Here is a 144179-nt window from a genome sequence, read left to right on the forward strand (position 1 = left end):
TGAGCACATGCATTTGGAGAAATGGTGATGATAATCTTGTTTGATGCAGGGTTGCCACAGACTTTCATTTTGTAATAAATTCAGTAACCGCAAAGCACAATAAAACAAGGTATGCTTATATTGGGAAGCTCTGTTATTTGGTCCATACACATACATAATTGTTACGTCTTCCTGATAAGTTGATACTTTTATCATTATGAAATATCCCTCCTTATCTCTGGTAATAATTTTAGTTTCAAAGTCAACTTCACCTGATATTATTGCCACCCAGTCTTCTTATGTTTATTGTTTATATGGTATATCTTTATTTTTCTATTCTATTCTTTTATCTTTACTTTCAATCTAATGTTTTTACAGTTACAGTGTAACTCTTACAGGCAGTGTTCATTAAGTCTACCTTTTTACCCATTATGACCATCTCTGCCTTTTAATTGGAATGCGTACTCTATTACTATTTAATATAATAATAATAATTATCATTTTTTTGAGACAGAGTCTCGCTGTGTCACCCAGGCTGGAGTGCAGTGGCGCAATCTTGGCTCACTGCAAGCTCCGCCTCCTGGGTTCACGCTATTGTCCTGCCTCAGCCTCCCGAGTAGATGGGACTACAGGTGGCCGCCACCATGTCCGGCTAATTTTTTGTATTTTTTAGTAGAGACAGGGTTTCACCATGTTAGCCAGGATGGTCTCGATCTCCTGAGCTCATGATCCGCCCATCTTGGCCTCCCAAAGTGCTGGGATTACAGGCGTGAGCCACCGTGCCCAGCCTATAATTATCGTTGTGGTTGGATTTAGGCCTCCTATTTTCTATTTGTTTTCTGTTGGTCCCATCTGTGTTTTGTTCCTCTGTTCCTCCTTTCCTACATTTTTTTGAATTAATTGTACATTTTAGAATTTTATTTTAATGTATCTATTGGCTTCTTATTTATGACTATTTGCATTAGTTTTTAGTGATTATTCTAGGGATTAATATATACACCCTTAATTTTCTTAATTACTTAGGGCCACTTTTGCACCACTTTACATGAAATATACAAATCTTGCACTTGTACAGGTCGTTTTACTCTCCCATTCTTTTTGATATAGTTTTCATGTATCTAGATACATTTTACCAATATCCATATACATCTGTATACATTGTAAACAATGTCTTAATTTTTGCTTTAAATAGTTATATGTATTATAAAGAAATTAAAGGGTAAAAGTCTTTCATGTCCACCCAAATGTTTAACATTCTTAAGCTCTTCATTCCACCTTGAAATTCCGAGTTGCTATGTACTACGGTCTGAATGTTTGTGTCTCCCTAAGATTCATATATTGAAAAAACCCTAAGGTGATGGTATTAAGAAGTGGGACCTTTGTGAGGTGATTAGGCCATGAGGATGGGACTCTCATAAATGGCATTAGTGCCTTTATAAAAGAGCCCAAGGAAGCTCAGTTGCCTCTTTCACCATGTGAGGATATAACAAGAAGACATCATCTGTGAGGCAGAAAGTGGGCCCTCACCAGACACCAAATCTGCTGGCACTTTTAGCTTCCCAGCCCCCAGAATTGTAAGAAATAAATTCTGTTTACAAGCTACCCAGTTTACGATATTTTGCTGTACTAGCCTCAATGGGTTAAGATGTGATAATTTTTCCATTATTCTAAAGAACTTATATTGTAGTAATTCTTAGAGTTCAGATCTGCCAGTAACTAATTATCTTAGATTCCGTGTATCTGAAAAATGTCTTCATTTCGCTTTCATTCTTGAAGAATATTTTTACTGGATATAGATATTCTGGATTGAGAGTATTTTTCTTTTATACTTTAAAGATGTTACTCCACTGTCTTCTGTCTTCCATTGTTTCTGCAGAGAAATCAGTGATAATTGACATTGTTGCTCTCCATTGTAAACTATGTTTTCTTTAGCTACTTTCAAGATTTTCTTTTTACCTTTGGTTATTAGTAATTTGATGGTCACTTAATTGATTCATGTTGTGTATGTTCTGATTGTTCCACTGACCAGCCATCCCCCAATCTCCCTCCCTCTCCTCAGTCCTCCCTATTCCCTGAGACATAACGATATTGAAATTGGGCCAATTAACAAAATTGTTATTGTTAACAATTTCAATAACAATACTGAAATTAGGCCAATTAATAACATTACGATGGTTTCTAAGTGTTCATGTGAAAGGGTCATACATCTCTCACTTTAAATCAAAAGATAGGAACGATTAAGCTTAGTGAGGAAGCCACGTTGAAAGCTGACATAGGCCTAAAGCTAGGCCTCTTGCTCCAGTTAGCCAAGTAGTCAATGTGAAGGCAAAGTTCTGGAAGAAATTAAAAATGCTACTCCAGTGAACACATGAATGATAAGAAAGTGAAAGAGCCTTATTGCTGATATAGAGAAATTTTCAGTGGTCTGGTTAGAAGATGAAACCAACTACAACATTCTCTTAAGCCAAAACCTAACTCACAGCAAGGCCCTAACTCTCCTCAATTCTATGAAGGCTGAGAAAGGTGAGGGAGCTACAGAAGAAAAGTTGGAAGCTACCAGGGGGTAGTTCATGACGTTTAAGAAAATAAGCCATCTCCATTATACAGAAGGGTAAGATGAAGCAGCAAGTATTGATATAGAAGTTACAGAGAGTTATCCAGAAGATCTAGCTAACATAATTGATGAAGGTTGCTATAGTAAACAACAGGTTTTTGATGTAGAAGAAATAGCTTTTCATTGGAAGAAGATGCCATCTAGAACTTCCACAGCTAGAGAAGAGACATCAATGCCTGGCTTCATAGGAGAGGCTGATTCTCTTATTAGGGGGCTAATCCAGCTGGTAAATTTTAGATGAAGCCAATGCTCATTGACGATTCTTAAAATCCTAGGGTCCTTAAGAACTATGCTAAACCTACTCTGCCTGTGCTCTATAAAGAGAACAAAGAAGCGCAGATGATAGCACATCTGTTTACAGCATGGTTTACTGAATATTTCAAGCCCATTATTGAGAACTGTTTCTCTAGAAAAAAAGTTTTCTTTCAAAATCGGACTTCTCATTGACAATGGACCTAGTGACCCAGGAGCAGTGATGGAGATGTACAGGAGATTAATGCCGCTCCATGCCTGCTAACACAGTGTCCACGCTGCAACCCATGAATCAAGGAGTAATTTCAAATTTCAAGCCTTATTTAAGAGATACATTTTGTGAGGCTGTAGCTGCCATACATACTGATTCCTGTGATGGAGCTGGGCTAAGTAAACTAAGAAACTTCTGGAAAAGATTTGCCATTCTAGATTCCATTATGTGGTCTTGCATGTCATGGGAGGAGGTCAAAATATCAACATTTTTTATTTTTTTCTTTTTTATAAATATTTTTGGAGATACGGTATCACTCTGTCACCAGGCTGCCGTGAAGTGGCACAATCATAGCTCGCTGTAGCCTCGAACTCCTGGCCTCAAATAATCCCATCTCAGTTCCCCAAGTAGCTGGGTCTACAGGCATGCATCCAAAATATCCACATTAACGGGGATTTAGAAGAAGTTGATTCCAGCCATCATGGATGACTTCGAGAGGGTCAGGACTTTAATGGAGGAAGTCAATGCAGAGGTGGTGGGAATAGCAAGACAACTCGAATTAGAAGTGGAGCCTGAAGATATGACTGAATTGCCGCAATCTCATGATAAAACTTCAACAAATGAGGAGCTGCTTCTTATGGATGAGCAACGAAAGTGGTTTCTTGAGATGGAATCTACTCCTGTTGAAGATGCTGTGAACATTCTTAGGATTTAGAATATTACCTAAGCCTAGTTGACACAGCAGCAGCAGGATTTGAGACGACTGACTCTAATTTTGAAAGAGGTTCTACCATGGGTAAAATGCTATTAAACAGCATCACAAGCTACAGAGAAATCTTTCGTGAAAGCAAGTGTCAATCAATGCAGCAAATTTCACTGCTGTCTTATTTTCATAAATTGCCACAGCCACCCTAACCTTCAGCAACCAGCATCCTGCTAAGTTAGCAGCCATCAGCATTGAGGCAAGACTCTTCATCAGCAAAAACATTATGACTTGCTAAAGGCTTGGATAATTGTTAGCAATATTTTAGCAATAAAGTATTTTTATTTTTATTTATTTATTTTTTGAGATGGAGTCTCACTCTGTCACCCAGGCTAGAGGGCAGTGGTGTAATCTCAGCTCACTGCAACCTCTGCCTCCCAGGTTCAAGCACTTCTCTCACCTCAGGCTCCTGAGTAGCTGGGATTGCAGGCACCCACCACCACACCCGACTAATTTTTGTATTTTTCGTACAGATGGGGTTTCACCATGTTGGCCAGGCTGGTCTCGAACTCCTGACCTCAAGTGACCCATCCACCTTGGCCTCCCAAAGTTCTCGGAGTACAGACATGAGCCACCGCACCTGGCCTGAAGTATTTTAAATTAAGATGATAGGTACATCTTTTTTTAGACATAGTGCTATTGGACACTTAATAGACTTTAGTATAGCAAAAAGATAACTTTTATGTGCACTGGGAAACCAACATATTCAGGTGATTTGCTTTATTGCAATACTTGCTTTATTTATTTTTATTTTTTATGTTTAGATGGAGTCTCACTCTGTCACTCAGACTGGAGCGCAGTGGTGTCATCTTGGCTCTCTGCAACTTCCACTTCCCAGGTTCAAACGATTCTCCTGCCTTAGCCTCCCAAGTAGCTGGGATTACAGGCGCCCACCACCATGCTTGGCTGATTTTTGTATTTTTAGTAGAGACAGCGTTTCACCATTTTGGCCAGGCTGGTCTCAAACTACTGACCTCAAATGATCTACCCACCTCAGCCTCCCAGAGTGCTGGGATTACAGGTGTGAGCCACCGTGCCCAGCCTATGCTTGCTTTATTGTCGTGGTCTGGAACTGAACCTGTGATATCTCCAAGATAACCTCAGAAAGTTGCATGGGACATTTGATGATTCTACATGGGAGAGAAGGTGATAGGAAGTAAACTGTTGGTGGCAGGAGAATGGAGGTACTGGGTTCAGGTAAGCACTTGTGTGGCATTTCACCTCCCCCAACAGTGGAAAGTCTGGCTTATTCCTCTGACCTTTATGAACAAAACATTCCTATGTCCTTAGACATTCTTTACTATGACTTCTACAACAACCTGGGCATCATACGGAAGGGCTTCGTCAGAGCAGGTGAGTGACCTTATATATGATAACTAACAGTGTTATGAATTTGGCCTCAACAGACTCTCTTGAGATCTTTGAGAACTTGCCCTTGCCTGCATTGTGCCACATGCTATGAATCCTCTGCCTTCAAATAGCTTAAAATATATTTGGGAAGGTAAGTCAGAAAGACATAAAAACAATTCCTAACACTATAAGGCACCACTGAAGTTTCAAATAATCCATTCAGATACAAAGTCACCAGGGAAAGAGAGCATTTAAGGCTGGTAGGATTTAGAAAGGAATGGGGTTTGGGACTCCAGGAGTGGGTGTGCAGTGAGCAAAAGAAGACAATGATGTTGCTGATCTTGGCTTCCCAGGAAACAGAGAGCATGGGACACTGGCTGGAGGGGAGCTTCACGGAATCATCCCGCCCTTCACATGAAAGAAGCAGATGAAGACCTAAGGTTATTGTTGGCTTCCTCTTTTGCCATTCATAAAACAATATACATGTTTGAATAGAAGCTTTGCAAACAATGATCGGGACTGTTGGCCAGATGTACCCTACAGGAGGTGGGAGAAAAGCAGCAATCCGTCCTAGCCCCATGCAGGGAATGTATTATTTTATGCCAAGCAGAGCCCCCAAAATAGTGTAAAAAGCCAAGATCTCCGCTGTTGGTGTCATGAATTTCCCAGGAAGGGGAGAGCAGAGGGGCTCTTTCCTTCTCTCTAAAACAAAGGAGAATGGTTTGGCCCCAAGCAGAAGCAAGCAGGGGATAAATAATTACTGGCGATTAAAGGAAACAAGGGATGATGTTCCTCTGTCCCAGCCAATGGAGTTGCTTCTCTTTCCTTGATGTTCTCTCTGCATTTTGTACACAGTTTCTACGTCCCTATGAGGCACTTGCATCTCTATCGTCTTGGGATTTTTCTTCTCATTCTTTTGGATATGGGTGTCTCACTACCATACGATTGTAAGCACCCCAGAGGCAGGAGCTACTTCCTCTTCCCCTTCAAGTGCCCCCGAGGTTCAGGATACTGCAATGCAATGAACGGGTGTATAGTTAATGCGCCTGTCTAGTTAATCAAATGAATCTGGACAGAGCTGCTTTCTCTGCAGCTTTTACTACCCAGACCCCCACGTGTAGCCTGACTGGGCACAGGCTGAGATAACCAACTGTCCTACAAGAACTCTGGAAGAAGTGGCCACTGATAACCTGGCCCCTTCTGTGTTGTTCAGTGTCTGTGACTCTGAGAGCACAACAGATTTTTCCTATCTCATTAGAGAAATTCCATAGTGCCAGAGAGGAGGCCTTGGCTTGAGCCACAGCCAGCTTTGTAGAAAGTATATAGTGGGACACAGAGGGTATTATGTTAAAAAAAGAGAATACCACAGAAGGGGCAGAACTAAGCAAAAATGATACCATGTCACTATAATGAACATTTTTCTAATCCATCATTTGAATGCAAAAGCTACAAATAGTTTGTTGAGTGTCTATATCTACAAAGCACAAAGGTAGGGGCTGGCATAGAAAACTGCTAAAAGCTTAAAGTTTAACTTTGAAGAATGAGTAGGATTGGATTTCTAGGCCTGGCAATATGGCCAACTAAGAAGTTTTCAACAAAAATGTTTTTAAATGCACAGATGAGCTCTCAAGAAAGAAAATTACATCTCTGTTTCCAAAAATGCAGAGAGAAGTTTAAAACAAAGAGCCCAGAAAAAACATGAGTGACATTATAGCTTCTCTAGGGGAGAAGTTGGAAGAATGAGCATTAAAAAACATGTGACCTGGGGCGGCGCTTCTCAAACCGTAATGTACACAGGAATCATCTGTGAGTCTTGCTAGGATAAAAATTCTGATTCTGCAGTGGGGACTAAGGGTTTATTTCTGACAGCCCACAACATGCTGCTTCTGTCGCTGCTGGTTCAGGGCCCACACTAGGGATCTATGTAGCATTGCGTCTTAAAGCCAACATTGAGGCTATATGTTAACCTCAGCAAGGCTTTGAGCCTGATAAAACCATGGAGCTGGTAACTGAAATTCCTGCATTAAGCTGGAACCCTGCTAGAGCTGCCTCCTTGGTTACAAGATCAACTAGAAAAATCTACCCATCACTACCAAGGTATTACAAGAAACTTTTTTCTGTTTCTGGGTGGAGAAATAAAGTCTCTCTTGAAAAGTTGGAACTCTAAGCCTATACCTTGCATGGAGGAAGGATTCAAATTTATTTATTTGGCCTAGGAACCCATAAGTTCAGGAACAAACATAAGAAAAAAAAAAAAAAAACAGATCTTAGGGCTGGGCGTGGTGGCTCACACCTGTAATCCCAGCACTTTTTGAGAGGCCAGGGTGGGCTGATTCCTTGAGGTCAGGAGTTCGAGACCAGCCTGGCCAACATGGTGAAACCCTGATTCTACTAAAAATATAAAAATTAGCCAGGCCTGGTGGTAGGCTCCTGTAATCCCAGCTACTTGGGAGGGTGAGGCAGGAGAATTGCTTGAACCCGGCAGGCAGAGGTTGCAGTGAGCCAAGATTGCCCACTGCACTCCATTCTGGGTGACAGAGCAAAACCCTGTCTCAAAAAAACAAAAACAAAAAAAAACAACTCTTAGTTAACTGATACCCATAGAGTCCCTGGCAGAAATAGAGATAATAACATTAGAAGGATATTCTCACAACCCATGCCACGAGAAATTTTTACACACACACAATGTGTATTAGAGCACAAATTGAAAATGACAAAATACATAAGGCAACAATTCACCATCCATTCACCAAGAATGAGCAGACAAAATGAACAGGAGAATTAGACTTGATAGAACAGAATGGCAATCAGAAAGAGAATATGAAAGAAAAATGTTTGAAATGATTAAACACGTATCTACAAAAGACAAAACTCCTAGAAGAGAACAAGGCACTATGAAAGTAGAAAAAAAAGATTTAAAAAAAGAATTTTAATGAATAAGTCTCATCATTGAGATTAAAATGCAGGGCACAGCATAACCGCAGATCAGCAAAACTGAGCAGCGAACATGGGAATTGTAAAATAGATCATTGTCATCTGCGATTGTAAAATATATGCACAGATTACCCTCCCCAACCAGAGATAAAGAGATAGAAAATATTACAGCATATTAAGAGAAATGGAAGATGAAGAGTCGACATTTCACTGGGTTTGAGTTTTGAGAGAAGGAATAAGAATTCGTACTTGAAGATGTTAGTCTCAGGCAGGACAGAGGAAACCAAATCTATACCAAGAAGCCTTGTAGTGAAGCTACTGAACACACACACACACACACACACGATTTAGAAAACCTTAAAAATATACAAGGGAAAAGGGAGAGAGAGAGAGAGGAAAAAAAAAAAACGGAAGGGAGGAGAGGAGGAAGCAATGAGAGAAAAAGACAGATTACACAAAGCATAACAATTCGCCGGACAAAAGGCTTCTCAATGACAGCGATGGACACCAGAAGATGGTGGAATAATATTTCCAACAGCTAGTGGAAAGTAATTTTAATCTAGATACTATAGAGGACTAAACTATTAAATAAATGTAGAGATGAAACAAAAATATATTCAGATTAAGGCCGGGTGCGGTGGCTCACACCTGTAATCCCAGCATTTTAGGAGGCAAGGTGGGTGGATCACTTGAGGTCAGGAGTTCGAGACCAGCCTGGCCAAGATGGTGAAACCCCATCTCTACTAAAAATACAAAAATTAGCTGGCCGTGGTGGTGGGCGCCTGTAGTCCCAGCTACTCAGGAGGCTGAGGCATGAGAATCACTTGAACCCAGGAGGTGGAGGTTGCAGTGAGCCGAGATTGTGCCACTGCACTCCAGCCTGGGCAATAGAGCAACACTCCATCTCTCTCTTTATATATATATACAAATTAAGACTAAGATAATATATTATTCACAGGCCCTCAATGAAAAAGAGTATATTTTCTAAAGAAGAAAACTGAACCAAAGTGGAAAGAATAAGATACAAGAAGCATTGGAATCTTAATCAAAAACAACATGACAACAAATGTGCAAAACAAGGGTTGGGGCAGTGGTCTCAGGGATTTGTTTTACTTTTCCAGAGACTTAGGGGCAGGGGATGATTTGGGGATGAAACTGCTCCACCTCAGATCATCAGGCATTAGATTCTCATAAGAAGCGTGTAGCCTAGATCCCTCGCATATGTAAGTTCACAATAAGGCTCAAGCTCCTATGAGAATCGAATGCTGCTGCTGATCTGACAGGAGGCAGAGCTTGGGCAGTAATGCGAGTGATGGGAAGTGGGTGTCAACACAGATGAAGCTTCTGACTGCTGCTCACCTCCTGCCCTGTGGCCCAGTTCCTAATAGGCCATGAACCAGTACCAATCCACGGCCTGCGGCTGCGGGATCCCTGAGTTAGGGGACTTGGAGGGCTTTTATGGAAAGAAATAGTTGAAATGCATACTTTGACCTTCAAGACGGTCTGTACTATGTAAGGCTGGATGTGAGCCTGGATCTAGCAGAGGGCTCCTTTGGTGACTAAATGTGAAATAAAGATGTTAAGGCAGATGCTTAATCCTCCGACCCTGCTGCAATTTTTTCTTAGAACTTCTCATTACCTGGCATGGTACACTGTGTTTTATTTGTTTCTTGACTTTCTCTCCTACTATAATCTAAATTCCATGAGAAGTTTGACATGATGGCAAATCCTGGGCTCAGGATTTGGAGGCTGGAGTAAGCAATGATTGTACCACTGCACTCCAGCCTGGGCAATAGAACAAGACCCTGTCTCTAAGAAATAAATAAATTTTATGAGATCAAGGACTTTGTCTACTGCATTCCCTGGCCTGGCACATAATTAGTGCTTACATATGATTGAACACAAGAAAGGGAAAATATTGTGCAGGGTTTCAAATGTATGGGGTGCAGACTTTCTTCTATGGGGAACGGGTGGGACGAGACTAAGGAAAATAACCAGCATTTCTGAGTGTCCACCAGGTCCTGGGCTATACCCAAAACACATTATCTTATTTTGCATGGATTGTGGAATAGCAAAAAGCATATATTAGTGATCAAAATGAATTGGACTTCCAATTTGATTTAAAACACAAGCCAAGAATATTTTATTAATCTTAACTCATTGTTTTTAGATGTTACTGTGTATTTCCAAGGGAGATGTGAGCTTTGAGCTTATGTCTAATGCAATATCATGTGTCCAACTGAGGCAGCAGAGATAAGATCCTGCTCTGTGTTCCTGCTAAAGCTTTCATACTCTGGCATGGCCACACTCAACACCACTTAATGATCTAGTCATTCCAGTTTTCTAACACCTGCCTGGATAGACCCCAGGCCGCAAAAAACCCTGAAATTCCGGTTCTAACAACAAATCACTGAAAATCAGAAGGCCCCACCTTGAGCTCACAGCCACCTCCACCTCCTTGAAGACGGGGGCCCCTCATGCTCTGTGTTCTTAATGGCACCAGGAAGATCCCCTCCTGGGGCCTCTTGAGGTTAACTGTCTGCAGTAGAGATGTTGAAGCCAGAGAGACTCTCAAATTCTGATGCCTGTACCCCACCCCACCCCACCCCCACCAGCAAACTGCAGCCAGTTTCAGATGTCACCTGACCAGAATAGTTCTTCCCGTGAACGGCGTCGGACACTATGTCCTCATTCAAAGTCCCAGTGGCATGAGGGTGACCCTGTACACACAGGACCCAGGGCAAAGAACAAGAAGTATTCCCAGTCCTCACCTACAGCCAACACGTGACCTAAGCAGACCTTCTGGAGAACAGGCTGAGCAGCTGGGCAGCCATATAGAAAACTGCCAGCTGTGCATCTAGAGGCTGATGGAACAATCATGACCTGTCCTCATGGAGAAGCATCCAAGGCGTGGCCCCATGTCCCTGCCACACCGCATTGTGTCTTTCTCCAATGGAATCTCGGGTACTCTTCCTTTCTGCCTTTTCTGGTATTTGCAATCTCCACCTTCACCACTTGCTTCTTCCCCCGGGGTTGAAACAAGTTCACAAATGAACACATAAATAAACCCTTCCCCTTTCCCCCGTACATCTCCTTACTCTATCATCACCCACTCTCCCTGAATTTGTGCCTGAAACGACCCCTGCTGCTGACAACCCCCAACAGCAGCCCAGTCGACTTATCCAAGGGTCCTTTCTTCTTCCTTTGAACGTAACTTTACATAAGTCTTTTGTCCTAGATAGCACGCTCTAGAAGTACAAGGAGTACATCTTAGACTTCTTGTTAACCCTGGGCTTTGTACACAGCAGGTGCTCACAATTGCTAGAAGGGATGGAGAGAAAAGCGGATTGATTCAGGAAATGATGTCGCTGCATGCAGTATTCTTTCAAAGGAGTGAGTCTCTGACCTTGTAGACGTTGAAGAAATTGTAAAGGATCTGATTTCAGACCCAGCGGAAGCTGCAAGAACAATGTGGTTTCGAGTTCTGCTGTTTCATTATCCCGGGTTGATTCGGCTGGCTGGGCCAGTGCCCTCTTTTCTCTCTAGGAGCTCCAGCTGCCCCTCCAAGCCCCGCTTCTGGCCTGGTATTCCCCAGCCTGCAGTGGAGGTCACAGCAGATCCTATCGTATTCAGAGAAGTATGAAATGCGAGCTTGAATCTTCTTCCGTGTTCTCAAGAGAGTGAGATATTGGCAAGCACCTGTTTTCTCAGCACTGAGAAAAGGGATCAGGGATTGGTGAGTGGAAGACACTAATTCGAGTAATGATGGGCTTTTGACAGGATGAAAACCACACAGTAATTTATGAACCATGCAGGCAACTTTTAATCACCATGATTACTATAGACAGGCAAGGGCATTGTTGATAGGAGTGTGGGTGAGAGCTTCCTGGAGGAGGTGAGGTGGAAGCTTGTCCTGGTGCAATGTGCAGTGTGGAAACAATGTCCAAGAACCATGGTTTGCAGTTCCGTGGCATGACCTAAAGGCTTTGGAAGGCACCGGGGGACAAAAGCACGTGTCAAAGCTGCAGACACTTTGCAGTTCTCTTCAAAGGGCTCACGGGATGGGGATGGAGTCAGTGGGAGGGGCATCTACCATGCTGTGAAACGGAGAAGAGAGGTTTGGAGATTTGGGGACTGGGCTTTTGCACACCAGGGACGAAGCATGAGTGCAGCCTGTGATAGAACTGATTTCTTCCCGGCCCCGGTCACCCCTGCTTTTGGTGATAGTTTCCATTTAAAAGTGAATTCCTATGAAAGGAGTGCTGGGGCCTGCCCCGTGCCTGCGACCTGGGGTGGAGCAGACAAACACTGAAAAAGGGCTGACATGTATGGATGCCTCTGGCGATAGCAGTAGTTATATTTAGTCCCAAGCTCAAGTTAAACAAGGGGCCTCCTGCAATATGTATGAAGAGAGCACCAAGAGCAAACACAAGTGCAGGGCCAGTAAAAATAAAAGAGCAAAGTGCAAGACTCGAAAGAATAAATATGCACAGGCTCTGGCCCCAAGATATGCCAGGTGGGTGGAGCTAGTCACTGTGAACAGGGCCAGGAGAGCCAGTGTCACCGCAGAGGGGCCCCTTCCCATTGTCGGGTGCTCAGAGTGAGTACAATGAATCCTCCAAGGCCTCCTGCCTTTACCATCCACTCTCCTGCTGCATGCTTAAGAAAAGGCTGGGTCCCAGTTTCTTTATCTATAAAATGAGGGGACCGAGCCGCAAAAAAAAACAAATTCCTCTCCTGCATTGGGATTTTTCCAACTCACCTTACTAGCTGTCTGGAAAGGTGTGAGGCTGAATGACACCTCCTTTGTTCCCCAAACACTGTTGACATAGTGACCCAACTGTTAGTTATCTTGATCATGTCCTCTAAGGGATCAATTGAGCAAAGAGCCAAAGAACCCACTTTTTTTTTTTTCTTTTTCAGAACTAGAGTTGATCTACTTTCAAGTTTAACAGCTCAGCTCGTAAAGGAAAATCTGACTCTCTGTGTAGCAGCAGTACACTGGGCTGGCAGCCTCCTATAGTACCTTGGAGCATATTGGAAAAAGTTACTCTCTCCAGATACGTAGAGTCTTGAGGGCCCCCAGCTTGGTGAAGGGAGCTCAAGCTGCATCTCATCACCTCCCCAGCCCAACTCTCTCCACTCACCCCTTGGCCGGCACTTCTGTGGGGCAGAACCTACACAATCCTACACCTTAATACAGCAGCTGGCTGTAAGTCAAAGTCAGGAAGGTTTATTTTCTTGATGCCTGTTCCTGTCCACTCTACTGCCTGGACTCTTCTGCTTTTTATTCCATGTACTCACCTTTTTCTCTCATGTGTCATCTCCATACATATAAGCATGAAGTTGGTGAAAAGTAATTACTTTCAATGGCAAAAGCCTCCATTACTTTTGCACCAACCTAACAATAGCGTGATAACACACAGATTCACAAAACAGGTCATACTTTTATTCACCACTCTAGGCGGTACCTTCCTGAAAATCGGGGACACAGTTTGTCTGAGCAAAACACTTGACCCATAGTGGATATTCAGTAAATACTGTTGAATGAATGAAAAACAATCTCCCAGTGGTTCTAAATTGCCTTTGAATCATGGATTTCTTTGAAATCTGATGAAAGCCAGGGTGATATGATTTGGCTCTGCGTCTCCACCCAAATCTCATCTGGAATTGTAATCCCCATGGGGAGGTGCCTGGTGGGAGGTGATTGGATCATGGGGGTGGTTTCCCCCAGGCTGTTCTCGTGATAGTAAGTGAGTTCTCACGAGATCTGATGGTTTAAAAGTGTGGCACTTCCCCTGCATCTTGCCACGTGCCTCGCTTCCCCTTCTCCTTCTGCCAAAAATGTAAGTTTCCTGAGGCCACCCCAGCCATGCGGAACTGTGAGCCAATTAAACCTCTTTTCTTCATAAACTATCCAGTCTCAGGTAGTTCTTTATAACAGTTTGAAAAGGGACTAATACACAGGGATATTTTCTCACAAAATGAACATGTACAAACATACTAAATTTTGCATATGGTTTGGGAAGGATCACCAACTCCTAGCAGGAAGGGATTTAGATTTTAAGCCAGGTTAAAAAGGTGTGATCCCTTTAAAAAAAAAAAAAAAAGGTTGGGGGGGGGACTAGAAAAATGAACCAGGACCTGACCCTCACCAAGAATCTAATGTGTCAACGGGTAACAAGTCTGTCATCTTCTTTAATCCTTACAACCACCCTTTAAATAGGCATTACTATCTTCATTCTACCAAGGAGAAAATGAGGTTTCAATAGTTTTTCCATTGTGAAACATCAGACCGAATATTCAGTCCAAGTCTCTTTTACCTGCAAACTCATGTTCTCTATGCTATGTCATTCTGCCTCCAAATATTACAAATTCTCAGGATTCTACAGTCAATTTCCATTTATTGTGTTTCGATGGATGAAGCCCTGTAAAAAACTACCATCTAAACCAAGCAAACAAATGCATCTTAAATATAGTCATATATTTTAGATTAGACAACTTTATAAAGGATTCCTACGGAGTTTTAACAAAATCTATAAAATGATTGCCAAATGTATCTTGCACATTATATTTTCCTTAGATTCTTAGACTAACAGTAAAGCAAAATGAAACCAACATCTCAGCTAATCAGAATGCCCCTCAATTGCACCTGTGACTAGATTAATGTGCTTCTGTCCGTGCTGAAAGAAGGCAAAACACAAGATAAGAGTCTTGACTTTAGCATACATTGACTCATTCACTTACACCATGGACAGAAACACAAACTGCAGGGTCAGAAAGACCTAGGTTTGAGTTCTATACTTTTCGCTAGATGTTAAGAAACCTTAGGCAAGTTACTTAACTTTGAAAAGGCTTAGCTTCCTCATTTTAAATGAAGGTATTCACAGTACCTATTTCAGAGGAATTAGTGAAGGGGTTAATGAATAATGCACTTCAACTTCATAGTGCAACGCTTGGCTTGTAGTAAATGTGCAGTAAATGTTAGCTGCAATTTTTCTTCTTTATCATCTTGGTCTTCATTGATGCGGTTCTACAATGAGCTGACATGAACAGAATTATGGCCGTGAGGTTCAACAGAACTAGTAGTTTGCCACATGACTCAGCAATTCCACTCACAGTTGTCTACCCAAAAGAAATGAAAGCATGTGTCCATACCAATACCGTTAGCAAAGACTGCGGCATTATTCATAATAACCAAAAAGTAGAAACAACCCCAAAGGTCCATTGACAGGTAAATGGATAAACTGCTGTATCATACAATGGAATGCTCTTCAGTAGTAAAGAGCATGAAAGCCACATGAAAAAGAGTATATAGTGTACAATTATTTATTTATTTGGTTGGGGTTTTTTTGTTTTTTTTTTTTTTTGAGAGAGTGTCCTGCTCTGTTGCCCTGGCTGGATTGCAATGATACCATCACAGCTCATTGCTGCCTTGACCTCCCAGGCTCAACTGATTCTTCCACCTCAGTCTCCTGAGTAGTTGGGATCACAGGCATGCACCACCACACCTGGCTAATTTTTTATTTTTTTGTAGAGACAAGGTCTCACTATATTGTCCAGGCTGGTCTTGAACTCCTGGGCTCAAGCAAACCTCCTGACTCCCTAAGTGCTGGTATTACAGGCATGAGCCACTGTGCCTGGCCCTGTATGATGATTTCTACAAAATTCTGAAAAAGTTGAACTAATCAGTAGCAATGGAGTTCAATTCTTACTTGGGGAGAAGGAAGAAGGGAGCACAAGAACTCTTTGTTGGTGGATGGATATGCTCAACATATTGTGGTGATGGTTTTATGGGTATATACAGATGTTAAAACTTACCAAATTGTGGCCGAGTGTGGTGGCTCATGCCTCTAATCCCAGCACCGTGCCCGGCCCATTGTTTCATTCTCATGTCTTTGCATCCTCATAGCTTAGCTCCCATTTGGGAGTGAGGACATACAATATTTGCTTTTCCATTCCTGAGTTACTTCACTTAGAATAATGGTCTCCAATTCCACCCAGGTTGCTGCAAATGCCATTATTGCATTTCTTTTTGTGGCTGAGTAGTATTCCATGGTATATATATATACTATAATTTCTTTATCCACTCTTTGATTGATGGGCCTTTGGGTTGTTATGCATTTTTTTAATTAAAATAATTTAAACTTCTGCAATGGCTTTTATTGCTTTCAGAATAGAATCCACATTCTTTATGATGTATATAGTGCTTAGTTATGTCTTTTCTTCTTTCTTCTTTTCTTTCTTTTAAAAAAGTCTCTTAACTGCCTACTAAATGATAAATTACTCTTTTTTTTTTTTTGACAGAGTGTCACTCTGTCACCTAGGCTGAAGTGCAGTGGCACAATCTTGGCTCACTACAACTTCTGCCTCCCTAGTTCAAGTGATTCTCTAGCCTCAGCCTCCTGAGTAGCTGGGACTACAGGCGCACGCCACCGTGTCTGGCTAATTTTTGTATTTTCACTAGAGACCGGTTTTTACCATGTTGGCCAGGCTGGTCTCGAACTCAGCCTGTGATCCTCAGGTGATCCACCTGCCTCAGCCTCCCAAAGTGTTGGGATTACAGGCGTGAGCCACCGCGCCCGGCCCTAAATGATAAATTACTTCTGAAGAGAGGCCCTGTTTGTTTGGTTTACCACTGGGTCCCCAGTACCAAATGCAAACCCTAGCACAAAGACACTCAACTGTTAATGAGTGAATAAGAAACAGAAAATCATGAAGGGCCAAAGAGTAACACAAAAAATATAAAAAATATGTAGCATATGAGAGCGGGGAGAAAGGGCTGGGGACTGAATAGTCACAAAAGGCTTCATGGGGAGGCACACACAAAGGGTCCTAAAGGATGGAGAGGGTGTAAATGGGAAGAGATAAGAAAAGGGGACTTCCAGAGGAAGCAGGAGAGCTAGAAGAGTAAAGGCAGAGAGGGAATGGGTTCGTTTGGGACCTGGGTAGGAAAGGTGGCTTCGTCTAAAGAGTGAAGAGCCCGGACTCCCATCATAAAGGCAATATTTAGGATCTGCGGGATGGGTGCGTGAGACTGAAGAAAAGAAGAATGTCAGGAGAAAGGCAGACAGAAAATGGGAACAGAGGCCGGGCACAGTGACTCATGCCTGTAATCCAGCATTTTGGGAGGCTGAGGTGGGAGGATTGCTTGAGGCCAAAAGTTTGAGGCTGCAGTGAGCCATGATCATGCAATTCCAGGCTGGGTGACAGAAGGAGATCACGTCTCAAAAGAAAAAAAAAAAAGAAGACGGCAATAGAAGTAAAGAGATGGACATTTCACTTCATAGAACGGGACTTTGGATCACTTAGGACTCTTCTCAAAGCATGCCTGAAATGTACAATCAACATCAGGCAGCTGGACCATGCCTCCGAGATCAGCCTCAAGCCACCGCTCCTCCCTCCTGATCATCCTCACAGTGACACCTTCCACGGTCTAGCAGTGACGTTGTCCAAGTTCTTTCATGGTGCCTCTCCTGTGACTATCTCCATGGGAAAGAAAGCATTGCTTCTGGGGTACTTGGCCCTGGTTCAAGGCTTGAGAGAAGGCCAATCCCTTGATGAAAAACCAAGGGTAGGTGTCCTCAGACACCCCTTGTTTTGATGCCATACTCTTCCCCAGCCTCTAAGATCCTCAGAGCCGGGGCTGGATTTGTAATCCGGCACCTCTTTATAAACTCAGCAGGAAACTCTCGTAGAGGACCCGGCTTTGTTTTGAAAGGAGAAGAGAGGAAGCAAAGCAACTGAAAAGGCACTGTTGACTTTTCATTCAATGCTAAAGCCAAATAGAATGTGTTTGCTCTGCACTGAATGCCATGCGATGGAGAGTTTGTACTTGAACCTCATGAATGGCCCAAAGTAAACGTCCTCTCTACCTCAGGCCCTCAGCAATACATTTAGACAGTGGTTCAGGTTTACCAAGGACTTTCTCAGACATTATCTCATTTGATCCTCAAGTCAGCCTATGATGCAAAGGGGATTATTATGATTTCTGTATTCCAGATGACCCAGTGCCCTGCAGCTAGGCGGCGGGGGCTCCTGAAACATTTCTTTAATGAGGCTAGTAAGGCCAAGTGCCTTGCCCCCCCACCCCTATAGATGATCTTTAAACTCAGAGCAAACTTCTATTATATAAATATCTGTCCTGGCAGAGCGCAGTGTAATCCTAACACTTTGGGATTCCGAGGCAGGCAGATGGCTTGAGCCCAGGAGTTCAAGGCCAGCCTGGGCAACATGGTGAAACCTCATTTCTACAAAAAATACAAAAATTAGCTGGGCAAAGTGGCATGTGCCTGTAGTCCCAGCTACTCAGGAGTCTGAGGTGGGAGGATCACCTGAACCCGGGAGGCTTGAGCCCAGGAGGTTGAGGCTGCAGTAAACCATTATCAGGCTACTGCACTCCAGCCTGGGTTTCAGAGTGAGACCCCATCTCAAAAACAAACAACAAACAAACAAACAACAACAACAACAACAAAAGACCTTTCCCATGGATTTGGGCATCCTGTGGCCACAGCCCCTGTATTTGAATTTGCAACGCTGAACTCCTTACCATCACAGAATTAGGTTTTAATAAGATATAGCCCTCTAGGGACTCCAAGTAGGGAGAGGTAGCGGGAAGGGGAAGGATTGAAAAGATATCTACTCGGTCCCATGTTCACTATTTGGGTGATGGGTTTAATAGAAACCCAATCTATTCAATAGAACCCCAGCATCACCCAACACACCCGTGTAACAAACCTGCACATGTACTCCCTGAATCTAAAATTTAAAAGTGTTTTCAAAGAGGTAGCACTCATGAAGCCCTACAGCGTGCCAGATGCTCTCATGCAGCATCTCATTTAGTCTTCACACCAGTCCTAAGAAAGCAGGTTATATAATCCTCATCTTGCAGCTGATGGAAGTAAAGCTCTTGCAACTGCCAGTAGGAAAACCGCAGGATTCACATCCCACCTTCTGGCTCCAAAGCCCATTCTCTTTCCATTGCGCCATGATGGTTTTTAAGCTGAGAATTAATTATCTTTGGATCCTTCCTACCACCCATTTCAGGACTCTCCCAACCCCCATAACACATATACACACTAGCAACATAAAAGGATTATGTTTTTTAAAAAAATAGGAAAAATCTCTCCAATCTTAATATTTGTCTGAGCCTTTAAATTTAGCAAAACACTTCAGGGTTTCCTGTCTTCAGACAGACTGCCATTGTTAAGTGTTAGGGAAAGGCCCGGCCTATAGGAGATGAAATACCTTGTAATCCCCAAAGCAGTGAACTCCAGCTGAAACTCACATTGTAAAACAGACCAAATAATGAGAAACACATTTATGTTCCCCAACCAGCACGAAGAGAAGAGAGAAAAGGAGATGGGGTATTTGTTCTGGGCAGTTGGGTTGCTGGAAACTCATCATCCATCAACACACAGGACGCAGAGAAGGAGAGGGAACAGAGCCAATCTCCCTCCCCTGTGCGCAGAGCAAACAGGTGGGGCAGATGGTGGGGAGGGTTTTTGCCTCATCAAAGAGGTACGTGGATTGAAAAGTTTGACACTCAGCCCTTGCAGCAATTGCAGAGAGAGGGATTGTGAGGCAAATATCAATGCTTAACTCTTGGAGACGCTTCTGGAATGCTGCCCAAGTCTGCAGTGAGAATGAGGGCATGATCCTCTGCCCCTTGAGGAGACTCTGCTGGTTGCTTGGATTTGTCCTGAGAGTCCAAGATGATTCTCATGCTCATATTGTAATTTGCTATTATTTTAAAATTGGAGCTTGTCAAGAAACACCGTAGCTAACGTTTCAATTGTCCTTGATGCCTTGTCTGCTATTTGTATTTGATAATATTCTCCAGCAAAGCTTTTAAATTGCTAATAATCACTACTATCCTTGTTATTATTAAAAAATTAGCTTATAACAATTATTAGTAATTGTTGAAGCTAGCTGATTGGTGTATGGGGTACCACAATAAAAAGATAAAATAAAAAAGAAGTTTCCTTTATTTGCTTTTGAATGATAAATAACACTTTAAACACACAGGCATCTTCCCGTAAAACTCACACCTAGCTCTTCCATTGACAAAATAATTATTTTAAAGTCTTGGCCAGACACAATGGCTCACGCTTGTAATCCCAGCACTTTGGGAGGCTGAGGCGGGTGGATCATCTGAGGTCAGGAGTTCGAGACCAGCCTGGACAACGTGGCGAAACCCTGTCTCTACCAAAAACACTTACAAAAAAAAAAAAATTAGCTGGGCATGGTGGCATGTGCCCGTAATCCCAGCTACTCAGGAGGCTGAGGCAAGAGAATTGCTAGAACCCAGGAGGCAGAGGTTGCAGTGAGCGGAGATTGTGCCACTGCACTCCAGCCTGGGTGACAGAGTAAGACTCCGTCTCAAAAATAAATAAATAAATAAATAGTCTTAAGCTGTTTTACAAACTTTCTTACTTTCTTCTTTCTTTTTTTTTTTTTTTTGGAGACAAGGTCTTCCCTTCCAAAAATATTATCCAGGTGTATGCATATACCTGTGTGTATATTTGTAATGGGTTGAATTGCATGCCCCCAAAATTCACATATTAAAGTTTCAACCCCCAGTACTTCAGAAAGTGACTGTACTTCAAGCTTGTCCAACCCGCGGCCCTTGGGCCACGTGCAGCCCAGGATGGCTTTGAATGTGGCCCAACACAGGTTCATAAACTTTCTTAAAACCTTAAGTTTTTGTTAAGCTAATCAGCTTTCATCAGTGTTCGTGTATTTTATGTGTGGCCCAAGACAATTCTTCTTCTTCCAATGTGGCCCAGGGAAGTCAAAAGATTGGACACCCCTGCTGTATTTGGAGGCCTGGTCTTTAAAAAGGTGACTACGTTAAAATGAGGTAATAGGGTGGGACTTGATCTAATATGACTGATGTCCTTATAAAAAGGGGAAATTTGGAGACAGACACATTCACACGGGGAAAGCAGCATGTGAACATGAAGGCAACCATTAGAGTGATGTGCCCACAAGCCAAGGAATGCCAAAGACTCCTGGCAAACCACCAGAAGCCAAGAGACAGGCCTGAACAGATTCTCCCTCCCAGCCTTCAGAAGGAACCAACCCTACCAAAAGCTTGCTCTCAGACTTCCAGTCTCCAAAACTGTAAGCCAATACAATTCTGGGTCTTACGAAGCCACCCGGTCTGTTACTTTGCTATGGCAGTCCTAGGAAACTAAGACAAAACACATCTCTACAAATATAAATCCCAGGTCTCAAGAACTCGGGGTATGAAGAAGTATGAATCTGAATCTTGTCCAAGTGGCAAACCACTGCTCACAGCCCTGGTTCCGTCCTGCTGTCGGCGCTCTCGGCTCACAGCCGTCATGCATCCTATGAGGTTGATATGTGTGAGACAGACTGAAGGAAAACAATTGCTCATTTGATTCCCCGTAATCTTCAGTGATGTCCCCTATCTGTTTACCCATGACAAGAGCAAATCTTATTTCCTGACATATTCACCTACTTAACCAATGAACCAATTTGTGGCTATAAACAAGATATTTGCTCATTCCAGGCCAGACTCAGAGGTGAGCCTGACCACAGGCCATGTGTGTAGTAGTGTAGATGGGAATACTCTGAACAGAACAAGAAGCCAACATCCCTCCAAAACCTCTCCGAATAAGGGTCTTCACACTGAAGATCCTTCACACTGTGGGGATCCCATCACTGAAACACATACACAGGCGGGGCACAGTGGTTCAGGCCTGTAATCTCAGCACTTTGGGAAGCCAAGCCAGGCAGACTGTTTGAGCCCAGGAGTTTGAGACCAGCCTAGGCAACATGGCAAAACCCTTTCTCTACAAAAACTACAAAAATTAGCCAGGTGTGGTGGCACATGCCTGTAGTCCTAGCTACTTCGGAGGCTGAGGTAGGAGGATCACTTGAGCCCAGGAGGCGAAGGTTGCAGTGAGCCGAGATTGCACCATTGCACTCCAGCCTGGGTGACAGAGTGAGACCCTGTCTCAAAACAACAACAACAAAAACACATGCACACACTTCAGTGTAAGTGCAGAAAGCTCTTTCCAACATCCAAAAATTAACAATTTTGTTACAGCTCTTTTTAGAGGGCATTTAGGAATGTCTGTCTCTTTAAAATATATGGATGGATTCTGAAATACTATTGTAAATCCAGAAACTTGACTTGACTCCCAAATGTACACCTCACATTTTTGGAAACTGGGAATAATTTGTTCTTAAGTGCTGTCACATGCTAACCAGACAGATGCTTTCCCTCAGGATTCTTTTGAAAACTCTCATAACATTAGACCTTGACCTAAGAACCACTGTCAAATTTATCTTCCCTGATGGATTCATTTATAGAAAGGCAAAGTTCAGACTTCTGTGTTTGACATTGAAATGCAAAATAAGCAAAACGTTTTTATTTGAGCACAAGACCACCAAATAATGGCAAGAACTCTTTTTTTTTTTTTTTTTTTTTTTGAGACAGAGTCTCGCTCTGTCGCCCAGACTAGAGTGCTGTGATGCAACCTCCTCTGCCTCCTGGGTTCAACCGATTCTCCTGCCTCAGCCTCCCAAGTAACTGGGAGTACTACAGGTGCATGCACCACACCCAGCTAATTTTTGTATTTTTAGTAGAGACAGGGTTTCACCATGTTGTCCAGGCTGGTCTTGAACTCCTGACCTCAAGCGATCCACCTGCCTCAGCCTCCCAAAGTACTTGGATTACAGGTGTGAGCCACTGCACTCGGCCAAGAATCCTTTCTTGTGGTGTTGTTTTCTAACTTTCTTGGATGTGGTGATTAAGTCAGATGCTGAAGAAGGGCCGACAGGGAGATAAAATGCATTTTCTGGGTGTTCTTGAATAATTAACTTGCAGCATTATTTTAAACTTACACATAAAGAAAATAGGGGAATATATATGTGTAAATATAAAGACTCTTGATTTTTGGAAAAAAATATTTTCAGAAGATCATTGGTATCCCTTGCTGAATTCTGAACTTAAATGCAATTTTCTAGCTCCTTAAATGCTAGGTATTAGAAAGTAATATTACACACTATAAAAAGTTTATAAAATACAGAAAATAAATATTATCCCAAATTTCATCACTCAGAAACAGCTTGGAATATTTCTTCTCTGTCTTACTCTCCTCTCAAGCCTCTCAAATTGCAATTATACTGGGAAGTTCATTGTTTTATTTTGTTGTTGTTGTTTTTGATCTTGCATCTTTCCTCCACATGTCATTACTTTGAAACCATTTTCTTGTTTCACCTATTTCTTTTCTAAAGCACAATCTATAACTGAGGACGTAGTTTTATCTATAGAGGAGGACCCCAGAGAGAGATTCCTTTCTAATTTCTTCTCTTTTGTCCTATTTAAACTTTTAGCCATGTGCATGTGTTACTTTTTCCATTTAAAAATGAATACTCCTAAAACATCATCTTCATAGACTGGGTAATTACATCATATTCTACTTCATTTTCCACCTTTGGTCATGTAGATTTTTTTCCAATATTTTACCATAATCACTAAGCTAGACTAAGTACCCTTAACACAGATCTTCATCTGCATTGCTGATTATTTCCTTTGGCTGGATTCCTAGAACTAGAATGATTGGGTCAACCAGTCAGAACTTTGAAAGACTTTTACATCACTGGACAAACAGAACAGGTTGGCACCAATGTGTCCCCCCACCAGGAAAACACACCTGAGCTCACCACCCACCCCTTCTCTGTCGGCCCCTCTTCCTTTCCTCTCTCATAGCATAGCAGGAGGAGGACGAAGCAGTGGAGTTTTTGCTTAATTGGGTCAAGCAAGTGTCCTGGGTCCTTGGATTAGGTTTGCTTACAAGGAGAAGGTGGGATTTTCTTTACTGGCTCTTGGTGCCTGTCTGTGTCTCCCGGTTGCACATCCGCACATGTGCAGATTGGAAACATGGCACAATGAGACTGATGACAATCCAAAAAAATGCAAATGTGATCTCATCTCAGCTGTCATCCTTGCTTTGCAAGTAGCACACCCTCTTTGCCAGCGGTCGAGCCAGGAGCCGTTCTCTTGGGTAATTTCAGGGAATCTGTCTCACTGTTCACATTCACATCCTCCTCCTCCCAATCTTATTTCCATTCCCACCAGCAAAATGCACCTGAACCCATCTTGCCACACCTTTCATTTCTTCACTGAAAAGCTAAGCAGACTCTCCCACCTAATCCCTCTATTTTTCCTGATGGTGTAAAACAACAAAAACCCAAGGCATCGCTCTGGCTACCCAAATCTCGTCATTTTGTGCAGCTGGTGAAGAACAGGTGGGGAGAACAACAAAGGATTGGAATCTGTGGGCTCCAGGCAGGACTTTGATGGTGACCAGGAGTGGAGTTCTGAAGGTAGAGCCAAGAGTCTCCACTCAGAGCCAGTGGGGCTCCTCTCTGCTTCCTCCTCATAGGGCATTTTCTTCCCTCTGAAGTTTGCATCATCTAGGGGACCACAGTGCACCACCAGTGGTCCATGGAACATACTTTGCAAACCCTTGCGTCCAAGTCATTCTCAGCAAAGGAAGAAGAATCTTAAGTTCCCCAGTGGAAAGAGATCCAGGCTGGATGTGGTAGCTCACACCTATAATTCCAGCACTTTGGGATGCCAAGGCTCCTGCCCACTTGAAGCCAGTAGTTCAACACCAGCCTGGGCAACATAGCAAGACCCCATTTCTATTTATAAATATTTTTAAAATTAAACTAAATTAAAGAAGGCGAGAATGGTCTGGAATATGCCAGAATCAACTTTCCCTTTGGCCTATATGTTTTACAGGCAACAAAGAAGCACAGGTTAGAGAAACTCAGTGAAGAAGGGGAAAGATGAGAGTGAAGCGGGATCCAGGTTATTTCCCTAATCTATTGGAGGAAACTGAGCCTTAGTGATGGCGAATAGCTTGCCAAATATCACCCAGTGAGGAAGTGGTTGAGCTACAGCTCTGCCCTAAGTCTGGCTAACTCTAAAGCCAAGGCCACCACATAAGACTGTACGTGCTAACCCTGCGGCTTAGGAACTAACGTCACGCTGCTCTCCAGGGTAGGAGGAGCACGTAGTGAACCTATTAACTCACCCGCATGACCTGGTCAGGGAATGTGCTTGGCCTGTTCTGCAGAGACACTCACTGTCACCTCCCTGGTTAAACCCTCCAGCATGCTATGATCCAAAGGGAATGACGTGCATGTGAGCAATGAGGTGATTCTCTGCAACTACCCAGGAGAACAGCTCCTGACTCAGCTGGTGAACAGGAGGTGTGCTGCTTTCAAACAAAGGATGACTGACTAGCAGCCAGCTGAGCCCACAACTTGCACTGGTTGAATGGGCATTGTTCCCCCTCTGCGCCATCTCTCCCACCACTTATAAATGGGTGGATGGGCAACACACAGAGGAGATACTCACTGTTAATCTCCCAGCAGTTTACACAAACGTCCGCTTGAATCACATGTCAAATTTCCTTCCCACACAAGCTGTGGTTTGCCGGTCCCCACTCCTGGTCCTTTCCTCTTTCTCTTTAATGATAATAAGAATGTCAAGAGCTTTAGCAGAATGGGCACAACTTGGGCACAGAATGGGCACAACTTCCGCTAATGGAATACAGTAAATACAATTTCAGCGACATTAAATAGTTCAATGTTTAATAGTAAAGAAAGTGGGAAATTGAGTCACTGAATGCCTACTTTGACCTGAATTATTCAGAAAACACTTATTTTTATTTTTATTTTTTTAATTTACAGAGGCTCAGACACAGAACAAATGCATGCACCGGTGTTAAATGCAGAGAAGAGAAGGTGTTATCTCCTGAAATGGGTTCTGCTTTCTTTGGGGTTGGAAGGCCTCCTTTTTGAACTGACCTCAACCCTGCTGATTTTATGTCCTTTCCTGGCCATGAGGATCAGAAATCAGCAATGATTTCATAAGTAACCTCTCATGAAACCACATACCGCAGCGTGAGTCACAAATGTAGCTCTGTGTACCTGTAGGCGCATATACCATTCTTTTTAATCTGCCAGGAATAGGAGGATCAACTGGACCCAATTTGCCTGGGATTTTCCCTATTTGTATTGAAAGTCTTGTATCCTGGGAAATCCCTCAGTTCCAGGCATACTGGGGTGATTGACCATCCCACCCAGGAAATGAGGAAGAAGCAAGGGGTCCTTAATGTGTTGTCCCTACCAGAATGTGCCTCTTTCCCTCTCTGCAAAAGTAGGGAACCTGCAACCCTTGTGGGGCCTAATGCTCCCACCCAGCTGTATGGGGAGTACATTTATGTCAACTTGAGCAGAAGGTAGGGGATCTAAATTTATCTATTTAAATATGTTGTTACATCTCCAAACTAAGATGTCTGTATATGCATGTGCATTAAAATGCATATAATTACACAAGTAATACATGATCACTGGAGAAAAATAAAAAATAAAAATAAAAATAAGGGCAGGGTGCAGTGGCTCAAGCCTGTAATCCCAGCACTTTAGGAGGTTGAGGTGGGCCTAAGGTCAAGAGTTTGAGACCAGCCTGGCCAACATGTTGAAACCCTGTCTCTACTAAAAATACCAAAAAAAAAAAAAAAAAAAAAAATTAGCCAGGTATGGTGGCATGCACCTGTAATCCCCAGTTACTAGGGAGGCTGAGACAGGAAAATGGCTTGAACTCGAGAGGCGGAGATTGCAGTGACCCAAGATTGCTCCGTTGCACTCCAGACTGGGCAACAGGAGCAAAACTCCATCTCAAAAATAAACAAATAATAAATACAATTTAAAAATAAATAAAAATAAGATGAAGGTGGGGGGCAAGGGGAGGGAGAGCATTAGGACAAATACCTAATACATGTGGGGCTTAAAATCAAGATGATGGGTTGGTGGGTGCAGCAAACCACCATGGCACATGTACACCTGTGTAACAAACCTGCACATTCTGCACATGTATCCTGGAACTTAAAGTAAAACTCAAAAAACAAACAAAAAAATAAGATGAGACGGTCAGAAGGAGGTCAAAGTTACTCGTAATCGTACCGCCCAGCACTAACTAGTTTAAAACCAGTTAAAATTTTGAGAATTTTCCTGTGTACACTTAGAGATTATAATGTAGGCATACAAATGGGTAGACATAATAGTAAGTCCATTGCAGGAAAATATACAAAATAATGTTTTGACACTATTGCTCACTCAACAGTATGAGTATTTATCCATGCCAATAGGTATGTTTTTACGACATCATGTTAATGGCCACATAATATTCCATAATACATGTATATCACAGTTAACCACATTGATTACGTAGGACATTTAGGCTGCTTTTCATTTTTTACTGTTATAAACAGTGCTGAAACCAACAGGCTTCTTGCTATATCATCGAACACATCCTTACTTATGTTGTTACAGTGCATTCTTAAGAGTGAAACTGTGGGGCAAACAGAATGAATTGGTTGGTTGGTTGGCTGGTTTTGAGACAGGGTATCAATGTGACCCAGGCTGGAGTGCAGTGGCGTGATCTCAGCTTGCTGCAGCCTCGACCTCCCTGGCTCAAGAGATCCTCCCACCTCAGCCTCCAGAGTAGCTAGGACTACAGGCGACCACCACCACACCCACCTAGTTTTTGTATTTTTTGTAGAGACAAGGTTTTGCCGTATTACCCAGGCTGGTCTCAGACTCCCGGGCTTAAGTTATCTTTCCACCTCAGTCTGCCGAGTAGCTGGGACCACAGGTGCAGGCCACCATGCCAAGCTAATTTTTGGTATTTTTGTAGCATTGGTGATCTCACCATCTTGTCCAGGCTAGTCCTGAACTCCTGGCGTCAAGCAATTTGTCCACCTTGGCTTCCCAAAGTTCTGGGATTACAGGTGTGAGCCACCACACCTGGCCCACTATCCCTATTTTTTAGCATTCATGGTAAATGCCGCAGTCTAGACAAACAAATTAGGACTTGAAAGAGGACGGGAGTTATTTCCTAATGGTAGGATAAAATTCTCTTTTCTGTGATTCCTCCTGGTTGCTCAAGAGATTATCTTCTAGATACACACAAACCAACACATGCATGCTCATGCACACACTTTAAAAAAAGCATCTTGATCAAGTAAGACTTTGTTAAATTTGTCCTCAGCATGAAGACTGCCATTAACAAGTTAGAAAAAACCGGCTGCTCTGTCTCTCACAGACCTCAGCTAAGGAAAGACCACCATTTTATGGACACCAATCCCAACAGCTACACTTTGTTATAAATTAGTGTCACATATTCCTGTTTAATTCTTATTGACTCCTCCTCTAACTTTTACTGTCTCATCATTTAGAGTGAATCTAAAGCAGGGGCCCTGAACTTTCTCTGTCAAGGGCCAGATAGTACATACTGTAAGCTTTGTGGGCCATTATGGTCTCTATCGCAACCATGACACTCTACAAGTTTAGTACACAAGCAGAGAGAGGCAATACATAAATGAATGAGAGTGGCTATGTTCCAATAAAAATTTATTTATTAAAAAAAGTGGTAGGGTCAGGCATGGTGGCTCAGGCCTGTAATCCCAGCCCTTTTGGAGGCTGAGGAGGGTGATCACTTGAGGTCAGGGGTTCAAGACCAGCCTGGCCAACATGGTGAAATCCTGTCTCTATTAAAAATACTAAAATTAGCCAGGCATGGAAGTACAAGCCTATAATCTCATCTCCTCAGGAGGCTGAAGGAGGAGAATCACTTGAACCCAGCAGGCAGAGTTTTCAGTGAGTCAAGATCATGTCATTGCACTCTGGCCTGGGTGACAGAACAAGACTCAGTCTCAAAATAACAACAACAAACAAACAAGCAAACAAACAAACAAAAACAAAAAAAGCGGTAGGCACAGAATGTAGCCCTCAGGCTGGAATTTGCTGATGTAAATCATCTAGGGTTTGTGACAATGCAGATTACTAGGCCCCACTCCCAAGTTTCTGATTCGTGAGGTCTTGGAAATAGGTCCAAGAATCTGAATTTATAGAAGTTTCTAGGTGATGTTGATGCTGTTGGTTGGTGGGCTGGAGGGGGATGCAGGGGGGATTACACTTTGGAAACGACTGCTACAGGGTGGTCCCATAAACCCGTACTTAATAAATTAACATATTCATACAAATCACAACATTTTTCTCCTGAGCGACTGAAGTGCTTGTGTACACCTCTCCTCTTAGGCTTCTTTAGAAGGTTAGAACGATCAGCTTTTGTATCAGTCCAGCTATCTAGTGAAAGTGAGTGGAATCCTTCTAGCTAGTGTGTAAAGGAAGGGCTTTATTAAGGTAGTTAGGGTACTCACAAACTCCTTGGAAAAAGCAGGAGGAATATTTTCCTGGGTCATCTTCCAGGACCAGCCCCCAGAATGCCATCGCAGAGCTGACCTGATGGCATGCACCCAACCCCTCCCGCTTCCTCCAAGCCCAAGTCCTAGTCAAAATCTTGTGCCAAGAGGGTCGGATTTTCAAAACTGAAGTTGAGTGTCTGAGCTGTGGAGTTAAGGGAGGCTGGAAAATGCAAATTTGGGGATTTGATATCGGGAATGCAGGCAACTACACAACGATAAATGTGGGGCAACGCATGTTCAGGTTTGGGGCAGCCACTGTCCATACAATTCCACTACTGGGAAAGAAAAGGTACAGTGAGAAGTAGAAAGTTACAAAGCAATAAAGTCCAGCTCTCTGGAATTTATTTCAAAATAATGTAGTTGGAATGGACAAAAATGTGGTGGAATAGAGGCAGTATTCTTTGAGACAGGGTCTCACTGTTGCCCAGGCTGGAAAGCAGTGATGCCATGAAAGGTCACTGCTGCAACCTCAAACTCCTAGGCTCAAGTGATCCTCCTGCCTCAGCCTCCCAATTAGCTGGGACTACAGGTGCACACCACCACACCAGGCTAAATTAAAAAAAAAAAATTTTAGGCTGGGCACAGTGGCTCACACCTGTACTCCCAGCACTTTGGGAGTCCAAGGCGGGTGGATCACAAGGTCAGGAGATCGAGACCATCCTGGCTAAGATGGTGAAACCCCATCTCTACTAAAAATACAAAAAATTAGCCGGGTGTGGTGGCAGGCACCTGTAGTCCCAGCTACTCAGGAGGCTGAGGCTGGAGAATGGCGTAAACCCAGGAGGCGGAGTTTGCAGTGAGCCGAGATCACACCATGGCACTCCAGCCTGGACTACAGAACGAGACTCCGTCTCAAAAAAAAAGAAAAAAAAATTATAGAGACAGGGTCTTTCTATGTTGTCTTGGCTGGTCTTGAACTCCTGGATTCAAGCGATCCTCGCGCCTCAGCCTCCCAAAGTGCAGGGATTACAGGCATGAACCACTGTGCCAAGCATGAAGCAGTATTCTTTTTCCCCCCTTTTCTTTTTTTTTTTTTTAACATGGGCAATGCAAAACTCTGTATCATTTCAATTTTAGTATATGTGCTGCCAAAGTGAGCATGATAAGGCAGTATTGATTATGAGTTGATGACTGCTGAGGCTGGATACTGAGTACAAGGCGGTTCATTGCACTGTTCTCTCTTCTTTGACATATGTTTAAATTTTTCCTTACTAAAGAAATAAAAATTTATAAGGCATCAAAAGGAGAAAGAAAAAGAATGGAGAAAAACATCGATTTCTGACCCCTAGATGGTATGCTTTCTCTAGGGAGCATATACGATGTAATAAGAGATCTTTTGATGGGAGTTACCGTCAGAGCACAGCCATTGTTATAGCAACATTCCAAAAGGAATAAAAGAAGTAATATTTTTCACTGAAAGTAGGTCAGGATAAGGGATTATTACCACAGTCACTGACTTTGCTTCCCCCTGACAAATGTGCAGTGACCACTTGTTACAGTCAATGGAGCGATACAAGCTCTGATTGGTTGGGCTTTTCTAGGGTTATCGGCAAATAAAAAATGCAGGGCCCCAGTTAAAATTAAATTTCAGATAAACAGCAAATACTTTTTTTAGTATACTTATGTCCCATGCAATATTGAGGAAATGCCTGTGTTAAAAATGTATTTGTTGTTTACCTGAAGTTCACACTAAGGTGGGTATTCATTTGTTGTTTACCTGAAGTTCACACTAACGTGGGTATTCCATATTTTATCTGGTAACCCTACTTTTATGACTTACAAAATTTAGGATATTCCATCCCCCCCACCTTTCTCCGATGCATTCCCTATCTCCGATGCATTCCCTAGTCAGTTCACCCTAAACTGACTAGACTGGACTCTTGTAATTATGGCTCTCCGGGCATCTCATCATTCACTTTCCCTAGGTTTCTAGAAAGACTTTCTCCTAGACCTTAGATAGGTTCAAGGTGGACTTTCTGTCTGACCTTCTGGCCTCTGAGGGGAAATGGGGAAGGAGAGAAGCCATTTGCCTAAGTGTTCCCAAGTGGGTGCCTACTCTCTAAGATGAGGAGCCCAGATGTAGGTACCCATCCATTTCTTTCCATATCCTTTCAACACAGCAGAGATTAAGACCCCTAAGAAGTACAGATCATTCCTGCTGTTGCAGCTTTTACACAGATATGGATTTCAAAGGAAATAAAGGAAGAATGATTTCATGCCAGAAAGCAGGAGATACCTTCTCATCCAGCTTAACTATCATTTTGTCAACGTCATTTTCAGAATATTAACACCAGATGATCAAGTTTCCACGGCAGAGAAGCCCTTCTGTCTTTTCCTGCCTACTGGTGACTCGGCAACTCATTAGCATCTCTACTGGAAGTGAGCCAGAGGAAGGAAGTGATAAAACACCATGAGTCAACATGTTACTTGCCAGAAGTTCTGGTAAAAGGAGTAAGAGGAAGACAAAGAAAACAAGAACCTTAGGACATTGTGGGGGTCTCCATTCTCCTTCCCCTCTAAACCAGGCTCATAGTGGAACTCGCCTGATGGAAGGTTCTAGAGAGAGACTAAATTTCACTTCCTGGAGTCGTAAGAAATATCTACCATTCATGCTTTCCATTCTACTCTGAGGTTAAACAAATATTAGAGTTCTAATGGGGTGGGGAGATACAGTAACTTTAAAAGTTGGCTGCAGGGTCCAGATGGACTAAGATGAAGGCAGAATTCTTCATACAGAGAGAACAACTTTTTTTCAGAAAAACAATATTAATGGGTATATTTGGTCTTCCAGTGCAGCCTAATGAGAAGTCTAGACATAGAATAATTAAATTGCTTGTTTTTCATAAGAAATGGGAGTTGTGGGGGTTCCCTCTCTTGGCTTTGGAGCACCCTCCCTTTGTCTCTGTACAGGGGAGCTTCTTGTTTCTTTCTTCCCCCTTCTTTCTTCCCTATTAAACTCCCTGCTCCTTAAAACAAACCAAAACCAAAAAAAAAAAAAAAAAAAACGAAAAAAAAGAAGAAGAAGAAAGGAAGAAATGGGAGTTGTTTTAAGTGTTCCCTTTAGGTAGGGAAGACAGGAATTCCGAGAGCCATAGAAAGAAAGACAGTGAAGAAATGGGGAGCAGAGGGGAAGAGGGATCCCAGGGAACATATCAGGGGAAGGATGGCCAGAGAGAAAATGGCTGAGCTGGCAACGCCTGAAGGATTCCAGCATCCACTTTAAAAAAAAAAAATTTATTTTGGGAAATTTCAAGTATGTACAAAAGTAACCAGACTAGTATAAAGAACCTCAATGCACCCTTGGCAGCTTCAACAATTATTAACACACAGCCAATCTTGTTTCATCTAAAATGCCCCACTCACTCACCTTTCTCTCATGGATTATCTTGAAAGAAACTCCATTGATATTGTTTGGCTCTGTGTCCCCACCCAAATCTCATCTCAAATTGTAATCCCCATGTGTCAACAGGGGGTCCTGGTGGGAGGTGATTGGATCACAGGGGTGGTTTCCTTCAGGCTGTTCTCATGACAGTGAGTGAGTTCTCACGAGATCTGATGGTCTTTATAAATGACAGTTTCCCATGCTTTCTCTCTCACCTGCTGCCATGTAAGATGTGCCTTGCTTCCCCTTCACCTTCCACCATGATTGTTAGGTTTCCTGAGGCCTTCCCAGCCATGAAGAACTGTGAGTCAATTAAACCTCTTTTGTTTATAAATGACCCAGTCTCAAGTAGTATCTTTAGAGCAGTGTGAGACTGGACTAATAAATCCAGATAGCATATTTTATCAGTGAACATTTCAGTATAGCATTAAATCTTCAGTAGTAGCCAATTCTGGGCTATGCTGTCTGCTCCATTCTTTGCACCACCGCCCCACGCCCCCCATTTAGCTGATATCCGCACTAAATGCTGGTTTCTGCAGGAGCCCAGTGAGTGGTGCCTTGGGGGAGGGGGAAATGAAGAAGTGGCCAATGCCCACACTGGTGATGATTCCACACTCAGAGCTCTGAGCCGCTGGAACCCAAAGACACATCTAGAAAACAAGAGACAATAGGGAAGGAGGCAACAGCAAGGTGGAACAGATGAACGTGAACCTGGTGAAAACCTGCAGGAAGATCAGGGCAGGGGTGCTGCACTTCACAAAGGTGTTCAGTGTGGCCTCGGGAACTGGAGAGGTGTCAGGCCTCTCTGCCTCATCTCCTCTAGGCAGCCTTGCATATGTGCTGTTCATGTCTCTCTCTACTAACTGGTTCTTACTGCCAGGCTGCAAGGAGAAATGTCACTGTCACTCAGAGGGCAGACTCATCACAAGCCATCCTGTCAGGACATCACAGGAACATGGACAACAGAGGCTACTAGACACTCACAGGGCACATCTATTCAGGCTACTTGGGTTATACAGTTGAGAAAGTAAATGGACTTTGATCTGAGGAATGCACGTCCTCTTCAATTATCAGGCCCAGGGAGACATTAAGATGAGATAGCAATCACGTCCCACTCCCCTCTTAAAACTGCTTTCTATTACCACAAGTAGCTGTAAAGTAACCTAATAATGCCACATCGAACACTACAACCACACCCTATAGCCTAACAATGTATAGCCAATCACTAATCAGTGTTATTCCTGTAAGCCAGTTCCTGACAAACAACTTTGTATCAGCCTACTCCCTTTCACCCAAACTTTTTTTTTTTTTTTTTTGTCTTTAAATACCTGCTTGTGGGCCAAGCATAGTGGCTCACACCTGTAATCACAGCACTTTGGGAGGCCAAGGCTGGACGACTGCTGGAGCCCAGGTGTTCAAGACCAGCCTGGACAACATGGCAAAACCTTGTGTCTACAAAAAATACCAAAATTATCCAGGCCTGGTGGTGTGCACCTGTAGTCTTAGCTACTCTGGAGGCTGAGGTGGGAGCATCATCTGAGCCTGGGGAGGTCAAGGCTGCAGTGAGCCATGATCCACTGCACTGCAGCCTGGATGACAGTGAGACACTGTCTCAAGAAACAAACAAACCTCCTCGTAACAAAGATCGAATGGAATTCATATCCAAGGCTACTTGGGGCTGAGTCTTCCAAGCAGCTGTCCTCACTTTGGCTAAACTATTCCAATTATATTTTAGGCCTCAGCTTCTTTCTTTTAGATCGACACAGTCATTTGAACTTTAGCAAGTTCCTCTTTTTTGCTAGCCCATTCTGGACACATTTTAAATGAGAGTCACAACCAACATTTTTGCATTATTCAAAATAGCTTCAAGAAACCAGGAACCCTTCACATGTAATTGTTTTCTTGTTTAGATCAATGCATTTGTTTAGGGAAAATGAAAACCATCTATAGCTGAACTCATGTTAGTGTTTTCCGGAATCAAATGGTCACAGGAACTTAAAGCTCTTCTCCGGAGATCAGGGCTTACTTACCCTTGCCTTCAGTGCTTCATCATCAGCTCTCAAGGTTAGCTACTCCTCCCCATTGTTCCACCCTTTTAGCAAAGGCCTGCTGTCTGTCAGCAATGTTCAGTAAATAGCCTTTTTCACAAAACTGTCATTTCTTTCTCATATTAAAATTCACTAATAAATCTTTTTTCCCCTCCCTGTGAGTTTTTGTGACACCCATAAAGAATTTTCCTTTCAACATCCTGTCTTCTTGCCTTCTCCACTCAAAGCTTCACTTGACACCTGCCTTCCAGGTAAGACAACACCCCTTAGAGCTCATAATCTTGCCAGGTTAGTCTTTAAATTTTTTTATCCTGATAGAATCTTTGCTCACTCAGCACTAGTAGCGATTCTCTCCTCTGAGAATTGAGGTTTGTGTACTTGTTAATGATCCCATAATGCCCCTGTAGTCTCTGTAGGACAAGGGCCCCACAAAAAAAAAAAAAAGAGAAAAAAGATAATCTTCTCTTAGAGTTTTGGTTCTCAGACTTTGAGCATGCAGCAGATACCTGGAAGGCTTTGCTGTAACAAAGTCTGCTGGACCCCGCCCTGGAGTCACTGATTCAGCAGGTCTGGGTGGACCTGAGAATATGCATTTATATGCGCAGATGAAAATGACTTGCTCTCTGGCTTCTACAAGGCTGCAGTCTAATGGATACAACCCTCTTTTGATCTGAGTAGCACTTCAGAATTTGAAAATCTCTGTCATATTGATTAGACTTAAAAAACACCCTCAGAACAGGGTGAGGGGAAGCAGAGTCTGCACTTTGGGTTAAAAAACTTGGAGTTTGAATTCCAACCTTACCAAGTATTAGCTCTATGGTTATGGTTAAGTTGCTTAAACTCTCAAAGCCTGAGTTATCTGTGAAATGGGAATATTACTCATCCAGGTAGGTAATACTTGTGTTTGTAAAAATACTGTATGAGCTAAAAAAAAAAAAAATGCTATACAGATACCTAATTAGAAAAAAGATAGGGAGGTAGGGCAGGTGTGGTGGCTCACACTTGTATTCCCAGCATTTTGCAAGGGCGAAGTTGGTGGATTGCTTGAGGACAGGAGTTCGGGACCAGCCTGACCAACATGGTGAAACCTTGTCTCTACTAAAAATACAAAAATTAGCCAGGTGTGGTCGCACAGGCATGTAGTCCCAGCTACTTGGGAGGCAGAGGCAGGAGAAACACTTGAACCCAGGAGGTGGAGGTTGCAGTGAGCCGAGATCACGCCACTGCATTCCAGCCTGGCTGACAAAGCGAGACTCTGTCTCAAAAGAAAAAGAAAAAAGAAAAAAAAGATAGGCTGGATCAGTGTCAGAAAGACCATGAGAGTATTATGGGAACACAGAAAGAAAGCAGTGTATTCACCTGGCATAAAGAAAGGTTGGATGGGGTCAGTGTTGGGGTTCAGAAAAAAATTCCCCCAAAATGCTGCTTTGGACTTCAGACTGAGAGTACCTGGGAAGTAGAAAATGCAGTGAAGAGCTTTCTCTAGTCCTCTCTAATCTGACTAAGGGAAGTTCCTCCAGAGGAGTGCAATCATCAGCCAGGGAAGCTTAACTCAGGAAAATAGACTAAAGGTCTGACCTCTTGCTCAGAGAGACTTTTACCATAGGCTACCGATATATTCCTCTGAGGGCTGCTGCCTGAGACACTTTGTCTGCATTATAAGCAGATAAAGCAGCCTTTGTTCACAGTGCATTTCTGCCCCTCTCTCTCCCACATCTCATCACCACCACCCTCCAGGAGCCCCCAGCCCCTATTTTTTTCTGTGGGGTATAAAAGCTTCAGTCAGCTGGTCTTCCTCTGAGTCATAGTTTGTGCGGCTCCTGTGCACATGTGCACGTAATAAAATTGTATGCCTTTTCTCCTGTTAATTTATTGTCAGCTTCTTCCAGAGACTCAAATTATTGAACCTTCAGAAGGTAAAAGGAAAGCTCCCTTTGCCTCTACATAGGTTTCATGAAACAGGTGGAATTCTTGTTGGGCCCTAAAGGTATTCAACAGGTAGGGAATTAAGCAGGGAAGGAATGTGGCAGGGAAATGCATGCCACATTTAAGAACTGGAGAACATGAGAAAATTATTAATCTGATGATACGGCTGAAAAAGAAGTGTAAAACCACGGAAAGCATTGAAGACCAGGAAAAGGAGTTTCAGCATACTTTGGTAGGTAATGGGTAGCTAATAAACGTTCTGACCAGCAGATAAGTAACACTGGTATGCGTATGAGGTAGATTGGAAGGGGAAGAGCATGGAGGCAGCGAAAGCTGTGAAGTCCGCATTCTTTAACAGCTATCTCTACCTCACCTTTGGCTTTATTCCCATGTCCCCACCTTCCACTGGTGTGGCCTTATAATAAATCCCTATCTTCTAAATCATCAACTCTGCCCCAGAGAGCTCCTTCAAAGGTAGGGCAGCTCTCCTGTGGTCCTAGCCCTGCCTTCTGCAGCACTACAGAAGAATACACATCCCCACTTCCTCCTAAAGATTCTTGGCAGCCCTCTTGTCCTCATTCAGATTTCTCTTCCTGTTAAATATGCCCGGTTTTTTAGCCATTTCTCACTGAAGTGGCTTTTCCACCATTCTAGTTACCCTTCTCTGGCTATTATGTAGTTTCTCCCACAGAAAGAGAAGCACATTGTATTACCAAAGGCAATGGATAATTTAAACAAATAAACTCTTGATGGGCAAATAAGAATTTAATCCCCCACCCACCTCTTTTCCTTACTGGGTAACTTTATTGGGTGTACTTGAGAGAAAGTCAAGTTCAAGGCCCAGATGAGTTCTCACTTGTCTACGGTATCATTTACATGTTGGCACCTTGGTCATATTTAAATCCTTCATCTCATTCTGACTTGGGTTTGCTTTGACTTACAGATGAACCCTAGATGCTGTATATCTTTCCCTTAGAGAATTTTATGGATGCCAGTCCTGTAATTTATACACTCTCTTCTGTACCATACTTTTAGGGCACAAAACTGTGTATACATGGCTTGCTTGTATTTTTTCCTTCAGATTTTCTTTTTTCTGGCTGGGCACAGTGGCTCTCACCTGTAATCCCAACACTTTGGGAGGCCGAGGTAGGAGGACCACTTGAGCCCGGGAGTTTGAGACCAGCCTGGGCTATAAGTGAGCCCTCATCTCTACAAAATAACAACAACGGCAAAAATTAGCTGGGCATGGAGGAATATACCCATAGTCCCAGCGACTTGGGAGGCTGAGGCAGGAGGATCACTTGAGCCCAGGAGATTGAGGCTGCAGTGAGCCATGATTGCATGATTGCGCCACTGCACTCCAGCCTGAGCAACACAATGAGACCCTGTCTCAAAAAAAAAAAAAAAAAAAAAAAAAAGCCAAGTGCAGTGACTTACCCCTGTAATCCCAACACTTCCAGAGGCTGAAGCAGGAGGATGGCTTCAGCCCAAGAGTTCAAAACCAGCATGAGCATATGGCAAGAGCTTGTCTCTATAAAAAATAATAAATAAAAAAATTTTTAAGATTATTTTTCTCTTTCACTATAATAGTTAACCTAATAGTTAAACTCTGGGTGACCATTACATTTTATTTCTTCAGTTCATGTTCATTTTCCCTGAGCCCGAAGGGTGAACCTGTCTGTGGTTGATGTGTGCACAACGTGGGGATTCTCTGCGGCTTTCCTAAGCCCACTGTAAGTCTCTTTAGAAGCAACGACAACAACAAAATGCATGGCTAAGGAATTTCCACTTCTAATAATAGGGTCAGTGCTATTCCATGTAAAGACCACGTTCATAATGAAAATAAAGCATTGCAAAAAAAAAAAAAAAGCCATGTTCAGCATGTGATATTAACCTAATGTTTACATGGAAGCTCTCAAAAGTGCATGTCTTTAGCTGTGTTCTTATTATTGTACACAAACTCCTCAGTAATCTCTCATCAGTCTCCAAACCCTGAAAATATTTCCCAATATGTGTCTCCCTCATTTCCTCACAGTATATAACACATGTATCCAAGGAAAACTAAGGAGAGACTGGGTTTTCGCTTTGTGTGGGAACGCATTACACTTTGCTTGCCAAAGTGAAAGGTCTGTCTGGGCTCAGCTGATAAGATGTTTTGGTTTGATAAGATTTTTCTTCTGTGTTGCTTGGTGTGGAGACATACTCAGATTCATTTAGAAAACATTTTTTATTGACTGTGACTCATTAGAAAGAATGTCATGTGCTGGCATTTCAGCACCGAACAGGGAATCTTGGCCATATAGGGCCTTTGGCTCAGATACGATTCAGGAAAGGAATAATGGGCTTCCACGGGACCAGAGGAATGCAAGTAAACACGTGGTGCCTGGCGCTTTTCTGTGTCACCTCACTGTGGCGCTGGTGGGGACAGGCTTGCTCCTGTGACACTGAAGATTAAGACCACACCAGACCACACCAGGAGATACTGCTTTTCCCTTAGAAGGACTGACAACTTAAGAGGATGATGTGCTCTATTAATTAAGGCTTTAGGAATCTAGAAGTTTTTAAAAAGGAAATATGACAGGAAATTCCCATATAAATGCAGGCACAATAAATATAAAGTACTGGCTGGGCGCAGTGGCTCACGCCTGTAATCCCAGCAACTCTGGAAGCCCAAGACGGGAGGATCACTTGCGTCCAGGAGTTTGAGACCAGCCTGGGCAACAGGGTGTTGCTCTACAAAAAATTAGCTGGGCATAATAGTATGTAACTGTAGTCTCAGCTACTCGGGAGACTGAGGCCAGAGAATTGCTTGAGCCCAGGAGGTCAACCCTGCAGTGAGCCATGTTCTTGCCATTGCACTTCAGCCTGGATGACAGAGCAAGACCTTGTCTCAAAAATAAAAGCTTAAATTAAAATTTAAAAATATGGATCAGGCACAGTGGTTCATGCCTGTAATCCCAGCACTTTGGGAGGCTGAGGAGGGCAGATCACTTGAGGTCAGGAGTTCAAGTCCAGCCTGGCCAACATGGTGAAACTCCGTCTCTACAGAAAAAAAAAAATTAGCCAGGCATGGTGGCGGGTGCCTGTAATCCAGGCTACTCGGGAGGCTGAGGCAGGAGAATCACTTGAACCTGGGAGGCGGAGGTTGCAGTGAGCCGAGATTGCACCACCGTACTCCAGTGTGGGCAACAGAGCAAGACCATGTCTCAAAAAAACAAAAAAACGAAAAAATAACACACACAAAAAAGTATCGCTGGGTGCGGTGGCTTATGCACCTGCAATCCCAGCACTTTGGGAGGCCAAGGCAGGAAGATTGCTTGAGCCTGGGACTTCAGGACCAGTTTGGGCAACATAGCAAGACCTCCTCTGTAAAGATAAAAATTTAAAAATAAATTTTAAAAATAAAATTTTTGTAAAGTACAATGTTTACTTAGTCATGGCCTTTTATAAGGTATTTGATAGGATTTGACTTTTTATGAAGTTAGTTGTGAATAAGTCAAAGACCCTAAACAAAAGGTGTACTGGATTCTATGTAGTTTCACGTCAGTCTTAAGAGTCCTGATTGCATACAGAAAGATTAATTGAAATATGTTTAAGCCTATTTAAGAAATAATAGGCTTTCTAATAACAGAAGAGTATAATTATTTCCTACCAGAAGTATATAATTATTTCATACCAGAAGAATATAATTTTTCAGCGACATTTTAAAATTATTTTTTTCCCTCCTGCACACTGATTCAGCAACATTTTTTAAAGCCTGAGTTAATCCCTCTTCAAAACAATATTTGAATATGGAATAGTTAACAATTGAACTGGAAAAGTCACCAATATTCTACTTGTTATTTTATGAAAATCTTACTTCACTGATCTCCTTTACAATGCTCTATTTGCTAACCTGTCCATCAGTAATGGACCTGTCCCCCAGACACCCCCAACTGTACCTTCTCTCACGCTTACCCTTCTTGGAAGTATTCGGGATCATAAGTTGAGATACCTTACTAAGAGTGGACAATACCCTTCAATAAAGAAGTCTCTTCTTCAATAACAAATAGTACCTTGCATCTTTGGGACGATTTGACAGATTAATGCTTCTATGTGGTGGTTAACATACAGCCTTCTGCAAAGATAAATAATGTTGATTCACTGCGCTTCCAAAATCAAGGACAAAGCCGAAGGCATGAGGCCGGGTGATAAAGTTTATGGCTGAGAAGGCAACCAAGATTCAAACTGACTGACAGCAGAAGCCAGATTAAGGATTATGCATTTGTTTCCTGATGAGTGTGGTGAATAAAAATTTAAAAATCCTGAAGGCCAGCAGAGTAGAAGGGGGGTGTAAATTAAAGAAAACCACAGGGCGAAAATACAGTGAGCAGGAAGACAACAAAATGTTTTTGTGCTTCAGAGGACGCCAAAAGATGCATCCCGGCAGGTGGAGCTGAAGGAAGGGGTACAAGGCTGAGGAGGTCCTCAAGGCTAAGTCAAGACTTGCAGTTCACCCAAGCACACTCGGTGCTGACCCTGACCCTGACCCTCCACTTCTCTCTCTGGGGCTGCTTCTGTCGGGAGTAGGGTGAGGCGTCACTCTGTTCCTTAGCTCAGTGGCATCGGCCAAAGGGCAGAGCACATGTCAAAATGAAGCTCTGGTGAGGAATTGATCAAAAATAGTGGCGGAGTGAGATGGACATTTAAATCAAAGGGCTGATTTATGAAGCCTTCAAAGATTTTTTTTTTTTTTTTTAAAGAAAGAACGTAGATTAGTTGTTGCTGAGGGCTGGAGGGGACAGAGATAGAGGCGGCAATGGAAGGATCCTTCAGGTTTCTTCCTGAAGTGATTAAATGTTCTGAAATCGCATGTTACAGCTCTTTTGGAATTTGTCTAGCAGGTTTTCTGGTTTTCACTGCAAAACCCCCACAGTAAAAAACAGAAAGAAAAAAATTATCCTAAAATTGGCTGTGGTAATGGTTGTGCATATGCTGTGACCAGGCTTTCAAATATTGAAATGTACACTTCAAATGAGTGAATTATATGGGATGTGAATTATATACCAATAAAGCTTTTTAAAATAATAACAAAAACCTTCAAGCCACTAGAGAGGACAGTCAATGTGGTTTGAAAACAAGACTCAACGCAGCAACCTCACAGGGCTGTGAGGTAAAACCAAAGGTCACTGATCACCCAAAAGGAAAGCTATTATCAAATGCTAGGGAAAGAACTACAGGAACACTAAACCATGGTATTCTGTATTTCATCTCCACTTAGGAGAATTCTGCCTCTCTGTCATTTTTGCGTGTGTGTATGTGTGTGGCAGGCTCTTGCTGTCACCCAGGCTGGAATGCAGTGGTGCAATCTCCGCTCACTGCAGCCTCGACCTCCCAGGTTCAAATGATTCTCCCACCTCAGCCTCCCAAGTAGGCAGGACTACAGGCACGCACCACCACGCTTGCTAATTTTGTTCGTCTTTTGTAGAGACGAGGTCTCAGTATGTTGCTTAAGCTGGTCTTGAACTCCTGGATTCACGCAATCCTCCCACCTTGGTCTCCCAAAATGCTGGGATTACAGGTATCAGCCACTGCACCCAGTCTCTCTCTGTCATTCTATTTCCAAAGTTGAATCACCTTGCTCTGTTGGAGCTCAAAAACTAAAGGTGTGATGAAGGTGTTACAGTTTGAACTCTTTAAAGGAAGGCATTGGCTATAGAGTGACCCACAGGGGAGGACTTTTCCAGTTTCCCTGCAGAATGGGGTACCAAGTCAAAGGAGTCAATTATCCCGTCCTATCTGGAGAAAGCACTCCTCAGATGAATGAACTGGAAACCCAAAACTGGAAAAGGTGTTTTTATTTCTTTTCATAATTAGGACATCATTTACAAGACTTATATTTCTTGGATGTTCCCCAAACTTCTCACATAGAGCTGGCATTACTAGAAACTTAAATACTTGCTGCTTTTAATTATATTGAATTCCACCGAGCGAGCTTAAAGTTTAGGCATTTTGTGATGGGTGTGCATTCTACTTCCAAATGTAATAACTAGAATAGAAATTCCAGAAAAGGAAAAGTATTTATCAAACACTGAAGCTGCTTTGACAAATGGCTTTGTCAAGTTAACTGGTTATCATTAGATTTATTACAGTGGTTAGGAAAAACTGACCTCGTAGATGTCTAAAACAATGCAATCGTCTGCTTAGAATAATGCCCTGCGTTAGACAGCTGGAAACACAAGAAGTTTCCCTTGCAAGCTCAATAATCTTAGCAACAGTTCTCTTTCCAAACAGGCCAAGAAAGATATGTTGCTTTGGGAAACTGGAAAATCAACAGACCAAAACACCCAGAAGAAGTGGGTGGAGAGAAGATAGAGCCCGTTCACTCTGCAGTCTCTGCAGAGGTACAGAGTGACAGCAGCCATGGGTGCCCTTGTAAGTCTCTGTCCCAGCTCCCAGCCCTGCCACCCGGGGCCACCACCACAATTCCCTGCCCAGCCCTGCACACATGGGCTGCAAAAATGGTGAGGAAAAAGAACATTTCAAACAAATTCGTCCCCAAGTTACAAACATGGTTCATGGCGCTTTAGTAAAAATTATTTTAAAATTTTTACTTTGATCTACAGACATGCAACTTGAACCAGATTCTTTCAGAGGCCAAATGTCCTCTTTCAGTGTGCATTTGCAAGGATGGACTCCACTGCGTACGTGCGCTACTTGATCGTTTTGAGCAATGAGTCCTGAGTGTGTGCATTAGGAATGTTCCGTGGGTGAGTAAGTAGTTGGGAAATGAGTCAATCAGTTTCCTTCTTTCTGTTCCATACTAGTAGTTCTGAACCTGCCAATATGTCTCAAATATCTTTAGAGTCCTTTTTGTTTTTCTTGAGACAAGGTCTTCTTCTGTTGCCCAGGCTGGAGATCAGTGGTGGGATCGTAGCTCACTGTAGCCTTGAATTCCTGGGCTCAAGCCATCCTCTGGCCTCAGCCTCCCAAAGGACTAGGATTATCTGTGGGAGCCACCACACCCTGCTTCTTTAGAGTACTTCATTTTTATACATATATGTTATTTCTTTTTTATTGTTGTTATTTTTAACAGTCTTTTTAGTTTTGGTTTGGTGTTTTTGATTGTTTTTTTTTTCTTTGAGACAGCGTCTCACTCTGTCACCCAGGTTGGAGTGCAGTGGTGCAACCTCAGCTCACTGCAACGTCTGCCTCCCAGGTTCAAGTGATTCTCCTGCCTCAGCCTCCCGAGTGGCTGGGATTACAGGTGCCCGCCACCATGGCCAGCTAGTTTTTGTATTTTTAGTAGAGGCAGGGCTTCACCATGTTGGCCAGGTTAGTCTCAAACTCCTAACCTCAGGTGATCCACCCACCTCAGCCTCCCATAGTCCTGGGATTACAGGTATGAGCCACCTCCACCCGGCCGTAACAGACTATCTAAAATTAAGCAAAACTAATCAATGATCAGAATGACTGGAGCAACTTTCTAAAACCTGCAAATTGCTCTGTTGACTTACAGTAGTTAAAATACTCAGGGAGGAAATAATATGTTCAATAGTATAATCATTTTCTTCTCTATAATTCCTCCTGCTCCCACATTTGTAAAGTAGTAGTTTACTTTTTTCTTTTTTTTTACCTGTTTATTTAATAATTTCAACATTCAGGGGGTACATGTGCTGGTTTGTTACATGTGTATATTGCACGATGCTGAGATACGAAAGATCTTGTCACTTAGGTGGCAAGCATTAGAGTAATTTACAAGTGTTATTTGAGTGAAATCATTGTCTTCTGTACTCTCATCTTGAGCAAAAGAAATCACTCTGATTGCATAACTTGTTTATACTTCTTAAAATACTTTCATACATGTTTGATGCCCATAACTAACACAGTCCCCTTTAATCCATCCAGCATTGCCAGGGAAGATTACCAAGGAGGTATTGACATAACGCAATGTTACCACACCTTTTAAAAATCTGTTGGAATAAAAATCTTTCTAAAATACATTGCAACAAAGAAATGCAAATTAAAATATGAGTGCTTTTAAAAATGTTCCTATCATATTAACAAGGATTTCAAAAACTATCCTTCCCAGCTTCAGAGAAGATTCAAGGGAAAAGAGCCTCCTGGACATTCCTAATGGGATTGTGAATTCTGACATATTTGGGAAGGTGATTGGAGAATATGGACTGAGATGTTCAAACCGTTAACCCCACAATCATTTCGTCCTTTTAAAACATATTAAAAGTAGCTGGTGTGGTGGCTCCTCCCTGTAATCCCAGCACTTTGGGAGGCCGAGGTGGGAGGATGGCTTGAGCCCAGGACTTTGAGACCAGCCTGGGCCACACAGCGAGGCCCTCATCTCTATAAAAAACAAAAAGATTAGCCAAGCATGGTGGTGCACACCTGTAGTCCCAGCTACTAGGGAGGGCTGAGGCAAGAGGATTGCTTGAGCCCAGGGAGTCAAGGCTGTAGAGCCGTGACGGTACCACTGTACTCCAGCCTGGGTGGCAGAAAGAGACCCTGTCTCAAAAACTAATAATAAAATAAAAAAAATTTAGAAAGAGTGCCAATCACTCTCTGGTCACTCAAGGTACGCAGGTGAACAACACAAGCCAGCTCTCTGCTCTCAGGAAGCTTACATGCTAATGAAGAGAGAGTAAGATAATACGTATGTACACAGATAAAGAAAGAAGATAAATTCAGACACAATGCATCCTAGAAAGAGAAGCAAACATGGATAAGAGGACCCTAAAGGCGAGGGAGGAGGTTGCTTTGCTTGGTGCTCAATAAAGACCCCTGTGGCAGTTGGCCAGCGATCCCACCAATCCAGGCTCCACCCAGCATTCATAAGAGAATCACTAGCCAGGCGTCATGGCACACACCTGTAGTTCCAGCTACTAGGGAGGCTGAGGCAGGAGGATCACTTGAGCCCAGAGGTTCTGGCCTGCAGTGAGCTATGATCATGCCACTGCACTACAGCCTGGGCAACAGAATGAGACTCTGCCTCCAAAAAGGAGGGAGAGAGAAAGAGAGCCTCTACTAAAAGCAAACCATGAAACCGAACCTACTTTACCCAAGGGCAGGACAGCCACATGAGGTGTGAGGGAAGTTGTTGGGCGAGATTTCCAGAAACGCTTCTTTAAATCTGAGACAGTATCAGATCAATTGTATATAATACTATTTTAGATATATCTGAGAAAATTTTTGAATTTAAAAAAGTTAATGAAGGGCTAAGGAGAAAAGCAATTCTGGATTAGATGTTGCTCTGAAAATATATGTTCTCTGCTTCCTCCACTTTTTTAGCCATAAAGCTTTGAGTAAAATTGTTCAAGGTTTAGTGGAGACTTCTTGCTTGGGGGAAGGAGACTGTTGAGGGAAGAACGTTATATAATATTTGTGTGTATATATGTATGTGTGTGTGTGTGTGTATTTGCAGCATAACTCTCTGTGCTCATATGCATGGCAAAATTGTAGAATATGTGAAAGAAGCAAAATGAGGTAGAAAAACCTGCTGCGACAGGAGTCTGTTGACTTGGAGACCTGTCCCAGTTTTGCTCAGACTAGCTGTGTAATCTTGAAATCATTCAGTTAATACCATGGAACCCAGCTTCTTTAAAACTTGAGGAAATTGGACTGGATCATCTGTAAGGCCTTATCCATTTTATGGAAGGTCTTGTCACCTTTTTTTTTTTTTTTTTTTTTTTTGAGACAGGGTCTCACTCTGTTGCTCAGGCTGGAGTGCAGTGGTGTGATCTTGGCCCACTGCAGCCTCGAGGTCCTGGGCTCAAGCGATCCTCTCACCTAAGTCTCCCAAGTAGCTAGAACAATAGGTATATGCCACCATGCCCAGCTAATGTTTGCATCTTTTGTAGAGATGGGGTTTCACTATGTTGCCCAGGCTAGTCACCTTTCTTTTTTCCCTCCTACTATTGACATTGGACACATACACACACACACACGTCTGCACAGGTTAAAAATGAAATCCTACCATGACCTTTATAATAAACAAGTGCATAGAACAGGAAAAGTCCAGTCATAAAATAATGGACTCTATATATCTAGAAAACTTAATACAGATTTCAGGCTGATACAGGAACGTGTATGCAGTCTTTGAGTATAACATACTTCATGTGTATGAATGACGTACCCTGCAGCTAAATCAATAATGGGGGCTTATATTTGCATAGGTATTTAGTGTTCCCAAAACAATTTTATGTCATATCACTTGCAATTTTGGAGACTCATGAGATTTTTACAAATAGGTAGAGCAATGAGAATGATTTCTCTTTTACTGAGGCTTAGAAGTGTAAAATGGCTTGGCCAGGTTTACGCAGCAATGGGCAGCCATCAAATCTTCTCCCAGTTCACGGCCGTTTATTCCCATCTGCCAGGTTGCAAGGCAGCTGGAATGACTGTCACCGTTCGTGCTTCCTCCACCCCTCACTCCACTGCACCTCAGCTGAGGCCACTGAGAACATCAGAACAGTGAGGCAATGTGATCACCAACTTTCCCAAAATAGAAGCCACCACAGAGATAAACCAGCCAGCTGTTTCCCTCTCAACTCACCCGCTTGTCACATTTTAGTCTCTGCAGTGGGGGCTGCCAGACCTCTTATTTCTTCCTTTCTTTTAAATTTCAGGTAAGAAAATAGAATACTTAAAATGTTAAGTATGTCCCTTCCTTTAAAAACAGTGACCAGCACTCATAACTGAACATTCCTTGAATAACAAAATGTCCTACATCTTCACAAAGTCATGCATCTGATTCCTTTCTGCCTGTCATTTGTCACCCTCCTTCACTGTGCCCAACAACCCAAAGGCCAGATGAACACGAAATCAAATCACTGCCAGTGTTGGTGAGTTCAAAAGTCATCAGGTGCCCACTGGCCGCTCTGAAAAGCCATCTTTGCATTGTCCCCATTTTATTGGTAGAGTTCTCAAACTCTTGCTTTCTTGTTAACCAACGCATGGGATCACCGAGGAGCCCGCTGTGTCACAGACATCCATCTGTGGACACCAACTCTGAGATGACCACCAACCACTTAAAGGAGAAGAAGGAAGTTGTGCAGGCGGAGAAAGGGGAACAGATGCCCCTGCTAGTGGGAATCCCAATGAAGAAAATGGGGAGATGAGGCTGACGATGAGGAGGACAAAGAAGAGGAAGAAGGTGGGGAGGAAGAGGAGGAGGAAGAAGGTGGAGGCAAGGAAGAGGGTGGAGATGAATGAAAAAGCTAAAGCCCCTGGTGGCAAACAGGGCACTGAAGATAAAGAAGATAGTGGTGTTGATACCGCGAAGCAGAAGATGAGGAGGATAGCCAGACAGCACAAAAGTCAAAGAAAAAAAAAGGCGGCCGTGACCTATTCACCCTCCACTTCCCTTCTCAGAAACTAGTCATGGTCACCTCGGAGAGAGTCCCAGCCACTGCCGACAGCGCCACCTGCTGGTAACACACTCTCCACCACCCGCCCAAAACCACAAGATGAGTTTGCAACAGGAGAGGAAAAAAGAATCAAAACTTCCAAGGCCCTGCTTTTTTTTTTTTTTTTAAAGTAATTTTAAAAGGAGATTTGTTAGTATTTTTTAGTTTCCTTTTACATTTTTGCACATATTGTCAGGAGTCAGCCTTTTTTTTTTTTTTTTTTTTTGAGACGGAGTCTCACTCTGTTTCCCAGGCTGGAACGCAGTGGTGCAATCTTGGCTCGCTGCAAGCTCCGCCTCCCAGGTTCACGCCATTCTCCTGCCTCAGCCTCCTGAGTAGCTGGGACTACAGGCGCCTGCCACTACGCCCAGCTAATTTTTTGTATTTTTAGTAGAGACAGCGTGTCACCACATTAGCCAGGATGGTCTCCATCTCCTGACCTGTGATCCGCCCACCTCGGCCTCCCAAAGTGCTGGGATTACAGGTGTGAGCCACCGTGCCCAGCCAGGAGTCAGCCATTTTTAATGATCTCAGGTGATCAAACCCACCTCCTAAGCATCCTCTGCCCTACTTGACTTGTGGTTAACCTCAAAGGACAAAAGAAACCTCGCAGAAAGAAGCAAAAACAACTAAACAATCTTATTCTGAGCATTCCAGTAACTTTTTTTGTACATGCACTTAGCTGTAGTATAGATAGTTGGTGTCAGGCCTCTGAGCCCAAGCTAAGCCATCATATCCCCTGTGACCTGCACGTACACATGCAGCTGGCCAGTTCCTTCTTTAACTGATGACATTACACCACAAAAGAAGTGAAAATGGCCTGTTCCCGCCTTAACTGATGACATTATCTTGTGAAATTCCTTCTCCTGGCTCATCTTGGCTCAAAAGCTCCCAGACTGAGCACCTTGTGACCCCCACTCCTGCCTGCCAGAGAACAACCCCCCTTTTTCCTTTACCTACCCAAATCCTATAAAACAGCCCCACCCCTATCTCCGTTCACTGACTCTCTTTTGGGACTCAGCCAGCCTGCACCCAGGTAAAATAGACAGCCTTGTTGCTCACACAAAGCCTGTTTGGTGGTCTCCTCAAATAGATACACATGAAATTTGGTGCCGTGACTCGGATCAGGGGACCTCCCTTGGGAGATCAATCCCCTGTGCTCCTGCTCTTTGCTCCGTGAACAAGATCCACCCACGACCTCAGGTCCTCAGACCCACCAGCCCAAGGAACAACTCACCAATTTTAAATTGGGTAAGCGGTCTCTCCTTACTCTCTTCTCCACCCTCTCTCACTATCCCTCAACCACTTTCTCCTTTCAATCTTGATGCCACCATTCAATCTCTCCCTTCTCTTAATTTCAATTCCTTTCATTTTCTGGTAGAGACAAAGGAGACACGTTTTATCCCTGGACCCAAAACTCCAGCACCAGTCACAGACTTGGGAAGGCAGCCTTCCCTTGGTGTTTAATCACCTGCATTTCAGAGGTGTCTGACCACGCGGAGACGCCTGCCTTGGTCCTTCACCCTTAGCATCAAGTACTACTTTTCTCGGGGGCAAGAACCCCCCAACTCCTTCCCTCCGTGTCTCTACCCCTTCTCTGCTTTTCTGGGGGGCAAGAACTCCCCAACCCCTTCTCCTTCACCCTTAGCGGCAAGTACCGCTTTTCTAGGGGGCAAGAACCCCCGATCCCTTATTTCCATGCCCCGACCTCTTATCTCTGTGCCCCGATCCCTTATTTCCATGCCCCGACCTCTTATCTCTGCATCCCGATCCCTTATATCCACGCCCTGACCTCTTATCTCTGCGGCCCAACCCTTTATTTCCACACCCCGACCCTTTACTGCTTTTCTTTTTTTTTTTTTTTTTTTTTGAGACGGAGTCTTTCTCTGTCCCCCAGGCTGGAGTGCAGTGGCGCGATCTCGGCTCACTGCAAGCTCTGCCTCCCGGGTTCACGCCATTCTCCTGCCTCAGCCTCCCAAGTAGCTGGGACTACAGGCGCCTGCCAACACGCCTGGCTAATTTTTTGTATTTTTAGTAGAGACGGGGTTTCACCGTGTTAGCCAGGATGGTCTCGATCTCCTGACCTTGTGATCCGCCCGCCTCCACCTCCCAAAGTGCTGGGATTATAGGCTTGAGCCACCGCGCCCGGCCTTACTGCTTTTCTGGAGCATAAGAACCCCCGAACCCTTTCCCTCCGTGTCTCTACTCTCTTTCCTCTGGGCTTGCCTTCTTCACTATGGGCAACCTTCGACCCTCCATTCCCCCTTCTTCTCCCTTAGCCTGTGTTCTTAAAAACCTAAAACCGCTTCAACTTACACCTGACCTAAAACCTAAATGCCTTATTTTCTTCTGCAATGCCGCCTGACCCCAATATAAACTTGACAGTGGTTCCAAATAGCCAGAAAATGGCACTTTCAATTTTTCCATCCTACAATATCTAAATAATTCTTGTCGTAAAATGGGCAAACAGTCTGAGGTGCCTGACATCCAGGCATTCTTTTACACATCAGTCCCTCCGTAGTCTCCGTTCCCAATGCAACTCATCCCAAATCTTCCCTCTTTCCCTCCTGTGTGTCCTGTCAATCCCAACCCCAAGCGTCACTGAGTCTTTCTAATCTTCCCTTTCTACAGACCCATCTGACCTCTCCCCTCCTTGCCAGGCCGAGCTAGGTCCCAATTCTTCCTCAGCCTCCACTCCCCTCCACCCTATAATCCTTTTATCACCTCCCCTCCTCACACCCGGTCTGGCTTACAGTTTCGTTTCATGATTAGCCCTCCCCACCTGCCCAGCAATTTCCTCTTAAAAAGGTGGCTGGAGCTAAAGGCATAGTCAAGGTTAATGCTCCTTTTTCTTTATCCGACCTCTCCCAAATCAGTTAGTGTTTAGGCTCTTTTTCATCAAATATAAAAAACCCAGCCCAGTTCATGGCCCCTTTAGAAGCAACCCTGAGACGCTTTACAGCCCTAGACCCTAAAGGGTCAGAAGGCCATCTTATTCTCAATATACATTTTATTTTATTACCCAATCTGCTCCCGACATTAAATAAAGCTCCAAAAATTAAATTCCGGCCCTCAAACCCCACAACAGGACTTAATTAACCTCGCCTTCAAGGTGTACAATAATAGAGTAGAGGCAGCCAAGTAGCAATATATTTCTGAGTTGCAGTTCCTTGCCTCCACTGTGAGACAAACCCCAGCCACATGTCCAGCACACAAGAACTTCCAAAAACCTGAACCACAGCTGCCAGGGGTTCCTCCAGAACCTCCTCCCCCCGGAGCTCCCTATAAGTGCCGGAAATCTGGCCACTCAGCCAAGGAATGCCCCCAGCCCAGGATTCCTCCTAAGCCATGTCCCATCTGTGCGGGACCCCACTGAAAATCAGACTGTTTAACTCACCTGGCAGCCACTCCCAGAGCCCCTGGAACTCTGGTCCAAGGCTCTCTGACTCCTTCCCAGATCTTCTCGGCTTAGCAGCTGAAGACTGACACCACCCAATCGCCTAAGAAGCCTACTGGACCATCACAGTCGCTGTGGTTAACTCTCACAGTGGAGGGTAAGTCCGTCCCCTTCTTAATCCATAGGGAGGCTACCCACTCCACATTACCTTCTTTTCAAGGGCCTGTTTCCCTTGCTTCCATAAATGTCATAGGTATTGACGGCCAGGCTTCTAAACCTCTTAAAACTCCCCAACTCTGGTGCCAACTTAGAAAACATTCTTTTATGCACTCTTTTTTAGTTATCCCCACCTGCCCAGTTCCCTTATTAGGCCAAGACATTTTAACTAAATTATCTGCTTCCCTGACTGTTCCTGGACTACAGCCACACCTCATTGCTGCCATTTTCCCCAGTTCAAAGCCTCCGTCGCATCCTCCTCTGATATCCCCCCACCTTAACCCACAAGTATAAGATACTTCTACTCCCTCCTTGGCAACCGATCATGCACCCCTTACAATTAAAACCTAATCACCCTTACCCCCCCTCAATGCCAATATCCCATCCCACAGCAGCTTTAAAAAGATTAAAGCCTGTTATCACTCACCTGCTACAGCATGGCCTTTTAAAGCCTATAAAATCCCTTTACAATTCCCCGATTTCGCCTGTCCTAAAAGCAGACAAAGTTTACAGGTTAGTTCAAGATCTGCACCTTATCAACCAAATTGTTTTGCCTATCCACCCCATGGTGCCAAACCCATATACTCTCCTATCCTCAGTACCTCCCTCCACAATCCATTATTCTGTTCTAGATCTCAAACATACTTTCTTTACTATTCCTTTGCACCCTTCATCTCGGCCTCTCTTTGCTTTCACTTGGACTGACCCTGACACCCATGAGGCTCAGCAGATTACCTGGGCTGTACTGCTGCAAAGCTTCACAGACAGCCCCAATTACTTCAGTCAAGCCCAAATTTCTTCCTCATCTGTAACCTATCTCGGCATAATTCTCATAAAAACACGTGTGCTCTCCCTGCTGATCGTGTCCGGCTAATCTCCCAAACCCCAGTTCCTTCTACAAAACAACAACTTTCCTTCCTAGGCATGGGTAGTGCGGTCAGAATTCTTATACAAGAGCCAGGACCGCACCCTGTAGCCTTTCTGTCCAAACAACTTGACCTTACTGTTTTAGCCTAGCCCTCATGTCTGCATGCAGTGGCCGCCACTGCCCTAATATTTTTAGAAGGCCTTAAAATCACAAACTATGCTCAACTCACTCTCTATAGCTCTCATAACTTCCAAAGTCTATTTTCTTCCTCACAGCTGACACATATACTTTCTGCTCCCCCGGCTCCTTCAGCTGTACTCACTCTTTGTTGAGTCTCCCACAATTACCGTTGTTCCTGGCCCGGACTTCAGTCCGGCCTCCCACATTATTCCGGATACCACACCTGACCCTCATGACTGTATCTCTCTGATGCACCTGACATTCACTCCATTTCCCCATATTTCCTTCTTCCCTGTTTCTCACCCTGATCACACTTGGTTTATTGATGGCAGTTCCACCTGGCCTAATCGCCACTCACCAGCAAAGGCAGGCTATGCTGTAGTATCTTCCACATCTATCATTGAGGCTACCGCTCTGCCCCCCTCCCCTACCTCTCAGCAAGCCGAACTAGTTGGCTTAACTCAAACCCTCACTCTTGCAAAAGGACTACGCGTCAATATCTGTACTGATTCTAAATATGCCTTTCATATTCTGCACCACCATGAGGTCATATGGGCTGAAAGAGGTTTCCTCACTACACAAGGGTCCTCCATCATTAATGCTTCTTTAATAAAAACTCTGCTCAAGGCTGCTTTACTTCCAAAGGAAGCCGGGGTCATTCACTGCAAGGGGCATCAAAAGGCATCACATCCCATTGCTCTAGGCAACGTTTATGCTGATAAGGTGGCTAGACAAGCACCTAGCTCTTCAAATTCTGTCCCTCACGGCCAGTTTTTCCCCTTCACATCAGTCAGTCCCACCTACTCCCCTGCTGAAAGTTCCACCTATCAATCTCTTCCCACACAAGGCAAATGGTTCTTAGACCAAGGAAAATATCTCCTTCCAGCCTCACAGGCCCATTCTATTCTGTCGTCATTCCATAACCTCTTCCATGTAGGTTACAAACCGCTAGCCCGTCTCTTAGAACCTCTCATTTCCTTTCCATCATGGAAATCTCACCTCAAGGAAATCACTTCTCAGTGTTCCATCTGCTATTCTACTACCCCTCAGGGATCGTTCAGGCCCCCTCCCTTCCCTACACATCAAGCTCGGAGATTTGTCCCCGCCCAGGACTGGCAAATTAGCTTTACTCAACATGCCCCAAGTAAGATAACTAAAATACCTCTTAGTGTAGGTAGACACTTTCACTGGATAGGTACAGGCCTTTCCCACAGGGTCTGAGAAGGCCACCGCGGTCATTTCTTCCCTTCTGTCAGACATAATTCCTCGGTTTGGCCTTCCCACCTCTATACGGTCTGATAACGGACCAGCCTTTACTAGTCAAATCACCCAAGCAGTTTCTCAGGCTCTTGGTATTCACTGGAACCTTCATACCCCTTACCATCCTCAGTCTTCAGGAAAGGTAGAACGGACTAATGGTCTTTTAAAGACACACCTCACCAAGCTCAACCACTAACTTAAAAAGGACTGGACAATACTTTTACCACTTTCCCTCCTCAGAATTCAGGCCTGTCCTCTGAATGCTACAGGGTACAGCCCATTTGAGCCCCTGTATGGACGCTCCTTTTTATTAAGCCCCAGTCTCATTCCAGACACCAGACCAACTTGGACTGTGCCCCAAAAAGCTCGTCATCCCTACTATCTTCTGTCTAGTCATACTCCTATTTACCATTCTCAACTAATCATACACGCCCTGCTCTTGTTTACACTGCCAGTTTACACTGTTTCTCCAAGCCATCGCAGCTGATATCTCCTGGTGCTATCCCCAAACCGCCACTCTTAACTCTTGAAGTACATAAATAATCTTGGCTGGCAAGGCTGTCCTGAACCTCCTTAGGCACTCTCTAATTAGATGTCCTGGGCCCTCCCAATTCTTAGTCATTTAATACCTGTTTTTCTCCTTGTCTTACTCCATTCTTTTTTCAATTCATACAAAACTGCATCCAGGCCATCACCAATAATTCTATAAATGTTTCTTCTAACAACCCCACAATATCACCCCTAACCACAAAATCTTCCTTCAGTTTAATCTCTCCCACTCTAGGTTCCCACGCCGCCCCTAATCCCGCTCGAAGCAGCCCTGAGAAACATCGCCCATTCTCTCTCCATACCACCCCCCAAAAATTTTCGCCACCCCAACACTTTACCACTATTTCATTTTATTTTTCTTATTAGTATAAGAAGACAGGAATGTCAGGCCTCTGAGCCCAAGCTAAGCCATCATATCCCCTGTGACCTGCACGTACACATCCAGATGGCCGGTTCCTGCCTTAACTGATGACATTCCACCACAAAAGAAGTGAAAATGGCCTGTTCCTGCCTTAACTGATGACATTGTCTTGTGAAATTCCTTCTCCTGGCTCATCCTGGCTCAAAAGCTCCCCTACTGAGCACTTTGTGACCCCCACTCCTGCCTGCCAGAGAACAACCCCCCTTTTTCCTTTACCTACTCAAATCCTATAAAATGGCCCCACCCCTATCTCCCTTCGGACTCAGCCCACCTGCACCCAGGTGAAATAAACAGCCTTGTCGCTCACACAAAGCCTGTTTGGTGGTCTCTTCACACCGACGCGCATGAAAGTTGGTTTGTATGAGACGGTTAAAAAGGCCAAAGATAAAAGATTTATTTATTTATTTATTTATTTGTCTATGAAGTTGCTGTTTATTTATTTATTTTTTTGGCCTATTTCACAGATGTGTGAAACAATGTTGTCCAACGATGAACTGGAATTTTATTTTGCTGAGTTGTTCTAACAAAAACAGCAAAGACGTCATGCATAAATCTTGTATAAGATCCACATGTGGTTGCCAAGATAGGAAATAACTGTCCTAATTCAATTAAGTTAAACAGAAGACGATACTTTCAGGAATCATTTCTGTAGTTCGCTGCTAGAGAACTTTCTCTAAACGTGTAGAGAAAAAAATGTTAAACAGGAATATACGAAGATCATCAAAGAATGGACCAAATGCCACAATGTCATTATCATTTTTATTCATCACCTCCTTAACATGGATAAAACCATTGCCCCTTCTGAGTTCTCCTGGCAGGGATTAGTTATCATGCCCTTCATACCTGGAGCTAGCCCCATGAGTAAATGTGTTCGCGGTTTAACTCTGGAAATGCTCAGACATTAGTTAAGGGACCATGGGCACATAGCAAACTATGAGGTCTTAAATAGAAACTGCCCGTGGCTCCACCCTTTCTCTCAGCGCACATTCACTCCATCAGGAAATCCCATCAGCTCTGCCGTATTCCTGGATCTTTTCACTCACCGGCTCCAGGGCCACGTGAGGGCTCTGGGTAATCTGCAGCAGTCTGTCTGCTCCGCCCCCTCCTCCAGCTCCTGCCTTTGACCCCCTGCCGTTTGTTTTGAATGCAGCAGCCAGCCAGAGCTACTCTTTTCAAACGCCAGACAGATGTCATCACTCTTGTGGCTGAAAACCTTCTGGTCCTCCCATCTCACCTTTAGGAAAGCCCAAATGCCTGCAACGGCCCCCAAGGCCCTATGAGCTCCACCCCCCTGGACTTCTCTGACATTAACTCCTATTCCTCCGATTGCTTGCCCCGTTTTGGCCATCCTGGTTTCCTACTGTTCTTCCCCATGGTTGGTGCCTCTGCCAGACGCAGTGTCCCCAGGCAGCTCCCAAGACTCTCTCACCGCCTTGCTGGGCTCTGTCCTGACCACACTTTACATGTGCAGCAGGTTTCACCCTCCACTTTTCTCCAAACCACTCCCAACCCTTGATGCTCATTTTCCTAACGCAATGAACATCTTTTAATTTATTTGACAACAGACTTAAGGATGTTTATTTTCTTCCTCTCCTCACTAGAATGTACAGTCCATACACAGAGGGATTTTTGTCTTTTTCACTGTGCCTAAAACAGTGTCTGGCTCATAGAGGGCCCATAAAAAATATTTGATGAATCAGGAAATAAGATGCCTAACACTTGTTTTGCAAACCACAAGCTGGTTAACAACTGTGATTTCTAGACTTGGACCTTAAAAGTGATTGGGTCTGTGAGCTACGTGCTGGGTCTCCTAGGTGGCGATTGGAGTTGTTGCCAATCCCTGGTGGGTTTCATTCTGCAATTATAAGTTCTGTGAGGCAGCACAGCCCACAGTTGGGCAAAGCACCTGAAAAAATAAGTGGCTAACATGTACATAGGAGCCAGGCACAGTGGCTCACGTCAGTCATCCCAGCACTTTGGGAGGCTGAGGCAGGAGGATCACTTGAACCCAGGAGGCTAAGGCTGCAGTGAGCAGTGACTGCGCCACCATACTCCAGCCTGGGCGACAGAGCAAGACCCTGTCTCACACAAGACAAAACAAAAAACAAAAAAACAGGCCGGTGTGGTGGCCCAGGCCTGTAATCCTAGCACTTTTGGAGGCCGAGACAGGCAGATCACTTGAGGTCAGGAGTTTGAGATCAGCCTGGCCAACATGTTGAAACCCCACCTCTATAAAAAACACAAAAATTAACCAGGTATGGTGGTGCTGCCTATAGTTCCAGCTACTCAGGAGGCTGAGGCAGAAGAATGACTTGAACCCAGCTGACAGAGGTTACAGTGAGCCGAGATCTCGCCACTGCACTCCAGCCTGGGTGACAGAGCGAGACTTTGTCTCAAAAAACAGACAATGACATCGGGAAAGCGTTCCCATGTAATTGATGGGATAGTCAAAATTGATGGGTAATCAAAAGTGTTTGATTACATCAAACGTAACCAGGGAAGTATTTATCAAATCAATACAACCATTTTTCAGCTACTACGTTGGTAAAGATTTTTAAAAACTATAATAATGCTGGCAAAGGAATGAAAAAAAATGCACTTTTAGACCTTGCCCTTTAGAAAACAGAGCCCTTTGCGAAGTTATTTGGAAAATGGGCCAAAAGCCTTAAGATGTTCAGGAATTAATTTGTGGGAATTTACCGTAAATGTGGAAACATATTTATGGACAAATATTTTATTTACAGATGCATTTATAAAAGCCAAACCTGAAAGCAACCTGCATGACTGGCCGTAAGAACATGGTTAAGCAAACTATACATGGCTCATCAACTCGATTCTGTTTTTAGTGACTCACTAATAGTTTAACAATGTGGGAAAGTCCTAATATGATGCTGTATAACCCATTTTCCCAACAGATTAGGGGAAAAGGCAGGTCAAATAACAACAGAGGTAGGAGCAGGACAGAGCTGTGCTCCTGCATTCTCTGACTTCAGGGAGTGCCCCATCCATCTGATCCCAAATCCCCAGACACAGAGTCTTCCACTTCCAGCGGAACTGGGGATCACAGCTCCAAGGCCTGCAAACTTTTCCATTTCCAAACTCTTCTTTACGATGTCTCCTCTAAGCTCCAGGAACCCATAGCACATAGGCACCCTGTGAGATCCCAGAGCTTCTGAGGGCTGTGTATGAATCAAGATCCAAGTAGCAATGTTGGAGCTCAGAAAGTGATGCCCCAAAGTGAACGCTTAGGACTGAAGTTTCTCTCTGACCTTCCCCTGCCTTTCTGTCTCTTGCCCCTCATTTTTCCCTGAGGCAAGCCATAGAAACTACTACTCCTCTTCCCCAAGGCGGGTCATAGAAACCAGAACCCCTTTCCCTCAAAGCCAGCTATAAAGCTTAAAAATATTCCTCCCGGGCACGGTGGCTCATGCCTGTAATCCCAGGGCTTTGGGAAGCTGAGAAGGGAGGATCACTTGAGGCTAATTCAAGACCAGTCTGGCCAACATGGCAAAACCCCGTCTGTACTAAAAATACAAAAAATCAGCCAGGCATGGTGGCGGGTGCCTGTAATCCCAGCTACTCGGGAGGTTGAGGCACCAGAATGGCTTGAACCAGGGAGGCAGAGGTTGCAGTGAGCCAAGATCGCACCACTGCGCTCCAGCCTGGGTGACAACAAAAAAATATTACTCTCACCTTCCCCCACCTTTCAATGTATCAGCTGGCCATAAATAAAGACCCTCATCCCAGAGGGGTCCTGCCCTACACCAAGGAAGAAGAAATGCTGCAAACGAGAGGCCAAGAAGAATCTGAACAGGCAAGCCTGGCTAGGTTTCCCCATTCCGTTTATTACCATCAGCTCTGTCAAATCAAGTTTGGCCTAAAGCTCTCTCCTTACATATTTTAAGTTTGACCTAAAGTACGTCAGGAACTATAACCTAAATGGAGTTGTAAACAGACTGTCATCTACTCTTGTGCCAATCACTGAGTTTTGGCCAATCAAATGTGGCCAACTGTTTAAATCGCATTCAAATAAGGCAAACACTAAGCTATAACCAATCTGCCTGTTTCTGTGCCTCACTTCAGTTTTCTGTATGTCACTTTCTTTTTTCTGCCCACAAATCTTCCACCACGGGGCTGTGCTGGAGTCTCTGATCCTACTGTGGCTCAGGCGGCCGCTGATTGGCGAATTGTTGTTTACTCAATTAAACTCTGCTAAATTTAATTCGGCTGAAGTTTTTCTTTTAACAGTTCCTACCCTTTTTGTCCAATCACATTTCTATTTATTATGTGTTTATTTATTTATTTATTTATTATTTATTTTTGAGACAGAGTCTTGCTTTGCCACCTAGGCTGGAGTGCAATGGCACGATCTCTGCTCACTGCAGCCTCGACACCCTGGGTTCAAGGGAGTCTCCTGCCTTAGCCTCCTGAGTAGCTGGGATTACAGGTGCCTGCCGCCGCTGTGCCTGGCTAATTTTTGTATTTTTGGTAGAAATGGAGTTTTGTCATGTTGGCCAGCCTGATCTCAAACTCTTGGCCTCAAGTGATCCGCCCCCCCTTGGCCTCCCAAAGCGCTGGGATTACAGGTGTGGGCCATGGTGCCTGGCCCAATCACATTTCTACGTGGCAGTCCCTGCTTCCTTGAACCTAAATGTAAACATGGATAGTTTGCTCTGGGTCTTTGGGTCTTTATCCTGAAGCCTCCTGTGCCACATAAAACTAGGATCAAATAAATTTGTTGTGCTTTTTTCTTGGTAACCTGTCTTTTGTTGTAGGGGTGTCAGCCGTGAACCTTACGATGGGGAGGAAAGGGATCACCCCCTTTCTGTCCCTACAGTCCTCACTCCAATTACATAAAGAATAGAAACAAAAATGTAAGAATAGGAGTATAAAAAAAGAGAAGAAATGTGTTTGTAGATAAGGAAAGCTGAATCCTACAAAAAAGTGCAGCAGAATAGGACTAAGTGGGTACATAACTGATGTATTTTGATGGGGATAATTTAGCCCTCACAACTGTTTTCTAATGGGAGCCTGCCATGAGTCCAAAATAGGTTATTTAAAATGTGCGCCAAAACACCATTCCCACTACAGTTTATATCACCTTTAATGTACCCAATCCCATGATGTTGCTTTTCCACGGTAAGAGAGTTGGACCAGCTCTGGGGAATTTCAGCAGAATAAATCACAAATCTGATCAACTTCATATATGAATGTGGAAATGGGAGTTCGTTATCACACCCCGTAGCCTATCAGGGCTTAGAACTTTGAATGCCAAAGGGTGTTGTTTACCCCCCTATCACAGATATATTTCCTTTCACTTCTAAACAATCTGTTGAATACCACCAAAGAGAGGAAGAAAGCAGAGAAATAGATTACTATACTTTGTTATCAGTGATTTCAACGTGGTTCTCTGGAGGCAATAGAGAACTTGGCTACTTTTCAGAAAAGAATTCTTACAGTCAGTTCCTCCAAAGTTCTTATGGTTTCAACATCAATTCTCTAACATTCACTGGGTGTCCTACAGTTCAATTGTGGTAGTATCTGGAGTTACTGTCATATCCTACAAATCAAGGGCTCAGTTCCACAAAACGTCAAGGGCCAGTGGGGTCCCCAGGCTACCTGCACTTCTACCTGGCTGACTATAAATTCAGGAGTTTCCATGACTGCTTCAGGTTCATTAATAGACTAGAGTGACTCATAGAACTCAACAAAGCACTGTATTGATGATTCACTTACAGTTTCCTATAAAGGATACGACTCAAGAACAGCCAAATGGAAGAGACGCATAGGGCGAGGTATGGGGCTAGTGGCTGGGGTGTGGAGCTTCCATCCTCTCTCTGGGCATGCCATTCTGCCAGCACATCATGAGCTCACCAACCCAGAAGCTCCTGGAAGCTTGTTGCTCAAGAGTTTTTATTGAGGTGTCATGACTTAGGCATGACCAGTTAAATCATTAGCCATTGGCTGGGCACAGTGGCTCTTGCTTATAATCCCAACACTTTGGGAGGCCAAGGCAGGCAGATCACTTGAGGTCAGCAGTTCGAGACCAGTGTGGCTAACATGGCAAAACCCCATCTCTACTAAAAATACGAAAATTAGCCCGGTGTGGTAGTGCATGCCTGTGATCCCACCTATTCCGGAGGCTGAGGCAGAAGAATCGCTTGAACCTGGGAGGCAGAGGTTGCAGTGTGTTGAGATTGCACCATTGCACTCCAGCCTGGGTGACAGAGCAAGACTCTGTCTCAAACAAAAACAAAAATAAAAATAAATAAGGCATTAGGCACTAGTGATTGAACTCAATCTCCAGTTCCCCTCTTCTCTCCAGAGGTTGAGGGGTGGAGCCAAAAGTTCCAACCCTGTAATCATAAGCTTGGTCTTTGTAGTGTGGCCAGCCTCTCTCTTGAAACTATTTAAGGGCCCACCTTGATTTGCCTCAATAGCACAAACTTAGTTGTGATCAGAAAGGATTCATGAATAACAAAAGACATTCCAACCATTCAGAAATTTCTAAGGGTCTCTGATGCTCAGTGCCAGGAGTCAGGGATAAAGACCAAACATATTTTTATTATACCATAGTTCTGAAATGTGTTTTCTGGGTAAATCTCTTGATTGCAGTTTCCCTAAATGTATCCCGAAGTTAACATATTTAACCTCCTTGCCAACTGTGCCCCAGTTCTGTGTGCAAAAGATGCCCCTTCATATGTGTGCACTTAGCGTGTTCCTTGATTGGTTCACTGATAATAGTGGTATATGCTGCTTACCCAGAGTGCTGCTGGTGTCAGTGACAGTACTTTGCCAGAATCCCAGAAGACTCACTGCTCTAGGAGAGTTCAACCAATTAGCACAAGAATAGGAGGTGACTGTTCTCAAACTAGTGGAGTTTGTCCAGTTCTTTTGGTAGCAAGAGACACCTGATTCAATTTTGCTTAAAGGGGATTTACTGGAAAAAAAAAAAAGTGTATCTAATCCTATCCATGGACATGGAAGAATGGAAGAAAGCAGAGAAATAGAACACAGAGAGACAAAAACACTGCCAGGAAGTGTACTAGGAGAAGTAACTGAAATTCACAGAGAACCTCCCATAGAGAATAAGCCCCACGTTTCAGCCTTGTGCAGACCAGTGTAATAAGAGCTAACACAAACAGGGTCAATACAATAATGGCTAACATTTATTGAGTGGTTATTGTTCACTAAACACTATTTTAAGCACTTTATAAACATTAATTCTTTCATTTCTCATGACCCTGTGAGATCTGGGCTGGCATGCCCCTGGGTAACAAGGTCACTTATTTAGTGGCACGCCATCTGAGCCTGGGGTCTCAATCCTTACAACCATACTCACTCTCTAAGGATGGCTAGAAAATGACTCTGCAGCTACAGTCTGAATTTTAAGCAATTATAGTCCAAATGACTGAAAATTCTCATAAGTGAGTGCATTTGCTTGAGAAAAGGAGGTGATCATTCAAACTCATCATTAAGGAAAATGTATAACTACATAGGACAGGTACAAAAGTCTAAACATGCAAACTCAGAAAAACAAAAGAAGTGGTTCTAGGCAGGACCAAGAGGAAGGCGTTTCCCTTAGTCGTGCTTCTTTTTTTTTTTTTTTGGAGACAGGATCTCAACTCTGTCACCCAGCCTGGAGTGCAGTGGTAAAGTCTCGGCTCACTGCAACCTCTGCCTCCTGGGTTCAAGTGATCCTTCCACCTCAGCCTCCCAAGTAGCTGGAACTACAGGTGCATGCTACCATGCCCTGCTTATTTTTTCTTTTTTAGTAGAGATGTGGTTTCACCATGTTGGCCAGGCTGGTCTTGAACTCCTGACCTCAAGCGATCTGCTTGCCTCAGCCTTCCAAAGTGCTGAGATTACAGTCATGAGCTACCACGCCCAGCCCTTAGTCATGCTTCTTAAAACACCTCCAATTAGAGCATGTTAGCAATCTCAGCCCCCTCACCATGTGATGCCATGAGCCACCTCAGGACTCCACAGAGTCCCCACCAGCACCAAGGCCCTCACCAGATGCCGTCCCTCAACCGTGGACTTCTCAGCCACCATACTGTAAGAAATAAACTCCTTTTCATATATTTATGCCTGCAATTCCCTATGGGAAAGTAATATAATTAATACCAAAACTAATATCTATAATACCCACTTTAAATAATAATTTGTTACTTTCAGCTAATTCTTTCTGCTATCATTTTAAAGTCCAGAATAAAGAATCTACCTCCAAAGATCATTAGGTTCAGGATCAGAACCAGATGAACCAGCCCAGGCAAAGAAATGAGCCCACTGAAAGAACAAAGCCTTAACAAAGCTCATTTCCATCCAAAGGTGCTGCCCTGAGTCACTTGTGCACTCTTATTATCTCTTTGATCCCCACAGCAGAAGAGCAATAGGAATGATATCGTTATTCTCACTGCATAAAGAAAGAAGAGGCCCAGAGTTGTGATGGGATAGACCTAAGTTCCCACAGCTAACAAGTCCTGAAGCTGAGACCGGAATCCAGGCTTCTCCATTCCTTCTGTAACGCTGACTCATTTTAGTGACAATTTCCCAGATTTTATATTAATAAGCATCAAAGCTCACTGGCTTGGCCTATGCTCTGGTGACTTATCAGTGAGCAGTGAAACATTCCTAATGAGGACTCAGACAAGCACAGATCTAGAAAATCTTTTTTTCTGTTCTAGCTTCAAGAACAGACCTAGAATTTTTTTTTTTTTTTTTGAGATGGGGTTTCACTCTTGTTGCCCAGGCTGGAGTGTAATGGTGCCATCTCAGCTCACTGCAACCTCGACCTCCTAGGTTCAAGTGATTCTCCTGCCTCAGCCTCCCAAGTAGCTGGAATTACAGGCATATGCCACCACGCCCAGCTAATTTTGTATTTTTAGTAGAGACGGGGTTTCACCATGTTGGCCAGGGTGGTCTCGAACTCCTGACCTCAAGTGATCCACCTGCCTCTGCCTCCCGAAGTGCTAGAATTATAGGCGTGAGCCACTGCGCCCAGCCTTGACCTAGAAAATCTAACAGTAAGATGAAAATAGCTGTCTTTTTTTTTTTTTTTTTTGGATCACTTAGAATGTACCAGGCACTCTGTAAAGTGATTTATGTATATTCTACCTCATTTATCCTTAAAACATCACTGTGAGGGGTATAGTATTAGTTCTATCTTACAGACGAGGGAGCCAAAGGTTAAACAGGTTAATTTACCAAGGTAACAGTGAGTAATCCTGCATGATGGGGAGGTACGTGTTCAGGTCTAGAACTCATCCCAGCCAAATGAATCAACAGAGGCAGGAACTCTGCAGGCTGCCCTTGGTATGGGCTGATGGTTATGCACTCAATTTGCCTTCTCTGGGCATGGTTGTCCACCGTCCCTCTCTCCTCACCTGCGGCCTCTGAATGACTAGGTTATCTCTCCATTGATGTCTTCTCTTTGATGCAGAAATCCCGTCCGGCCTTTGGGAGGTCTAGTATTCTTTTTCTGGGGGGGTTGTGGGGGGTACAGGAGGAGGCCTAGTATTCTGACACTTTTCAAATGCATGCTTCTGAGATGTCCCTTCCCTCACTGCCGAAGGATCAACAAGTCAAAAGTTGTTTAAGTCCTGTAAGCATTTCCTAAAGGAAATATTTATTGGGACTTACAGTTGGGCATACAATTTAAGGAAAATAATATTTGCATGCTTTTTTTTGTAAAAGTCCAAATTAATGCCAAAAAATCCACAAAATTCAAATAAAGACAAGATCCAAAGGTCTACTTGCAGGACTCCCCTCACTCACCTCACCCCAACCTCAGCCCTGTCACATGCTATCCATATTTCAGTACTTGACATTTTTTTCAACATGAATTTTTTTTGCAATAATGTTGCCCTTTTTTTTTTTTTTTTTTTTTTTTTTTTGGAGATGGAGTCTCGCTCTGTCGCCCGGGCTGGAGTACAGTGGCATGCTCTCAGCTCACTGCAAGCTCTGCCTCCTCAGTTCAAGCGATTCTCCTGCCTCAGTCTCCTGAGTAGCTGGGATTACAGGCTCCTGCCACCACACCCGGCAAATTTTTGTATTTTTAGTAGAGATGGAGTTTCACCATGTTGGCCAGGCTGGTGAACTCCTGACCTCAGGTGATCCGCCCACCTCGGCCTCCCAAATTGCTGGAATTACAGGTGTAAGCCACTGCGCCCGGCTGCCCTTTGTAAAGATGGCATTCAAACATTATTTATGTTGATGGCTGAATTTACATCTCACTCACCTCCACCTATCTTGGTCCTGGACTGGGTGCATAAAGAACAGAATGATGGCTGAGTGCGGTGGCTCACGCCTATAATCCCAGCACTTTGGGAGGCTGAGGCGAGAGTATTTCTTGAGCCCAGGAGTTCAACACCAGCCTGGTCAACATAGCAAGACCCCATCTCCACTAAAAATAAAAATAATAATAATTAGCCAGGGGCGCGTACCTGTGGTCCCAGCTACTAGGGAAGCTGAGGTGGGAGGATCACCTGAGCTAGGGAGATTGAGGCTGCAGTCAACTATGATTGCACCGCTGCACTGCAGCCTAGACAACAGAGCGAGATCCTGTCTCAGAAAAAAGGACAGAATTATGACAATGGGCTTTGATTTCCACTGGACCTTTTCCCCATGTCCTTCCCTGCCTCCTTCACACATCAGCTGTTATCTGCTGGCCCCACCAGAAAAGTGAGCAGTGATCACCTGGTGCACACAGTTTATAGCTGGGCAACACCTCACTCCACCAGGCCCTGGGGGAGATGAAGGAAAGGAAAAGTCTTCTCCATTTTCCACCAGAGTCGCAGGAGGAGTTTGGCTGTCTTTCTTCTTCTTAAGGGCACTTTTTAAACCATCAATTGGGTAACGTGCCAGGAGGGAAATTCCTATCTTGAACCCTGACATCAGTGCTGACATATAATTCGAATTACTGAATTCCCACCACTGCTTCTCTAATGCAGTGATTTTCAATCTTAAAATAAACAAATCCCTATGCCCAAGCTGCTCTCAGATTGATGAAGCAAATCAGTGCCTCCAGAGGCGACAGCCCAGCGTCTGCGCTAGTCGCAGCTTCCTTGGTGACTCCAGTATGCAGACAAGGTTGAGAACAGTTGCTTCAGAGAAAGACTAGGCTTTGCTTTTCTTCACTCAGGTGGTTGTGGCCCTTCCCAGAGGACGATCGCAGGAAAGGCTGCAGTCTGAGGGACCTAGGTTCATGTCCTGGCTTTCCCACTTACTGACTTTGTGGCCTTGGACAAGATAGTTGACTTTCATTTCCTCAGCTGTGCTGTGGACATAATAACAGAATCTCCCTCTTGGACTTGTTTGAAGATATCAACCCAAGGCATTTGGAACACCTGGCGTGGTGCCTGGTGGGCGTGTGTGCACTCGTTCACCCCAACACACAGCGTGAGTGATTAGTATTAGCAGTTATGAATCCCTTCTTCAAACAAAATGATAGGAAGCTCAATTAATAAATAGGTAAAAGTGGAACTGCTCTCTTTGAAGGGGAGGGTAGGGACAGACGCAGGCCCCACTCTCCTTTTCTTTCTTTTTAAGAGACAGGGTCTCTCTCTGTTACCCAGGCTGGAGTGCAGCAGTGCAATCACAGCTCACTGCAGCCTCAAACTCCTGGGCTCAAGCCATCCTCCCACCTCAGCCTCCTGAGTAGCTGGGACTGCAGACGTGTATCTGTAGCACAGGTGTGTAAAAATTAGCCTGGCTAATTTTTAAAACATTTTTTGTAGAGATGGGGTCTTGCTATGTCGCCCAGGCTGGTCAGGTGACATTTTCTGCTTCAGAACTTCTGCAGCCCATTTCCCATCTCCTAGTGGCAAGCTTCTGCCAGCCAGCTGACTGGCTAAGCCCAGGGACCACTCGGTGGCCACAGGAGTAAGCAGAGCAGGGCTACTTAGCCTAAGTGGCTTTCTGGCCACAGGCTAATTAGTGGAGTAAGCCACCACTAGCTGAGCTCACCAACCCACCCAAAAGGCACTGTTATAAACTCCCAGTCCCTAGCCGGATGAATGTCTCTGTTTGGTTTTTAGGCATGGGATGGTGGCTAGAGGCTGGAATGTGTTTCCTAAGTAGGTGAATATCTAAGTGCCCAGTGCAGGAAGATGCTCGGGGCATGCAGGCTTGGCAAGGAGTGCTCCTTCTGGGAAAGAGCAGCTTGCCTGTTTTCCCTGTTGGGAACAGCTGTGCTTTATTCGGTTCTTGGGTAGTATTGATTGTTTCTGCCATATGCTAAAACCTAACAGGTCAAAAAATCTCAGCCCAGTTCACAGACCTCTGCCAGCCTCAGGCTGATTTGGAGGGTGAAGCAGAAGGCGCAGGCTGCAATCAGCGTGAGTGAAATTGGCTCTGCCTGGAGCTCATCTGTGCCACAAAACTGATTGTATTTCCTCTTCCCAAGCGGAGGCCGATTTGGGCCCTGCTTGTGAGAGTGGAGCTTCCACTGCTTCCTTCCATTTCTTCCAATCAACACAGCATCTTGAATTTCTCTTTTCATAAGGGGATGTTCTTTGTACCAAGCTAATAGCTGCATAAATGACTCAATAGTAAAAGTGTTTTTGTTTTTTCCTTCCTAAGCAAGAGCTCATATCTAGAGTTGTTTGGGGAGAAAGTTGATATTTCATACCTAGCATGTTTAAAGTGTGTCCCTTCATTGTTCTTTAGGGATGCTATTTCAGTAAGAGTCAGTCACTGGGCTCTTTAATTGCAAGTAACAGAAACCAACTTGTGCTGTCCTTAGCCGGAGAGGGGAATTTGTCAAAGAAATAAAGGAGCGTCTCATGGAAGCAAGGAGAGGAGTGTGGCTGTGTGCAGTGTGGCCTCAGGAACTGCAGAGGTGTCAGGGCTGCTCTGCCTCACTTTCTCCAGGCAGTCTCGCATATGTGCTGCTCATGTCTCTCTCTGCTGACTGGCTTTTACTGCCAGGCTGCAAGGAGAAATGTCACTGTCACTCGGAGGGCAGACTCATCACTGCCACTCGAGATAATGCTCAGAAGAACTAGCATCTTTCAGAACTGATTCTCAGGAAAGAGAACCTCATTGGTCAGATTCCATCAGCAAGGCCAACGGCGATGGCTGATGGCCCAGTGGGGGTCCTCTCAGCCAAGGTTTCCAGATCTAAGGATCACAGTTACCTGTGGCAATTTGTTTTTTTAATTTAATTTTTAAATGAATTTTCTTTAACATAGGCCCAGCTCCGCCCCCTAGAATGTCTGAGTGGGGTCTGGGACTCTGTATTAAAAATTCATCTATAGATATGGCCACACGCAGTGGCTCACACCTGTAATCTTAACACTTTGGGAGGCTGAGGCAGGTGGATCACTTGAGGTCAGGAATTCAAGACCAGCCTGGCCAACATGGTGAAACCTCATCTCTATTAAAAATACAAAAATATTAGCCAGGCATGGTGATGCATGCCTGTAATCCCAGCTACTCAGGAGGCTGAGGCAGGAGAATCACTTGAACCCAGGAGGTGGAGGTCGCAGTGAGCCGAGATTGCGCCACTGCCCTCCAGCCTGGGTGACAGAGTGAGATTCCATCTCAAAAAAAAAAAAAAAAAAAAAAACTATAGATTCTGATGATAAATTAGATTTATTTATATTTTAATACAAATAGGGGTCTCACTATGTTACCCAGGCTGATCTCAAATTCCTGGGCACAAGTGATCCTCCTGCTTTGGCCTCCAAAGTAGCTGAGATTACAGGCATGAGCCACCATGCCCAGGGTCAGTACATTAGATTTGAGAGCCACTGAAACACAGTTTTTGGTATCCATGAATGTTTATACTAAAGTCTAACGAGAGCCTGCCTGTTAAGCGATCTATTCGTGGAGGCTAGACCTCTACGGCTGGAGTGAGCAATCAGTTTCAGTGCAAGTATATGTGAGTGGGATGGCGAAGTCCCTACCTTACAGAGCACTGGCTGTAGAACCAGTCTAGTGGAAATTTGAGAAGCCAGCTCAGGGCCGAACGAAATATTACTACTTTTTTTTTTTTTTTTTTTTTGAGACAGAGTCTCGCTCTGTCATCCAGGCTGGAGTGCAGTGGTGCCATCTCTGCTCACTGCAAGCTCCACCTCCCTGGGTCACACCATCCTCCTGCCTCAGCCTCCCAAGTAGCTGGGACTACAGGTGCCCGCCACCACGCCCGGCTAATTTTTTATATTTTTAGTAGAGACGGGGTTTCACCGTGTTAGCCAGGATGGTCTCGATCTCCTGAACTTGTGATCCGCCCGCCTCGGCCTCCCAAAGTGGTGGGATTACAGGATTGAGCCACCACGCCTGGCAATATTACTACTCTTAAGAGCTTCGTGGTCAGGACTCTAAGACAAGATGTCAGGACTCTAAGATTTCAGAACAGTTCTCAACTTGCGAAATCTGGCTCAGTGTCAGCAAGAAGACAATGCAGGTGTGGCAGGTCAGGGTGAGAGTCAAGGGCAGGTTTGGAATCTCTGTCTGCACATTGACGAAAAGGAGAACTCCACTGGGAAAGTATCATCTTGGAGAGTCCAGTGGTGTTTCATGTTTCTGTGTTTTTATTTCTTCAACGTGCTGTGTCTGCTGCTTGGTAAACGATTGCTTCTCTTTCTAATGTCATTGATTTGTTCTTTAAGGCTTAGCTTGTGTTTCCATCTGAAAGAGCCCTCTTCGACCCCCTAGTCCATTAAGCTTTGCTTCTGCTCCTATAGTGTCCTCTTTGTACTTTGGCCACATCACGTATTGTAAAATTATTTCTCCATCATCTCCAGTTGATGATGGGTAGTTGGCAACTTGGTAACTAGATCTACCTGTATGGGGACCAGTGTGAACTCTCCTTCAGAGCTGACGCAGTGATGTGTCTGCTGACCTGGCCGCTGGCTTCCCTTCTGCTCCTCACATCCTCCTTATTCCCACACCAAAGTCACCTTGCTTCTTTCAACAATCTCAGCACTCTTCCAGGATCTGGGATCACTTATCCCCTAATCATAGAAAATTTAAGGAGCTCTAGACTTGTTGCCCTGCATCCAGCATGCCATGCTAACAAGGACATCCTTTCACACCATGATGGATTTTGAAGATGTTTTATTTGAAGATGTTTTATCTTACTCTATGATGCCCTCGCTAAATCAGCTATAATTCACTAGGCATGATTCAGATGATATCCTATTTAACTCCTACAACAACCCTATAAAGAGTTTTGTAAGGAAAATTGGGAGCTCACAAAAGTTCAGTAACTTGCTGAGGTCCCACCACCAGTAAGTCTCAGAACCAAGATCTAAACCCAGATCCAATTCCAATCTCTTATAGCCTTAAACACCATGCTACACTGTAGGCCTCTTTTGAAACTTACTTTACATTGTTAACTATCTTTCTCTGCTTATGCCTTATTATCTCAACTAGAATTAAATATTCAGTAAATATTTCTTTGTTGAATATAAACAATACGATTAGGGCCTGTAGTCCCAGCTACTCAGGAGTCTGAGGTAGGAGGACGGCTTGAGCACATGCGTTCAAGGTCTGCCTGAGCAAGATAGTGAGACCCTGTCTCCAACAAGAATAAAATAGAAATAAAATCTCCAATAAACAATACAATTATGGATAGTGTGTCACTGGACTGAACTTTAAAAAAGCTTCCAAAATTGCCCAACCTCTCATGGAATACCAAAAACGGAATAATTTTCTAGAACTATCTATTTAAAAGTTTCTACCAAAGTGAGTCTAGGCCTATTTGCATCTCATCTGCCTATCATGGATGATGAAAAGATTTCTCCACAATTGTCTCCATCTTCCATAAGAGACGTTCCTGAACTCCAAAGAACCGCCACTTCCTCTGAGCTCTTTGATTTACGCCTGGCCCCTACATGCTTGGGTCTGAGAATGTAAAGAGTAAGACAGAATGATGGGGTCCAGGCACAGCTCTGATTATTTATAATTGAGTCACAAAAGCGTCACAAAAACTGGGCTTGAAATTGGATGGTTTGGGGAGGGCGCTGCATACACAGGTTTCACCACATATCTGAGCCACACGAAAACACACTCATAGCTTGTCTTAAAGGTGGGAGTTTCAAGAAGACACAAGCGCTCCGAAGGATGTCAGAAATGGTTTGCATCAATTATACATGAAGAAGTAGAAATAACACCTTAAAAATAAATCAGAATTATGTACCCCTTCCACAGTCAAGCATGGTTCCAAGGCTGGAAACCTAAAGAGATGCACTTAGACGTAAGAGAAGAATCAAACACAATCCATTCCAACAGCAGAGATGAAGTGTCTACTGCCAGGAAGCACAGCCACACCTTTCTTCTCCAGAGCCTTGCAGACTGCAGAGCGTGCGCCGGGGGACATACGGCCCTGCGCGTGGGAGCATGCAGGGTAACTGACTCAAGCAGGTGCAGGTGCAGGCTGAGCATCCCTTCTCTGAAACGCTAGGGACCAGAAATCTTTCAGATATTGAATTTTCTCAGATCTTGGAATATTTGCATTATATTGATATTTATTCGTTGAGCATTACTAATCCAAAATCATGACAACACTCAAAAAGCTTCAGATTTTGGATCGTTTCTGATTCTCGGACTAGGGATCCTCAACCTGTGTTACCTTCTCAAAGCATAACACTTCCCTCCAGCTTTGTTAGCTAACTTTCATTCTGGATACAAAGACCCATCACATCCAGGCTTTCCTCCAGCGGCACAAAGCCCCAGAAGGCCTGCAGTGTGACAAATGACGCTACCTCCTCATAAGCATCCGCAAAGAACAGGGAACTGGCAGATTTCAGTATAATGGGAGGGTGTTCCCTGACTTGAGTGACACAAGAGTAGGCTGTGTGTGTGCTGGAGGCGGGAGAGGGTGTAGCAGGTGAGGAAATAAGCATGTTTGTTTCTTAATGTATAAAATTTAAAATGCTGGTGACACCTATGAAATACTCAAGAAATTAGAACTCAAAAGAGAGGTCAGGGCAATAGATTTTAGGAATCTTTGGCAGAGAAGGGACAGTTGAAATCTTGTGTGCCACAGGGAGAAATTATCGCAAAGTGAGGACCAGGGACACAGCGTACAAAACATACGCTGTGAGGCATTCTGGCAATACAGCCTCCAAGTTCCTTCTCTGTACAGAGATTTCTCTTGGCCTTGAGAAATTTCTAATGCTTATCTTATTCTACAACATCTAATTTCTTTCCCCCTGGTGGGTTTGGTTTGTTCTTTCTTTTCCAGTTCCTTGAGGTACACTGTTAAGTTGTTCATTTAAAAATCTCTTGGCTGGGCGCGGTGGCTCATGCCTATAATCCCAGCACTTTGGTAGGCCAAGGCGGGAGGATCACCCAAGGTCAGGAGTTCAAGACTAGCCTGGCCAACATGGTGAAACCACGTGTCTACCAAAAATACAAAATTAGCCAGGCATGGTGGTGCATGCCTGTGGTCCCAGCTACTCAATAGGTTGAGGTAAGAGAATTGCCTGAACCCGGGAGGCAGAGGTTGAAGTTGGCTGAGATCACGCCACTGCACTTCAGCCTAAGTGACAACAGCGAAACTCCGTCTAAAAAGAAAGGAGAGGAGAGGAAAGGAAAGGAGAGGGGAGGGGACAGGAGAGGGGAGGGCAGGGGAACAGAGGGGAGGGGAGGGGAGGGAAGCGGAGAGGAGAGGAGGGGAGAATCTCTCTACTTTTTGAATGTAGCCATGTATTCCTATAAACTTGCCTCTCAATACTGTTTTTGCTGGGTCTCGTAGGTTTTGATACATTGTGTTTCTATTTCATTTGTTTCAAGTTTTAAATCTCATTCTTAATTTCTTCTTTCACCCATTGATCATTCAGTAGCATGTTGTCTAATTTGCACGTGTTTCTTTAGTTTTGAATGTTCCTTGTTATTGATGTGTAGAGTAATCCCATTGTGGTCAGAGAAGATGCTTGATACAATTTCGATTTTTTAAAAGTTCTTGAGACTTGTTTTGTGTCCTAATCTATGGGCAATCTTGGAGAATGTTCCATGTGCCGATGAGAAGAGCGTGTATGCTTCAACACACCTGATTTTTAAAAGCTCCCCCTCCTACTCTCCTACCAAGTCACGAAGTGGGAGAACACAAAGAAGTTGCCTGTAGTAAGGAATGTAGGATTTAACATAAAGGTTACAACTTAAGGTTTCTTTATATTTTACCTATTTCTCCTGAATTTCCAGAATCATCACTAATACGTTGTTGCTTGGAATTCCCACATTTTTCTCACCAGACACAAAGAATGAACAAAAGTCATGGTCATTTTTCCCCCATTGTACTCTTCCTGCGTTTTAGGCAGGCTAGCAGAAGTGCAGAGTAATCGCTGAAACACTCAGCGGAGCAAGTGACCAGGACTGAGTAAGCACTAGACCCAGGTGGGAATAATGCTAACCCAGGTGTTACTGCCATTATCAAAAGGAACTCAAAAGGCTCGGTGCTGGCGGGCTGATGGAGAGGCTTCTTGACATTAATGAGGCAGGGGCAGGTTTGTGCTCCACTCTCCCTACAGAAGACTAAGCTCGTTTTCTCACCGATAAGGAAGTCCTAAACAAGAACCTCATCAAACGTGCGCGCGCGCGCACACACACACACACACACACACAAAATATTACTGATGAAAACATTTTATGAACATACAAAAATAACAGAAATTTTTAACACTTTGGACCAGAGGTCTTCATGTGGGATACGTCTAACCCTAGGGCCACCTTGAAACTTTTTTTTTTTTTTTTGGAGACGGAGTCTCGCTCTGTCACCCAGGATGGAGTGCAGTGGCGCGATCTCGGCTCACTGCAAGCTCCGCCTCCCGGGTTCACGCCATTCTCCTGCCTCAGCCTCTCCGAGTAGCTGGGACTACAGGCGCCCGCCACCACGCCCGGCTAATTTTTTGTATTTTTAGTACAGATGGGGTTTCACCGTGTTAGCCAGGATGGTCTCGATCTCCTGACCTCGTGATCCGCCCGCCTCGGCCTCCCAAAGTGCTGGGATTACAAGCGTGAGCCACCGCGCCCGGCCCCACCTGGAAACTTTCTAAGGGGTGCCTCAGCAAGGGTAATTTTTACAGGACGACCTAATTAATTTGGAATTTGAGGTAATTCTGAGCTTTCATACAGCCCTCTAACACAGGTAAAACCGTGGCATCCACACTATTTCTTCCGTCCTACAAAACAAAGACACCACTCACCTTCCCAGCTCACTTGGCACTGCTGCCCCAAGGCGTTAGCGAACACAGAGAACAAAGCAGAAGCCGCTTACCCGGAAAGTTTCCTCAAGTCAGCTTAAGGGCTTTGTGACTTTCCCTGTTCTAAACTTCTGTAAAAGGGGATTTAGAAATGGGGATGTTTGGACACTTGTTAGGATATTCAAAATGTGAATATGTGGTAAAGTGAAAGTAACGATTTTTATTGAACAAATTGGCCACTTCCCTCTGCAAGACTCCTGCCAAGAAATAAATCACTCTTGGTGGAGGCCCCACCAGCAAAAAGCGGCAAGCATCGGTAAGAAATACTGACTGCTACAAACAGCTTTTCTTCTAAGTCAATTTTTCAACTATTTAAAAACTCATCCACAGAACAATCATTGACTGGAAGGAAAAATACCCTTGGACAGTCAAAACAAGAAGAGTTTAGTGATGCTGAATATTTTAATTGTACTTGGAATAATTTTCAGGACAACAGAATTTTCATGATGCACTGAATAAAACCTATAGACAAAACTGATCACAAAAAATGAAAAAACTGACCACAATCATATTGTGAAATATTTACTCCAAATACAGTCAAATATCTATTTCTTCATCTTATGAAATGGGAAATATTTACTACCTATTAACAGAAATTAGGTTCTAGATAGCTGCCAGTTAGTTTTCAGCAGGATAACATTCTATAGGAAAAGTGTAATCCTAGTAAAAGTTAATATTATTAACATTAAATAATTTTGACTCCTAATTCTACCGAAAGCCAAACACCTTAGTTCAATATACGTACACACCTTTATTGAAAGAGTATCTTGCCTTTCATCAACCTAACTTGCTTCCTAAATAATTTGTTTTTGCCACAGATGACTGTGACTTGTTAAAAGTTAAATAAGGGAAATTTTAAATCTTGATTGTTTTCATTAATCATTTACAAAAAGGTGTTCTGTGATGGTTTTTAATGATTTTCGTAAGTTCAAAATTCAGTAACACAACCTGAATTTTCAAGTCAGACCTTTTTCTGACAGTCAGTCTGATTTGATTCATGAAATGGATATTTTGCTTGATTTCATTATATGATGAACATGTATCATGAATTGAATGTCTAAATCTGTAGCTCCAAGGTTTTGACAAAACATATAATAAAAATATTTCTAAAGCACTAACTGTACCAATAGTATTATATCCAAAAAGGTGTTTTGAAAGTAACAGGTTGGATTTTCCCAATGCTTTATGAATATACTGAAATAAATAAAGGTTTTCTAGGTTAAAGAGTAACAGGTATAATTAATAATCATTTGATACTCTTGGTAAAGCCCTTTGGGTTTACACCCCCAAATATGAAAATGAGTAAATTCTAAGCAAACACTTCTAAAAGTTAGGCACCTTTCAAAAATTCTGTTTTCAACAAAAATAAAGAAACTAATCATGCTGTCACTTCAAGAATGATTTATCATCATAGATGACAGATCATAATGTGATTTTTGTCATGGAAATTAAAGAACTGAGTACAAGGCTTTTAGGTAAAGCTACAGAATTGATGCTTGACCCCCTTTCATTCTAGCAATGTCATATTAATCCAGATATATAAACTAATTGTAAAAACATTATCTCGGCCGGGCGCAGTGGCTCACGCTTGTAATCCCAGCACTTTGGGAGGCCGAAGCGGGCGGATCATGAGGTCAGGAGATCGAGACCACGGTGAAACCCCGTCTCTACTAAAAATACAAAAAAATTAGTCGGGCGTGGTGGCGGGCGCCTGTAGTCCCAGCTACTCGGAGAGGCTGAGGCAGGAGAATGGCGTGAACCCGGGAGGCGGAGCTTGCAGTGAGCCGAGATTGCGCCACTGCACTCCAGCCTGGGCGACAGAGCAAGACTCCGTCTCAAAAAAAAAAAAAAAAAAAAAAAATTATCTCATTAAAGTATTTCCAAAAACTTTAGTATGTCTTGATCTATTATGCAAATGACTGAGTAAATATAGAAGAAATTTAACACATCCTTACGGTCACAATAAATAGATCTCTGCACAATGTAGCCTCCACCTCCTGGGCTCAAGCAATCCTCCCAACTCAGCCCCCCAAGTAGCTGGGACTACAGGCTTGTGCCACCACGCCCAGCTAAGTTTTTGAATTTTTTGTAGAAACAGGGTTTTGCCACGTTGCCCAAGCTCGTCCAGAACTGAGCTCAAGCAATCCACCCACGTCAACCTCCCAAAGTTCTAGGATTATAGGCATGTGCCACTGCACTCAGCCATATATAATTTTAAATGTATATACACTTGCTGCAAAGATGTATGATAGTATGATCAATGACTTTCAGGCATAAAAATATAGAGTAAAACCTGATGATAAGCTATAAGTTGAAAACTGCATGTAGTGGAATTGGTCCCTGTACTCCAGCCCAGAGCCTCTGCTCAAACACAGGAGCTGAAAGCCTTAAGCTTCTCTGAGATGGCAGGTGGTGGTGGTGGTGGCGGCTAGAAAGTGACTGCCTTGTCACCAACGGGGACTTTCTAAGTATAGTGACTGGTCAGTTAATGATGGTGAAACAGTTTCACCAAATCTTTACTTCTGTATCTTTGTGCGATAGTACAAACTAAAATATATATTTTCATTATTCTTGCAATAATATGACCCCACATTGTCACAACTCAAATTTTTGGGGTCCTACCTAGATATTGTGGTGGAGTTTTGCTGTACAGTACTCCCTTATCCACAGGGAATACTTTCCAAGAACCCCAGGATGCCAGAACCCTTGGATAACACCAAACCTGGTGTTTTTTCCTATACTTATCTATGATCAAGTTATAAATTAGGAATAGTAAGACATTAATAGCAATAACTAATAAAATAGAACAGTTATAACAATATACTGCAATAAAAGTCATGTGAATGTGGTCTCTCTCTCTCTCAAAATATCTTGTTACTGAACCTTGGGTAACTGAAATCATGGAAAGCGAAACCACGGATAAGAGGGGACTACTGTATTACATTAGAATAAAACCTTGTGGGAGAACTGCAACAAAAATACAAGTTCCAGGAGAAAGAGGAATTTTATGTATTTTCTATGTAGATAACGGTACTAAATTTCTATGGTATGTAGACTCCACTGATTGTGTAATGAAGCCTGTTTTGTTTTAAATGACAATATTTATACTATGAACTTAGGAACAGCTTTAAATGTGCAAATAGGTACAGTTTCCTTTTCAAACAACTTTTTGTAAGTACTAGGGATACTTGTGCAAAAAAGCTTGAAAAATCAGTGCTCAACACAGAGGAAAGGCAAGCAATGACCTTTTTCAAGGCCAAAGATACTTGGAACAGATTTTTTTTTTTTTTTTTTTTAAATCAGCAATGTACAGACTGAACTACCAGGAAGGACAGCTTAACATTTGTTTGCTTTTCCTGGCACCTAGGGGGAAAGTCAAGCATAGACAGGGATTAAACATTTCTACTCGAGACAGGGCCTCTAAAAATTTATTTATGGTGCACAGTAACAGAAAAGGGGGTAGCTCGTATCTGTAACTCTGCCAAAGCGGCAACTCATTCATCACAGCAGTCAGGACTTAATGCTACCTTTTGCAATTTCAGGAACAGGTACTAACCTTAGAGGATATATTTTACCATCACTAATTATTTTTAACTAAGCACCCATTGTGTCTTAGGTTCTTGAGATACAAGTAAGAACCTGTGCCTGAGCAATTTACACTCCTGTTGGGGAAACAGAGAAAAACCCAACAATACAGTACATATAAATCTCTGCAGCACAAATGAAGGGCCCAATGAATATAACAAAAGTGCAATGAACAAATAGAGGGAGTTGTTGCCAAAGGTCCGGGTTGTCTGGGAAGGAGAAGGCTGAAATCAGAGCAGGTTTTTAACAAAACAGAATCAAGAGAATAAGACTGATGGGCTAACTTCCTGGGGACACAAGTAGGATGGTGCACATGCAACTCAATGCGAGTATGAAGATGAGGGGAGTAACTATTACCCCAGAGCAGATGGCTACTATAAAAGTTGGCAGATAGAAATCAGACTGTGAAGGGTCTTTATGCCAACAGAGAGCTGAGTTTTATCCCATCAGAAATGTGAAGGTTTCTGAGATCAGTGTGCAAAGCAACATTTTAGGAAGGTTTTTTTAAGACAGTGGTATATAGGAAGAGACAGCAAGAGAGAAGTCAGTTAAATTTTAGCAATAGCCTGTGTAGCAATATGAAAACAGAGGCTGGAGTGAAGATGAAGTGACTGGAAAATAAAGGACATTTTGCTAAAAGGGGGAAGGAGGGACCATGAGTTTCATGGTTTCAATCCTACGTGACTGTGATAATCATGGTCCCACCGACAAAAATAAATCCAAAGGGAAAACAGGTGTATGTTCAAAGGCGCGGAGTCGGCAAGGAAGAATGGACACTTGAAGGGGAAGGCTCAACCTCTGCCTTCCACCAATCTGCCATCACCAGTGATGGTATGCCACACTACACTAGCAAGCAGAAAATCATAAGCTGGCTCCTCTTTTGTTCTTTTACTCAATAGAAAAAAAAAGGACTTGTATTCGAAACTTGTTCTTGATCATACTATATACAGGCATACCTCAGAGATACTGCAGGTTCAGTTCCAGACCACGGCAATAAAGGGAGTATCACAATAAAGCAACTCACACACGTTTTGGCTCCCCAATGCATATAAAAGTGCAATTTAAACAACAGTCTATGAAGTGTGCAAAAGCAGTAGGTCTAAAAAATACATATATACCTTAAAGATTAAATTTCTAGAAAAAGGTAACAATCATGAGTGTTCAGCAAGTCATCATCTTTTTGCTGGGGTAGGATCTTGCCTCAGTGTTGAGGGCTACTGAGTGATCAGGGTGATAGGTGGTGAAGACTGGAGCGGCTGTGGCAGTTTCTCAAAATAAGACAACAATGAAGTTTGCTCCATCAACTGATATTTGTGCTTTCATAAAATATTTCTCTTCACCATGCTGTTTGATAGCATTCTATCCACAGAACTTCTTTCAAAATTAGAGTCGATCCTCTCAAACCCTGCCACTGGTTTATCAATTAGCTCTATGTAATATTCTAAATCCTTTGCTGTCATTTCAAGAATGTTCACAGCATCTTCACCAGGAAAAGTTTCCATCTCAAAGAAATCACTTTCTTTGCTTTTCTTTAAGAAGCAATTACTCAAGTTTTATCACGAGGTTGCAGCAATTCTGTCACATCCTCACTTCTAGTTCTCTTGGTATTTCCCCCACATCAGCAGTGACTTCTTCCACTGAAGTCTTGGGCCCCTAAAAGTCATCCATGAGGACTGAAATCAACTTCTTGCAAAATCCTGTTAAGGTTGATATCTTTACCTCCTTTCACGAATCACAAAGGCTTGTAATGGCAATCAGAATGGTGAATCCTTTCCAGGTTTTCAACTGACTTTGCCTAGATCCATCAGAGGAATCACTACCTATGCTAACTACAGCCTTATGAAACCTATTTATTAAATAATAACACTTGAAAGCCAGAACTACTACTTGATCCATGGGTTGCAGAACGGATATTGTGTTTGTAGGCATTAAAACCAACATTAATCTCCTTATACAACTCCAGAGCTCCTGGATGACCAGAAGCATTGTCAATGAGCAGTCATATTTTGAAAATTTGTTTTTTCTGACCACTAAGTCTCAACAGCAGGCTTCAAATATTCAGTAAATGATGTTGTAAGCAGATGTGCTGTCATTCAGGCTTTGCCGTTCCCTTTACAGAGCACAGGCAGAGTAGGTTTAGCATACGGGCCTAGGATTTTCAGGATGGCTCATGAACACTGGGTTTCAACTTAAAGTCACGAGCTACATTAACCCCTAACAAGAATCAGCCTGTCCTTTGAAGCTTTGAAGCCAAGCACTGACTTCTCTCTAGCTATCAAAGTCCTAGATGTTATCTTCTTCTAATAGGCTATTTCATCTACATTGAAAACCTGTTGTCTGGTGTGGCCACCTTCATCAATTATCTTAGCTAGATCTTCTAGGTAACTTGCTATAACTTCTATATCAGCACTTGCTGCTTTACCTTGCACTATTCTGTGGAGACAGCTGCTTTCCTTACATTTCATGAACCAATCTCTGCTGGCTTCCAACTTTTCTTCTGTAGCCTCCTCACCTCCCTCAACCCTCACAGAGTATGAGACAGTTACAGTCTTGCTCTAGATTAGGCTTTGACTTAAGGAAATGTTGCGGTTTGATTTTTTATCCAAACCACTAAAAATTCCTCCATATCAGCAATAAGGCTGTTTTGCTTTCTTATCACTTGTGTGCTCACTGGAGCAGCACTTTTAATTTCCTTCAATAACTTTTCCTTTGGATTTACAACTTAGCTAATTTGGATCAAGAGGCACAGCCTTCAGCCCGTCTTAGCTTTTGACATGCCTTCCTCTCCAAGATTAATCATTTCTAGTTCTTGATTTAAAGTGGAAGACATGTGACTCTTCCTTTCACTTGAACACTTAAGAGGCCACTGTAGGCTTATTAATTGGCCTAATTTCAATATTGTGTCTCAGGGAATAGGTAGGTCTGGAGAGGGAGTGATGGGGAAAACACAGACATTTATCAATTAAGTTCATTGTCTTATATGGGTGTGGTTGGTGTTGCCCCAAAACAACCATGATAGTAACATCAAAGGTCACTGATTACAAGTCACCCTAGGAGAGATAATAATAATCAAAAAGTTTGAAATACAGGGAGAATTACCAAAATGTGAGAGACATGAAGTGAACGTATGCTGTTAGGAAAATGATACCAATAGACTTTCTCCACACAGGATTGACACAAACCTTCAGTATGTTAAAAAACAAAACAAAACAAAATAGTATCTGCAAAGTACAATAAAGAGAAGTGCAATAAAATGAAGCATGCCTTGTGGCTTCACAATGATTGAGCAGTATTCATCCTAAAACAAATCTTATGAAATTTACCTTGAGAACATTCATTTGCAAGTAGAAAAGCAGATCTGGTTTAAAGCCTCAGGCATCAGCCCCTTACCCAAGTCTTGGTAAGGAATCCAGAAGAACAAGTACTTCCACCTCTTAACCCATCAGTCAAGCTTAAGCCCTTTAGCCTCTGTGTCATTATAAATTCAAGACACTAACGTTTCTCATCTCAAGAACATGGAGGAAATTTTAAAGCAAAAATCCTTCTCCTTCTCGACTTATACCCATCTCCGAAAAAACCCTTAGAGCTGGTTACATTAGAAGTTAACAGTATTTTGTATTGTTTCATTCAAAGAATGAACATGAAATTACCTCCTGATTTGCAACATTTAGTACAATCGCATTGAAAATGTCTAGTTTAAACTGTAGCAGGAAGATGTTTATTCTACCTAGGACAACCTACCTGTTCCTGGAATATCAGGGTAAGCCAAAGACTACAATGGGAGGCAGCATAGCACATGGGTAAACAGCAAGGCTCAAGTCAGACTGCCAGAGTCTACAGCTCCCACTGCTTAAACTTTGTCAAGTTAACTGCTCTGGACCTCAATTTTCCCATCTGTTAAGTGGAGAGAATGCCTCTCTCCCTCACCGGATTCTTATTAAACAATGGAGTAAAAGTACTTAACAGTGCTCAATAAATGTTTGATGAAAGTATCATTATTGTACCTTAACATTCAGCTCTAGGCTGTCATCACAGTCTCATTTCTTGTTTGTTGACGGAACTTATATATTGCATTAGATAAGGGAGGTAAGGGTAGGCAAACTTTCTCCATAAAGGGCCACACAGTAGTATTTTTGGCCTTGCTGGCCAGATGGTACCACTGACACAGCTATTCAACTCTGCCATTGTAGCACAAAAGTGGTCAGAGATGACATGAAAACAAATGAGAATGGTAGTTCTTTCCAAAACTTTATTTAGAGAAACTAAAATTTCGCGTAATTTTCACATTATACAAAATATTATTTTGAGCCATCAACAAATATAAAAACCATAGTTAGTTTGTAGGCCATACAAAACTAGACAGCAGGCCAGATTTGGCCCATGGGTGGCAGTTTGCTGACCCCGGCTCTAGATTAACAAATTTATGGGCTTTGGAAGCTTTGTGGGGCAGGGAGGCTTGATACACAGGGTGGTGGTGCAGAACAAAGAGGAAATTTCTAAGTATAATAGAAAAAAGATGTAATGCTGTCCTTCATTTATCAATGCTGGATTCAACTATGTGCAAAACATTTTATCATATGTCGCTGGAATCAAAGATGCAGAAGTCAGTCTCTGGCCTCAAGGAGCTTATACTTCTCCATGGTAGCTTAGAAATGGAAAGTCTTCCTTCGAGGTAAAATACATCCTTCTCAGACTTTGACAATGCACCCGTGTGTGCTCATCTGTGAGGCAGGTAGTTTCTTTGGCACGTCTACCTACAGCTGAGGCCAAACATGCATTATTATCTTGACCACCTGTGCTTCTTCCCCTCCCCAGTAATCCTACTACCAGTTTTTCTCCTGGTCTCCAAATTATTCTGCTTTGCATGATCATTTTGGGGATAATACTTGGGGTGATACAGTAAAAATTAACTAGTCATATCTTTTAAAAAAATTAGCATTTTAATTAGTCCTCAGAAATACCCTTTCTCTTTTAATAGGTAACATGCTTGTGACTCCTGGATTTTCTTGTTTCAATCCAGGCAGAAACTTCTCCCTAGGAGGCAGGATAAACAGATCTCAAGGCAACAAAGACACATCACAAAAACATTTTTTTTCAGAGCAAATGTTAAATACTTGATCCAAAAGAACCAAATAAAGATAAAATATAATGCTCTATTATACACTTCAGTTGGTTATAAAGACTGTGGATTTGAAAAAAATCAGCAGAAATCCACTGTGTCAATGTCAGAGCATATGAAGCATAGAATAAAAATTAACATAGCTAGTAATTAATAGTTTGTAAATACTATTAATAAGAAGAAACAATAACACAATATACTAATATTGTTTTCGTGGACATCCATCTCTTATGTGTTTCGTTGTAAAAAGTTGTACTATTTGTCTTTCAAAGACAACACAATAAAAGCCAGAGTAAAAAGCAGTACTCTCAATGTTTAGTATCATTTCATCAGCAAAATCCCAAATCAGATTGGAGGGGACGACAGAGACTCAACAGAGGAATTAAAACGGGTTAAGACAGTAAAATCTATGGCTGAGCGCAGTGGCTCACGTCTGTAGGAGGTCAAGGTGGGCAAATCACTTGAGGTCAGGAGTTCGAGACCAGCCTGACCAAATGGTGAAACCCCACCTCTACTAAAAATACAAAAATGAGGCGGGTGTGGTGGCACACACCTGTAATCCGAGCTACTCAGGAGGCTGAGGCAAGAGGATCACCTGAGGCTGAGGCAAGAGGATCACCTGAGCCTAGGAGGCGGAGGTTGCAGTGAGCCAAGATCGCACCACTGCACTCCATCCTGGCAGACAAGCAAAAATTCTGTCTCAAACAACAACAACAACAACAAAATAGGGTAGTGAGAGCTTATAATGTTGAAGTTCTTAAAAAGAAATACAACATGAGCTTGCTGGTACTTGGCAAAAGTGAAAATGGGCAAAGAAATTAGCAGATAGAGCTAAAAAAAACTGGAAACGTAGTATTTCCTTGTCATCATGAGATTTTCCAATCGCAGTTTCAGCTATTCAGTATTCAGTAATATTTTACAGGTTATCTTACAGTGCTATCTGGGATTCACAAACATCTCAGCATACAGCCCTCTTAACCTAACAGTTAACTGTACAAACTTAAAGCACTTAGATTTCCTTATTTTACTATAATCTGTAACATCTAGAACACCACACACTCATATGCCTTCTGTTATTTACACATTTTTCTTTACGATACTGATTATATGACTACTGCTCAAAAGCAGAAATTTATTGGCTTAAGAAATCTACTGCCCTATGTACAGAATTCCCACGCCAAGAAAAATGTTTACTTTCCTGCTTTTCACCCTATACATCAGGTTTGGAAACCTTTGAGGAAATTCATTTGGTTATAAAATATAAATCTTTAGAATAAACTAACATCACAATTTTTATTAAAAGGTAAAAGGCAGGAAGCAAGCAATGTCAATGAAATTGTTCCCTGAAAGCTACAAGGAGAAAAATTCAGTTCTGAAAATACATGGGTTTAGCCTCTAGATAAGAGTTTTACCTTATGAAGTCAAAATGCACTTTTAGCTTTTAGAATTAGTTAAGAATTACACAATATTTAGCAGCCATTTACTATGTAAAATCAGAAAAACAAGTCTTTTATTGACTGACTTCACTGGTGGCCAATGAAGTTTTTTAATAACAAAAACATAATATATGGTAGAAAGTATTGACTTTATTAACCTCACTTACGATACTGAATACAAAGTAAAATTAGGTGGTGACCCTTAATTTTCAGTCTATTTCAAAGCATGGTCCCTCAGATTTAAGAATTAAGGCATATATATGTCAAAAAAGGAAGGCGAATCAAACAACCAAATCCAAAAAGACCGCAGTGATTTATGTACTATTAAGTCTGAGCTACAGCCCTTACAATATTCCTTTTAGTATTTTCTTCTGAGTTGTCATTAATTCCTTCGGTAACTGAGTTTTTAACCAGACTCTATAACCCAACACAATTCTTCCAATTATGAGTTGAAAAGAAACATAGGCAAATATGTATACCAAGTACCTTATGAAATTCACCACATACATGGTGAACTTCACATATAAACTTTGAAAATCAAAAGGACTATGATATTCTTGAAATCCAAAGGCTAGATAAGACCTACCTTCCAATCATTTCTGCATTTTAAGATATGGTTTCATCTAGTGATGTTAATAAAGAAATACATTACATATTTAAACACCAGTAAGATACGACATTCAAGAGAACAGCCAATAAGATTTTGCAATTTTAAAACCAAAAAGAATATATATTGAACATCTTAAATTATAAAATTCAGTTCTAAGCAGGAACTGTTACTGTATAACGAATACTGCTCATATCAAAAGTGCTGGTGACAAAGAATTCAGTATGCCTTCCTACAAAATCTGTTCACATACATGTATCTATCTCTATCACCTGTAATAAGATTTTAAATGTTTTAAGGTGCTTAAAGTTTGCACTATAGGACTAATTCAATGAGATTCATCTGCTACCTCTTCATAGCAACTTCAACTGGAATGATCCACACACAAAACTGTTGTTACTTTCTAAAATGTGGCATTTGTGGCGGTGGAGTGCCCTCTATTGGTAAGGAAGAGGACACACTCATTAGCTGTCCTGCATGCATTTTCTCGTTGATTCGGAGTTCACACCCATCCTGAAGCATTCGAACTGCTATTCGGGCGATATTCTTAGAGTCATCAAGACCACAGTGAAGCCGCCCATCATAATCCATTCCTAATTTTTCAAGCATTATTGTCAGTTTGGTTTGGCTTCTAGGAACCTGTAAAATAAACAGCTTAGTAATTCTTTGGTGTTCTAAACTGTAATATAAGCCACAGTTAAGCTGAAAAATAAGAAACTGAAAATTAGCACTAATAGCTAAATAAAGCTAGGCAAAGGGCAATACCCCCAGTTAAATAAGGCAAATAAAAAACTAAGGCCGGGCAAGGTGGCTCATGCCTATAATCTTAGCACTTTGGGAGGCCAAGGTGGGCAGATCACTTGAGGCCAGGAGTATGAGACCAGCCTGGCCAACATAGTGAAACCCCATCTCTTCTTAAAATACAAAAAAATTAGCCAGGCATGGTGGTGCACATCTGTAATCCCAGCTACTTGGGAGGCTGAGGCAGGAGAACTGCCTGAACCTGGGAGGTGGAGGCTGCAGTGAGCTGAGATCATTCCATTGCACGCCAGCCTGAACAACAGAGAGAGACTCCATCAAAAAAAAAAAAAAAAAAAAAAAAAAAAAAAACCACCCTGAAATTTTCAGAGCTTTAAAATATGATCTTAGAGTTTTAGCTGAAAATACAGACAGAATCCTCAGACATCTAAAACCTCTGCAGTTTTTTAATTTAAAAATAATTTATTAAAGGGAATGTATTGTTCAGGACATGTAAGTTGAACACCTACCTTTTTAAACCAAATAAGTTATTTTACATGGTATTTTTCTACAGTGTATTACTTTACTTGACTGATTTCTTAGATAAAAAGACTATTTAGCCTTTTCGGATGGCTAAAGATAACGAACATTAAGAATGAAAGATGATGTCGTGTGGTATTTTTCAAGTTATTTAAAAACCTGTTCCTTGATAAATTTAAAACAAACAAACAAACCTCACACTCCCCAAATTCCAATATGCACCACCACTTTTAAGAATTATTGGCTGGGTGTGGTAGCTCACGCCTGTAATCCCAGCACTTTGGGAGGCCAAGGCAGGTGGATCACCTGAGGTCAGGAGTTCGAGACCAGCCTAGCCAACATGGTGAAACCCCATTTCTACTAAAAATATAAAAATTATCTGGGTATGGCGGCGTGCGCCTGTAATCCCAGCTACTTGGGAGGCTGAGGCAGAAGAATCCCTTGAACTCGGGAAGCAGAGGTTACAGTGAGCCAAGATCACTCCACTGCACTCCAGCCTGGACGTCAGAGTGAGTTTCCATCTCAAAAAAAGAAAAAAAGAAAAAAAAATTGTTATATTTTCTTCATATTTCTATCAAGATTTGTTAAGTTTTACATTCCGTAGTTTGTACAACTATTGTGCCTATGCTTCTTGGACCTCAGCTTCTTCATCTGTAAAATGGGACTAACAGCTCTACTATTTACTCATAGGGTTACTGGGATAATCAAAAAGCAAATGATGTAAAACATCCATAATTATCTTAAGCTGTAATACTGCAATATATCTTGTACCTTCCACTAATTTTCACTTGGAAAATGCACTTCTAAAAATAACCTGTCCAAGACACTGGGTAACTTAGGTAGAAGAGACAAATTCCTGGAAATACACAACTTACCAATAATTGAATTACAAAGAAACAGAAAATCTGAATAGACCTATACCTAGGAAGGAGAATGAATCAGTAACTGAAAACCTTTAACAAAGATAAGCTCTGAACCAGATAGCTTTGCTGCTGAATTCAAGCAAATATTTAAAGAATTACAACCAAGCCTCTTCAAACTACTACAAAAAAATTGAAGAAGAAATACTTCCCAACTCATTCCATTAAGGTCAGCATCACTTTGATACAAAAGCCTGACAAAGACCTCATGAGGAAAGAACATTACAGATCAATATCCCTTACGAATATCATGATGCAATAGTCCTTGACAAAATATAAGCAAATTTAAATCAGCAGCATATTAAAAAAATTATGTGCCATGACCAAGTAGGATTTTACCGTGAAATGCAAGGATGGCTCAACATTTAAAAAACAATGTTAACCATTAACAGAAGGAAGGAGTATAGTAATTGAAAGAGAGTGGTATTAGTATAAAGATAGACATATAAACTAATAAAACAGAGGAGAGTCTAGAAATAAACCTTCACAAATACATTGAATCAATGGGGAAAACAATGGCCTTTTCAACAAATGGTGCTGGGGAAACTGAATATCCACGTGCAGAAGAATGAAGTTGGACCCTTACCTTACACCATATAACAAAATTAACTTAAAATTGATCGAAAACCTAAATGTAAGACATACAATTATAAAACTCTTAGAAGAAAACACACGGAAAAGGCTTTATGACAATGATTTCTTGGATGTCACCAAAACACAGGCAACAAAAGAAAAAATAAAGTGGACTTCATCAACATTAAAAACCTTATTACTAAAGACATTATCAGTAGAGTGAAATGGCAACCCATGGAACAGAAGATACATTTGCAAGTATATATCTGATAATGAATTAATATCCAGAATAAAGAACTCCTACAACTCAAAACATCATGATACCTCAATTTAGTAAATGAGGAAAGAATCTGAATGGACATTTCTCCAAACGTGACATGCCAATGGCTAACAATCACATGAAAAGATGCTCAACATCACCAATCATTAGGGAAATACAAATCAAAACCACAGTAAGATACCACTTCACACTCATTAGAATGGCCATAAACACACTCACACACACCAGAAAATAACAAGCATTGACAAAGGTGTAGAGAATGTAGTACTTTGTGTACTGCTGCTGGGAATGTAAAATGGTACAGCCACTGTGGGAAACAATGTGGAGATTCCTCAAAAAAATTAAACAAAGAATTAGCACATGATCCAGCAATTCCTATTCTGGTTATACAGGAAAAAGAATGGTATTTGTACATCCATGTTCATAACAGCACTATTCATGATTGCCAAAACATGGAAGTAACTTAAATGTCCATCAATCAATGGATTTTTTTTTTAACATGGTACAGGTTAAATATTCCTTATCTGAAATGCTTGGGACAGAAGTGTTCTGGATTTGAAATTTTTTGGATTTTGAAACATTAAATATTTACATTACACCACTTTTGCATCCCTCATCGGGAAATCCAAAAATTCAAAACCTGAAATGCTCCAATGAGAATTTCTTTTGAGTACAATGTCAGTCGCCAAAAAGTTTCAGATTTTGGAGCATTTCAGATACTGAATTTTTGGATTAGGTATACTCAGCCCGTAAATACATACAATGAATTCTTATTCTGCCTCAGAAAGGTAGAATTCTCACACATGATACAACATGGAAGAACTTTAAAGACATTATGCTCGGTGAAATAAGCCAGTCACAAAAGATAAAATACTGTATGCCTCCACTTATAAGTGGTATATAGATAAGTCAAACTGATAGAGACAGAAAGAAGAATGATGATTGTCAGGGTTTGGTGGGAAGCGGAAGTTCAATAGGCACAGAGTTTCACTTTTAGAATATGAGAGTTCTGGAGAACGATGTGGTGATGGTTGTGCAATAATGTGAATGTACTTAATGCCACTGAACTGCTGTGCACTTAAAAATGATTGAGAGCTTTTTTAAGTGAACAACAAGTGTTATCCAGGGTGAGCATCCCTAATCCCAAAAACCCAAATTCTGAAATGCTCCAAAATCGGAAACTTTTTGACGGCCAACATAACGTCACAAGTGAGAAGATTCTACACCTCATATAATGGTTCGCAGGCAAAACACAGGTACATGACACACAATTAATTTATGTGTGACTAAGAAAGCGATTGCTTATTAGTAGCATCAGGAACGATGATGCCAAACAACCAGACTGTCTGTATCAGTGGCTGAGACAGTGACAATTTTGCTTTCTAATGGTTCAATGTACATACACTGTTTCACCCACAAAACTGTATGAAACTTAACTTCAGGCTATGTGTATGAGGTATATATGAAACAAAAATGAATTTCATATTTCGACTTGGGTCCTATCTCTAAGATATCTCATTATGTATATGCAAATATTCCAAAATCTGAAAAAAACCCCAGATCTCAAACATTTCTTCTGGTCCCAGTCATTTCCAATTAGGGATACTCAACCTGTATTACATACATTTTACCACAAAAAAAAAAAAAAAGAGAGATTAAAATGCAAAGTCCTAGATAGTGCCCAAAAAAGAGTTATTAACTTTATTAAACAAAGGCCCAGTCACTTCATCGTGTTTTTAAAAATGAAGTGAAATCTGGACAAAGAACAAACCAACCTCTTGCTTCCTCTGCCTTAGGAAGGAAAAGTTCTCAGTCAGGTGACTGAGTTGAAAGGTGAACAACAGGAAAACAAAAAGGCCAGCTTTTGCTGAGCAGTTCGAAGAAGGGCTGCAAAACGTAGCCTCCTTATAGACATTTTTCATCACATGAATCAGCTGAACAAGTCCCTATATGAAGCTGGAGAAAATGTTTGACTTCAAGTGACAAGATTCTTGCATTTCAAAGGTAACGGAGTATGTCTTTGGAAATAATCATGTAACAATAGAAAACCTTACAATGTCCACCTTTTGCTTGGGCTTGATATCAAGTGAGGAAAGCTATTGGAAAGTCTTAAGTCTAACTGAGTGCAATCTGGAAAAACTGTAGGAGAAAATTAAGTATTTTTCCTCCCTTTCAACACCGGAATATGATTAGGTAAGGGATCCTTTCTCTGAATCTCTGTTCAGCCTGAGAATCTGAATTCAAGAAAAGAGCTTTATAGGTACAATCTGACCGTACACCAGGGATGAGACTTAATGCTCTGCCCCTAGAAAAGTTGCGGATTTCTGCAGACAAAGTATTCTGTCATTCATTTGAAAGCAGTAACATTTCACTGCAATTTCAACTTTCTACATGTGTAAGCAAGCTTTTTTTTTTTAACATTCATGAAGAGCAAAGGCAGAAATTGGCTAATTTCCTAAGAAAATGAATCCATGTGAGCTTATCTTACATTCACCCTAGAATTGAGTATTTGTAAATGGAGAAAAAAAAAAGAAAACCGATTTTACAGTAAAGAGGTATACTTCATCCTTTCCTTTTACTTCGACAACAGCATTTTAATGCATATACACAGGCCTATAAAGACATAAAGAGGCTGGGCGTGGTGGCTCATGCCTGTAATCCTAGCACTTTAGGAGGCCGAGGGGGGCAGATCACTTAAGGTCAGGAGTTCAAAACCAGCCTGGCCAACATAGTGAAACCCAGTCTCTACTAAAAATACAAAAAAATTAGCCAGGCATGATGGCAGGCACCTGTAATCTCAGCTACTTGAGAGGCTGAGGCAGGAGAATTGCTTGAACCCAGGAGGCGGAGGATGCAGTGAACTGAGATCCCACCACTGCACTCCAGACTGGAGGACAGAGTGAGACTCCATCTCAAAAGAAAGAAAGAAAGAAAAAGCTGCACAATTTTGTAAACGCTAACCCCACATTTGTGCTTGATATGCCACGCACAAAGAAAGTTTGGGTTTTCCCCCAAAATCTTGTACAAAACTGTCTTAGACTGTATTTTTATTCATATTGTTCCAGCCTACTTTTAGAAAAACCAAGTCCCATCCTAAGCCAATTATTATTTCACAGAAATGTATTACAGTTACTTGCCTTTTAAATTTATGAAAGAGATTAAGCTCCAAGTTTAATTACCCATTTCCACCCTCTGCCCCCAAGAAAGATTGGATAAAAGGTCATCTTTGGCCACGCGCAATGGCTCATGCCTGTAATCCCAGCACTTTGGGTGGCCAAGGCAGGTGGATCACAAGGTTGGGACTTCAAGACCAGCCTGGCTAATATGGTGAAACCCCATCTTGATTAAAAAATACAAAAAATCAGCCAGGCGTGGTGGCACATGCCTGTAATCCCAGCTACTCAGAAGGCTGAGGCAGGAGAACTGCTTGAACCTGGGAGGCGGAGGTTGCAGTGAGCCGAGATCATGCCACTGCACTCCAGCTTGGGAGACAGAGTGAGACTCCATCTCAAAAAAAAAAAAAAAAAAAAGTCATTTTTACTTTTAAAAAAATGTTTTTCGACATACCATATAATATACCTTATTAGCATTATATACAGCAGAAACTCGTGACAGAGAGTTTTATTTAAGTCTTAGATAAGGTATAAAAAAAAGGAAAACGTAAGTTTCTTCTACTTATACAACTAATTGCATTATAGTTATCTATGATGAAGAGGGGAAAACCACACACAAAAAGAGTAGGCTAACAAACTGGCCAAAATAAACAGGTCCACAGAGAAACCACTGTTTACTCAAAAAAGCAGGGAGCATTTTGTTGCCTTATAATATCTACAACTTTCTGATTACACTAACATACTGTGAGCTGTAGATTTATGCATACCTGACTGAAAATTATTTTAAAGTTAATTAATTTTTAATAATAATTATTCCATCTGGGCGTTGTAGCAAAAAAAGAACCTAAAGGGGCTCGAGGTTCTCAACTGGAGTATAAATTGACATGAAATACAAAAGACAGAGATACCGCTGAAACCACATTCCAGGACACGATTACATAATCCAGATAAGGGGAAACACAACAGGACAAATGACAGTTTCTTAAAAGAATAAAATAAATTGCTAGGGAAGAAAAAGAAGAGATTAAAAAAAACTAAAGAGATGTATCAACATATCAAACATATCAAAGACTAAAAAACTTGAGACGTTATTAACCAACTACAAATCTGTGAAACTTATGCTGATCTGACTCAACACACAAAAGGTAAAAGAAAATATTTATGACTATTTGATGAAGGAATTACTGCTAATTTTTTAAGATGTGACAATGGTATGGTAGCTGTGTTTCTAAGAAAATGACCCTTAGCTTTTGGAGCTATGTAATGAAATTTTTACAGATCAGATAACATAATGTCTGACCTCTGCCTCAAAATAATAAGGAAGAGGAAAGTGGGTGGGGATACATATGAAACATGACTGGCCATGAGTTTCTAATAGTTGAACCTAGGTCATGAGGACTCATACCTATTTCTGTATGTTTGAAATTTTCCCTAACACAATTTTTTTAAAAATTCACAAAATGAGTTCAAAAAAACAAAAAAAGATCCATAAAAGGCCAGGTGCAGTGGCTCACTCCTATAATCCCAGCACTTTGGGAGGCCAAGGCGGGCAGATCATTTGAGGCCAGGAGTTCAAGACCAGCCTCACCAACGTGGTGAAACCCCATCACTACTGAAAATACAAAAATTAGCCAGATGTGGTGGCGGGCACCCGTAGTCCGAGCTACTCGGGAGGCCGAGACAGGAGAAATGCTTGAACCCGCGAGACAGAGGTTGCAGTGAGCCAAGATCACACTACTGCACTCCAACCTGGGCAACAGAATGAGACTCCACCTCAAAGACAAATATAAACAAAAAAACAAAAAAAATTCACACAGAAAAATTATCAAATATAATCAAAGGACTAGCATCCAAAGTAAAAATCTAGAAACCAGTAAAATACACCAGTAATGAAAGAACAGACTACCCAATTTTTTTTAAAACGGTCAGAAATTTAAACAAGTGGTTCGCAAAAAAGCAATCCAGATAGCTGATACCTCAATGAGATGGTATCACACACCCATCAGATTTAAAAAACATTTAAAATGTCTGATAATATCAGAGGCTGGCAAAAACTTACAGCAACTATAAACTCACACAGGGTTGATAAGAGTGCAAACTGGTACAACTCCATTGGAAAACTATTTTTGCATTATGTAGTAATGTCAATGATGTACATATCCCATGACCCAGCAACTACACTCCTAGGTTTATATCCTAGAAAAATGAGTGCACAAAGACACGAGGGGACATGCACAAGAATGCTTGTAACAGTACTCTTCATGGAAGCTCCAAATAAAAACAATCCAAATGGCCAGCAAAAGTAGAACAGATAAACAAATCTGGTATAGTCACACAAAGGAATTAATAGCAATAATGTGAATGAACTGCAGTGACATACATGACGTCGATGGATCTCAAGCATAACATTGGAAAAAAAAAAACAACTAAGTAATACAGCCAGTATAACACTAATTATATCGTGCTCAAAGCCAGACAAAACTATGTACTATAAGGATATACATTTAAATATTAAAGCTATAAGGAATAATAAGAAAATAATTACCATGAAAGGAAGAATTACAGTTAACTCCAGGAGGAAGGAAGGGAGTTAAGTCGGTGGAAGTTACAAGCTTATTTGCTTTATAACAATCTGCAAAACTCTGCTTTTCTGCATGCATGCTTCTCAGTTTTAAAAGACTGTTAAAACAGAAGAGTCTGTAAGGAAAAGCACCCTTTCTCATGAAACTACTTTAGAACATGCTTCTCCAAAATGAAACTGTAAAGGGAAAAAAATGACATAGTATCTAACGCATGAGAATTAAAGGAAATCCCCTAAGATGATTTTAAAACAGGCCTGAAGAACTAACAGTTCAGATTAGAAAAGGATTAAAGGCTCCAGGAAGACAGCCTGCAAGGGAAAAAAAGAGGAAAAAAAAAAAACCTGACAGACTACCTGAGTGTTTTCAGTGATGAGAAGTGACTTACAGTTTGAATGGAGAGTAAGCGGATAAGTAAACAACCGCACAAGTAAATTACTACATCCAGGGGAAAGTTGTGAACACTCTCCGTAGTCACAGGACTATGAACACTGAGTGCTCTGACGGAAAGGTAATAGAGCTATAGTAGGAAGATGCAGGAAGGGAAGGACATGCAGGAGTGGTAGCTTAGTCGAGCTCATCTTTCAGTGCAGGAATTCAATAGATCACAAATTGAAAAGTCAAGAAGTAGTATAAGCATGAAACTTAGAAATACAAAGGCAAATATCTGAAAAAAAAAAAAAAAAAAAAAAAAAAAGAGCTTTACATAAGTTGAAAGTGTTTGCCTCAGAACAGGAACCAGTTCTGCTGAAGGCTATGGTAGAAGACTGCCATTCATTGGAAGTCTTGCAATACTATTTTAAACATTTACACGACACATGCATATCAACTTTGATAAATGTGAAGTAAAATTAAAATCTAGTGGGGAGCATTTGCTTCACGAACAATCCACATACTGACTGCCCCTACAGTTTCAAACTTGTCAGGTATATATAGTTAACCTAGTTAAATAAAGTTAACTGGTTGAATGAGAAAAAGGCTTATCTAATTTGAACACAACTAATTTGGAAGCTGAAGAGTAAGAACTAATTATATGGCCTTTTTCCATGAAAAACACCTGGAAAATTACAACTTAACGTACATGCAAAATTTAACAAATTTATCATTAAGAACCATGTAATTATTAAATATAGAAATTTTACCTTGTAAAAATTTCCATATGACTTCCGAATATTGATCCACTTTTTAGCAAAAGGAGGGTATTTGAGCCTGCTGAGTTGGCACTGAATGTTCAAGAACTTACTCATATCCCAGGAACTATAAAAAAGGACAAAAAATTGATGAAATAAACGCTATACTATTCTTACAAATAAGTATTTTAAATCATTTTTTATTTATATATATCAACTTTCTCATATTCAAATGTAACATCAAGCTGAGAAAATTAACCTTGCTTCCTACAAAATACTAATTCAAAATTAAGCTTTAAAAACCAAACAAGTCGGATATATTAACTTTTGTTCACAAACTAATTTCTATTAGGCTCATCTTGATTGTTTTCATGGTTCTGGGCAGGCTTCTATCTTGCTGAGTATAATGCTAAGCTTACTTTTAATGCCAGACTTAGCATAGTAAGTTGACAGTATGCTTTGAAATAAAACCAAAACCAAAAAAATGAAAGAGACAAAAGTAGCTGGTATCAAAGGGTTAAAATACAATCTGTTCTGCTACAACATGTTTCTATAACACTAACCAATTTATTGTAGTTAAGGACAATATTGATTGTGTAACATAGAAATTGTGTTGGTTCCTATGTGGTTTTTCTTAGGCAAGGAGAGTCAGAATAATAGCAGTGGAAATTATAAACTTCAGCAGGAAATAAGAAAAGCCCTCAACTTACCTGCTATACTGGGAACAGGATATAATCCTTTGTATTTTCTTATAATACTGTTAACTATATTATAAGAAAATTTAAAAAAAGCATATGTCCCCAGGATACTAGTGCTTCTGTGCAATTTTAATATACTTTGACGCAACCTCACCTTCCCTGAGTTGCTTGCCTGGGCTGCCAAATTATTAATGGAGACTCCAATGATTGGTTTTTGTTAGTGCTGTGGTTACAAAATTGCATAGGTTTTGAGTGATCTGTCCCACAAAATGAGACTTTACCAGAACTGCATATACTATACTACGGCAGAAACACCTGTATACTTTAGCAGAGCACTGCTCATTCATGTTTAAAATCAGTAATAGATTTCTAAAGAGGTCCATAAACATTTTTCCAAACTCAACGGTTACGATGTCATTAAATTCAATGCTTTTCTCCTATCACATGTGAGGATCTCTAAACCCTCTATGTTGATGACATCTCAGGCATAGAGGATAATCTGTACAGTTTGAAACAGAAGTTGTTTAGGACATTCTTTTCAACCTGTGCCAGAGTTGCCCCGGCACAACGTCTGTCTTCTATGTTTTAATCTTTCTGATCTTCCTATTTAGCTTTTCATTTAACAAATGCTTTTTGGGTATACACTTTAAGCTCAGCACTAAGGTAAGCATTATGGAATATTATCAGGCAGCAAAAGTCCTTCTCTGAAAGAATTTTAAATTTCCTTGCAAAAGTAAGTCTTATGTATGTACATAAAGATTATATATCAGAACAAATGGTCAGATGTCAACATGAATGGTATATATCATAGAAGTCATAAGGTTTCAAGGAAAAAAAAAAGATCAATGGGGTTGTCACGGTAAAACACAAGATGGGCTTTGAAAAATGATAAAGTTGTCGAGAAGAGACTCTCAGTAGAGAGGGAAGCATAAGTAAGTACAAAGAGAAAGGATAAACCATGTGAATTCCTGGGCCAGTCTGACTAAAGAGGATCAATGGCAGGTGAATTTGATCAAACGGGTAGGGTGGGATGAGATGAAAGGGCCTTCAACGCCAAGCTCAAGAGTCTGAACTTTTTTGAGCAAGGAAGTGTCATGAAAAAACAGAGTTTTAGCAAAGTCTTTTTAGCTTTACATATTTATCTTTCTGTAGTGTTCTGGTCCTGCATTGGACTGTGACCACTCCTTTCCTCCTCTCTTTCATCCTTAGATGAAAGTAAAAATACTATCCCCTGTGGGGTGAGACTCTAGGGTCTTTAATAATAGTTTGTGGTTATTCTAAAAGTTAAATAAATAAGGGTATCTTTAATCTTTAAAAAGTAGTTATAAAAAATAATCTTCCTAAATACTTACCCATCTGTTAAAATTGAGTATTTATACTTTGTTCCTAATTCCTTCAATTTCATCCAGTCAATTACTTTTTTTAGTACCTGAGGGAAGGTATCAGCTCTGTCTACCTGATCCTGAGGATATAAAAGTAAATATACAAAAATCAGGGCTGTAGCTTCACGTCGTCCTACAAAATACCCAGACCTAAGTGGGAGGGAAAGAAACAGTATGAGAAAGGCTGATACTTTAAATTCATGGTTTCCTTGGCTTAGCTCCACCTAAAGTTTCATTTTTAAGAAATTTTTAAAATTTCATAACCAAGTACTGGGACTACTTTCAACTGAAATGTATAATCCTCCCAAAACTAACATTTAAGATCAGGCCGGGCACAGTGGCTCACACCCGTAATCCCAGCCCTTTGGGAGGCCGAGGCGGGCAGATCACGAGGTCAGGAGATCGAGACCATCCTGGCTAACACAGTGAAACCCCATCTCTACTAAAAATACAAAAAATTAGCCAGGCATGGTGGCGGGCACCTGTTGTCCCAGCTAGTCGGGAGGCTGAGGCAGGAGAATGGCGTGAACCCGGGAGGCGGAGCCTGCAGTCAGCCGAGAACGTGCCACTGCACTCCAGCCTGGGCGACAGAGTGAGACTCTGTCTCAAAAAAAAAAAAAAAAAGATTTAAGATCATCCCCAGTGGTTCTCTTTTTATAGGCCTGAACCTAGTGGCTTACTGGATTTCTCGAGGCGGGAAAAGAGAAATCTCTTCTAAGCTGAAAGCCACAGCTCCCTAAGTGTCTTCCCATCTCAGGTCTCACAATTTTCCACACATACTACATACTGCTGCCAGATTGATCTTCCTAAAACGTAAATCGGGTCTACCCTATCACTCTCATACTTAAATCCTCCAACCACTCTCTAAGGCTTTCAGGATAGATGCACAAGACCCTTCAGGATCTGGATTGCCTCTGCCTACCTGGACCATTTTCTTCCCAGCCCATACACATCTGAACCTCCCTGAACTACCTGTAGGTCTGCCAGTTCCCACCTGAAATGCCCAGCCATTCTTTTCTGACTACCTATCTTTCATGACTCAGCCCAAGTTCATCAATTAGAGGATGTTTTTCCCCAGGACAGTCTTCTATTCCCTCTGTCATATATGGAAGCCCTTTTCATAGACGTCCACAACACCGCAATAAAACACTGACTTATTAGGCCTACTGTGACCACTGGACAGACATACATCTATATACACATAAAGATATATACAAATCCTGGCATATATTATAGTAGGCACTCAAATACACGTGGAGTGAATGAATGAACTAACTAAATGAAAAAAGTGCCTACCACATTAGAATACAATAAAAAATCAGAGACCTAAAAATTCATCAAACAGGCTGGGTGTGGTGGCTCACGCCTGTAATCCCAGCACTTTGGAGGGCTGAGGCGGGCTTGAGGTCAGGAGTTCTTCAAGACCAGCTTGGCCAACACACTGAAACCCATCTCTACTAGACATAAAAAAAACATTAGCCCAGCATCGTGGTGTGTGCCTATAATCTCAGGTACTTGGGAGGCTGAGGCAGGAGAATCGCTTGAACCTGGGAGGCAGAGGTTGCAGTGAGCCAAGATCATGCCACTGCACTCCAGCCTGGGCAACAGAGTGAGACTCCATCTCAAAAAAATAAAAATAAAAAATAAATGCAACATATAAAGTCAGGTTGTAAACAGATACATTCTAAAACTTATCACTGGCTGGGCATGGTGGCTCACATCTGTAATCCCAGCACTTTGGGAGGCCGAGGCAGGACACTTGAAGTTAGGTGTTCGAGACCAGCCCAGCCAATATGGCGAAATCGTGTCTCTACTAAAAATACAAAAATTAGCTAGCTGCGGTGGCAACACGCCTGTAGTCCCAGTTACTAGGGAGGCTGAGGCAGGAGAATTGCTTGAGCCCAGGAGGCGGAGGCTGCAATGAGCCCAAGTCACGCCACCGCACTCGAGCCTGGGTGACAGAGTGATACTGTCTCAAAAAAATAAATAAATAAAACTTATCTCCAAGTTCAGTATGGTAACAATTTGCTGATGCTTCATTTTACAAACGAAATCTTTAGATTCATCACTACAACTCCTCAAGAGGAAAGGCTGAGGAAAATGTTACCAGGTGTAAAATTTGCTGTTTTTTTTTTTTCTTAATTATTACAACATGAAAGATCTTTACCAAGCAAGGTATTCAATTGTTCACAACAGTAATAATTTTTTAAAATTATGTATAAAATAAATCCTTAACTTCAAGAACTCTTTCAAACTCTAGAAAGAAGAACTTAGAATTATAACCTGAGTAATTCCAGTAAGACTGATGCAGAAATCAGACAGCTGTGTGTTAATCTCTGGTCTTACATACTGCTGAAACGTGTCTTCCTGCAAGGGAAGGATAGCAAGTTAAAGTAATTTATATGAGTTAAGATACACAATACATGATACACGACGAATTCATCACAGCAGGTTGTAATTTCAGAGGATCTCATGGCATAAACCCTTCCAGTTTTTAAGGATAATTCCCCACATCGAAAGCACTCTTAATTTCTAAATTAAAAAATCGTTTGGTTCATAATTTAAAATATTTTAAGATAAAGTCAGTGTGTGAAAGATTTCAACCCAAAAATTATTTTCCTGAGGAACAAAATATTAATAATTTTGTTCATAATATTTTAAAACTATGAAGCCCATTAACGCAACCTCTACTTCAAGATACTGTTTTAAAAATAATAAATTCTTTTGAAGAAATACCAGCCTTCAGTTATAATAAATTATCTTTAAACTACTGCTCTCTCATTTACTCCTGAATAGTCTTTATTTTCATATAAAAATTCAACTGAACTAAATTCTAAATAGTCAAAATTTAACTGTATGATATTATGATATACAGGTAGTTTAAGAGTTGCTAACACTGTGTATCTGCAGCAATGTTGAATCTTTTCAAGAAGCTTTCACGATGGTCTCTCTTTTTTTTTTTTGGAGACGGAGTCTCGCTCTGTCTCCCAGGCTGGAGTGCACTCGCACAATCTCGGATCACTGCAAGCTCCGCCTCCCAGGTTCACGCCATTCTCCTTCCTCAGCCTGCCAAGTAGCTGAGACTACAGACGCCCACCCCCACACCTGGCTAATTTTTTGTATTTTAAGTAGAGACTGGGTTTCACCGTGTTAGCCAGGATGGTCTCGATCTCCTGACACGATGGTCTTATTTTATGCTCACAACTCTGTAAACTAAGCAAGGCCAGTATTGTTACCAGGCTCCAATCTCTAAGTGCTTTTTCCTCTAGCCCAGTAACGCCTCCCTAACCAGAATACACTGAGTCACTTTTGAGATTAAGGACAATTTTAAACCCTAAAGATTTAAAGGCAGCAACTGTTAATCCTAGGTAGTAGATACAGAGAAAATAACAAAAAGTATTCTTTATGGCAGAAGATTTAAAAATTAAGAAAAGTTTGTATTTCCTAAGAATAAATTCTTTCTACATACTAATCTATTAAGTCGATGAGCTATAAATGGTTGTAAATAATTATAAATGAGCAACAGTAAAGAACAAAAAAGAACACTTGAGGCCAGATATGGTGACTAATGCCTGTAATCCCAGCACTTCGGGAGGCCAAGGTGGGTGGATTACTTGAGGTCAAGAATTCAAGACCAGCCTGGCCCAAGTGGTGAAAACCCTGTCTATACTAAAAATACAAAAATTAGCTGGGCGAGGTGGCACGCACGTATAGTCCCAACTACTGAAGAGGCTGAGGTGGGATAATCGCTTGAACCCAGGAGGCGGAGGTTGCAGTGAGCCCAGATTGAGCCACTGCTCTCCAGCCTGGGTGACAAAGCGAGACTCCATCTCAAAAAAAAAAAAAAGAATAATTGAACTTCAAAAGTTAGACACTCTTACCAGATACATTGCAAATTCCACTTAAATGAGTATCACAGATAAATGAAGTCTATATCCTTTTAAGTATCACTATTTCATCATTCTAAATGACACTCTTTCAAAAATATATTGTAACTTTCCTTATAACTACAATTCGGTAGTACTAAATAACAGGTATTACTAAAATGTTATTCACTATTAAATACTTTTAACAGAAGAATGCTAGAGAGAACTATGCATTCATTGGCCAAATCTTTAATCATCACTTAAATAAATTAGGTAAGTTAAAAGGTAGTAAGATTTATTAAAACTAAAGGAACCTGGGTGCCTATAATCACAGCTACTCAGGAAGATGAAGCAGGAGACTCGCTTCAGCAAGCAAAGGAAAGTAGAGCAGTAAGGGGGGTTCAGAAACATGGGTATAGGCCACACTCTTAACTAGGATAATCAAGTAGGCTTTATTTAGAGGTAAGACTTACGGAAGGACTGGAAGCAAAAACGGGAGGGAGGGAGAGAAGGAGAAAAACGTCAGCCAGCAAGACTTCTGGCTAAGGAAATTGGAGCTAAAGTCCTGGCAAGTAATGGGATAAAGCATACCTGGCATTTTTGAGAATGAGCAAGCAGGTCAGTATGCCTGGAGTGGAATGAGTTAAGGAAAAGACTAGTAAGACAGGAAACAATCAGAGGAAACAATAGGCCACATCATGTAAGGAATATGGGTTGTACTCTGAGTTAAGTGAGGAGCCAGTGCAGGGTTTTGAGCAGAGGGGTGAAATGATCTGACTTATATTTTAAAATGATTACTCTGGCCAGTTTTTTGAGAACTGATTGTAGGTGGACACGGACAGAAACACACAGACCAGTTAGATGGCGAATGCAGGAAGTCACATAAATGATAGAGGCTCAGAATGAAGTCATAGCAGTTAAGTGACTGGGTTCTGGATGTATTTTGAAGGCAGAGCCAAACAGGAATCATTGATGGCCTGGATGGGAGAGAAACAGGAGTCAAAGATGACTCCAAAGTTTTTGAACTGGGCAATTAGAAGGATTCTAATTAGAAAAAGCGGCCATCACTCAAGCTACAGGAGGCTACAGATAGAATGGGCTGGGGGTAAGTTCAAAAGATTGAGACACACTTAAATAGAGATGTCAAATAAGCAATCTGGATTTGGAACAGAGGTACGGATTGGAAATATGTATTTGAAAGTCACCAGCAAAGAGATAGCTTCTGAAAGCTATGGAACTAGACAAGATCATGAAGCGACAGGATGTAAGCAGAGAAGAGGACGTAAGCAGAGAAGAAGGGGTAGCATTGAGACCTGGGTCATCCGATATGGGGAAGCTGGGAAGGAAAGGAGGAACCAGCAAAGAAAACTGCAAATGGGGAATCCAGTAGGGCTGGAGAAAAATCAAGCAGAACAAGTTATAACTGAAGAAAATACTCCAAGGAAAAGGTATTGAAGCCAGCAATGAAGTGTTTTGTTTTGTTTTGTTTTGTTTTTAAGTGAGAATGACTGGGCATGGCGGCTCACGCCTGTAATCCTAGCACTTGGGGAAGCTGAGGCAGGTGGATTGCCTGAGCTTAGGAGTTCGAAACCAGCCTGCGCAACATGATGAAACCCTGTCTCTACTAAAATACAAAAAATTAGCTGGGCGTGGTGACACGCACTGTATTCTCAGCTACTCAGGCGGCTGAGGCATGAGAGATCCTAGAACCTGGGAGGTGGAGGTTGCAGTCAGCTGGGTTCGCACCCCTGCACTCAAGCCTGGGTACAAGACCCTATCTTAAAAAAGAAAAAAAAAGTGTGAACGGTTAATTTTGCCAGGATTTAGGGTAAAGGTCAAAGATGATGTTGATGAGTGATTTTAGTGGAATGATGGGATTCAATACACAGCTTAAACTTTATTGAATGTAAACCCACAATGGTATAAATTTGAGAGAATGGAAGAAAAGGAAAGAGATACACGTATAAGTACCTATAACTTACGTGAAGAATTTTCCCAAAAAGAGGAACAAAGAAATGGGATAGCTGGCAGTGCAGTGGGATGAAGTTTTTATATGCTGTGAAAAAATTAACATGTTTGTGTGTAGTGGGAGCAATATAGACAGAAGCAATAAATCATAATGTCCAAATGAGGGAGAATTGCTACAGTCACGTCCTTCAGTAAGAGACAAGTAAAATCTAGTGACTTATGCAAGATTATTTGCCTTCATAGCTGCAATTTTTCCTTCTAATTTACTGACCTTCAATCTGCTTTGGATGAGAAAATTACAGAAATAGGCTAAGACTATAACTAAAAGAGATTTTGAATAGCACTAATAACCTATGCATTTTAATTCACAAAGCCTTTTTAAACTTACTCCCAAGTGGGTTGGCAGCAACTGAGGATATCACAGAAGTGACTTTTGGAGAGATGAGATGTTAGGATATTCTTGCTCAGATTTTATAAGGCAAACAGTATTATTTTAGGGAATTCCTACTAGACTTCCTGAACTAATAATGCACTGACAAGTATCTAAAGCACACATATTATTTGGCTTAGAAACCACGGTTATATGAGTCATTTCACCCTTAAACTTTCCACCAGAGAGAGAGGTTCAAAACTCATTTTTGTAAATTATCATTCTTAGAGACCAGAGTTCACACTAGGCCACAGCGGTGGTTATCAAGCCTCACTGCATAACAAAACCAACTGAAAAGCTTCAAAAAATGCTGATGTCAGGGGCCCTATCACAGAACTAAATTAGAATCTCTGGGACTAGGGCCAGGCATCAGCATCATTAGTATTTTCTTTATTTTTTTACTTACCAGGAGATTCTGATGTCCACACTCAGATGTTCTAAGCAAATGGAAAAAAGCATTTTAACTTTCACTACTGCAAAAAGAAAGCAATAGTCTCTAAAACTGCTGTTATAGCTTTTCTATTAATCAAGCTGATATAAAGTTCACGGCAAAGAAAAAACTTACTTGAAAAGTCTAATTCTGGCTAAACAGCAAATGAGGTCCTCCACATAACCACCAAACACCAGAATACTTGCTGCTAGAAATACAATTAAAATATAAAAATTCACTTACTATTTCTAAAGTATGCGTATTCAGCAAAACAACAGGAAATTCAATTATTTCATGTACAAACTCAGGTGGGTTTCCTTCTTCACAAGTGGCTTCAAAGTCAATAATACAAATGTAGTCATAATAACTGTCAGCACAATTGCTCTCTTTCAGCATCAGCTTCTGCTTCTTATAATAGTTTTTCAGTCTCTTCTTTAGAACATCCTTTACTCCTCTAAGTAGAAGAAGAAGATTAGTTACACTTAGGTAAATTCTACAGTCAAGAATCAAAACTCTTACCCACGGGCACTGGGCTGAACACTGACAATCACAGCATAATTTAGCAAATGCTAGCTAAAATAAATATAAGAAAAGCAAGACTCGAAGCTAAGTTAGCAAAGAAGTAATTAAAATAATATGTTTATTACAACAGTAACATTTTCCTTCACAAGTCATTTTTTATTTTAGTAGTATATAACAGTATTTTCTCCAACATACACTGGTACTTCAAACCATAAACATTGTCAGCATATACTACCAACAAAATCATATTGCCTTATATACTAAGATAACATATATGATACATTGAAATTAATATAAAATTATTCCACTGGCCAAAATATAAACTTAAGAATATAAAAATTTGGGTTAAGTTGAAGATATATTATCTCTTTCCTTTCTTTTGGCTTTTGTAGGTTACTCAACTCAAAACATCCACATGAATACGAAAGCATTATGAGCCTAGCATATAAAGGTGAATCTCTGTTGGGTACTTAACAAGGAAAACTCAATTAGAATACAGTCTAAGTAAACTGTGTCCAGAGGAGCATTACCATACTAGTAGTTTCTTAACTAGAAATAAGTTTCTTAATTTATCATGGGTAGAATTATCATTTAGGGGATTTCAATATTATAGGTAACTTTAAAATATACATTCCACAAATGGAGTAGTGCGGAGGAGAGAAAAGTCATCCTAACAGATAACAGTGATCAGGTGACTTCATTCCTTAAACAATATGTATTTTTCCAAAAAATTAAGTTACAACCAGCATTCAGGCTTCCTTCAGTGTTATATAAATGAATCCTATATTGGCCTGCAAAAAGTAAAAATAAGGAGATCTAAATTATAATGTGTAGTGCCAAGTAAAGTATCATGTTAACTGATTAATGAACATTTAAAAAAACCTTTTTAGTCTTTCACTTTCCTTTCTAAACTACAATTAAGCACTGAAAAAAACCGACCCATGAAAATAGTAATAATCAACCAGTTAGCTATTTTAAGATGAAAGGTCTTAATATTGTTTCTTCGCTTGAGATTTTCAAAATTATCAAGACCTAGGGAGAAAATCCTTAAGCTCTTTCATATTAAGGCACTGTGAGTGACCTCTGTGTCATGTGACAGCTTTGGATTACTTTCTTTTTTTTTCTTTTTTTTTTTGTTGTGGAGTGGGAGGTGTGATGGGGGAGACACTACATTTACCAGAGTTGTCTGCAAAGCTAATGGCAGGACAAACATACAACTAGTTGCTCTGGATAGAAACCTGCTATCTTTAACATCTTTGCTCTTCCAAATACTCACCATGTTTGCCAATTCTAACTCAGAAACATATTCAGAATATGATTCTCTTTAATTCTTTCTGCTATGGCTCTCATTAGCTTCGTGGAGTATGGCAAAAGCCTCCATTACCACAACCCTTCAATTCATTCTTTACTTGAGAACCGAGCACTAATGCCAATTTTCTGCTTAAATATCTTCAGTGGCTCCCTTCTGCTTACAAGGTAAAATGCAGACTTCAGCATACAGTTTCTTCACAACTTGGCTACAACCTATCATTTCAGTATCATTGTCAAATGTTCCTGAGGTATACTGTGTACTGCAGACAAAACATACTATAAGTCATGGCCTCAACCGGCCAGATGGCTCACGTCTATAATCTCAGCGCTTTGGGAGGTGGGTGAATCACTTGACCTGGAGTTCGAGACCAGCTTGGGCAACATGGAGAAACCCTACCTCAACTAAAAATACAAAAATTACCCAGGCATGGTGGTGCATGCCTGTAATCCCAGCTACTCGGGAGGCTGAGGCACCAGAATCGCTTGAATCCAGGAGTCGGAGGTTGCAGTAAGCCGAGATCATACCACTGCACTCCAGCCTGGGTGACAGAGCAAGACTCTGTCTCAAAAAAATAAAAAAAAATTTAAAAGTCATGTTCTCAATATGTGCGGTACACTTTCACCTCCTATAACTTTGGTTGCGCAACAGCTGAAGACAAGGCAAGATCATGTTTCAGAAACCATACAAACTGGAATTAGAAAAGTTTCTGTTATTTTTTCGTCTGAAATACCCTCCGCCTCCCTTTTCTGTTTGGCACAATTCAAACATCATCTTTCTGAATTCCTGAGAAATATTCTCCTCTGTATTCTCATGCTGTACCTGGCCAGACCTCCAATATGGCATCGGCCACTCTGTATTGTGATCGTTTCTTTGTGTGTTTTCCCAAAAGACTCAGATTGCCAAAGTGGGGAACATATCTGTATTTACCTTCATAACTTCAATGCCTAGTGCAGTACTTAGAATTCAGTACCGGCTTGTTGAATAAATGTATAAACATACATCTAGATCTCTAGCTCCCACACAAGCCAGGAGTAAGCAACTGATCTTCACACATAGGAAGGACAAAAATTTTGCTCGGAAAATCTTCTGTAGGCTACAAGTTGTACCTTCATAACAGAAAGAATCAGGGAAATAGGAGTCAAAAATTTCTTCACACGTTACGATGTAGACAATCTAGAAATAAATATATTTGTGCTCTTTTGAAGAGTGGTGAAACTCTAAAGAGGAAGAATACTACTTTTCAGAGAATTATGATTCAGAGATGCCTTGAAAAAGTAAGAGTTTTCATCTATTTCATACAGGCAATTTTTTTTCTTGATGCCTGGCAGTTCTACTGTTTATCAAAAATTGATGTATTTTTCTGGACTCCAAAAGCCATTCCTGCCCCATGGCCCAATCAACGTAAAGTGATTTGTTTCACAAAAAATTACTAAAAACTTAGGTATGTGTATATCTCATTAAAATACGCACACAGTTGACTACGTTGCACTGTTTTCTCACTGAATATACAGTTAAACATAATGCATACCATCATTGTACGTTATTTTTTAGAAATTAAAACAAAAAATATCCTGGTAAGTGAATGATGTTTTTAATCTATTGTACCTGATTTCAAACAAACTCTTTTTATAAAAGATACAAATGGCAAAAAGAAAATAAAAAAGAAAAATATCTCACTAAAATAACTATCCATCATTTAAATGAGCAACTAAAAAAAATTAAAAACACATTTGTTATAATAAGACAGATACTCCTATACATTGCCAGTAGCTCTTTAAAATATTCATAGACTTTGATTTAGCAGTCCTATCATCTAGAAGACAAAAATAATCACAGTAGCACGTAAAAAATCTTAATTAGTTTTTTGAATTCTTAAAAGGGTCATGTCATTATGGTAGGATTACAAATGATTTTTAATATTTCAACGTTTTCAAGATTTTCTAAAATAAGCATGTACTACTTTTATAGTTTTATAAGTTATTTTTAATTACCTGGTTTCAAGCTTGAATTCTGAAAGCTTAGCTCTGAGTTCTTCCTTACTCATTCTATTAATACAGCCATTTGTAATAGCAATCTCTTTGTATACTGGGTCACTGAAGTCACTCGCACTGGAGGTAACGAACTTGGATCCTTTTGTCTCCTGGCCATCAAATCTACACTGCTGAGTTTCCTACAAAAAAAAAAAAAAAAAAAAAAAAAGTATGTAGTTTATAATTAGTACAAACATCACAGATTTAAAGATTCAAACTTTCAAACTTCTGAAGCCTCTTCATGCTACATCTGCAATGAAAAGTGTTCACTGTAGCTCCTAAACGGAGGAAAGGATAAGAAGAAGGAAGATGTGTCTCCAATACAATCTACCCCTCTCTATTATGAGTCATGAGGTTCCTCAAAGGAAACAAAGCTAAGTAAAAAGAGGACTGGTGTTGGGAGTCAACACCACCTCAATAGAGAGCCCCAGCTGACTATTTACTACAAACAGCAGCATGACTTTGGATAGTTACGTATTAGCCTCTGATCTTCAATTTCCTTATCTATAAAATGGTAATTTCGTAATGGTAAATTGTGTTTGGGTAGAATTATTACAAAGATTAAATGAGATCATGTGTATCAGGCCCCTCACCCACAGTAGCTATTAATAAATGGTAACTATTAATATCACAGGCTATACAACAAGCCCTTCACAAACAATATGCTAATATTTACAAATGAACCCATTTTAAATGAACTTTTACATTATGCATGTATAACTTCTGATAATTTTTTAACCTGATTTCATTTCACAAAGTTAACAAAAATTGCCCAACATAAAAACAAAATGGACTGCAAATCTAATTCACAGCTTCCTCGTACTCAAAGCAAAGAAGGAAATGTATTTAATTTCAAGACTTACATTTTCCAAAAGTTATACTTATGTCCACTAACCAGAAGAACTACAGAATTATAAATCTTTTCATAAATAAAAATCTGTTAAGAAAAAACATGACTCAATTCTATTTTCTCCACAAGCAGTCTCAAATTACTAATATGTTAAGTTCCACAGATTTATTTTTAAGTTATTTTCCACGTGCAATATCCCAAATATTAGCTATGTTCCAGAATTTTGAAAAATATTTAGTACTTACTATTAATCCCTATTAAAGCTTGTTACCTCAGTTACAATTTACCACACTGTCCTCATGTAAACTGTAATTATAGATCAAGGAAGGATAATCACAGAGAGGCCACAGTCCCTGACTTAGAACTGATTCTGATGGTTCAGGAACTATTTCTTACTCTAAGCTCTCAATTTAATGCAACACACATTGACTGGAAATGTAATGCTAGCTAAGGTGCCAGAGTAAGAGTGACTCACCCATTTCCTTTGAGGAAGAGGTCATCATCAATTCCAATGTGTGAACTGTCCATAAATTAAAGAATAGCCACATTGAGGTTCCTTGTTAACAATGTTAAAAAAAAAAGTATTGCTAGTTGACCAATAATTCACTTTCAAAAATATATTAAATTTACAATAGATATTGCTCTGCTTGACCAGAATTTTATAAAAAATTATCTTTTGACTTTAAATTTACATTGAATTTTAAACTTCATCTTTAGTCAGGTTAAAATTTAGGTCAACATTAAGTAACAGTTTGTCTACCAAAACAGATGTCTCAGTTAATTTAAGTAGATTTTCTCTTTGGATAAATCCTCTTTCTGATTCACTTGTTAATTCTCATCCAAAACTGTAGCTACAAAAATTATTCACAAGTAACACTTAGGCCTCTTCTATAGATGCTATAAATTATGACTTCTATAAGAAAAATTTGCTTCCCTTCCTAGGTCCAACTCTAATTCTCTTCCTTCAGTGAAGTTCTAGAGACAGCCGAGGTCCAATCCTCAGAAAGCAGTGTCTCCTCCCAAATTTCACATCTACACTAATGGTTCACAAAGAATGATGCTCAAATCAATCCGCCAAGGAGCAGAAAGAAAATACTAAGATCCCTACTTGTATTGTTAATCTGCAGAAACACAAAATTAGTTTACGAAATACATACTTACATTTGCATCAGCATCCGTACCAGTATCTACATCTAACTATCGCGTCACATATAAAAATGACCATATAATGAGAAAAACGATAGATTCCACAATATGGAGAGAAACATTCACCATCACAGAACTGCAACATTTTGCAATATTCATGTCTTCAATTAAGTGGATGTATGGTTTATATTATCTCAAACAAGAGAAGCTTTTCCATTATGGGATGTGGCCATGAAAATCTTCTATACCAAATAGAGGTTTACTATCTTGTGTCAAACTACTTTAAAATTGTTGTTGAGGCCTGGCGCGGTGGCTCACGCCTGTAATCCCAGCACTCTGGGAGGCCAAGGCTGGCGGATCACGAGGCCAGGAGATCGAGACCACGGTGAAACCCCATCTCTACTAAAAATACAAAAAATTAGCCGGGTAGGCGGGCGGGCGGGGGTAGTCCCAGCTACTCAGGAGGCTGAGGCAGGAGAATGGCGTGAATCCAGGGGGCGGAGCTTGCAGTGAGCCGAGACTGAGCCGCTACATTCCAGCCTGGGCGACAGAGCGAGACTCGTCTCAAAAAAAAAAAAAAACAAAAAACAACTGTTGTTGAAGTTAAAGTTACAAATTTTCTTTTACAGAAAGACAGGTATTCTATAACTGCTGTCCTCTTCTTATTGGGAAGGGTACTGGAGCGTGGTTTTTAGCATTTTTTTGAAGGAACACAATCTGTTGTTGCAAGATAAAAGAAAATACATTTTAACAGTAAGCTAGAAAGTAACTGCTTGTCAAATGAAACTTTTTCTGTATAGAGAACATTTTGAAAACATGATCTGGAAATGCTGCTATTACTCTGTTGCCAAAAATCTAGGTACTACCTATTAAAAAAAGAAAAGGAAAACCTCTGCATCTGCACAATGAAAAAAAACTAAGAATTTTTCTGGATTGATGTTCTTCTAAAAGGAGAGTTCTGATGAAATTTGAACCTATTTATTAAAAATATAAATATGCAATAGCTTCTATTAGTTTACAAAGACAACTGGCATTAGAGATAATGGAAATTTACCACCTGAATTCAACAAAAAACTTTGCTCCAGATTGAAAAAAACTGTATCACGGCCAGGCGCAGTGGCTCATTGCCTGTAATCCCAGCACTTCGGGAGGCCGAAGTAGGCAGATCACCTGAAGTCAGGAGTTCAAGACCTGCCTGGCCAACATGGTGAAACCCCATCGCTACTAAAAATACAAAAACTAGCGAAGCATGGTGGTGGGTTCCTGTAATCCCAGCTACTAGGGAGGCTGAGGCAGGAGAATCACTTGAATCCGGGAGGCGGAGGTTGCAGTGAGCTGAGACCATGCCATTGCCCTCCAGCCTGGGCAACAAGAACGAAACTCCGTCTCCAAAAAAAATAATAATAAATTGTATCATTACTATTATTTTTTGAGACAGGGTCTCACTCTGTCACCCAGGTTGGAGTGCACTGGCACAATCACAGCTCACTGCAGCCTCCACCCAAGGGCTCAGGTGATCCTCCCCACTCAGCCTCCCTAGTAGCTGGGGCTATGGCCGAGCGCAACTACGCCCAGCTCTTCGTTAAAAAAGTATCATTATTAAGAGCATGCAACAGTAAGTTTTCAACAATTACTACCGTCACTAAAGCCAATTTGGAACAGAGACCTAGGCCTTAAGTACCTGTAAAAGTGTCAAGACTTTCAAATATAAAGAAGCATATTTAAACACACTTCTTTTACTAAAAATAAAGTTCGAAATTTATTTTAAAAACCACTTACACGATGAGATTGACACAATGTATCTCACGCTGAAGAGGGAGGCAGGTGGAAGACTGGTTCTTTTTAAGAGAGGGGATGTGCAAGTACTCTTTGAAAGTAACTTTAGAAGGAGAAAGATAACTGCAAAGATCCAAAGGAAGTGCATACAGGGCAAGAAACATACAGAGACCCTTAACAAGAAAGACCTTCTTTCCAATGTAAAAGAACACAAGGAAGCGAGGGGCACTGGGAACAAAAGGGAAAAACTGTGTGAGATGCAATTAGCAACCGAGGCAGGCACCAGACCCCGCAGAGCAGCAAATCGAAGTTACTAAGGAGGGGAATAAGCCAAATTCATGTTATTAAAAAGCTCATTCTGGCTGCCAGATGGAAATTGATTGTGGACAGAAGGAGCAAGAGTTAGGAGGCCTCTTGCAAATACCCACTTTATGAAGTGCTCAACATGTTTATGATTAGGAAAAGATCAATTTTAGTATTCAATCACTTACAATCCGCAGCGCTAGTCAAGAATTACATTCGTTAAATGAGTTTTAAGACTGTTCTACAACTTTGCCACTGTAACTAGGTTCAACCAATCAGATGTCAAAATTATTCATTCAATCGTATACTACGTTTATATGAGACACCAGTAAATCAGCAAAAGCAGCTAAGACGAAGCTCCACTTAACAGGTACAGAGACAGGAATGCTGGTGGGTGCTTTTTAAACTATTTCTTTTTTTTAAAAAAGGTATGAAGTGACATACCTAGGGTATATGGTGAGATTTTAAAAATATAAAGCCTTGCAAATTACCCATAACGGCTAGATTGAGTGACAACAGCAACCGTGAACACAGAATTAAACTTAGACCAGAACTCCCTGTTAGAACCTATTAACCCACTGTTGACAGAACTGGTCTTGACGATTTCCTCCCTCCCAGAGAGTGATTCGGCCCTGAGGGGGCTCCAAGACACCCACCCCAGGGTAAAGCTAGGGAGCTGGACACCGAGGAGGAGGCTGGGGTCCAAGTGCACGCAGCTGCACCTTCTGCGGGACACCTGAGAAGAAAGGGGTGCCGAGGGCGCTTTGGGGACGGGGCAGCGGGTGCCGACAGCCAGGCGCGGGCCGACTCCTCACCTCCGGACTGGGACGCGGCGGCTCCTCCCCGCCCTCCGGCCGCGGCGACTCCAGCAGCGCGGGAGCCACGGCCTCGCCGGCAGGCTCTTTACTCTGTGGATCCTCCATGCCGGCTGTCACTCCAGAGGAGAGCTGCTACAGCCGAACACTTGCTCAGTCTCACTGTGCCGAACCCGAAAGCCTCGGCTTTCTCCGTTGAAAAATTACCGGGCTCGCGTTCCCGCGGCGGCGGCCACACAAACTCGAGCGGCCACCTCCCACTTCCGGGAGCGTGTGGCGTCCACACGCCGCGCAGGCGCAGTGAGCCGCCGTGCGCGGAAGGCCAGCGCCGCACTCCACAGGGGGACGCAGGAAGAACAAGAGGGAGGTGCCTCGGTGAGGAGACGGGGCGTGGCCGGTCGTGGGCGGAGCTAGCGCGGGTAGAAGTTGCGCAAGGATCTAGTCCAGTCACTAGAGGGTAGCACCGGAACACATGTTCCCGTCAGCGTTTCCTGAGAGGGAAAAAAGTAGGGTGAGTGGGGAGATATCATAGAGAAAGATAACGTTTTCAACCATAAAAAATAATAAAACAATTCACATTTCCCATAAGGAGTTTCCTAAAACTTCCACTTCTGGGCAAGAAAAGAAAATGGGTCGAGACTTAGTGTTCCACTATAAACAATTAGAAAACGGAACAAAATATAGGAGACAGCTCTTCAGACATTGGACGACAGACAGCTGTGGACTGTTTTACCTGAGGGAAGGGAAAGAAAAGGAGCCGTGTATCACCTTGCCCTTTTGCCCAGAGACCATTTCCAGTCTGTGGTGCAGTGAAGGGAAATCATTTGGAAACCTAGGATCTCCTGGGTTGAGAAGACAGGGATTGGAGTTGAGGAAATTGGGGTAGGCCAAGTTGGTTGGAATTTGTGGGGCAGAATTCTGGAGAGGAGGGAATTACATGGAAAAAGAGCTTCAGAAATCTGCTTAGAAGTACCTTGAATCTTTCACTGAATAAAAAAAGTGAAACTCACAAGGCCAGGAAAGAACAATTATTGGGGAGCAGTACACCAAACAATTATGAGAGCTCACACAGAACTGGAAATCATTTGAGCTCCCAGCAACCAGAGTGAAGAGGTTATTGAATACCATGGAACATGCACTAGAAACCTCAGAAGTGAAACTGCCATTGCAAAATTATCATTGAGACAGTGAAAGAGATGGGACCTAAACAACTCCATCTTGCTTTTAACCTCCAAGCTATCCTTATTCATTCCTGGGCGTAGGCCAAACTAACATTGGGAAGAACTTAGTGTATAGCTTATAGTTTAAAACAAAGGTGATAGCCATTTCTCAAAATAAACCCTCTTCTTGAGACTAGACTGCTTTTGTAGGACTGGCAAATTAGCTGAAAGATTAGAAATTATGATTTAGGAGTCATGCAGCTGAAGGCTACAAGATTCTAACCCTCTCCAAATTTCTCCTGGGGATAATATCACTATTGTAAAACCTAAGATCAGTGCTTGAGATATTTTGCAGGCCCTGCACTTGATGGATCAGCTGGCACCTCCCAGACTGATAAACTGGCTCACCTGATCTTGGATAAACTGGCTCTTCTGATTTTGTGTCCCCCACCCAGGAATTGACTCAGTACAAGAGGACAGCATCAACTCCCTATGATTTCATCTCCTGCCCAACCAATTACCACTCCCATCTCGCTGGCTTCTCACCCACCAAATTATCCTTAAAAACTCTGATTCCCCAAATGCTCAGGGAGACTGATTTGAATAATAAAAGTCAGGTCTCCTGCACTGCCAGCTCTGCATGAATTGCTCTTTATTGCAATTCCCCTGTCTTGATAAATCGACTCTGTCTAGGCAGTAGGCAAGATGAACCTCTCGGGCGGTTACAAAAGTGTCATGCCTTAGTGAGATACAATAGCCATAGACTGCTGTAGACATAAACTACTGTAGACACTTCAAAAGCCTTAAAACAAGCCCCGAAAGGATCAAACTGCTTTGTAAGTAACCTAATTACCTGTAAGAACAAATTTTAATACTCTCTGAAAGACTACAGTAAAATCCAGGATTCAACAACATTAAATTCAAAATGTGAGACATCCAGTCAAAAATTGAGAGACACGCAGCACTTGGGGACGCTGAGGCGGGAGGATTGCTTGAGCCCAGTAGTTCGAGACTGCAGTGACCTATGATTGCACCACCACAACCCAGCCTGGGTGACAGGGTGAGACTGTGTCTCAAAAGAGAGAGAGAGACCAAGAGGTAAGAAAATATCTCATGAAGTTAATAGAAACAAACCCCAAAATGATAAAAATGATGGATTTTAAACACCTCTTATGAATATGCTCAAAGATTTAAAGGAAGACATGATAAGAGAGAAACTGGAAAGATTTTTGAAAAGAAACAAATCAAATTTCTGGATGGAGATGAAAAATATTTGAAATAAAAATTTCTTTTGTTGGGATTGCTAGCACATTAAGCAATGCAGAAAAAAAAGATTAATGAATTCAAAGATACAGCAACAGAAACAATACAAAATGACACACACACAGAGAAAAAAAAATGAGTACAGCTTCAATAACCACTTAAAGAGGCTTAATACTTCAGGACCACTTAAAGAGGATTAATACTATTGATCTAAAAGGTAGAAGCTGAGGCAAAATTAATATAACTAGAGACTTTATTTGGTCCAAACTTGAGGATTGCAACCCAGGAGCATAGAATTGAAGTTGCCCTGAATCCATCTACTCAGAAGATATGCCAATTTGGAAGTTAAGTGAACACTTAGTAACCTTTCATAATTGTCTTAAGTCTTGCCCATTCTAGATTATTTGCTTTGTTAAATAGGCAATTGAGATAGGGCATAATTCCAATAACAATAATCTTTGATGAGGATAAGTAGTTCTTTCTAACCGTACATACCTCCATCTCAGCTTCTATCTCAAGAAACAACTCTGTTGACTTTATTTCTTTGATTTCTAGAACTACTGCAGCAACATCAAGAAATTAGACCTGCCATAAAGAAAAAGAGCGAGAAGAAGAAAATCTAATAAATACTGAGGCTTTTGTCCATGAAGCCTATGATGAGTAGCTGTGCTGGGGAAACTCCAAGAAGTTTCTCTGAGGAAATTGGATTGTGAGACACAGTTAAAGAACGTCTCTTCTGAAAAATCCTAGCTAGGTGAAAATAGTCAAAGTAAGTAAAAGAATAGTAAAAACAAATCCAAGCTAGATGAAAATAGCTACATGAAAATTACTATCGTGCGGTAACTTTTTTTGTCTTTAGACTCTGGTTTGAGCAATTAAAGGTTGAACAAGGTGAAACATGCATGAAATAACCTAAAAGGAAGAAGCTGAGGCAAAATTAATATAAGTAGAGTTTATCTGGGCCAAGCTTGAGGATTGCAATTGTAGATTCAAGTTGCCTTCGGTATACTCAGATTAGTAGCAGCTACGAGTGAATTTTTAAAGGAAAGAAGAGGCAGTTCCAGGGTTGTTTATCAAGACTTTCTTGTAAGGCCAGGCGTGGTGGCTCACACCTGTAATCGCAGCACTTTGCGAGGCTGAGGTGGGAGGATCACTTACGGTCAGGACCAACCTGGCCACATGGTGAAACCTCATCTCTACGGAAGGAAGGGAGGGATGGAGTGACGGCAAGACAGGCAATCAACAACAGAAATAAGTAAAATGCTTATAGTATGGAGAAAAGTAAAACAGGAAAAGGGGATTGATGGGTGCCCAGGTATGGAGGGGGTTACAATTTTAAATAGAATCGTTAGGGAAGACCTCTCTAATGATGTGCCATTTGTGTAAAGACTTGAAGAGGCAAGGGAGTCAACAGAATACATGGGAGAAGAGAAGTTTAGGCAGAGCAAACAAGTGAAAAGATCCTGAGCTGGGAGCGTACCCAACACGTTTAAGAAATATCACTGTGTTCAGTACTTTCCTATGACTGTGTGACATCAGTATGCAGGAGACCTAAATGTTCTTATTTTATTTATTTATTTATTTTTTGAGACAGAGTCTTGCTCTGGAGTGCAGCAGTGCAATCTCGGCTCACTGCAACCTCAGCCTCCTGGGTTCAAGCGATTCTCATGCCTCACCCTCCCAAGTAGCTGGGATTACAGGCACCTGCCACCATACCCGGGTAATTTTTGTATTTTTAGTAGAGGTGGGATTTCACCATGTTGGCCAAGCAAAACTCTCAAACTCCTGATCTCAGGTGATCTACCTGTCTTGGCCTCCCAAAGTGCTGGGATTATAGGCATGAGCTACCTCGCCTGGCTGATGTTTTTAAATGTTGTCTCTGCTGTAACTTGCCACATAACACCAAAGGAGAAATCCCAATGATTTTAGCACCTCCTGTTTAAAAAAAAATATGTGCCATAGTTGGACAGTTAGAGAGAAAGTCCCTGAGTATTTCAGCAATGCCACAGCCTAAAAGAGAAGTTCAAGAATTGGTTATTCTCTATTCACCCCAGTGGAAAAATGTACCTACCTTTCCTCTAGCTTCAGTGTCCTGGGATTAGTCAGCTGTCAGTGAAGATCCATGTATTGTTAGACAGCGGGGTTAGTAAATTACTCTAGGCTGCACTAAATATGTGACTTTCACAAAGCAAAATGCCTTTTGTTTCTAAGCCGTCTCCCATTACTGCCTGATGCCACGTGTTAGATAATTCCATATGTTTAGGTCTGTATTTCAGCATCCTGCTCCGTTCTCTTGGTCTCTGGTATCTGTTCTTATACCCTTCCCACACTGCTTTCTATTACTCAGCTCTGCAATATGTCTTCGTATCTTATAAAACAAGTTCCTCGTCTTTATTCTTCTTTTTCAATACTGACTTAGCTATTTGTGGATATTTAATCTTTCATGTATACTTTAGGACAAATTTTTTGCTCTTCAAAAAATCCAATCCAATCCAATCCAAAAAAATTCATTAAGATTGAACTCACTTGACGGATTTGAGGAGAAATGACATGTTAACTTACCCTCTTGTAATATAGAACTGCTAGTTCAGATTGTCTTTTATGATGATCTTTAACATTTCACAAATTTCTCCATAGATATCTTGTACATTCATAAACAAGAATTGCTAGATACATTATGGGTTTTTTGCCATTATGAATGGTAAATTATTTTATACCATTACATAAAATATTGTTGGTTTTTAAGTTAAATAAACAAAAACAAAGAAATAAAAGCCAACCAGATTAGAAACAAACAAAGAGCCAGGCGTGGTGGCTCACACCTGTAATCCCAGCGCTTTGGGAGGCTGAGGAGGGTGGATCAACTGAGGTTAGGAATTCGACACCAGCCTGGCCAACATGGTGAAATTCTATCTCTATTAAAAATACAAAAATTAGCCAGGCTCGGTGGCGCACACCTGGAGTCCAAGCTAGTTGGGAGGCTAAGGCAGGAGAATCGCTTGAACCTGGGAGGCGGTTGTTTTAGTGATCCTACATAGTGCCAGTGCACTCCAGCCTGGGTGACAGAGAGAGACTCCAACTCAAAAATTAATAAATAAATAAATTCATTAAATAAACATAATACAGTGGCCCTATCACCCAGCAATTCCACTCCTAGGTATTCACTCAAGAACAGTGAAAGTGAATGTCCAGGTGGAGGCTTGGACGTGGGTATTTCCAGCAGAATTATTCATAATAACTGAAAAATGAAATTAACTCAAATCTCCATCAACAGGCGAATGGATAACCAGAACGCGATGTATCCCTGTAATGGCATAATACTCCTCAATATATAATAATAAGCCTTTTTTTTTTCCAGAAACAGAACCTCACTCTGTCACGCAGGCTGGAGTGCAATGGCAGGATCATGGCTGCCTTGACCTCTGGGACTCAGGTGATCCTCCCACTTCAGCCACCCAAGTAGCTGGGACTATAGGTACATGCCACCATGTCCAGCTAATTTTTGTATTTTTTGTAGAGACAGAGTTTCACCATGTTGCCCAAGGTGGTCTTGCACTCCTGAGCTCAAATGATACACCTGGCCCAGCCTCCCAAAGTGCTAGGATTACAGGTGTGAGCCACCGTGCCTGGCCAATGATAAACTATGGATACATACAATAGTATGGATGAATTTGGAAAAATCTTGAGGGAAAGAAGCCAGATGCAAAAGAAGACATACTCTAATTCCACTTATATGAAGTTCAAGAATAGGCCAAACTAACCTATGATAATAGAAATTCACAATAGTGACTGCTTCAGCTTGGGGTTAGGGGTTGAGGATTAACTTGAATGGTATACAAGGGAAGTTTCCAGGTCCTGGAAATATTCTGCGTCTTAATTGGCATAGTGATTACGTGATGGATATATTTATCAAAACACATTGAATTATGTATGTAAGATCTACACATTTCACTCTATGTAAGCTTGCCTTTGATGAAAAAGAGATTAAAATTTTAAAGACAAAAAATTGGTTTTTAATTTCTTTCTTTTTCTTTTTCTTTTCTTTTCTTTTTTTTTTTTTTGAGATGGAGTCTTGCTCTGTTGCCCAGGCTGGAGCGCAGTGGCACAATCTTGGCTCACTGCAACCTCCACCTCCCAAGTTCAAGCGATTCTCCCACCTCAGCCACCCAAGTAACTGGGATTACAGATGTGCACCACCATGCCCAGCTAATTTTTGTATTTTCAGTAGAGAAAGGGTTTCACCATGTTGGCCAGGCTGGTCTCAAACTCCTGTTGGTTTTTAATCTCTAAACATTCTTTTTTTATTAATCTCCAGAACATCCTGGATAATTTCTAAACTTTCTTGTAAATTTTAATAGTTTTATTATTCTGTTGCTTTTTTTCTAAAATTATCAAATTCTGCAAATAATCAGTTTTAGCCCTGCCCTTCCTTATATCCCTTATATCTTTTTCTTTTCTTATTGCATTGGCCAGGAGACATTGTAATATATTAATAGTAATGGTGCTGTGCTGATTTCATGGGAAACATACATAAAGCTTTTCTATTTAGTTTAATGGTTTCTGCAAGTTACAAAGTCTTTTCCTTCAGTCATTTAAAAACATTATTTTCTTCCTGTATCCTATGTTTATTTGAAAAGTGTAATGTCGATATGATTCTTGTTCTTCTGTGGATAATCTGTTCTTTCTCTCTGGAGTCTGCAAATTTTCTTTTTGTCATTGATGTTCTTAAATTTCATTGTAATAGATCTAGGTGAGGATTCTCCTTTTTTTGTATAATAAAAAACATAATTTTTTGTATTTTTGGTAGAGACGGGGTTTCACCGTGTTGGCTAAGCTGGTCTTGAACTCCTGACCTCAGGCGATCCACCTGCCTTGTCATCCCAAAGTGCTGGGATTACAGGCATGAACCACCCTGCCAGCCACCTCATTTTAATTTAATCACCTCTTTAAAGACCTAATCTCCTGCCAACTGAAGAAGGACAAGATTCGTAAGTATAGAAAGGAGAGCTTTATTTCTCATAAAGGGTTAGGATTATGCATCCTTGCAGGCTGCCATTCTGATAGGCTGGGAAGTGTAGCCTCAAGCCAGAAGCCAGAAATAGGCAATTTGAGGGAAGGAAGCATAAGACAGGAATGTATGCTGAGCGTAGTGGCCAAATATACGTATTTAATAAGATGTAGGAGGAATCATTAATGTTTATGAAAGGAGAAACATGCATGTGTACTTGAGCTTCATATCTCTTCATGGGTCACATGTACACAAATGGCAGCATTAGCATAATCTGAGTCTGGAGTTTTCAGCCTTCTGACAACATAAGGTGAAGCAGAGGACATGAAAATCCTCCGCGCATCCTCTGTAGGCTGGCCAGAGCATCTCCATCATCAACGGTCTCTGATATGGAAGGTATGCATTGTGAAAGTGGCGAGCTGTCATGTCGAAACTGTAAAGAGGGAAGGGAAGTCTCGTCATGGCCTCAGACAATTGGCTAATAGTGATAACAGAGTAAGTCATCTGCTCTTGTCTTCCACAGCTGATTCCTGCTTACTTCTTAGGAAAGATTCTGGTTAAAGGTTAATAAGGAAGGGGCAGACTGAGGCATGTCTGACCTCCTGTCCCGAGATGGACCGGAACTCTGTTTTAAGGTTTCTCTGGGGTCTTCTTGGCTGGAACGGGATCCGTTCAGAAGGTTGGGGGATTTAGGATTTTTTTTTTTTTTCGAGACAGAGCCTCACTTTGTCACCCAGGCTGAAGTGCAGTGGCATAGTCTTGGCTCACAGCAACCTTCACCTCTCGGGTTCAAGCAATTCTCCTGCCTCTGCCTCCTGAGTAGCTGGGATTACAGGTGTGTGCCACCATGCTCAGCTAATTTTTTTTTTTTTTTTGTATTTTTAGTAGAGGTGGGTTTCGCCATGTTGCCCAGGCTGGTCTCAAATGCCTGATCTCAGGTGATCCACCTGCCTTGGCCTCCCAAAGTGCTAAGATTACAGGTGTGAGCTGCCACACATGGCCTTAGGGGATTTAGGATTTTATTTTCATTTGTCACTCCAAATATGGTTACATTCTGAGGTACTGGGGGTTAGGTCTTCAGCAGATAAATTTAGGGGGATACAACTCACCCCATAACATTTGGCATTTACATTCGATTTCAGAGCTATCATTTCACATTTGAGTTAGTTTATTTCTCATGTTTTGGCTTATTCTCTTGCTGGCTTACGTTCAACGGCCTCTTATCATAACTTATCATAGCTTCTGTAGTCCACTATCATAAATCCTTGTCAACATCCTAAACCTTTTTCCCTGCTAAAACCTGCCATGATCATAAATCTATTTTCCTTCTTCATGCTTTCTCTGAGTTCTGATAGAGGCCTTAGAGATCATACAACGGCCAGATCAGTGATGTGAAGAATTAATGACCACCTGCCCCATCTGGGTGCTAACCCTCCTTGGCAGCCGTCACATTTCTCTCCTTGACTTGTCTTCCCTCTCTCCACAACTTCTGCAGCAAACCTTCCCTGCTGTCACCTCCAACCTCCCGTCTCCTTTCCCATGTACTCTCACCAGACAACCTTGCCTCCTGCTTCACAAAGAAAACAGTTTCAGCTTTTCACCACCAAATCTACCTGCTCACATCTGGTCGTGTCTTTAATAGGTTGATTTTTGCTCATCATACATTTTTTACATTAATTTTAATGTACTAAGAGATTGATGCCTGTAATCCTAGCACTTTGGGAGGCCGAGGTGGGAGGATCGCTAGACGCCAGGGGTTTGAGACCAGCCCGGCCAAGATGGCAAAATTCCTTCTCTACTAAAAATACAAAAATTAGCTGGCATGGTGGTGCATGCCTGTAATCCCAGCTACTTGGGAGACCGAGGCACAAGAATCGCTTGAACCTGTGAGGCAGATGTTGCAGTGAGCTGAGATCGCGCCACTGCACTCCAGCCTGGGCGACAGAGCAAGATGCTGTCTCAAAACAAAAAAAAATTACACTAAAGAGTTTATCTTAATTACTGATTTTGGGGGGGATGCGTCCTTAAATTTTCTGCCTGAAATGAGTGCCTCCCTTGCCTCACCTGAGTCCTAGCCCCGCCCCTTTCAGCCACTCCTCCCTCCCACCTTCATTTTCTGGGTTGATACCACCACATGCTCCCTCAATTCCCCTCCTCTCCTACCTTCCCAGGAATCTTGAATTTTGTATTATTCACTCTCTCTTCTGTATTTTCAACGTTTTCCTCATCAGTAGACCTTTCCCTTTGGCATGTAAATAAGCTTGACTCAAAATTTTCCAACTTAAAAAGCCCTCCAGCCAAACAAAACTCCTCCTGCAACCTCAGAATTCCTATGGCTGCTGCACTGTCTTTTCTCCTGCCCTCTTTGGTGCTAAACTTCTTGAAAGAATTGTCTCTTTTTTCACACATCTACCCACCATTCAATCTACCCTAATTCCTCTTCCACCACCATGGTCCACTGACGTCTACTTCTCCCCTGAGGTCACCAGTTATCCCCATGTGGTTAAGCCCAGTAGCGTCTTATCAAAGCTCATCTGACTTGACCTTTCAACAGCATCCAGCGTTGCTGACTATTCTTTTTTGTCTGTTTGTTTTGTTTTGTTTTGTTTTTTAAGATGAGTCTTGCTCTGTTCCCCAGGCTGGAGTGCAGTGGCGCGATCTCAGCTCACTGCAAGCTCTGCCTCCCCAGTTCACGCCATTCTCCTGTCTCAGCCTCCCAAGTAGCTAGGACTAGAGGCGCCCACCACCACGCCTGGCTAATTTTTTGTATTTTTTAGTAGAGATGGGGTTTCACCACGTTAGCCAGGATGGTCTCGATCTCCTGACCTTGTGATCCACCTGCCGCAGCCTCCCAAAGTGCTTGGATTACAGGCGTGAGCCCCCGTGCCCAGCTGACTATTATTTACTGCAACACTCTTTTCCTTTAGTCTCCATGACAGCACACTCGCCTGCTTCCTTCCTTTTCTTCTGGCCATTTCTTCTGAATCTCCCTGATCAGTTCCCCCTCTTATATCCAATCATTTAATTCCAGAATTCCTTCAGGACTTGGATCTTACCGGCCCTGTTCATAATTTTATATTCTTTTCAAAGAATTGATTCTTGCTCTAGCTATTCTATCCATTCATCTACCTTTATTTACCATCCAGTAGCCAATGACTCCAAAATCTGTTTCTACCCATGATCTTAACTGAGAGCACCAGAGCCACATAACTACTTGCCTAGTCACAAACACCACAAGCTTGATATATCCAAAGTGAAATCATCATCTTCCTCCCCAAACCTGCCACTTCTCTAGTGTTTCTGTTTTTCTTTTTTCTTTTCTTTTTCTTTTTTGTTTGTTTGTTTGTTTGAGGCAGGATGTCCCTCTGTCGCCCAGGCTGGAGTGCAGTAGCACAATTATTGCTCAAGTGATCCTCCTACCTCAGCCTCCCGACTAGCTGGGACTACAAACGCTCACCACCACACCTGGCTAATTGTTGTATTTTGTAGCACAGGCAGGGTTTTGCCATGTTGTCCAGGCTGGTCTCCAACTCCTGGACTCAAGCAATCCTCCCACTTCGACCTCCCAAGGTATAGGGATTACCGGCGTGAACCACCATGCCCACAGCGGTGTTTCTTTTCTCAGTAAACAGCTCTACAATCCACACAGTTGATTGGGCCAAAAATATGGGCATCATTTTTGACTTTTTTTCATCTTTACCTTCCTTAATGCCTTCAGGATGATCTGGGTTATATTTCTCTCTCCTGATTTAGCACAAACTACCTTTTTCCTCTTTCCATTCTTCTTTTAGTACCTCCACACACCATGCCGGTTCCTGCTTCAGAACTTTTGTTAGCTAATTTCGTTCATTGTTCAGGTCAGAGATTCAATTTCCCTTCCTCCAGGATTTCCCCCCCAAACTCCCAGAGTTTATTACATCTCACCCTTTGTGGAATCTGTCTCCTTTCTTGGCGTGTTTTCTTTTTTTTAGGATAAAGATTTGAAAGAAAGAAAAAAAGACCAGTGGCAATGGTTCACACCTGTAATCGCAGCACTTTGGGAGGCTGAGGCGAGAGGATAACTTGAAGCGAAGAGTTTGAGACCAGCCCAGACATCACAGTGAGACCCCATCTCTACAAAAAATAAAGAGGAAAAAAATACAACTAAAATTTGACTGGGAATAAAATAGGCCTTAAATATATTTGGCTTCAGTGTGGTAGAAGTTAACATATTTCTCTCTGAGGTTAATAGAAAGATGTCAAGGACTTAGGGCTTTTCTGTCTTGTAGCTTTATCATTCCTAGTATGCTGTCCCCATTCCCATGTTCCAGACACCTCCCCATTCCACACACCGTTCAGCCAATGGAAAGACAGAAACAGTAAAAGGGAGGCTATGTATTTCTCTATAAGGTCACATCCTGAAGTCATGCATATTAATTCTGCTTATATCTTGCCCTTTGGTACTTAGTTATAGGACCACACATTAGTTGCAAAATTAGACTGGTGAAAATGTTGTCTTGTTTCTGTGGACAATTACCTATGAACAATTGAAAGTCTATCACTACTGAAGAAGGGAAGATTAAATATTAGGACAACTAACAGTCTCTGCCACAATTCCGGTGACCCCACATATCCACACACACCATTTTTCCTACACATAAAACACACTTGCCCTTTCCCTAATGGAGGCAACCCCCAAGTCTCATTCTAAGCATTACACGATTGTTTAAAAACATTTGTGTGACCTGGTACAAATCATGCCCTATCTAATCTTGATCACAAAAACAAACAGGATCCTCTGCTCTAATCACAGCACCAGAATGTGTAGCTTTGCTGACAAGCACAACCCGCTGATGGGAAGGTATGCACACATCCAGACCCTTTCATTAAGAATATCATCCACCAAGTCCTGGCGTGGTGGCTCACGCTTGTAATCCTAGCATTTTGGGAGGCCAAGGTGGGCAGATCACCTGAGGTCAGGAGTTCAAGACCAGTCTGGCCAGCATGGTGAAACTCCGTTTCTACTAAAAATACAAAAATTAGCCGGTGTGGTGGTGCATGCCTATAATCCCAGCTACCTGAGAGACTGAGGCAGGGGAATCACTTGAACCTAGGAGATGGAGGTTGCAGTGAGCCAAGATCCCGCCACTGTACTCCAGCCTGGGCGACAGAGTGAGACTCTGTCTTAAAAAAAAAAAAAAAAAGAATATCATTCACCAGAAAAAAAAAGAAAAGAAACAGAAAGAAAACCAAAAACCAAAAACAAACAAACAAAAAGAAAAAACAACAGAAAAAAGAAAAGGAAAAAACAAAAATAAAAACTTAAAAAACTATCATCCATTCCATCAAAGTTCATTTTGCACATTTTTATGTGTCTTTGTTTAAATAAACACGCTTAAGCCTGTACGTTAAAAATTTCAGATTTGTTTTGAAGTTGAGTGGAAGAAACTCAATTTTTTTTGGCATAAAAAAGAAAATGGACTTTCTAGTATGAAGAATTCCAGATTTTTTTTACCATTTGAAATATAAGTGATTAATTTGAGACTTACCATAATTCAACTGACTCAGACCGAGAAATAAGAAAGTTAAAGCAGGCTGGCGCGGTGGCTCATGCCTGTAATCCCAGCACTTTGAGAAGGCAAGGTGGGTGGATCACCCGAGGTCCAGAATTTGAGACAAGCCTGGCCAACATAGTGAAACCCTGTCTGTACTAAAAACACAAAAATTAGCCAGGTGTGGTGAGACGGCCCTGTATATGGGAGGCTGAGGAAGGAGAATTGCTGAAACCCAGGATACGGAGGTTGCAGTGAGCTGAGATTGTACCACCGCACTCCAGCCTGGGCGGCCTGGGCGACCTGGGCGACCTGAGCGACACAGCGAGACTCTGTCTCAAAAAAAAAAAAAAAAAAACAAGCAAACATTAGAAGTAGACTAATTTTAAAATACGTGCAATTTCTATTTGTATGTTTGTTCAGCTTCCTAACGTCTTCTGTTGTCCCAGAAACTCATAAAGTTATTTTGGAAAAAATTATACAATTTTTCTGATTGCAAAAGTCATGCATGTTCAATCGAGAAAATTAAGAAAATGAGGGATGTCTTCCATCAAGCTTTTAATAGCAGCAGAACCAGATATCGGGCTGTAAAGGAAGTTAGTTTCTTGAAATGCCACCAGAGGGTACTCAAACAAAACATTGCTCTATCTGGAGTGCCAAGAAACAGGCTTGTATGCTGTTGAAGGAGCTCACCAGCTTTCAGTTTTAGTTTAGTCTGACCACTGATAAGGAGGAATTAAAAATTCCTAGTCAGTATAACATGTATTTGAATAAGTGTCCAATTTTTGAAAAGGTTCAGCTAATTACCTTTGGAACCTAATTACACATTCCTGTAGATAGCAAACATTTATCAAATACATATGAGTATTCTGATGGGTGCTATGGATAAAATTAGAATAAAACTTGATCCTGACATTTCAGGATTCATATTTTCTCTGGGGGAAGAGGCATATGTAAACAAATGGATTACAATCCATTGTGTTGTGCACCACACTAAAAATCTTTTGAAGGACAGGATTAATTCTGCTAAAGGCAGATGAGTCAAAAGAATGCTTCCCACAGAAACTGGACCTTACAGAAATAGGTGTTTTTGGACTTCCAGGTTAATGTGGTGGATTGAACATGTGCATTTAATTTTTCTCTCTCTCGAGCCCCATAAAAATAGGAGTTGTTTTGTTGTAAGACCTAAACCCACGAGGACTAGAAGAATAGGAGAGGAGACAACAGCTATGACATTTTAGAAGCTGCAAAAGCAGTGGATCAGTGCGAAGTGTTTTAACAAACTTGTTTCTCAGAACAATATGAGGAAACAAAATCCCAAGCTGCCAGTGGGAAACCTGAGAACCAACCACACTTACACCGCAGAATCTTCAAATGTGGTTAACAACAATTTACTGTATATTTCAAAATATCTAACAGTGAAATTGAAATGTTCCTAACACAAAGAAATGACAGATCCTTCAGGTGATGGGTATCCCAGTTATCCTGACTGGATCATTACACATTGTATCCTTGTAACAAAATATCACATATACCCCATAAATGTGTACAACTCTTATATGTCCATAATAAAACAGGAGATGTAACACAGAACAGAGGCAGAGAGAGTCCCCAAGATGACGGAGAAAGATCGCAGCATGACAGCTGTGCTCCAGGGGACACTGGTCAGGATCGGAGCGGTGCAATTCAAGAGACAGGCACGTTGAATGCTGTTACCACCAAGATGTTGAATGCTATTGCATACTCTATTTAACAGGTCAACAGAAAGTCCAGTGAGTCTGGTCAGATTTTGATGTGTGATTACTTTTGTCTTTTTTTTTTTTTTTTGAGACGGAGTCTTCCTGCCACTCAGCTGGAGTGCAGTGGCACAATCTCGGCTCACTGCAACCTCCATCTCCCAGCTTCAAGCGATCCTTGTGCCTCAGCCTCCTGTGTAGCTGGGATTACACGTGTGCATACCCATACTTGGCTAATTTTTGTATTTTCAGTAGAGATGGGGTTTCACCATGTTGGCCAGGCTGGTCTCGAAATCCTGGCCTCCAGTGATCTGCCTACCTTGGCCTCCCAAAGTTTTGGGATTACAGGCGCAAGCCACTGCACCCAGCTGCATACTTTGCCTTGATCAAAACTTGAGGAAGTTCCACCTTCCCCTCCAAGTCCTGCTATATCAGTTGAAGATACTTATTCACCCCGCAGAAGTATTGTGCTTTGAACTATGCAAGAGCTGGAGATAAAAGGTGGTAAGCTAAGAAAGAGAAAACACCCTGTAACTCACTGTGTCTAACCATATTTCTTTTTTTTTTTTTTTTTTTTTTGAGACGGAGTCTCACTCTGTCGCCCAGGCTGGAGTACAGTGACACGATCTTGGCTCACTGCAACCTCTAACTCCCGGGTTCAAGCGATTCTCCTGACTCAGCCTGCTGAGTAGCTGGGATTACAGGTGCATGCCACCACACCCAGCTAATTTTTGTATTTTTAGTAGAGATGGGGTTTCACCATGTTGGCCAGGCTGGTCTCGATCTCCTGACATCGTGATCCGCCTGCCTCGGACTCCCAAAGTGCTGGCATTACAGGCGTGAGCCACCGTGTCGGGCCTATATTTCTTCTTGATGTTTGGTAATCCACGCCATAGTTCTGTCTGATGCCTTTACACGCCTACATTTCCTAGGACACACAGCTTTGCCCACCAATTTCCAAAGGTTTCCCATTAGTAATCAAGCAAGGTGGAGCCAGGCTGTGACTTAGAGACTGTTTAGATTACCTGGGAGACTTCATCAAATAGAGATGATTCTGTTCCTCCTCACACAGCTAAGTTTGTGTTTGCATCTTAATTTTCAAAACTAAACAATATGACAGCTAGGTGCATATCCCTACATGAAAAATAGATTTTGAAAAGCCAATAAAAAAGAGACACAGTGGGGGCTCCTAATGCACTAAGTTCTATTTCTCAGTGGGGATGATAGATGCAAAAAGCATTTTATTAATAGTAGTATGTTACTTATATGTTGTTAAAAGTTCTTTTGTGTATATAGTACATTTTACCATTTATAAACGCACAGAACAGAAAAACATTATTTGCAAAAAATTATAAGCCTCTACTTTGCTCTAAATAATATAATTCTAAACTTGCATGTTTTATTAAACTATGGCAAAATATAATAATGAAGAGGAAGTTTCCCGGCAGAGGAGGCAGGGGTATACTTCAGGAAATTTGCAGAAAGGGGAGGAGACTTGAAGGTACCTGTCATGGAACTCGTGGGACCAATTATCAAAGATGCAACGGAAGGCAATAGCCTCTTCCCAGAAAACATTCTTAGTGCGAGAGCAAGCAAGATTAATGGCATGTCTTGGCAAATTTCTGAAATAAAATGATAAAAGATTATAGCATTATCCAGGTGTAAAAATACTAGAACTCTTTTTTCTTTTTTCTTTTCTTTTCTTTTTTTTTTTTTTTTTGAGACAAGGTCCCACTCTGTCACCCAGGCTGGAGTGCAGTGGCACAATCACAACTCACTGAAGCCTCAGCCTCCCAGGCCCAAGTGATCCTCCCACCTGAGCCTCCCGAGTAGTTGGGACTACAGGTGTGTGCCACAAGCCTGGCTAATTTTTGTAATTTTTTAGAGATGGGGTTTCATCATGTTGCCGAGGCTGGTCTCAAACTCCTGGGCTCAAGTGATCCGCCTGCCTCGGCCTTTCAAAATCCTGGGATTACAGACATAGCCGTAACACCCAGCAAAAACTAGAACCTTAAAACAGAACAAAAATTAGATAGTCCTCAAATTTATCTGAAATACTAAATTCCAGAAGCCAATGAACAACATTTACAACATTTTGAGGGAAAAAAGTTTACACTCTAAGAATTTTATTGTCAACCAAGGTATCTGTCGTTTGTGAGGTAAACAAAAATTCTTAGCTTTGCAAGGGCCCATTAACAAAAATGCTTGAATAAGTACTCTAGGCAATTGAAAATTATTACATTTAAAATGAGGATTTCAGGATGCAATTTTGTAGGGTTTTATTGAAGGCATTTCTTTGGTCATTGTCAAAATCACAAAGCTCAATATTATAGAAACCATATTACAATAGCCCTTCAATTTTAGTGTGTGTAAGAATCCTGAGAAACTCCATAATAATGTAGATTTCTGGGGTCCTTATTTCGGGATTTGACTTTATAGATCTGGGTAGCCTCAGAATCTTCATTTGTACCTCACATGGCACGGATTCTGAGTAGGTATTAAGACTAACCATATTTTAATGGAAATAGGACAAGATTAAACTGCTAAGTTTCAGTCTTAGTCACAAAACCACTGATATTAAGAAAAGAAAGGGAAATTTCAAGAATATTTAAATTCTGTAATCAGAAGAAGCACTGTGCATCTAAAACATGATGATATTTTCAACTTACGATGGATTTGTGAGGTCATAATCTCATAGTAAGTTGAGGAGTATCTGTACCTTATCAAACGCCAGCACAGAGGCTGGAGCATTCATTACCCACTCCTGTCTGAATCAACCATCATTATGGTAGTCCTTAAACAATGACTTTAACTTTTTTTTTTTTTTTTGAGACGGAGTCTCACTTTGTTGTCCAGGCTGGAGTGCAATGGCGCAATCTCTGCTCACTGCAACCTACACCTCCCGGGTCCAAGTGATTCTCCTGTCTCAGCCTCCAGAGTAGCTGGGATTACAGGCACCTGCCACCAAGCCCAGTTAATTTTTGTATTTTTAGTAGAGACAGGGTTTCACCATGTTGGCCAAGCTGGTCTCAAACTCCTGACCTCAGGTGATCCACCTGCCTCAGCCTCCCAAAATGCTGGGATTAGAGGCGTGAGCCACCACGCCCAGCCTTAAATGATGATTTTTTCTATTTCCATAATTCTTTCTGTAGTTGACATTCTACTACAAAGAGATGCTTTCCTATTTAATTTATATATACATACATATATATATGTCAGTATGGACTCATGGCTTCCTATTTTATTTGAGGAAATGTAATGCATTTCTATCATTTTTTTTAGGGGAGGGGGATGACACTTAGATTAACCTAGATATGGCCAAGGGAGTTTCCTCAAGCTGCTTCCTTTGTCCTTTTGACATGTTCCCATTGTTTTTTTTTTTAGCATTTTCTTACATTCTTATGCAACAAACTGTTTCAAGCTCATTCTGTCTTTACCTTGTCCTGGCCCAGAAATTTGCCAGTTCTCTAAGGAGTCCGGGGTATTTTAGTGAAGAATTTTTTTTTTTGAGATGGAGTCTCACTCCGTCGCCCAGGTTGGAGGGCAGTGGCACAATCTTGGCTCACTGCAACCTCAGCCTCCTGGGTTCAAGCGATTCTCCTGCCTGTGCCTCCCCAGTAGCTGGGATTACAGGTGTGTGCCACCACTCCCGGCTAATTTTTAAAAAAAATTTTAATAGGGTCGGGGTTTTGCCATGTTTGGTTGGCCAGTCTGGTCTTGAACTCCCGACCTCAAATGATCCACCTGCCTCGGCCTCCCAAAGTGCTGCGATTATAGGCGTGAGCCACTGCACCTGGCCTAGTGAAGAATATACTCATTGCTACAGTAGGGTCATTGCTTCTGAGACCTCTCATTAACAGAGATGGAAGACACATACATACACATACTCTATATAAATATTTCCGTCTTTATGTACCTTTGTCTGTATAAATATGAGTTCACACTGATATCATCAGTTTCAATCCCACACCTCAAAGTTTTTCTCAGCCTTTTATATTTGTAATCTCTTCCTCCACAGTAAAATATCTGCCTTTAATTATTCCCAATGTAGTTATTTACTTGCCTATTTCAATATTCCTATCATTTTATCTCAGTCTCCACGATCTCTGCTGTCGCCTTGCACAGCTTCTTATTTCCATTTAAATCTCTGCAGGATCTATGACTTGTTATGTTTATTGAGAGGAAATAACCTTCTCAAAATAATCCACAGGATGCTCACCTGTTAAAAACTTAGCTCTCCACTGGGAGTGATAGGCGTAATGCCTGTAATCCCAGCCTTTGGGAGGCTCATGCCTGTGATCCCAGCACTTTGGGAGGCCAAGGCAGGTGGATCACTTGAGGCCAGGAGTTCGAGACCAGCCTGGCCAATATGATGAAACCCCCATCTCTACTAAAAAATTACAAAATTTATCCAGGTGTGGTGGCATACTACAGTAATCCCAGCTACTTGGGAGGGTGAGGCATGAGAATCACTTTAGCCCGTGATGCCGAGGTTGCAGTGAGCCAAGATCATGCCACTGCACTCCAGCCTGGGGGACAGAGTGAGACTCTGTCTCAAAAAATAAATAAATAAAAATAAAAATAAAAACTTAGCTCTCAATCAACCTCCTAGAAAAGTGACTCTCAGCTACAAAATGTGTGATCACACTGTTATAAAACATTGAATTAATTTTTCATTCTACAAAATATGTTGATTGAAAAAAATTGGAATTTGTTTACTGACATAAATGAACTCACCAGACTTGTGTTCAGCAATTGTTCATTATATGATTATGTGGAGTATTTTATTAGTCAGAAAACACCGGGCTCTCTGGTGTTTTGCTTTCTCTTTTAGGCTGCTCAGTGTAAAATGTATTTTTAGCAGATCCAAACACCAACACAATAGGAAAACTGGTTATATGATACACTTGTTAAGTGCTTTCATGATAAAGAAATAATATTATTGCAATTTTGACACCCGTTTGCTGATCACATCGTGAAAACAGTTCTGTGAGGGTGTGAACGGTGAGGCATGCCTGTAATCGTAGCACTTTGGGGGCCAAGGTGCAAGGATTGCTTGAGGCCAGGAGTTCAAGATCAGCAAAGGGCAGCATAGCAAGACCCCAGCTCTACAAAAAATTAAACAATTAGTCAGCTGTGGTAGCAGCACCTGTAGTCCCAGCTAACCAGGAGGCTGAGGTGGGAGGATCCCTTTAGCCCAGGAAGTTGAGGCTGCAGTGAGCTATGATCACACCACTGCACTCCAGCATGTCTGACAAAGCAAGGCCCTGTCTCTAAAAACAAAATACGAAACAAAAATCGTTCTGTGAGTTGTCAGCGCAGTTAGGTACTGTGGATCCCACTTTATGGAATAAGAAAGTGAGGCTGCAAGAAATCCGTGAGTATTAGTCCAGGCTTTTAAGAGCTGGGAATTCACTGGTCCAATTAGAACTACATTCCCTATTCCAAATCCATCAAACTTTTCAACTTCCGATAGAAAAGATAGTGCAAAGAAAGAGGCCGAATTTATGTAACAACAACAAAAAAATTATGTCTCTCCCAGTCCATGAAAATATTTCAGGTTTAAAAAGCAATAAGCCGGCCAGGCACCATGGCTCACACCTGAAATCTCAGCACTTTGGGAAACCGAGACGGGTGGATCATTTGAGGTTAGGAGTTCGAGACTAGTCTGGCCAATATGGCAAAACCACACCTCTACTAAAAATACAAAAGTTAGACAGGCATGGTGGTGCTTGCCTACAATCCCAGCTACTCAGGAGGCTGAGGCAGAAGGATCGATTGAGCCCAGGAGGTGGAGGTTGCAGTTAGCTGAGATCGTGCCACAGCATTCCAGTGTGGGTGACAGAGTGAAACTGTCTCGAAAAATAAATTAAAATAAAATAAGCCTTTTTCTGTAAAAAATCAGCCCTGGAGGAATGGTTCCAAGCGTGTGTACAGCACCAGTTTCCCTACTACACCTGCAGAAGGAAATGATAGTTGCTGTATTTCTAAATGGGTTGAATATTAACATTTCCGCATTCTCCTTCCAAGAAACACCATGGCCTGATACACTCACTGCAGCCCCATGTGGGGCAAAATTGCTGCCATCTATATCTTTTTGTTTTTTTCTTTGAGACAGTGTCTCACTCTGTCACCCAGGCTGGAAGGCAGTGGCGCAATCACAGCTCACTGCAACCTTGATTTCCTGGGCTCAAGCGATCCTCTTACCTCAGGCTCCGGAGTAGCTGGGCAGGAGCCACCACATCTGGCTGGTTTTTGCTTTCTTTTGTTTTTGTTTGTTTTGTAGAGACGGGGGTCTCTCTGTATTGCTCACGCTGGTCTCAAACTCCTGGCCTTAAGCGATCCACCTGCCTCGACCTCACAAAGTGCTGTGATTACAAGCGTGAGCTTTTGTGCCCAGCCTTGCCACCCATATCTTTGCTTCCTGTGGCTGAGTTTCAAAGCATCATGAACCTGAAATAAGAGGTCACAAGTCTACTGCTCGGCTTAAGCTGAATGGCAGCTAATCCATTCCAAATAGATGAAAATCTCTTCTACTCTGAAAGTAAGCTAGAAGAGATATCCCACAATATCAAATTCATTAAAGCTCTTTGTGAAAGAAGGATAATGGGTGATCCTTTTGTTTTGGTTCCACTTGCTTATTTCAAACTACCCACATGTTCTGTTTTCTGTTCACAATAGTTAACAATGGCTAACATTTATTCAACGCTGTTCTAAGTGCTTTTCACATATAAAAGATGTAAACATGAGGCTACTTCTTTCCCACTTTGGCTGAGGCATGAGGATAATAGATACTAAATACCAAAGTGAGTTTTCACACAGACCACCCCAGAGGGCTTATAAAGCAGGATTTAGTCAAAAACTAGTTACACAATTCTGGACTACTTCCACTAGGTCAAATACAGTCCTGGCCCGGAGACAGTGGCTCACACCTGTAATTCCAGCACTTTGGGAGGCTGAGGGAGGCAGATCACCCGAGGTCAGGAGTTCAAGACCAGCCTGGCCAACATGGTAAAACCCTTTCTCTACTAAAATGGAAAAATCAGCCAGGCATGGTAGTGTATGCCTGTAATCCCAGCTACTCAGGAGGATGAGGCAGGAGAATTGCTTGAACCCGGGCGGCGGAGGCTGCAGTGAGCCAAGATCATGCCACTGCACTCCAGCCTGGGCAACAGAGCGAGACTCCATCTCAAACAAACAAAAACAAAAAAGAAATACAGTTCTGCAGTGAATAATGACATTTCAGTCAATGACATACTGCGCATATGTTAATGGTCCCAAGAGAGTATAATATTGTGGTTTTATTATATCTTTTTTAATGTTCAGATATACTTAGATATACAAATACTAATAGTATGGCAGTTGCTTACAGTTTTCAGTGCAATCACTTGCTGTGCAGGTTCATAGCCTGGGAGCAATAGGCTGTCCCACATGGCCTAGGTGTATTGTAGGCTAGACCGTCTATGTTTGTGTGCGTGCACTCTGTGATGTTCACACAATGATGAGATCATGTAACAATGCATTTCTCAGAAGAATCCCCATCATTAAGTCATACACGGGTATATATTAAAAAGTTGAAATTGAAGGAAAAAAATTGAAGAAACTGTGTCTGGAAACAGGTGCTGTATGGGTCCTTTACCACATGCAGCAAAGGGGACTGGTAGGTTGCCTCCTCTCCATGTCAGGTCAAGAGAGACTTCACTAGGACCAAGTAGAGCTTGGTTTGTGTCCCCTGCGAGGTGGAAGCACAGTAGACTGCAGTCTGACTTGCATCCAGAGAATCTAGAGGTCAAGAGAGAAAGGCAGTCTAGAAAAGACATTAACAGGGTGAAGGAGAGTTCCTTCTGCACTGAGGTCAGCTTGCACTGCCAAAGCATGTCAGGACAAAAAATTCACGTGTGGACCATGAGGGAGAGGAGGATGGCTTGGAGCTTGTTTAAACTCTGGTCAAGGGACGCCTGGAAGAACAGGGATCTTCAACAGAGATTCTATGCACGGTGGATAGCTACACACACACACACACACACACACACACACACACACACACACACGGCTGAGAGAAAAGCAACCAGGAGCAAATACATTGCCCTCAACATGGGAAGCACAGTTGAAAGTCACGGTGGAATCTGAAGCACCACGAAAAAAAGTCACCTTGAAACATTTGCCAAACCCAGAAAGTGAGAACATAGCCTACAAGAGTGTCACTTAAGGAGAAGGTTTCTGGCCACACCCTAACCTTTTCTATCCTAAGCCAACCTAATCCACTTCAAGTGATTAGACAGTATGGGTATCAAATTGAGGCTGCAGGGGTAAGGTGAGGGTCTAGAAGAGAATCATACCCCCTAAACCTGGCTCCATAGCAAAAGACCCCAGCTTCTGGGAACTTTCCATAAAACTGGAAGCTTTTGTTATTACATGGGATGTGACATTCTAAATCTAGAAATGAGAATGTGTTTTGCAACTTAATGTGGTTGTAGAACTTTTTATTACGTAAGGATGGTCAGAAGCATTAGAGAACCACCTGATTTTACATTTAGGAGCAGGAAGAGACTTTCTCCTGCTGAAGAAATTTTAAATAAACAATGAGAAACAAAATAAAGGTGGTTTCTTATCATGGCCCATGAATATCGCTTACACAACCTTTTGGTCATGTATGAATTATTGTATTTAATCCCCACAGAAACCCAGTGAGGTGGGTCCATTGTTATTTTCAGTTTACACATGAGGAAATAAAACACAGAGAAGTTAAGCAACTTGCCTGAGGCCACACAGAGAATAAATGGTAAAGCTGGGATTTGACTACAAAGCTGAAATGCATCATAATACTGTAAAAATATTTAAAAACATGTTTTCTGTCTTTGTTCTAGGTTCCAGAGAAATTCCCTCCCTACTCGATACTTGTTTTGTGATGAGAATGCCCCTATTTGCATGATCATAATAGTGTGAAATTAGGTGATTATTAACCTTAAAGTAACCAAGCAATCATTAATAGTGGATACTCACAACAGTTCTGAATGATAAAGAGAACAGATATTATTATTATTATTATTATTCCCCTTATACAGATGGGAAATCTGTATTCCCTTCTTGTCCTTTCAGGAAAACTGAAAGCAGAGAGAGAATAAATTCAGCGGATGTTGACAAAGGTGCGGGGTATGCTAGAAGAGCAAAAGAGAGAAGAGGGGTATTACCCAGAGGTCAGAAGCTGCAGCAGTCCCCGCGCTGGAGCTGCTGAATGTCTGGAGACGTCCCCACTGCTGCGGAGCAGAAGCCAACCCTGGGTCTCCGCTGGAGCCTCAGATGCTTCTCGGGCCCCCTGTTGTATACAGCCACTGGTACCGCTGCCGCTGGAGCCAGACGGAGGATGGCTCCTCCCTGTCTCGCACCTGCTCATCTTCCCCTGGAGTTAGGGAACACAGGCAATGACACAAAGGAAGGCAGAGAAGGGTGGGAGTTTGGCAGAGAACCAGCAGACACTGTGGCCTAGAGGCAAACGGAGATTTGTTTATAACTAGACTTAGGGGCAGTCAGGACTAGAAGCCAGGCGTGAAGTTCAGGAGGCCCCAAGACCACTTTCACTTCAGATACTAACTGCAAGTTCAGGGATCCTCAAGACCACCCACAGATTTGACAGTTCATTAGAAGGACTCACAGAACTCACTGAAAGCTGTTATACTCACAGTTGTGGCTTATCACAGTGAAAGAATGCAAATTTAAATCAGCTGAGGGGGCCGGGCATGGTGGCTCACACCTGCAATCCCAGCACTTCGGGAGGCCAAGGCGGGCAGATCACCTGAGGTCAGGAGTTCGAGACCAGCCTGGCCAAAATGGTGAAACTTCATCTCTACAAAAATACAAAAAAATTAGCCGGGTGTGCTGGTGGTGGCACATGCTTGTAATTCTAGCTACTTGTGAGGCTGAGGCAGGAGAATTGCTTGAACCTGGGAGACAGAGGTTACAGTGAGCTGAGATCGCACCACTGCAGTCCAGCCTGGGCGACAAGAGTGAAACTCTGTCTCTAAATAAATAAATAAACTTAGGGAAGAGGCATATGGGGAAGAGTCCAGGAGAGCTCCATATGCAAAGCTTCCAGTTGTTCTTTCCCAGTGAACTAACTCAGCAGTGATGTGTGAGGATATGCATGAATTGCCACCCAGAGAAGCTCACCTGAGCCTCAATATCCACAGTTTTTACTGGGGTTCTGTCACATCGACATGGTTAGTTTCCAGCCCTTCCGGGGGCTGAGCTGGAACTGTGTGGCCCGAAGCCTGCATTATCGGTTACATTGTTAGCATAGGTTATGGAGCTTATTCCAAAGTCCTCAGGTGAACATTCTTACCAGGCAGGGTATTCCAGCGGTTTAGAGATTATCTCCCAGGAGCTGAGGGCAAAGGCCAGACCCCTGTGTGGACAAAGTTAATCCTCTCCTGCATATCAGGTCTTCCCCCTCTCACCTTGGCGGTACTTTCACTACTCTCACGCTCCTCATTTGATCCTCAAAGCCCCTTTATAGCACAGCCAAGGGATGCAAAAAGACAACTAAAAAAAAATTCTATCAACTTTGCAGGGCATACAATATAAAGTAATTTCAAGTATAAAGTATATTTTCCGTTACCATATGAGTTCATTTTTATATAATCTGTAGTAATATTTTAAATATATAGAAACATTTAGTTTTTTACCCACTTAACAGTTGATACATACTATTCATTTAAATCTGGCTGGGCACAGTGTCTCACGCCTGTAATCCCAGCACTTTGGGAGGCTGAGGCAGGTGGATCATTTGAGGTCGGGAGTTCAACACCAGCCTGGCCAACATGGCAAAACCCCATCTCTACTAAAAATACAAAAATTAGCCAAGCATGCTGGCACACGCCTGTAATCCCAGCTACTCAGGAGGATGACGCATGATCAGTTGAACCCGGGAGGTGGAAGTTGCAGTGAGCCGAGATGGTGCCACTGCACTCCAGCTAACAGAGTGAGACTCCATCCAGAATAATTAATTAATTAACTAGCAAAAACATGATTTATAAACAAATTAATTCAAGAAGAGTATATATGATATTTAGCCTTACGATCAAACATGTATTAAAATCTGGTTTAAAATTTAAAATTCCATACTACTGCAGAAACAGATTGCCTGTAGTACATTAAAAATGAAATTGAGTTACTATAATTTCCAGGTTTTGTTTCTAAGTTATCAATTCAGAGGAAATATTTCAAGCTTCTAAATATAGGTATTTCTGTGCAAACAACATATTTCAGGTGTTAAGGTTTACTTTTGATAAATAAGTTGTCAAATTAAATTTAATAGGCGCCATATTTCTCTCTTAATATCTTTTGAAGTACAAGAAGTATTTTGTTGTGCTAAATAATACTTTTGTTGAGACGAATACAACATAAAAACTGCAAATATCTCCTTGAAGTAAATTTGCATAATTATTATTTTAATAATCCTCAACAAGTTGTTGGATTTTGACATCTGTAAGCTTCTTACCTTTAACGAATGATATTGATATAAATTTTAAAAGAAGAAAGTGAGAATAAAATAACTTAAAACTATATATATGGTTAGAGTATTTTTTAAGCTTCTATAACAAAAAGACCGCAAAATGCATGGCTTAAAGATCATAAAGTTTATTTCTTTCTTATTTAAGGTCTGTAGGGGAGTGGTTTCATTGAGGGTGAGATCTGTTCCGCATGTATTCTGAGAGCCAGTTGTTCTGCCATCCCCTGAGACAGAACGACAAGAAAAAAGAAACCATTTGCTTCTTAAGTTTTTTGTGACAAGATCCGCTTTGACAGTCTGGTGAAATTTATGGACTATCTCAGAATAATTTTTTTCTTTTTATTATTATTATTATTATTATTTAATAGAGATAAGGTCTTGCTGTGTTGACCATGCTGGTCTCAAACTCCTGGCCTCAAGTCATCCACCCATCTCGGCCTCCCATAGTGCTTGGATTACAGGTGAGAGCCACTATGCCTAGCCTCAGAATAATTTTTTCAAAGATATAAAAGATACCAATTATATTGAAAAACATTCATCACAATGCTTATAAAGCAAACGTGTGAATTACTAATATATTTGCTTCTTTATTAATACATCAAATAGAAAGATCTAGTAGGGTCAAATTGTCCAGTATCACAATTTCAAACTAGTAAAGAGCACAAATAATATTTTGAGATATCTTCAAGTGAAATGTGAAATAAAAATATCTATTGGTCACAAAATTACCTGTATTCTTAACACTGTGGTTACTTTCCTGTATTCATAATTGAAAAATACACTTAATTTCAGTTAAATTGAAATGAAGATATTTTTTTCCCCAATTTAAGTTCATGAACCCACATGGCTTATATCCCCAAATTCCTTGAATATTCATAAAACCCTGATTAAGAGCTCCTGAGCAGGGCACGTTGGCTCATGCATGTAATCCCAGCAATTTGGAAGGCTGAGGCAGGCATATCACTTGAGGTGAGGAGTTTGAGACCAGCCTGGCCAACATGGCAAAACCCTGTCTCTACTAAAAATACAAAAATTAGCTGGCTGTGGTGGCGCATGCCTGTAATCCCAGCTACTTGGGAAAATGAGGCAGGAGAATCTCTTGAACCCAGGAGGTGGAGGTTACAGTGAGCTGAGATGGAACCACTGCACTCCAACCTGGGTGAAAGAGCGAGACTCCATCTAAAAAAAAAAAAAAAAAAAAAAACTGACCTAGGGCTACGAATTAATCTACATGATCAAAGTCAGGTAGAAAACATTGCCATTTTCTGATTCAAGAAAGCGAAAAAATGAAAATCTGTAACAATTTCGGGGGAAGTAAAGGCCAAACTTTGGGGAGTGTTTTAAGGAAGTAAGACCAAAACAGAAATTTTTTTTTTTTTTTGACATGGAGTCTCACTTTGTTGCCCAGGCTGGACTGCAGTGGAGTGATCTCGGCTCACTGCAACCTCCACCTCCCAGGTTAAAGTGAATCACCTGGCTCAGCCTCGCCAGTAGCTGGGATTACAGGCATGTGCCACCACGCCTGGCTAACTTTTGTATTTTTAGTAGAGACGGGGTTTCGCCATGTTGGACAGACTGGTCTTCAAGTCTTGAGATAAACTGATCCCCCCGCCAGCTTCCGCCTCCCAAAGTGTTGGGATCATAGCCGTGAGCCACTGAGCTCAGCTGAAATCAAAATTTCATGCATCATTTCCTCTCACAATTCACTGATGAAAACTTAGCTGCATGGACACACCTAGCTGTAAAAAAGGCTGCGGTAGGCAGGGTACAATGGCTCATACCTGTAATCACAGCACTTTGGATGCCTGAGGTGGGACGATCACTTGAGAACAAGAGTTCAAGACCAGCTTGGGCAACATAGCAAAAACCACACATCTACAAAAAATCTAACAATTAGCCAGGCATGGTGGTGTGTGCCTATAGTCCCAGCTGCTTGGGAGGCTGACTTGGAGGGATCGTTTAAGCCAGTAGGTTGAGGCTTCAGTGAGCCGTGATTGCACCATTGCACTCTAGCCTGGGGAAAAAAGCAAGACCCTGTCAGAAGAAAGAGAAGGAGAAGAAGGAGGATAAGGAGAACGAGGGGGAAGAGAACGGGTAGGGGGAGGGCGAAGGGGAAGGGGAGGTGAAGGAGAAGGGGAGGAGGGAGGAGGGAGGAAAAGAAGGAGGAGGAGGAGAAGGAGAAGAAGACTGGGAAATACAATTTTTAGCTGGCTCGCCATTCTCCAAGGAAGAAGGGGAAAATGGATGTGGGGTGACAACAAGCAGCCTGCCATGCTGCCTGGTAGTCAGAGACAACATGCTGGCCTGTTGTGCACAGCTGGTGCTAACTCAATAGAGTGACCGTGTCATCACCCTTTCTATCTGATCCCCACCAATTGCCCCGTATAATTAGTTGGTGCATACTCGAAGGCTCTCAGGTGAGAGACACTTGTCACGATCACCTCTAAAACTAGGGAGTGAAAGAGTTGCCATGATACCCTCTTAAAATCCCAGGTATCCACATACTTCTGAGAAATGTTGCCCTCAACCAAACAGAAAGGCATGAAACTCTGGAGACAATATGAGTCCTAGCACCGACCCCTAGGGGACACACCACATTCTTCTCTCCACCTGTTCGGCAGCCCAGCTCCCCACTATCTGCACCGTTTGGGGCAGGAACGTAGATCTGTAGGGGTCAGAGGCCAGGGCATTTATTTCCACTGTCACGGGGGTGAGGTCTCTGTGTTTGTGATTCAGACATTTGGGGGATTTGCTTTCTATTCCATAAGGCTGGCCCAAAGCTGCATCTGTTTGGGGGTTGCTGCACCCCAGGAAGCAGGGTGGTGGAGAAACCACGGATAGGTAGGTGGTGGCAGATAGGGGAGTACTGGCAAGTTCCCAAGTGCAGAGGTAGCGATGCCTGCAGCAGCAACCACTTTCTCGTGCCAGCATCAGCCATGGGTGAGCATTGCGGTCTTGTGTCCAATGCCCACTGCACTGGTGTCCTCACTGACTGACTTGTGCTCCTGCCTGCCACCAAACTTTGATTTTAAGCCTGCTTCTCCCATCTGCTCAGCACGAGCCGCAGCTCCTGAATAGCCTTCTGCTAAATTTCTTCCTTCCAAAGTTATTGGAGTTGGAGTCTGTTGCTCACAAATAAGATTCCTGACAGATAACAGTTTGGGGGCATTAGAGACCCTCCGATCTAGCTCTCAGGAGGAAGCGTATTCCTTCTTTTTTCCTTGGGTTTCTCTTATCACACTGGGCTGCTCAGGAAGCTGTGGCTTGCACTGGGCTTACAGGAAAGGGAGTCTAAGACGCCGTTCATCCCACTTTCACTGGTGCAGCTCCTTGAGCCTGTCTCCATCCAGGCCACATGAGTCCTTCACATCGTTTACCCCAGCTCACAACTCTCTGGAGGCTTAGAGCAAAAGCCTAATCCTAACAACGACAGCCAGCTTTGTCCGCTCTCATTCTCCCTCGCACCACCCCCTTCCCCATGTTTGGAAAGGATTTAAGTGATTAGGAGCCTGGCTCTCCCAGACGATTCTTTCCATCTGAGCTCCACAGATCACTTTATCACCGTTCTTCAACCTGGTAGACTGTGTGTTATACAAGAAGGCAATCTGAGTCCATCTTGTGGAGCACTTGGGGCCAGAAAGTGCTGGCTACACAAGTCTGGAATTGGTATTTATACAGCATAAATCAACAGAAATTACAGACATGGGATATTCTGAGAGAAAATAAATAAAAGCTAGTATGGGCTTTTGTGGAGGAGGATTAACAAGACGTGGTTCAAGGCTGGGAATGCCAAAAAAAGACTGGGGACAGATCCAATTATGAACATTGAAATCTATGAAACTGCCTCCCCCAATCTATGTTCAAAGGAAAAGCTCTCAGCAAATATAAAATGATTTTTAAAAAATTTTTTGCTTTGAATTTCAGAATTTGAACTTATTTATGGAGGCAAATATGTTCTATATAAACCTCTAATCTAATTTTTTTTTTCTGTACAATGACAATGAGGATGATGATGAAACACCAGTCATTTACTGGGCACTTTGTTTGTTTTTTAGAAGGAGTATTGCTCTGTCGCCCAGGCTGGAGTGCAGTGGCATACTCTCGGCTCACTGCAACCTCTACCTCCCAAGTTCAAGCAATTCTCCTGCCTCAGCCTCCTTTGTAGCTGGGATTACAGGCACCTGCCACCATGCGCAGCTAATTTTTTTTTTTTTTTTTTTTTTTTTTTTAGACAGACTCTCACTCTGTCACCCAGGCTGGAGTGCAGTAGCACGATCTCGGCTCACTGCAGCCTCTGCCTCCCAGGTTCAAGCAATTCTTCTGCCTCAGCCTCCCAAGTAGCTGGGACTACAGGTGCGCACAGCCACGCGTGGCTAATTTTTGTATTTTTAGTAGAGACGGGGTTTCACCATGTTGGCAAGGATAATCTTGATCTCCTGACCTTGTGATCCACCCGCCTTGGCCTCCCAAAGTACTGGGATTACAGGCATGAGCCATGGTGCCTGGCCTATTTTTGTATTTTTAGTAGAGATGGGGTTTTGTCATGTTGGCCAGGCTGGTCTTGAACTCTTGACCTCGGTGATGCGCCCACCTCGGCCTCCCAAAATGCTGGGATTACAGGCGTGAACCACCATGCCAGCCCACTTTTTTTTTTTCTTTTTTTTTTTGAGATGCAGTCTCTCTCTGTCTCCCAGGCTGGAATGCAGTGGCATGATCATGGCTCACTGCAGCCTCAACCTCCTGGGCTCAAACGAACCTACTGCCTCAGCCTCCCAAAGCGCTGGGACTACATCCATGAGCCACTATGCCTTGGGCCTGTCTATTGGGCCCTGTCAAGCACCATGCTAACTGATTGACACATACTAGCTCATTTAATCTTCACATCTGTATATGGCTGGTGCTACAATTTCCCTCCTTTTAAAGATGACTCTGAGTCTTAGATAAGATAGCCAGCTCAACATCATATAACTAGTTAATATCTGAGGACTTAGCCTCCTTTTTTCCCAGCATTTATATGTATTTAATTACTTTCTGGAAGCACCAAATGGGAAAATGTTCCCTCTTGTTTTGTTTCCAGCTGCCAGATTGGTATTCTCCACCCCAACTGCACATATTAGAATCACCTTATCAGCCTTTAAAAATTATTGATGCCAGGGTCATGTACTCAGTGAATTAAGTCAAAATACCGTGGGTATATTTCACTGTAAAGCAAGTTAAGCTAACTACTGGATTAGGATGGAAAAAGAAAATGAAACTGCCATTGCATTGAAACTACAATGGTAAATTCCTGGTTACGAGAGTGTGGATTAGAGCGACTAGGAGATAAGGACTACAGAGTTTGGTTTTAGCTCCAATAAGCAAGAGGTTAAGTGGAGGAAGTAATGCATTAAACAAATGCAGAGTTGCTTCTCTATTTCATAAGGTGTCTCATAAGCACTGAATTTGAAGGGAGAAAACAATGAAAATTTAGGGGTAATTCTCAAAAATAATCTCCCTGGGGACAGATAGTACACAAAAGCAAGGACATAAGACTAATAAAATTGCTAA

The 144179-nt window shown here is 41.9% G+C and overlaps 1 protein-coding gene, 1 non-coding gene and 1 pseudogene across 4 annotated transcripts; 2 read left to right on the top strand and 1 right to left on the bottom strand.

Annotated features, from left to right (window-relative positions):
• Positions 1 to 15010: 15010 nt before the first annotated feature.
• ERI1 (exoribonuclease 1) lies at positions 15011 to 112793 on the bottom strand. Of its 3 annotated transcripts, XM_030812404.1 has the most exons (8): positions 112426 to 112793; positions 107497 to 107675; positions 103915 to 104125; positions 99261 to 99344; positions 96948 to 97057; positions 94910 to 95024; positions 25508 to 25617; positions 15011 to 15228 (listed from the first exon to the last, which is right to left on the bottom strand). In XM_030812404.1, exons 1-7 carry the CDS (start codon positions 112531 to 112533, stop codon positions 25510 to 25512), a joined length of 915 nt encoding a protein of 304 aa, XP_030668264.1. In that variant the 5' UTR covers positions 112534 to 112793; the 3' UTR covers positions 15011 to 15228; positions 25508 to 25509. The 3 variants fall into 3 exon arrangements, with proteins under 3 accessions (XP_030668264.1, XP_030668263.1, XP_030668265.1); XM_030812403.1 differs by lacking the exons at positions 15011 to 15228; positions 25508 to 25617 and adding an exon at positions 82098 to 85663; XM_030812405.1 differs by lacking the exons at positions 15011 to 15228; positions 25508 to 25617; positions 112426 to 112793 and adding exons at positions 82098 to 85663; positions 108861 to 108941.
• LOC115834924 lies at positions 41626 to 41687 on the top strand. The gene has a single exon (XR_004029912.1). It is a non-coding gene; the product is annotated as a U7 small nuclear RNA (small nuclear RNA).
• LOC115835029 lies at positions 55688 to 55769 on the top strand (annotated as a pseudogene).
• Positions 112794 to 144179: the final 31386 nt, after the last annotated feature.

This window comes from Nomascus leucogenys, chromosome 4 (genome assembly GCF_006542625.1).
Source record: "Nomascus leucogenys isolate Asia chromosome 4, Asia_NLE_v1, whole genome shotgun sequence".
NCBI lineage: Eukaryota > Metazoa > Chordata > Mammalia > Primates > Hylobatidae > Nomascus > Nomascus leucogenys.

Excerpts from the sequence above, each read along its gene's own strand:
- ERI1 (XM_030812403.1), bottom strand. The coding sequence starts at position 112,533 with ATGGAGGATCCACAGAGTAAAGAGCCTGCCGGCGAGGCCGTGGCTCCC. Across the intron at positions 104,126-107,496 it reads GAATTCAAGCTTGAAACCAG|AGGAGTAAAGGATGTTCTAA; the intron begins GTAATTAAAAAT and ends TCTTCTACTTAG. Across the intron at positions 85,664-94,909 it reads CATATGGAAATTTTTACAAG|GTTCCTAGAAGCCAAACCAA; the intron begins GTAAAATTTCTA and ends TTTATTTTACAG.